We start from the raw sequence: 144,179 nt of genomic DNA, 5'->3' as shown, positions 1-144,179 counted from the left end.
CCTTCTTGAAGGTGACTTGTAAGTCTTTTGCAGTATAAATGCAAGTGGATTTAAAATGAAAACCCCCTTTGATGTATCAAGGCCTTATTCAGGAAACGCTAACATCCTAGATGTCGATTGGTAATACACGCCTCCCCGGAATTCTAGAAACAAACGGGTTCCAGTCAGCTAAGCGATATCAGGTATTATATCCGAGTTGCAAACTTTTAAAAAGGCAAACCGACAGGCTTTACGTCCTACCTCATTGCCCCTTCTGGTCTCACCCAGTGGCAAACAGAAGGAAAAGCAAGGAAGGCGGCCACGGTTCAGAAACACTGTTTGAAAACCAGAGAAAGAGCTTTGCTTGACCTGTAAAGCACAAATAGAAAATAGTAAATCTCCTTCCCTCTCCCTGGCCTCCTCCAAGCAAAGCACTAGCAGCAAAGCCCATGTAACGTTTTACAAAGACTCGAGGACAAGGAAGGGCGGCCGAGTAAGAGGGCTGAGCTGCGTGTTCTGCCCGTGTTGGCTTAGCTCTGGTTCTGGGAAGAGGTTCCCCAGTCCAGCCTCGCGGGCACACTCGCAGACCAGAGAGGGGGGGTGGAGGGGCATCAGATGAGGCAGGCCTAGGTGCAGAGGCATCAGATGACCACGCTGAGTGTCATGCTCTGGTCCTGGGGCTGGATCCTGCGGGACCAGGCGAGCAAGAGATTGCCCAGCTGCTCGCAAAAACTTGGGTGCTCAGCAGCGCCCCCTGGCGCCGGGGCCCGGTACAGCAGCTCCCCTGCTCAGCAGCGCCCCCTGGCGCCGGGGCCCGGTACTGCAGCTCGGCTGCTCAGCTGCGCCCCCTGGAGCCGGGGATCGGTACTGTAGCTCCCGTGCTCAGCAGCGCCCCCTGGCACCAGGAAACGGTACTGCAGCGCCCCTGCTCAGCAGCGCCCCCTGTCTCTGGGGATCGGTACTGCAGCTCGGCTACTCAGCAGCGCCCCCTGGCGCCGGGGATCGGTACTGCAGCTCGACTGCTCAGCAGCGCCCCCTGTATCCGTGGATCGGTACTGCAGCTCGACTGCTCACAGCGCCCCCTGGCGCCGGGGCCCGGTACTACAGCTCCCCTGCTTAGTAGCACCCCCTGGGTCTGGGTACCGGTACTCCAGCGCCCCCTTGCAACAGGCCCCTGCATTGCAGCGGCGCCCTGCATCATGCTCTGGTACTGCAGCATCCACATACATCAGGACCGTGTACTGCAGCACCCCTGTACAGCAGAGCTCCCTTGCATCATGCCCCGGTACTGCAGCGCCCCCTGCACCACCCTCAGTAACGCCGGACATGCCACAGTGCCCAGGGGCCGGGGCCTGTGAAAGAGCAAGGGCGGGGCCGAGATTCAGGGCACAGCCTCTAGACTCACTTGGATTCGAGCATTACGAGTGAGGGAGAAAGGCAGGGGTTGGGGTGTGAGGCAAGACACAGAGTTTGGCAAGAAGTGGAGACCCTCGTGGGTGACACAGGTGCGGGTGGTCCCAGGGACAGAGCAGTTGCAGGACACTGAAAAATGTGGGAGATGAGGCTCTGGCCCACCCAGTCTCTGGAGCAGGTGAAAGACATTCTAGGGGTGGGAGTGGGGGCAACAGATTGCAGGCGGCCCGAAGCCGCGGAAGGAGCAGGGACTTGTGCGCCAGCGCTCCGCCAGAAGCGCACGCTTGCGGGGTCCTGCCGTCCTCAGACAGGGGCCCGAGCTTGCAAGACTCCAGCAGAGGCGACCACGGCGTAGCCTTGGTGTGGGTCTGGCGCTCTCGGCCACAGTGAGATCTGCTACAGAGGTGCCAGGGGCGCCGCCAGTGCCCAGCTCAGCCTGGGAATAGCCATGAACTCGTGGAGATCCACCAGGAGGACAGGAAGCCAAAACAGCCACACACACACACACACACACACACACACAGGGAAAGGTTGCAGGGCAAGGGCTGCGGGAGGACGCCTGGGTAGCAGAGGAAGGCGCTGTACACTAAGCGCTGCGATTCAGTGGCATAGACCAAGGTCAGCGGCACGCTGCTGGGCACAGGAGAGGGTCCTGGAAGGCCAGGAGCTGGCCACTTTGCGCAGGGTCCGTCTGCTGCTGCTGACCCAAAGGAAGTTGGTTGCTGGTGACTCCCTCCAAGACGTGGAGAGCACAGCCCACGACGAGCAGTGGCTTGCACACCCCAGGGGCCACAGGCCTGCCAACCACCCACCAGCGTGCTGCGAAACACCCTTTGCTCTGCGGCAGGAAGAATGACCCCAGCAGCCCAGCTGTGGACACTCAGCCAGTCCCCGGAGCCCGCTCGCCCTTGCAGGGGGCCGAGGCACTAGTGGTGGCACTAGACGCGCTGATGCAGCACGCGGGCCCCACCAAAACTCCCGCTTCCCGATCCTCTTCCTCCACTCAAGCCAAACGCCTCCTTTGCCGCGACGTGAGACCACAGGCACCTGCATGCTGCTGACCCAGCCCATTCCCTGGTGGCTCCGTCAGGCCACAGGACGTGCATCCAGCCAGGCTTTGGCTCGGCTGCGCTTCAAGACTGCTTGTTATTAGTGTCATTTTAAGCCTAAGTAGACATCCGTCTCCCAGGAAGTAATGTTGATGTGTTATGAGTTCTGTTATTATGTCACAGAAAGGAAAGGGGGTTTGCTGGAGAAGCCTGGCGCAGGAAGCAAATGGGAATACATAAGGGCGTGTTCTAAAGAAACAGTTATGGCCTTTGAAGGCGCTTACAAGAGCTCTCATTTCCCACCTGCGCCTGCGTTGAGTCTTGTAAGAAGCAGGGGGTCAGTGTGACCCCACGTTTGCTCTGCAAGGGCAGGGCCCCAGAAGGACTGGCCCCGCACAGGAACCTGCCTGCTGCACACCCAGCATGGCCAGGCCACCCATCTGACCGCCCTGGGGCAGGTTATGCTGCAGCCCTGTGCCTCCTACCCAGGTGCCTGGGCGAACCTTGTGGTACATGACCAAGGGCAACTGTGCTGTCCTGGGCTAGAGAAGGAGCCCAGCGCTTGACTTCTAACGCACAGCAGTTTTTACTTAATTTTTCTAGCTCAAAGGATTTTTTTTATTATTATATTGCTTGGCAATAACTAATTGTGTGTGGTGAGAAAGAGTGTAGCTTTCCATTCATCATTAGATGCCGTTCCAGAAGGAGGAGATGAATTCAGGGGTGGGTGTGTGTGGGGGGCAGGCTTGAGTCACCAGCAAGGGAAGGAGAGGGTTTTTGATAGCTGAGGGAGGGCAGGAGGGGATGCCTAAAAGACTCTGTCACCCGGCACTCGGGGCTCAGCAGTTGAGCGACGACCTATGAACCAGAAGATTGTGGTTCAATTCCCAGTCGGGGCACATGTCTGGGTTGTGGAATCCCCAGTGTGGGGCATGCAGGAAGCATCAGATCAGTGACTCTCTCATCACTGATGTTTCTCTCTCTCTCTCTCTCTCTCTCTCTCTCTCTCCCTCCCTCCCTTCCCGTCTCAGAAATCAATAAAAACATATTTAAAATTAAAAAATAAAAAAAGACTGTTAAGTGCTTATTCTGGCTTAGGTGTACGGGCTTCAACCCCAGACATCACAATGAAACACACTTGACCTCTCCTTCTTAGGCCCCTCATGCAAGCTCTCGAGGAGATTTGTCACATAAAGGGCCCTGCAGAGATTCTGAGCAAACTCTTGTTACTCACCTCTGCTTGGAGTCATCTGTGAAACGTTCAGTTGTGTGAGCTCCAAGGGCCCACAGTGGACAGGAAGTGCAGTGACAGCAGCCCTCCACTTGTTGGGTGCAGTCCGCCCTCTGCAACGGAATTAGCCAGGGTGGCTCTCCAAGGTGACTCACCGTAGAAGGACCCACGGGAAGATGGATGTTTGAATATCACCCGCTCTCCTTCACTGGGGCGGAGGTAGATTCAGAACGGACGTATTTCATAGATAATATGGGAAAGTAGCAGAAAAAAAAGGCAGAATAGAGATATCAAGAGTGGGAAATGAGAAATCGATTTGGAAAGCAGAGGAGAACCATTTAAAACCTGTTGGAAGTGTGCACGCGCAGTTCAAAATGAGGCTTTCTACTTACGAAGTCCGGTTGGGGATGTATGGTCTTTTAACAAACCAAGATGGCAACGCTCATCCATCCAAATAAATATTTTGCATTTCCAACATCTGCAGACTAGCTTATCTTAGCAAAATATATGGATCCCTGGGAAGGTGTACCCAAATCCATTTTAAACTTTTATTTTGGATGTACCAGAAAATCCTGTTTGTGACTCTGTCATGAAGGATTTGGAATCTGATCCAATTTTGTTTAAAGGCCCAAGTGTTGAATGTTCTTTAAATTTCACAAATTCTGTGTGGAAGAGTGTGAGTAAATGCTAACATTTAAATAATGATCCAGATTCATGATGGTATAGAAATTAATCCTGGCCCTGGCCGGTTTGGCTCAGCGGTTAGAGTACTGGTCGGGGCTCCGACTGACAGGTCGCGGTTCCGTTCCTGCTCAAGGACACGTACCTCAGCTGCAGGTTCACTCCCCAGCCCCAGTTCAGGCTCGTACTGAAGGCAAGCAATTGATGTTTCTCTCTCTTCTCTCTCCCTTCCTTCCTTCCACTGTCTAAAAGTCAATGGAAAAAAATATCCTCAGGTGAGGTTTTAAAAAAAGATACAAAAGAAGTTAATCCTGAAATTCTCTACTCTGTCTTTGATGAACCTGTGGATTTAGGCACATTCAGTCTCGGAGAGGACAGACAGAGCTTGGCGCCATGTACTGAAATGCTGTCCTTCCTGGGGTTGGGTCCAGAGGCTCACAGAAGAACCCAAATAACAGTTCGTTCCTGGAATTGCTGGAATTGACAAATCCAGATTGAGTAGCGTGTTTTTCTGGGCATGATTTATCCTTGCTTTAACCATGGCCATCTGAGGTTGTGTAGTTATGCTGTGTGTGTAAGTGGCTTGGTTTATTAATCCCACAACTGGAGACTCTACTACTGATTTAATATTTACTGAGCACCCAAAATATGTCAAACACAGTACAAGCCCCAGCTTGAAGAGCTTCACAAAGTGAGTCAGCCGCACATGCATCTTAGACACATAGCAAAGGCATCAACGCATGAAGGAAAATCAATGGAGGCACTGCCTTGAGGAACAGGTGCTCCTGACCTCTCATCTGTGGGGAATGGACCCTGGGCTCACTCCCAGATCTTTGCCTGGGTCCCCTTGACGTCAGTTCTGTGACTTGCCTTTGCAAGACTGCTTGATGTTCAGGAATGCAAGCCACAGGACAGAGGTGGTTAACTGGCCCACCTGAGAAGATAAACCTGGAACTCGGCACCCCCTCTAGAGGAGCAGGCTGAAAATCCACAAGAACAAAATTCAGGAAGGTTACATCAATCGGGATACTGTTACCTTAGCATCCCTCACAGTTGCTAATTCCAGGTAACTGTTGCCAACACATATTGAAACACTCCCCAGCCGATTTAGTGAGATGAATCTATTGATTGACTGCCAAAAGTGAGACCTGGTGACAATGCTTGCAAAGCGGATTACAGAACCTCCCGTCAGCCTCGGAGAGGGCTGCTGCCAAGTGCCAGACTGGCTCAGTTCCGAGCTCTATGGCCCGTATGACTCCTTGCAGGAGAGGATTGGATGCTTGGTATTACCTAAAGTGGATTATATTAAATAAAATTTTCTACTTTCAACCCTGTGTGGATTTCTCTAGGACTCACTTCTGATAGATTTTTTTAAAGTTAGTTTTTTCATAACATTTTTAAAAGATATGTTTTTAAATTGTTTAGAACAATTTTTTTAAATGTATATTTTTGTGTGTTTTAGAGGGAGAGGGAGGGAAAGGGAGAGAGAGAGAGAAACATCAATGAGAAAGAGACATCCATCGGCTGCCTTCTGCATGCAGCCTACTTGGGATCGAGCCTGCCACCTGGGCATGTGCCCTGACTGAGAATCAAACTGGCGACCTCTCGGTGCATGGGACAGCACTCACCCAACTGAGCCACACCGGCCAGTGCTAAAGTTAGTATTATAGCCAAACTAGTCCCAAAGAGATTTCACATAAGGTAAGAATTAATTAGTTGCTATTCATTTGCCAATTTGCTTAGTTTGTAAAAATGTTTATAAACAGCATAATTCTCCAACCCCATTAGGCTCTCCATAAAATCCATATAAATATTAAAAAGGTTAAGTTGTAAGCATGATAGAAACAGGTGGCAGCTTTTCTAGTAATTATTGGGATACCTTCTTCTCACAGTTGATATAGACTTACTTACATCAAGCTAATCAGGGAACACTTCAATTTTTGGATTTGGAATAATTCGTAGTGTATAACTTTATAATGCAATTGATCTGACTGGACTCACGCAGTGCCTTACACATAGAAGGAAATTGTTGAAAGCATACCTATATATTCCTGATGACAACGAGTTGTCTCTATGTGATTCATCAGGTATTGTCTGAAGGCTTAAAAGAGTTTTCCCCAAGTAACTCACTGTCAGAATTCAACTTCAAATTCTTAACACCTGTGACAGGTACAATGAAAGCTTCACTCAGATGTTTCTGAGACTAATTAAAAAGAGGATACTTCTTACCCTGGCCAATGTGGCTCAGTTGGTTGGAGGGTCATCCTGTCCAGCAAAGGGTCAGAGGTTCAACTCCCGTCAGGGCACGTACCCAGACTGCAGGTTAGAGCCCCAGTAGGGGCATGTACAGGAGGCAACTGGTCGATGTCTCTTTCACACATTGATGTTTCTCTCTCCCTCTCCCTTCCTCTCTCTCTCAAGCCAATTTTAAAAATTATAAAGTTGAATCTTGAACGTATATTAAAACCGACTAAAATGCTTTGAAAAGCCCTTATGCCCAGGCCCATCTCAAATCGACTGGACTCTCTGAGGACAGGGCCTAGTCAGTGATGTTATCTGAAAGCTCCCCAGGTGACTCTAGGAGCTACCAGAGCTAAGAAGCAGTGAATTTAACCTGGCAACAAAGAGACCACAATCAATCATATTTCTCCCCGACGAATCCCATCCTTTCCCCATCGCCCCCACTCTCCACACATACCCCAAGAATGCTCTAAGGAAACATGGGGTGTGTGGCCTTGAGCCTCCCGGTAATGGCGCTGCTGGAAGCGCAGGAGCCGGTCCCTGGGATGCCACAGGGCTGATCTGACAGCTGCATACCAGGTATCATTGCCTAAGACTCCTGCTCTCACTGCCCAGTCACTGTTGCAACATCAGTGTGGAAACCCCTGTCCCTGGGCACTTGTCCTCATTTACAGAACTCTCAGGAGGTTACGGTGAGAATTATCAGCATGGTATCACAGCCCAACAGTCTTCACCTGTTCCCTTAACCATGGGATTGGAATTACGTGTTCTGTGCATCCTGGGGAGTGACAGTTTATTTTTCTCTTTTGACCTTAAGTAAGCTTCTCCCGGTCCTTGTATTCGGAGTTGATCGTGTCCCAGGTGTGTCGCTACAGAGCAGGTGGCGAGCAGTTGTAAGACCACCGCCGTGGGTCTGCTGCGACCGAGCAATTAGACGATGCAGGAGAACGCTGTAGCTCACAGATTACACCCAGTTTCAGAAAAGCAAATACCTGAGCGCCCACCTTGTGGCAAACAGTGGGTGCGTACACACAAACATACCCACAGGTAGGACGTCTGTCCTATGCACAGCTGTATGTCCCCTTAAGTGACTGGTACCTTTTCCACTTTGTTCCTATTTAATCTCTTCATTGACTAATTTATCTCATCATTTTCAAATACAATTGGGGGTAAGGAGAGGAAAAACAATAGCAAGACCTTCTTGAAGGTGACTTGTAAGTCTTTTGCAGTATAAATGCAAGTGGATTTAAAATGAAAACCCCCTTTGATGTATCAAGGCCTTATTCAGGAAACGCTAACATCCTAGATGTCGATTGGTAATACACGCCTCCCCGGAATTCTAGAAACAAACGGGTTCCAGTCAGCTAAGCGATATCAGGTATTATATCCGAGTTGCAAACTTTTAAAAAGGCAAACCGACAGGCTTTACGTCCTACCTCATTGCCCCTTCTGGTCTCACCCAGTGGCAAACAGAAGGAAAAGCAAGGAAGGCGGCCACGGTTCAGAAACACTGTTTGAAAACCAGAGAAAGAGCTTTGCTTGACCTGTAAAGCACAAATAGAAAATAGTAAATCTCCTTCCCTCTCCCTGGCCTCCTCCAAGCAAAGCACTAGCAGCAAAGCCCATGTAACGTTTTACAAAGACTCGAGGACAAGGAAGGGCGGCCGAGTAAGAGGGCTGAGCTGCGTGTTCTGCCCGTGTTGGCTTAGCTCTGGTTCTGGGAAGAGGTTCCCCAGTCCAGCCTCGCGGGCACACTCGCAGACCAGAGAGGGGGGGTGGAGGGGCATCAGATGAGGCAGGCCTAGGTGCAGAGGCATCAGATGACCACGCTGAGTGTCATGCTCTGGTCCTGGGGCTGGATCCTGCGGGACCAGGCGAGCAAGAGATTGCCCAGCTGCTCGCAAAAACTTGGGTGCTCAGCAGCGCCCCCTGGCGCCGGGGCCCGGTACAGCAGCTCCCCTGCTCAGCAGCGCCCCCTGGCGCCGGGGCCCGGTACTGCAGCTCCCCTGCTCAGCAGCGCCCCCTGGCGCCGGGGCCCGGTACTGCAGCTCCCCTGCTCAGCAGCGCCCCCTGGCGCCGGGGCCCGGTACAGCAGCTCCCCTGCTCAGCAGCGCCCCCTAGCGCCGGGGCCCGGTACTGCAGCTCGGCTGCTCAGTTGCGCCCCCTGGAGCAGGGGATCGGTACTGTAGCTCCCGTGCTCAGCAGCGCCCCCTGGCACCAGGAAACGGTACTGCAGCGCCCCTGCTCAGCAGCGCCCCCTGTCTCTGGGGATCGGTACTGCAGCTCGACTACTCAGCAGCGCCCCCTGACTTCGGGGATCGGTACTGCAGCTCGACTGCTCAGCAGCGCCCCCTGTATCCGTGGATCGGTACTGCAGCTCGACTGCTCACAGCGCCCCCTGGCGCCGGGGCCCTGTACTACAGCTCCCCTGCTTAGTAGCACCCCCTGGGTCTGGGTACCGGTACTCCAGCGCCCCCTTGCAACAGGCCCCTGCATTGCAGCGGCGCCCTGCATCATGCTCTGGTACTGCAGCATCCACATACATCAGGACCGTGTACTGCAGCACCCCTGTACAGCAGAGCTCCCTTGCATCATGCCCCGGTACTGCAGCGCCCCCTGCACCACCCTCAGTAACGCCGGACATGCCACAGTGCCCAGGGGCCAGGGCCTGTGAAAGAGCAAGGGCGGGGCCGAGATTCAGGGCACAGCCTCTAGACTCACTTGGATTCGAGCATTACGAGTGAGGGAGAAAGGCAGGGGTTGGGGTGTGAGGCAAGACACAGAGTTTGGCAAGAAGTGGAGACCCTCGTGGGTGACACAGGTGCGGGTGGTCCCAGGGACAGAGCAGTTGCAGGACACTGAAAAATGTGGGAGATGAGGCTCTGGCCCACCCAGTCTCTGGAGCAGGTGAAAGACATTCTAGGGGTGGGAGTGGGGGCAACAGATTGCAGGCGGCCCGAAGCCGCGGAAGGAGCAGGGACTTGTGCGCCAGCGCTCCGCCAGAAGCGCACGCTTGTGGGGTCCTGCCGTCCTCAGACAGGGGCCCGAGCTTGCAAGACTCCAGCAGAGGCGACCACGGCGTAGCCTTGGTGTGGGTCTGGCGCTCTCGGCCACAGTGAGATCTGCTACAGAGGTGCCAGGGCCGCCGCCAGTGCCCAGCTCAGCCTGGGAATAGCCATGAACTCGTGGAGATCCACCAGGAGGACAGGAAGCCAAAACAGCCACACACACACACACACACACACACACACAGGGAAAGGTTGCAGGGCAAGGGCTGCGGGAGGACGCCTGGGTAGCAGAGGAAGGCGCTGTACACTAAGCGCTGCGATTCAGTGGCATAGACCAAGGTCAGCGGCACGCTGCTGGGCACAGGAGAGGGTCCTGGAAGGCCAGGAGCTGGCCACTTTGCGCAGGGTCCGTCTGCTGCTGCTGACCCAAAGGAAGTTGGTTGCTGGTGACTCCCTCCAAGACGTGGAGAGCACAGCCCACGACGAGCAGTGGCTTGCACACCCCAGGGGCCACAGGCCTGCCAACCACCCACCAGCGTGCTGCGAAACACCCTTTGCTCTGCGGCAGGAAGAATGACCCCAGCAGCCCAGCTGTGGACACTCAGCCAGTCCCCGGAGCCCGCTCGCCCTTGCAGGGGGCCGAGGCACTAGTGGTGGCACTAGACGCGCTGATGCAGCACGCGGGCCCCACCAAAACTCCCGCTTCCCGATCCTCTTCCTCCACTCAAGCCAAACGCCTCCTTTGCCGCGACGTGAGACCACAGGCACCTGCATGCTGCTGACCCAGCCCATTCCCTGGTGGCTCCGTCAGGCCACAGGACGTGCATCCAGCCAGGCTTTGGCTCGGCTGCGCTTCAAGACTGCTTGTTATTAGTGTCATTTTAAGCCTAAGTAGACATCCGTCTCCCAGGAAGTAATGTTGATGTGTTATGAGTTCTGTTATTATGTCACAGAAAGGAAAGGGGGTTTGCTGGAGAAGCCTGGCGCAGGAAGCAAATGGGAATACATAAGGGCGTGTTCTAAAGAAACAGTTATGGCCTTTGAAGGCGCTTACAAGAGCTCTCATTTCCCACCTGCGCCTGCGTTGAGTCTTGTAAGAAGCAGGGGGTCAGTGTGACCCCACGTTTGCTCTGCAAGGGCAGGGCCCCAGAAGGACTGGCCCCGCACAGGAACCTGCCTGCTGCACACCCAGCATGGCCAGGCCACCCATCTGACCGCCCTGGGGCAGGTTATGCTGCAGCCCTGTGCCTCCTACCCAGGTGCCTGGGCGAACCTTGTGGTACATGACCAAGGGCAACTGTGCTGTCCTGGGCTAGAGAAGGAGCCCAGCGCTTGACTTCTAACGCACAGCAGTTTTTACTTAATTTTTCTAGCTCAAAGGATTTTTTTTATTATTATATTGCTTGGCAATAACTAATTGTGTGTGGTGAGAAAGAGTGTAGCTTTCCATTCATCATTAGATGCCGTTCCAGAAGGAGGAGATGAATTCAGGGGTGGGTGTGTGGGGGGGGCAGGCTTGAGTCACCAGCAAGTGAAGGAGACGGTTTTTGATAGCTGAGGGAGGGCAGGAGGGGATGCCTAAAAGACTCTGTCACCCGGCACTCGGGGCTCAGCAGTTGAGCGACGACCTATGAACCAGAAGATTGTGGTTCAATTCCCAGTCGGGGCACATGTCTGGGTTGTGGAATCCCCAGTGTGGGGCATGCAGGAAGCATCAGATCAGTGACTCTCTCATCACTGATGTCTCTCTCTCTCTCTCTCTCTCGCTCTCTCTCTCTCTCTCTCTCTCTCCCTCCCTCCCTCCCTTCCCGTCTCAGAAATCTATAAAAACATATTTAAAATTAAAAAATAAAAAAAGACTGTTAAGTGCTTATTCTGGCTTAGGTGTACGGGCTTCAACCCCAGACATCACAATGAAACACACTTGACCTCTCCTTCTTAGGCCCCTCATGCAAGCTCTCGAGGAGATTTGTCACATAAAGGGCCCTGCAGAGATTCTGAGCAAACTCTTGTTACTCACCTCTGCTTGGAGTCATCTGTGAAACGTTCAGTTGTGTGAGCTCCAAGGGCCCACAGTGGACAGGAAGTGCAGTGACAGCAGCCCTCCACTTGTTGGGTGCAGTCCGCCCTCTGCAACGGAATTAGCCAGGGTGGCTCTCCAAGGTGACTCACCGTAGAAGGACCCACGGGAAGATGGATGTTTGAATCCCACCCGCTCTCCTTCACTGGGGCGGAGGTAGATTCAGATCGGACGTATTTCATAGATAATATGGGAAAGTAGCAGAAAAAAAAGGCAGAATAGAGATATCAAGAGTGGGAAATGAGAAATCGATTTGGAAAGCAGAGGAGAACCATTTAAAACCTGTTGGAAGTGTGCACGCGCAGTTCAAAATGAGGCTTTCTACTTACGAAGTCCGGTTGGGGATGTATGGTCTTTTAACAAACCAAGATGGCAACGCTCATCCATCCAAATAAATATTTTGCATTTCCAACATCTGCAGACTAGCTTATCTTAGCAAAATATATGGATCCCTGGGAAGGTGTACCCAAATCCATTTTAAACTTTTATTTTGGATGTACCAGAAAATCCTGTTTGTGACTCTGTCATGAAGGATTTGGAATCTGATCCAATTTTGTTTAAAGGCCCAAGTGTTGAATGTTCTTTAAATTTCACAAATTCTGTGTGGAAGAGTGTGAGTAAATGCTAACATTTAAATAATGATCCAGATTCATGATGGTATAGAAATTAATCCTGGCCCTGGCCGGTTTGGCTCAGCGGTTAGAGTACTGGTCGGGGCTCCGACTGACAGGTCGCGGTTCCGTTCCTGCTCAAGGACACGTACCTCAGCTGCAGGTTCACTCCCCAGCCCCAGTTCAGGCTCGTACTGAAGGCAAGCAATTGATGTTTCTCTCTCTTCTCTCTCCCTTCCTTCCTTCCACTGTCTAAAAGTCAATGGAAAAAAATATCCTCAGGTGAGGTTTTAAAAAAAGATACAAAAGAAGTTAATCCTGAAATTCTCTACTCTGTCTTTGATGAACCTGTGGATTTAGGCACATTCAGTCTCGGAGAGGACAGACAGAGCTTGGCGCCATGTACTGAAATGCTGTCCTTCCTGGGGTTGGGTCCAGAGGCTCACAGAAGAACCCAAATAACAGTTCGTTCCTGGAATTGCTGGAATTGACAAATCCAGATTGAGTAGCGTGTTTTTCTGGGCATGATTTATCCTTGCTTTAACCATGGCCATCTGAGGTTGTGTAGTTATGCTGTGTGTGTAAGTGGCTTGGTTTATTAATCCCACAACTGGAGACTCTACTACTGATTTAATATTTACTGAGCACCCAAAATATGTCAAACACAGTACAAGCCCCAGCTTGAAGAGCTTCACAAAGTGAGTCAGCCGCACATGCATCTTAGACACATAGCAAAGGCATCAACGCATGAAGGAAAATCAATGGAGGCACTGCCTTGAGGAACAGGTGCTCCTGACCTCTCATCTGTGGGGAATGGACCCTGGGCTCACTCCCAGATCTTTGCCTGGGTCCCCTTGACGTCAGTTCTGTGACTTGCCTTTGCAAGACTGCTTGATGTTCAGGAATGCAAGCCACAGGACAGAGGTGGTTAACTGGCCCACCTGAGAAGATAAACCTGGAACTCAGCACCCCCTCTAGAGGAGCAGGCTGAAAATCCACAAGAACAAAATTCAGGAAGGTTACATCAATCGGGATACTGTTACCTTAGCATCCCTCACAGTTGCTAATTCCAGGTAACTGTTGCCAACACATATTGAAACACTCCCCAGCCGATTTAGTGAGATGAATCTATTGATTGACTGCCAAAAGTGAGACCTGGTGACAATGCTTGCAAAGCGGATTACAGAACCTCCCGTCAGCCTCGGAGAGGGCTGCTGCCAAGTGCCAGACTGGCTCAGTTCCCAGCTCTATGGCCCGTATGACTCCTTGCAGGAGAGGATTGGATGCTTGGTATTACCTAAAGTGGATTATATTAAATAAAATTTTCTACTTTCAACCCTGTGTGGATTTCTCTAGGACTCACTTCTGATAGATTTTTTTAAAGTTAGTTTTTTCATAACATTTTTAAAAGATATGTTTTTAAATTGTTTAGAACAATTTTTTTAAATATATATTTTTATGTGTTTTAGAGGGAGAGGGAGGGAAAGGGAGAGAGAGAGAGAAACATCAATGAGAAAGAGACATCCATCGGCTGCCTTCTGCATGCAGCCTACTTGGGATCGAGCCTGCCACCTGGGCATGTGCCCTGACTGAGAATCAAACTGGCGACCTCTCGGTGCATGGGACAGCACTCACCCAACTGAGCCACACCGGCCAGTGCTAAAGTTAGTATTATAGCCAAACTAGTCCCAAAGAGATTTCACATAAGGTAAGAATTAATTAGTTGCTATTCATTTGCCAATTTGCTTAGTTTGTAAAAATGTTTATAAACAGCATAATTCTCCAACCCCATTAGGCTCTCCATAAAATCCATATAAATATTAAAAAGGTTAAGTTGTAAGCATGATAGAAACAGGTGGCAGCTTTTCTAGTAATTATTGGGATACCTTCTTCTCACAGTTGATATAGACTTACTTACATCAAGCTAATCAGGGAACACTTCAATTTTTGGATTTGGAATAATTCGTAGTGTATAACTTTATAATGCAATTGATCTGACTGGACTCACGCAGTGCCTTACACATAGAAGGAAATTGTTGAAAGCATACCTATATATTCCTGATGACAACGAGTTGTCTCTATGTGATTCATCAGGTATTGTCTGAAGGCTTAAAAGAGTTTTCCCCAAGTAACTCACTGTCAGAATTCAACTTCAAATTCTTAACACCTGTGACAGGTACAATGAAAGCTTCACTCAGATGTTTCTGAGACTAATTAAAAAGAGGATACTTCTTACCCTGGCCAATGTGGCTCAGTTGGTTGGAGGGTCATCCTGTCCAGCAAAGGGTCAGAGGTTCAACTCCCGTCAGGGCACGTACCCAGACTGCAGGTTAGAGCCCCAGTAGGGGCATGTACAGGAGGCAACTGGTCGATGTCTCTTTCACACATTGATGTTTCTCTCTCCCTCTCCCTTCCTCTCTCTCTCAAGCCAATTTTAAAAATTATAAAGTTGAATCTTGAACGTATATTAAAACCGACTAAAATGCTTTGAAAAGCCCTTATGCCCAGGCCCATCTCAAATCGACTGGACTCTCTGAGGACAGGGCCTAGTCAGTGATGTTATCTGAAAGCTCCCCAGGTGACTCTAGGAGCTACCAGAGCTAAGAAGCAGTGAATTTAACCTGGCAACAAAGAGACCACAATCAATCATATTTCTCCCCGACGAATCCCATCCTTTCCCCATCGCCCCCACTCTCCACACATACCCCAAGAATGCTCTAAGGAAACATGGGGTGTGTGGCCTTGAGCCTCCCGGTAATGGCGCTGCTGGAAGCGCAGGAGCCGGTCCCTGGGATGCCACAGGGCTGATCTGACAGCTGCATACCAGGTATCATTGCCTAAGACTCCTGCTCTCACTGCCCAGTCACTGTTGCAACATCAGTGTGGAAACCCCTGTCCCTGGGCACTTGTCCTCATTTACAGAACTCTCAGGAGGTTACGGTGAGAATTATCAGCATGGTATCACAGCCCAACAGTCTTCACCTGTTCCCTTAACCATGGGATTGGAATTACGTGTTCTGTGCATCCTGGGGAGTGACAGTTTATTTTTCTCTTTTGACCTTAAGTAAGCTTCTCCCGGTCCTTGTATTCGGAGTTGATCGTGTCCCAGGTGTGTCGCTACAGAGCAGGTGGCGAGCAGTTGTAAGACCACCGCCGTGGGTCTGCTGCGACCGAGCAATTAGACGATGCAGGAGAACGCTGTAGCTCACAGATTACACCCAGTTTCAGAAAAGCAAATACCTGAGCGCCCACCTTGTGGCAAACAGTGGGTGCGTACACACAAACATACCCACAGGTAGGACGTCTGTCCTATGCACAGCTGTATGTCCCCTTAAGTGACTGGTACCTTTTCCACTTTGTTCCTATTTAATCTCTTCATTGACTAATTTATCTCATCATTTTCAAATACAATTGGGGGTAAGGAGAGGAAAAACAATAGCAAGACCTTCTTGAAGGTGACTTGTAAGTCTTTTGCAGTATAAATGCAAGTGGATTTAAAATGAAAACCCCCTTTGATGTATCAAGGCCTTATTCAGGAAACGCTAACATCCTAGATGTCGATTGGTAATACACGCCTCCCCGGAATTCTAGAAACAAACGGGTTCCAGTCAGCTAAGCGATATCAGGTATTATATCCGAGTTGCAAACTTTTAAAAAGGCAAACCGACAGGCTTTACGTCCTACCTCATTGCCCCTTCTGGTCTCACCCAGTGGCAAACAGAAGGAAAAGCAAGGAAGGCGGCCACGGTTCAGAAACACTGTTTGAAAACCAGAGAAAGAGCTTTGCTTGACCTGTAAAGCACAAATAGAAAATAGTAAATCTCCTTCCCTCTCCCTGGCCTCCTCCAAGCAAAGCACTAGCAGCAAAGCCCATGTAACGTTTTACAAAGACTCGAGGACAAGGAAGGGCGGCCGAGTAAGAGGGCTGAGCTGCGTGTTCTGCCCGTGTTGGCTTAGCTCTGGTTCTGGGAAGAGGTTCCCCAGTCCAGCCTCGCGGGCACACTCGCAGACGAGAGAGGGGGGGTGGAGGGGCATCAGATGAGGCAGGCCTAGGTGCAGAGGCATCAGATGACCACGCTGAGTGTCATGCTCTGGTCCTGGGGCTGGATCCTGCGGGACCAGGCGAGCAAGAGATTGCCCAGCTGCTCGCAAAAACTTGGGTGCTCAGCAGCGCCCCCTGGCGCCGGGGCCCGGTACAGCAGCTCCCCTGCTCAGCAGCGCCCCCTGGCGCCGGGGCCCGGTACTGCAGCTCGGCTGCTCAGCTGCGCCCCCTGGAGCCGGGGATCGGTACTGTAGCTCCCGTGCTCAGCAGCGCCCCCTGGCACCAGGAAACGGTACTGCAGCGCCCCTGCTCAGCAGCGCCCCCTGTCTCTGGGGATCGGTACTGCAGCTCGACTACTCAGCAGCGCCCCCTGACTCCGGGGATCGGTACTGCAGCTCGACTGCTCAGCAGCGCCCCCTGTATCCGTGGATCGGTACTGCAGCTCGACTGCTCACAGCGCCCCCTGGCGCCGGGGCCCGGTACTACAGCTCCCCTGCTTAGTAGCACCCCCTGGGTCTGGGTACCGGTACTCCAGCGCCCCCTTGCAACAGGCCCCTGCATTGCAGCGGCGCCCTGCATCATGCTCTGGTACTGCAGCATCCACATACATCAGGACCGTGTACTGCAGCACCCCTGTACAGCAGAGCTCCCTTGCATCATGCCCCGGTACTGCAGCGCCCCCTGCACCACCCTCAGTAACGCCGGACATGCCACAGTGCCCAGGGGCCGGGGCCTGTGAAAGAGCAAGGGCGGGGCCGAGATTCAGGGCACAGCCTCTAGACTCACTTGGATTCGAGCATTACGAGTGAGGGAGAAAGGCAGGGGTTGGGGTGTGAGGCAAGACACAGAGTTTGGCAAGAAGTGGAGACCCTCGTGGGTGACACAGGTGCGGGTGGTCCCAGGGACAGAGCAGTTGCAGGACACTGAAAAATGTGGGAGATGAGGCTCTGGCCCACCCAGTCTCTGGAGCAGGTGAAAGACATTCTAGGGGTGGGAGTGGGGGCAACAGATTGCAGGCGGCCCGAAGCCGCGGAAGGAGCAGGGACTTGTGCGCCAGCGCTCCGCCAGAAGCGCACGCTTGCGGGGTCCTGCCGTCCTCAGACAGGGGCCCGAGCTTGCAAGACTCCAGCAGAGGCGACCACGGCGTAGCCTTGGTGTGGGTCTGGCGCTCTCGGCCACAGTGAGATCTGCTACAGAGGTGCCAGGGGCGCCGCCAGTGCCCAGCTCAGCCTGGGAATAGCCATGAACTCGTGGAGATCCACCAGGAGGACAGGAAGCCAAAACAGCCACACACACACACACACACACACACACAGGGAAAGGTTGCAGGGCAAGGGCTGCGGGAGGACGCCTGGGTAGCAGAGGAAGGCGCTGTACACTAAGCGCTGCGATTCAGTGGCATAGACCAAGGTCAGCGGCACGCTGCTGGGCACAGGAGAGGGTCCTGGAAGGCCAGGAGCTGGCCACTTTGCGCAGGGTCCGTCTGCTGCTGCTGACCCAAAGGAAGTTGGTTGCTGGTGACTCCCTCCAAGACGTGGAGAGCACAGCCCACGACGAGCAGTGGCTTGCACACCCCAGGGGCCACAGGCCTGCCAACCACCCACCAGCGTGCTGCGAAACACCCTTTGCTCTGCGGCAGGAAGAATGACCCCAGCAGCCCAGCTGTGGACACTCAGCCAGTCCCCGGAGCCCGCTCGCCCTTGCAGGGGGCCGAGGCACTAGTGGTGGCACTAGACGCGCTGATGCAGCACGCGGGCCCCACCAAAACTCCCGCTTCCCGATCCTCTTCCTCCACTCAAGCCAAACGCCTCCTTTGCCGCGACGTGAGACCACAGGCACCTGCATGCTGCTGACCCAGCCCATTCCCTGGTGGCTCCGTCAGGCCACAGGACGTGCATCCAGCCAGGCTTTGGCTCGGCTGCGCTTCAAGACTGCTTGTTATTAGTGTCATTTTAAGCCTAAGTAGACATCCGTCTCCCAGGAAGTAATGTTGATGTGTTATGAGTTCTGTTATTATGTCACAGAAAGGAAAGGGGGTTTGCTGGAGAAGCCTGGCGCAGGAAGCAAATGGGAATACATAAGGGCGTGTTCTAAAGAAACAGTTATGGCCTTTGAAGGCGCTTACAAGAGCTCTCATTTCCCACCTGCGCCTGCGTTGAGTCTTGTAAGAAGCAGGAGGTCAGTGTGACCCCACGTTTGCTCTGCAAGGGCAGGGCCCCAGAAGGACTGGCCCCGCACAGGAACCTGCCTGCTGCACACCCAGCATGGCCAGGCCACCCATCTGACCGCCCTGGGGCAGGTTATGCTGCAGCCCTGTGCCTCCTACCCAGGTGCCTGGGCGAACCTTGTGGTACATGACCAAGGGCAACTGTGCTGTCCTGGGCTAGAGAAGGAGCCCAGCGCTTGACTTCTAACGCACAGCAGTTTTTACTTAATTTTTCTAGCTCAAAGGATTTTTTTTATTATTATATTGCTTGGCAATAACTAATTGTGTGTGGTGAGAAAGAGTGTAGCTTTCCATTCATCATTAGATGCCGTTCCAGAAGGAGGAGATGAATTCAGGGGTGGGTGTGTGTGGGGGGCAGGCTTGAGTCACCAGCAAGGGAAGGAGAGGGTTTTTGATAGCTGAGGGAGGGCAGGAGGGGATGCCTAAAAGACTCTGTCACCCGGCACTCGGGGCTCAGCAGTTGAGCGACGACCTATGAACCAGAAGATTGTGGTTCAATTCCCAGTCGGGGCACATGTCTGGGTTGTGGAATCCCCAGTGTGGGGCATGCAGGAAGCATCAGATCAGTGACTCTCTCATCACTGATGTTTCTCTCTCTCTCTCTCTCTCTCTCTCTCTCTCCCTCCCTCCCTTCCCGTCTCAGAAATCAATAAAAACATATTTAAAATTAAAAAATAAAAAAAGACTGTTAAGTGCTTATTCTGGCTTAGGTGTACAGGCTTCAACCCCAGACATCACAATGAAACACACTTGACCTCTCCTTCTTAGGCCCCTCATGCAAGCTCTCGAGGAGATTTGTCACATAAAGGGCCCTGCAGAGATTCTGAGCAAACTCTTGTTACTCACCTCTGCTTGGAGTCATCTGTGAAACGTTCAGTTGTGTGAGCTCCAAGGGCCCACAGTGGACAGGAAGTGCAGTGACAGCAGCCCTCCACTTGTTGGGTGCAGTCCGCCCTCTGCAACGGAATTAGCCAGGGTGGCTCTCCAAGGTGACTCACCGTAGAAGGACCCACGGGAAGATGGATGTTTGAATATCACCCGCTCTCCTTCACTGGGGCGGAGGTAGATTCAGAACGGACGTATTTCATAGATAATATGGGAAAGTAGCAGAAAAAAAAGGCAGAATAGAGATATCAAGAGTGGGAAATGAGAAATCGATTTGGAAAGCAGAGGAGAACCATTTAAAACCTGTTGGAAGTGTGCACGCGCAGTTCAAAATGAGGCTTTCTACTTACGAAGTCCGGTTGGGGATGTATGGTCTTTTAACAAACCAAGATGGCAACGCTCATCCATCCAAATAAATATTTTGCATTTCCAACATCTGCAGACTAGCTTATCTTAGCAAAATATATGGATCCCTGGGAAGGTGTACCCAAATCCATTTTAAACTTTTATTTTGGATGTACCAGAAAATCCTGTTTGTGACTCTGTCATGAAGGATTTGGAATCTGATCCAATTTTGTTTAAAGGCCCAAGTGTTGAATGTTCTTTAAATTTCACAAATTCTGTGTGGAAGAGTGTGAGTAAATGCTAACATTTAAATAATGATCCAGATTCATGATGGTATAGAAATTAATCCTGGCCCTGGCCGGTTTGGCTCAGCGGTTAGAGTACTGGTCGGGGCTCCGACTGACAGGTCGCGGTTCCGTTCCTGCTCAAGGACACGTACCTCAGCTGCAGGTTCACTCCCCAGCCCCAGTTCAGGCTCGTACTGAAGGCAAGCAATTGATGTTTCTCTCTCTTCTCTCTCCCTTCCTTCCTTCCACTGTCTAAAAGTCAATGGAAAAAAATATCCTCAGGTGAGGTTTTAAAAAAAGATACAAAAGAAGTTAATCCTGAAATTCTCTACTCTGTCTTTGATGAACCTGTGGATTTAGGCACATTCAGTCTCGGAGAGGACAGACAGAGCTTGGCGCCATGTACTGAAATGCTGTCCTTCCTGGGGTTGGGTCCAGAGGCTCACAGAAGAACCCAAATAACAGTTCGTTCCTGGAATTGCTGGAATTGACAAATCCAGATTGAGTAGCGTGTTTTTCTGGGCATGATTTATCCTTGCTTTAACCATGGCCATCTGAGGTTGTGTAGTTATGCTGTGTGTGTAAGTGGCTTGGTTTATTAATCCCACAACTGGAGACTCTACTACTGATTTAATATTTACTGAGCACCCAAAATATGTCAAACACAGTACAAGCCCCAGCTTGAAGAGCTTCACAAAGTGAGTCAGCCGCACATGCATCTTAGACACATAGCAAAGGCATCAACGCATGAAGGAAAATCAATGGAGGCACTGCCTTGAGGAACAGGTGCTCCTGACCTCTCATCTGTGGGGAATGGACCCTGGGCTCACTCCCAGATCTTTGCCTGGGTCCCCTTGACGTCAGTTCTGTGACTTGCCTTTGCAAGACTGCTTGATGTTCAGGAATGCAAGCCACAGGACAGAGGTGGTTAACTGGCCCACCTGAGAAGATAAACCTGGAACTCGGCACCCCCTCTAGAGGAGCAGGCTGAAAATCCACAAGAACAAAATTCAGGAAGGTTACATCAATCGGAATACTGTTACCTTAGCATCCCTCACAGTTGCTAATTCCAGGTAACTGTTGCCAACACATATTGAAACACTCCCCAGCCGATTTAGTGAGATGAATCTATTGATTGACTGCCAAAAGTGAGACCTGGTGACAATGCTTGCAAAGCGGATTACAGAACCTCCCGTCAGCCTCGGAGAGGGCTGCTGCCAAGTGCCAGACTGGCTCAGTTCCCAGCTCTATGGCCCGTATGACTCCTTGCAGGAGAGGATTGGATGCTTGGTATTACCTAAAGTGGATTATATTAAATAAAATTTTCTACTTTCAACCCTGTGTGGATTTCTCTAGGACTCACTTCTGATAGATATTTTTAAAGTTAGTTTTTTCATAACATTTTTAAAAGATATGTTTTTAAATTGTTTAGAACAATTTTTTTAAATATATATTTTTATGTGTTTTAGAGGGAGAGGGAGGGAAAGGGAGAGAGAGAGAGAAACATCAATGAGAAAGAGACATCCATCGGCTGCCTTCTGCATGCAGCCTACTTGGGATCGAGCCTGCCACCTGGGCATGTGCCCTGACTGAGAATCAAACTGGCGACCTCTCGGTGCATGGGACAGCACTCACCCAACTGAGCCACACCGGCCAGTGCTAAAGTTAGTATTATAGCCAAACTAGTCCCAAAGAGATTTCACATAAGGTAAGAATTAATTAGTTGCTATTCATTTGCCAATTTGCTTAGTTTGTAAAAATGTTTATAAACAGCATAATTCTCCAACCCCATTAGGCTCTCCATAAAATCCATATAAATATTAAAAAGGTTAAGTTGTAAGCATGATAGAAACAGGTGGCAGCTTTTCTAGTAATTATTGGGATACCTTCTTCTCACAGTTGATATAGACTTACTTACATCAAGCTAATCAGGGAACACTTCAATTTTTGGATTTGGAATAATTCGTAGTGTATAACTTTATAATGCAATTGATCTGACTGGACTCACGCAGTGCCTTACACATAGAAGGAAATTGTTGAAAGCATACCTATATATTCCTGATGACAACGAGTTGTCTCTATGTGATTCATCAGGTATTGTCTGAAGGCTTAAAAGAGTTTTCCCCAAGTAACTCACTGTCAGACTTCAACTTCAAATTCTTAACACCTGTGACAGGTACAATGAAAGCTTCACTCAGATGTTTCTGAGACTAATTAAAAAGAGGATACTTCTTACCCTGGCCAATGTGGCTCAGTTGGTTGGAGGGTCATCCTGTCCAGCAAAGGGTCAGAGGTTCAACTCCCGTCAGGGCACGTACCCAGACTGCAGGTTAGAGCCCCAGTAGGGGCATGTACAGGAGGCAACTGGTCGATGTCTCTTTCACACATTGATGTTTCTCTCTCCCTCTCCCTTCCTCTCTCTCTCAAGCCAATTTTAAAAATTATAAAGTTGAATCTTGAACGTATATTAAAACCGACTAAAATGCTTTGAAAAGCCCTTATGCCCAGGCCCATCTCAAATCGACTGGACTCTCTGAGGACAGGGCCTAGTCAGTGATGTTATCTGAAAGCTCCCCAGGTGACTCTAGGAGCTACCAGAGCTAAGAAGCAGTGAATTTAACCTGGCAACAAAGAGACCACAATCAATCATATTTCTCCCCGACGAATCCCATCCTTTCCCCATCGCCCCCACTCTCCACACATACCCCAAGAATGCTCTAAGGAAACATGGGGTGTGTGGCCTTGAGCCTCCCGGTAATGGCGCTGCTGGAAGCGCAGGAGCCGGTCCCTGGGATGCCACAGGGCTGATCTGACAGCTGCATACCAGGTATCATTGCCTAAGACTCCTGCTCTCACTGCCCAGTCACTGTTGCAACATCAGTGTGGAAACCCCTGTCCCTGGGCACTTGTCCTCATTTACAGAACTCTCAGGAGGTTACGGTGAGAATTATCAGCATGGTATCACAGCCCAACAGTCTTCACCTGTTCCCTTAACCATGGGATTGGAATTACGTGTTCTGTGCATCCTGGGGAGTGACAGTTTATTTTTCTCTTTTGACCTTAAGTAAGCTTCTCCCGGTCCTTGTATTCGGAGTTGATCGTGTCCCAGGTGTGTCGCTACAGAGCAGGTGGCGAGCAGTTGTAAGACCACCGCCGTGGGTCTGCTGCGACCGAGCAATTAGACGATGCAGGAGAACGCTGTAGCTCACAGATTACACCCAGTTTCAGAAAAGCAAATACCTGAGCGCCCACCTTGTGGCAAACAGTGGGTGCGTACACACAAACATACCCACAGGTAGGACGTCTGTCCTATGCACAGCTCTATGTCCCCTTAAGTGACTGGTACCTTTTCCACTTTGTTCCTATTTAATCTCTTCATTGACTAATTTATCTCATCATTTTCAAATACAATTGGGGGTAAGGAGAGGAAAAACAATAGCAAGACCTTCTTGAAGGTGACTTGTAAGTCTTTTGCAGTATAAATGCAAGTGGATTTAAAATGAAAACCCCCTTTGATGTATCAAGGCCTTATTCAGGAAACGCTAACATCCTAGATGTCGATTGGTAATACACGCCTCCCCGGAATTCTAGAAACAAACGGGTTCCAGTCAGCTAAGCGATATCAGGTATTATATCCGAGTTGCAAACTTTTAAAAAGGCAAACCGACAGGCTTTACGTCCTACCTCATTGCCCCTTCTGGTCTCACCCAGTGGCAAACAGAAGGAAAAGCAAGGAAGGCGGCCACGGTTCAGAAACACTGTTTGAAAACCAGAGAAAGAGCTTTGCTTGACCTGTAAAGCACAAATAGAAAATAGTAAATCTCCTTCCCTCTCCCTGGCCTCCTCCAAGGAAAGCACTAGCAGCAAAGCCCATGTAACGTTTTACAAAGACTCGAGGACAAGGAAGGGCGGCCGAGTAAGAGGGCTGAGCTGCGTGTTCTGCCCGTGTTGGCTTAGCTCTGGTTCTGGGAAGAGGTTCCCCAGTCCAGCCTCGCGGGCACACTCGCAGACCAGAGAGGGGGGGTGGAGGGGCATCAGATGAGGCAGGCCTAGGTGCAGAGGCATCAGATGACCACGCTGAGTGTCATGCTCTGGTCCTGGGGCTGGATCCTGCGGGACCAGGCGAGCAAGAGATTGCCCAGCTGCTCGCAAAAACTTGGGTGCTCAGCAGCGCCCCCTGGCGCCGGGGCCCGGTACAGCAGCTCCCCTGCTCAGCAGCGCCCCCTGTCTCTGGGGATCGGTACTGCAGCTCGACTGCTCAGCAGCGCCCCCTGTATCCGTGGATCGGTACTGCAGCTCGACTGCTCACAGCGCCCCCTGGCGCCGGGGCCCGGTACTACAGCTCCCCTGCTTAGTAGCACCCCCTGGGTCTGGGTACCGGTACTCCAGCGCCCCCTTGCAACAGGCCCCTGCATTGCAGCGGCGCCCTGCATCATGCTCTGGTACTGCAGCATCCACATACATCAGGACCGTGTACTGCAGCACCCCTGTACAGCAGAGCTCCCTTGCATCATGCCCCGGTACTGCAGCGCCCCCTGCACCACCCTCAGTAACGCCGGACATGCCACAGTGCCCAGGGGCCGGGGCCTGTGAAAGAGCAAGGGCGGGGCCGAGATTCAGGGCACAGCCTCTAGACTCACTTGGATTCGAGCATTACGAGTGAGGGAGAAAGGCAGGGGTTGGGGTGTGAGGCAAGACACAGAGTTTGGCAAGAAGTGGAGACCCTCGTGGGTGACACAGGTGCGGGTGGTCCCAGGGACAGAGCAGTTGCAGGACACTGAAAAATGTGGGAGATGAGGCTCTGGCCCACCCAGTCTCTGGAGCAGGTGAAAGACATTCTAGGGGTGGGAGTGGGGGCAACAGATTGCAGGCGGCCCGAAGCCGCGGAAGGAGCAGGGACTTGTGCGCCAGCGCTCCGCCAGAAGCGCACGCTTGCGGGGTCCTGCCGTCCTCAGACAGGGGCCCGAGCTTGCAAGACTCCAGCAGAGGCGACCACGGCGTAGCCTTGGTGTGGGTCTGGCGCTCTCGGCCACAGTGAGATCTGCTACAGAGGTGCCAGGGGCGCCGCCAGTGCCCAGCTCAGCCTGGGAATAGCCATGAACTCGTGGAGATCCACCAGGAGGACAGGAAGCCAAAACAGCCACACACACACACACACACACACACACAGGGAAAGGTTGCAGGGCAAGGGCTGCGGGAGGACGCCTGGGTAGCAGAGGAAGGCGCTGTACACTAAGCGCTGCGATTCAGTGGCATAGACCAAGGTCAGCGGCACGCTGCTGGGCACAGGAGAGGGTCCTGGAAGGCCAGGAGCTGGCCACTTTGCGCAGGGTCCGTCTGCTGCTGCTGACCCAAAGGAAGTTGGTTGCTGGTGACTCCCTCCAAGACGTGGAGAGCACAGCCCACGACGAGCAGTGGCTTGCACACCCCAGGGGCCACAGGCCTGCCAACCACCCACCAGCGTGCTGCGAAACACCCTTTGCTCTGCGGCAGGAAGAATGACCCCAGCAGCCCAGCTGTGGACACTCAGCCAGTCCCCGGAGCCCGCTCGCCCTTGCAGGGGGCCGAGGCACTAGTGGTGGCACTAGACGCGCTGATGCAGCACGCGGGCCCCACCAAAACTCCCGCTTCCCGATCCTCTTCCTCCACTCAAGCCAAACGCCTCCTTTGCCACGACGTGAGACCACAGGCACCTGCATGCTGCTGACCCAGCCCATTCCCTGGTGGCTCCGTCAGGCCACAGGACGTGCATCCAGCCAGGCTTTGGCTCGGCTGCGCTTCAAGACTGCTTGTTATTAGTGTCATTTTAAGCCTAAGTAGACATCCGTCTCCCAGGAAGTAATGTTGATGTGTTATGAGTTCTGTTATTATGTCACAGAAAGGAAAGGGGGTTTGCTGGAGAAGCCTGGCGCAGGAAGCAAATGGGAATACATAAGGGCGTGTTCTAAAGAAACAGTTATGGCCTTTGAAGGCGCTTACAAGAGCTCTCATTTCCCACCTGCGCCTGCGTTGAGTCTTGTAAGAAGCAGGAGGTCAGTGTGACCCCACGTTTGCTCTGCAAGGGCAGGGCCCCAGAAGGACTGGCCCCGCACAGGAACCTGCCTGCTGCACACCCAGCATGGCCAGGCCACCCATCTGACCGCCCTGGGGCAGGTTATGCTGCAGCCCTGTGCCTCCTACCCAGGTGCCTGGGCGAACCTTGTGGTACATGACCAAGGGCAACTGTGCTGTCCTGGGCTAGAGAAGGAGCCCAGCGCTTGACTTCTAACGCACAGCAGTTTTTACTTAATTTTTCTAGCTCAAAGGATTTTTTTTATTATTATATTGCTTGGCAATAACTAATTGTGTGTGGTGAGAAAGAGTGTAGCTTTCCATTCATCATTAGATGCCGTTCCAGAAGGAGGAGATGAATTCAGGGGTGGGTGTGTGTGGGGGGCAGGCTTGAGTCACCAGCAAGGGAAGGAGAGGGTTTTTGATAGCTGAGGGAGGGCAGGAGGGGATGCCTAAAAGACTCTGTCACCCGGCACTCGGGGCTCAGCAGTTGAGCGACGACCTATGAACCAGAAGATTGTGGTTCAATTCCCAGTCGGGGCACATGTCTGGGTTGTGGAATCCCCAGTGTGGGGCATGCAGGAAGCATCAGATCAGTGACTCTCTCATCACTGATGTTTCTCTCTCTCTCTCTCTCTCTCTCTCTCTCTCCCTCCCTCCCTTCCCGTCTCAGAAATCAATAAAAACATATTTAAAATTAAAAAATAAAAAAAGACTGTTAAGTGCTTATTCTGGCTTAGGTGTACAGGCTTCAACCCCAGACATCACAATGAAACACACTTGACCTCTCCTTCTTAGGCCCCTCATGCAAGCTCTCGAGGAGATTTGTCACATAAAGGGCCCTGCAGAGATTCTGAGCAAACTCTTGTTACTCACCTCTGCTTGGAGTCATCTGTGAAACGTTCAGTTGTGTGAGCTCCAAGGGCCCACAGTGGACAGGAAGTGCAGTGACAGCAGCCCTCCACTTGTTGGGTGCAGTCCGCCCTCTGCAACGGAATTAGCCAGGGTGGCTCTCCAAGGTGACTCACCGTAGAAGGACCCACGGGAAGATGGATGTTTGAATATCACCCGCTCTCCTTCACTGGGGCGGAGGTAGATTCAGAACGGACGTATTTCATAGATAATATGGGAAAGTAGCAGAAAAAAAAGGCAGAATAGAGATATCAAGAGTGGGAAATGAGAAATCGATTTGGAAAGCAGAGGAGAACCATTTAAAACCTGTTGGAAGTGTGCACGCGCAGTTCAAAATGAGGCTTTCTACTTACGAAGTCCGGTTGGGGATGTATGGTCTTTTAACAAACCAAGATGGCAACGCTCATCCATCCAAATAAATATTTTGCATTTCCAACATCTGCAGACTAGCTTATCTTAGCAAAATATATGGATCCCTGGGAAGGTGTACCCAAATCCATTTTAAACTTTTATTTTGGATGTACCAGAAAATCCTGTTTGTGACTCTGTCATGAAGGATTTGGAATCTGATCCAATTTTGTTTAAAGGCCCAAGTGTTGAATGTTCTTTAAATTTCACAAATTCTGTGTGGAAGAGTGTGAGTAAATGCTAACATTTAAATAATGATCCAGATTCATGATGGTATAGAAATTAATCCTGGCCCTGGCCGGTTTGGCTCAGCGGTTAGAGTACTGGTCGGGGCTCCGACTGACAGGTCGCGGTTCCGTTCCTGCTCAAGGACACGTACCTCAGCTGCAGGTTCACTCCCCAGCCCCAGTTCAGGCTCGTACTGAAGGCAAGCAATTGATGTTTCTCTCTCTTCTCTCTCCCTTCCTTCCTTCCACTGTCTAAAAGTCAATGGAAAAAAATATCCTCAGGTGAGGTTTTAAAAAAAGATACAAAAGAAGTTAATCCTGAAATTCTCTACTCTGTCTTTGATGAACCTGTGGATTTAGGCACATTCAGTCTCGGAGAGGACAGACAGAGCTTGGCGCCATGTACTGAAATGCTGTCCTTCCTGGGGTTGGGTCCAGAGGCTCACAGAAGAACCCAAATAACAGTTCGTTCCTGGAATTGCTGGAATTGACAAATCCAGATTGAGTAGCGTGTTTTTCTGGGCATGATTTATCCTTGCTTTAACCATGGCCATCTGAGGTTGTGTAGTTATGCTGTGTGTGTAAGTGGCTTGGTTTATTAATCCCACAACTGGAGACTCTACTACTGATTTAATATTTACTGAGCACCCAAAATATGTCAAACACAGTACAAGCCCCAGCTTGAAGAGCTTCACAAAGTGAGTCAGCCGCACATGCATCTTAGACACATAGCAAAGGCATCAACGCATGAAGGAAAATCAATGGAGGCACTGCCTTGAGGAACAGGTGCTCCTGACCTCTCATCTGTGGGGAATGGACCCTGGGCTCACTCCCAGATCTTTGCCTGGGTCCCCTTGACGTCAGTTCTGTGACTTGCCTTTGCAAGACTGCTTGATGTTCAGGAATGCAAGCCACAGGACAGAGGTGGTTAACTGGCCCACCTGAGAAGATAAACCTGGAACTCGGCACCCCCTCTAGAGGAGCAGGCTGAAAATCCACAAGAACAAAATTCAGGAAGGTTACATCAATCGGAATACTGTTACCTTAGCATCCCTCACAGTTGCTAATTCCAGGTAACTGTTGCCAACACATATTGAAACACTCCCCAGCCGATTTAGTGAGATGAATCTATTGATTGACTGCCAAAAGTGAGACCTGGTGACAATGCTTGCAAAGCGGATTACAGAACCTCCCGTCAGCCTCGGAGAGGGCTGCTGCCAAGTGCCAGACTGGCTCAGTTCCCAGCTCTATGGCCCGTATGACTCCTTGCAGGAGAGGATTGGATGCTTGGTATTACCTAAAGTGGATTATATTAAATAAAATTTTCTACTTTCAACCCTGTGTGGATTTCTCTAGGACTCACTTCTGATAGATATTTTTAAAGTTAGTTTTTTCATAACATTTTTAAAAGATATGTTTTTAAATTGTTTAGAACAATTTTTTTAAATATATATTTTTATGTGTTTTAGAGGGAGAGGGAGGGAAAGGGAGAGAGAGAGAGAAACATCAATGAGAAAGAGACATCCATCGGCTGCCTTCTGCATGCAGCCTACTTGGGATCGAGCCTGCCACCTGGGCATGTGCCCTGACTGAGAATCAAACTGGCGACCTCTCGGTGCATGGGACAGCACTCACCCAACTGAGCCACACCGGCCAGTGCTAAAGTTAGTATTATAGCCAAACTAGTCCCAAAGAGATTTCACATAAGGTAAGAATTAATTAGTTGCTATTCATTTGCCAATTTGCTTAGTTTGTAAAAATGTTTATAAACAGCATAATTCTCCAACCCCATTAGGCTCTCCATAAAATCCATATAAATATTAAAAAGGTTAAGTTGTAAGCATGATAGAAACAGGTGGCAGCTTTTCTAGTAATTATTGGGATACCTTCTTCTCACAGTTGATATAGACTTACTTACATCAAGCTAATCAGGGAACACTTCAATTTTTGGATTTGGAATAATTCGTAGTGTATAACTTTATAATGCAATTGATCTGACTGGACTCACGCAGTGCCTTACACATAGAAGGAAATTGTTGAAAGCATACCTATATATTCCTGATGACAACGAGTTGTCTCTATGTGATTCATCAGGTATTGTCTGAAGGCTTAAAAGAGTTTTCCCCAAGTAACTCACTGTCAGACTTCAACTTCAAATTCTTAACACCTGTGACAGGTACAATGAAAGCTTCACTCAGATGTTTCTGAGACTAATTAAAAAGAGGATACTTCTTACCCTGGCCAATGTGGCTCAGTTGGTTGGAGGGTCATCCTGTCCAGCAAAGGGTCAGAGGTTCAACTCCCGTCAGGGCACGTACCCAGACTGCAGGTTAGAGCCCCAGTAGGGGCATGTACAGGAGGCAACTGGTCGATGTCTCTTTCACACATTGATGTTTCTCTCTCCCTCTCCCTTCCTCTCTCTCTCAAGCCAATTTTAAAAATTATAAAGTTGAATCTTGAACGTATATTAAAACCGACTAAAATGCTTTGAAAAGCCCTTATGCCCAGGCCCATCTCAAATCGACTGGACTCTCTGAGGACAGGGCCTAGTCAGTGATGTTATCTGAAAGCTCCCCAGGTGACTCTAGGAGCTACCAGAGCTAAGAAGCAGTGAATTTAACCTGGCAACAAAGAGACCACAATCAATCATATTTCTCCCCGACGAATCCCATCCTTTCCCCATCGCCCCCACTCTCCACACATACCCCAAGAATGCTCTAAGGAAACATGGGGTGTGTGGCCTTGAGCCTCCCGGTAATGGCGCTGCTGGAAGCGCAGGAGCCGGTCCCTGGGATGCCACAGGGCTGATCTGACAGCTGCATACCAGGTATCATTGCCTAAGACTCCTGCTCTCACTGCCCAGTCACTGTTGCAACATCAGTGTGGAAACCCCTGTCCCTGGGCACTTGTCCTCATTTACAGAACTCTCAGGAGGTTACGGTGAGAATTATCAGCATGGTATCACAGCCCAACAGTCTTCACCTGTTCCCTTAACCATGGGATTGGAATTACGTGTTCTGTGCATCCTGGGGAGTGACAGTTTATTTTTCTCTTTTGACCTTAAGTAAGCTTCTCCCGGTCCTTGTATTCGGAGTTGATCGTGTCCCAGGTGTGTCGCTACAGAGCAGGTGGCGAGCAGTTGTAAGACCACCGCCGTGGGTCTGCTGCGACCGAGCAATTAGACGATGCAGGAGAACGCTGTAGCTCACAGATTACACCCAGTTTCAGAAAAGCAAATACCTGAGCGCCCACCTTGTGGCAAACACTGGGTGCGTACACACAAACATACCCACAGGTAGGACGTCTGTCCTATGCACAGCTCTATGTCCCCTTAAGTGACTGGTACCTTTTCCACTTTGTTCCTATTTAATCTCTTCATTGACTAATTTATCTCATCATTTTCAAATACAATTGGGGGTAAGGAGAGGAAAAACAATAGCAAGACCTTCTTGAAGGTGACTTGTAAGTCTTTTGCAGTATAAATGCAAGTGGATTTAAAATGAAAACCCCCTTTGATGTATCAAGGCCTTATTCAGGAAACGCTAACATCCTAGATGTCGATTGGTAATACACGCCTCCCCGGAATTCTAGAAACAAACGGGTTCCAGTCAGCTAAGCGATATCAGGTATTATATCCGAGTTGCAAACTTTTAAAAAGGCAAACCGACAGGCTTTACGTCCTACCTCATTGCCCCTTCTGGTCTCACCCAGTGGCAAACAGAAGGAAAAGCAAGGAAGGCGGCCACGGTTCAGAAACACTGTTTGAAAACCAGAGAAAGAGCTTTGCTTGACCTGTAAAGCACAAATAGAAAATAGTAAATCTCCTTCCCTCTCCCTGGCCTCCTCCAAGGAAAGCACTAGCAGCAAAGCCCATGTAACGTTTTACAAAGACTCGAGGACAAGGAAGGGCGGCTGAGTAAGAGGGCTGAGCTGCGTGTTCTGCCCGTGTTGGCTTAGCTCTGGTTCTGGGAAGAGGTTCCCCAGTCCAGCCTCGCGGGCACACTCGCAGACGAGAGAGGGGGGGTGGAGGGGCATCAGATGAGGCAGGCCTAGGTGCAGAGGCATCAGATGACCACGCTGAGTGTCATGCTCTGGTCCTGGGGCTGGATCCTGCGGGACCAGGCGAGCAAGAGATTGCCCAGCTGCTCGCAAAAACTTGGGTGCTCAGCAGCGCCCCCTGGCGCCGGGGCCCGGTACAGCAGCTCCCCTGCTCAGCAGCGCCCCCTGGCGCCGGGGCCCGGTACTGCAGCTCGGCTGCTCAGCTGCGCCCCCTGGAGCCGGGGATCGGTACTGTAGCTCCCGTGCTCAGCAGCGCCCCCTGGCACCAGGAAACGGTACTGCAGCGCCCCTGCTCAGCAGCGCCCCCTGTCTCTGGGGATCGGTACTGCAGCTCGGCTACTCAGCAGCGCCCCCTGGCGCCGGGGATCGGTACTGCAGCTCGACTGCTCAGCAGCGCCCCCTGTATCCGTGGATCGGTACTGCAGCTCGACTGCTCACAGCGCCCCCTGGCGCCGGGGCCCGGTACTACAGCTCCCCTGCTTAGTAGCACCCCCTGGGTCTGGGTACCGGTACTCCAGCGCCCCCTTGCAACAGGCCCCTGCATTGCAGCAGCGCCCTGCATCATGCTCTGGTACTGCAGCATCCACATACATCAGGACCGTGTACTGCAGCACCCCTGTACAGCAGAGCTCCCTTGCATCATGCCCCGGTACTGCAGCGCCCCCTGCACCACCCTCAGTAACGCCGGACATGCCACAGTGCCCAGGGGCCGGGGCCTGTGAAAGAGCAAGGGCGGGGCCGAGATTCAGGGCACAGCCTCTAGACTCACTTGGATTCGAGCATTACGAGTGAGGGAGAAAGGCAGGGGTTGGGGTGTGAGGCAAGACACAGAGTTTGGCAAGAAGTGGAGACCCTCGTGGGTGACACAGGTGCGGGTGGTCCCAGGGACAGAGCAGTTGCAGGACACTGAAAAATGTGGGAGATGAGGCTCTGGCCCACCCAGTCTCTGGAGCAGGTGAAAGACATTCTAGGGGTGGGAGTGGGGGCAACAGATTGCAGGCGGCCCGAAGCCGCGGAAGGAGCAGGGACTTGTGCGCCAGCGCTCCGCCAGAAGCGCACGCTTGCGGGGTCCTGCCGTCCTCAGACAGGGGCCCGAGCTTGCAAGACTCCAGCAGAGGCGACCACGGCGTAGCCTTGGTGTGGGTCTGGCGCTCTCGGCCACAGTGAGATCTGCTACAGAGGTGCCAGGGGCGCCGCCAGTGCCCAGCTCAGCCTGGGAATAGCCATGAACTCGTGGAGATCCACCAGGAGGACAGGAAGCCAAAACAGCCACACACACACACACACACACACACAGGGAAAGGTTGCAGGGCAAGGGCTGCGGGAGGACGCCTGGGTAGCAGAGGAAGGCGCTGTACACTAAGCGCTGCGATTCAGTGGCATAGACCAAGGTCAGCGGCACGCTGCTGGGCACAGGAGAGGGTCCTGGAAGGCCAGGAGCTGGCCACTTTGCGCAGGGTCCGTCTGCTGCTGCTGACCCAAAGGAAGTTGGTTGCTGGTGACTCCCTCCAAGACGTGGAGAGCACAGCCCACGACGAGCAGTGGCTTGCACACCCCAGGGGCCACAGGCCTGCCAACCACCCACCAGCGTGCTGCGAAACACCCTTTGCTCTGCGGCAGGAAGAATGACCCCAGCAGCCCAGCTGTGGACACTCAGCCAGTCCCCGGAGCCCGCTCGCCCTTGCAGGGGGCCGAGGCACTAGTGGTGGCACTAGACGCGCTGATGCAGCACGCGGGCCCCACCAAAACTCCCGCTTCCCGATCCTCTTCCTCCACTCAAGCCAAACGCCTCCTTTGCCGCGACGTGAGACCACAGGCACCTGCATGCTGCTGACCCAGCCCATTCCCTGGTGGCTCCGTCAGGCCACAGGACGTGCATCCAGCCAGGCTTTGGCTCGGCTGCGCTTCAAGACTGCTTGTTATTAGTGTCATTTTAAGCCTAAGTAGACATCCGTCTCCCAGGAAGTAATGTTGATGTGTTATGAGTTCTGTTATTATGTCACAGAAAGGAAAGGGGGTTTGCTGGAGAAGCCTGGCGCAGGAAGCAAATGGGAATACATAAGGGCGTGTTCTAAAGAAACAGTTATGGCCTTTGAAGGCGCTTACAAGAGCTCTCATTTCCCACCTGCGCCTGCGTTGAGTCTTGTAAGAAGCAGGAGGTCAGTGTGACCCCACGTTTGCTCTGCAAGGGCAGGGCCCCAGAAGGACTGGCCCCGCACAGGAACCTGCCTGCTGCACACCCAGCATGGCCAGGCCACCCATCTGACCGCCCTGGGGCAGGTTATGCTGCAGCCCTGTGCCTCCTACCCAGGTGCCTGGGCGAACCTTGTGGTACATGACCAAGGGCAACTGTGCTGTCCTGGGCTAGAGAAGGAGCCCAGCGCTTGACTTCTAACGCACAGCAGTTTTTACTTAATTTTTCTAGCTCAAAGGATTTTTTTTATTATTATATTGCTTGGCAATAACTAATTGTGTGTGGTGAGAAAGAGTGTAGCTTTCCATTCATCATTAGATGCCGTTCCAGAAGGAGGAGATGAATTCAGGGGTGGGTGTGTGTGGGGGGCAGGCTTGAGTCACCAGCAAGGGAAGGAGAGGGTTTTTGATAGCTGAGGGAGGGCAGGAGGGGATGCCTAAAAGACTCTGTCACCCGGCACTCGGGGCTCAGCAGTTGAGCGACGACCTATGAACCAGAAGATTGTGGTTCAATTCCCAGTCGGGGCACATGTCTGGGTTGTGGAATCCCCAGTGTGGGGCATGCAGGAAGCATCAGATCAGTGACTCTCTCATCACTGATGTTTCTCTCTCTCTCTCTCTCTCTCTCTCTCTCTCTCTCTCTCTCTCTCTCTCTCCCTCCCTCCCTTCCCGTCTCAGAAATCAATAAAAACATATTTAAAATTAAAAAATAAAAAAAGACTGTTAAGTGCTTATTCTGGCTTAGGTGTACGGGCTTCAACCCCAGACATCACAATGAAACACACTTGACCTCTCCTTCTTAGGCCCCTCATGCAAGCTCTCGAGGAGATTTGTCACATAAAGGGCCCTGCAGAGATTCTGAGCAAACTCTTGTTACTCACCTCTGCTTGGAGTCATCTGTGAAACGTTCAGTTGTGTGAGCTCCAAGGGCCCACAGTGGACAGGAAGTGCAGTGACAGCAGCCCTCCACTTGTTGGGTGCAGTCCGCCCTCTGCAACGGAATTAGCCAGGGTGGCTCTCCAAGGTGACTCACCGTAGAAGGACCCACGGGAAGATGGATGTTTGAATATCACCCGCTCTCCTTCACTGGGGCGGAGGTAGATTCAGAACGGACGTATTTCATAGATAATATGGGAAAGTAGCAGAAAAAAAAGGCAGAATAGAGATATCAAGAGTGGGAAATGAGAAATCGATTTGGAAAGCAGAGGAGAACCATTTAAAACCTGTTGGAAGTGTGCACGCGCAGTTCAAAATGAGGCTTTCTACTTACGAAGTCCGGTTGGGGATGTATGGTCTTTTAACAAACCAAGATGGCAACGCTCATCCATCCAAATAAATATTTTGCATTTCCAACATCTGCAGACTAGCTTATCTTAGCAAAATATATGGATCCCTGGGAAGGTGTACCCAAATCCATTTTAAACTTTTATTTTGGATGTACCAGAAAATCCTGTTTGTGACTCTGTCATGAAGGATTTGGAATCTGATCCAATTTTGTTTAAAGGCCCAAGTGTTGAATGTTCTTTAAATTTCACAAATTCTGTGTGGAAGAGTGTGAGTAAATGCTAACATTTAAATAATGATCCAGATTCATGATGGTATAGAAATTAATCCTGGCCCTGGCCGGTTTGGCTCAGCGGTTAGAGTACTGGTCGGGGCTCCGACTGACAGGTCGCGGTTCCGTTCCTGCTCAAGGACACGTACCTCAGCTGCAGGTTCACTCCCCAGCCCCAGTTCAGGCTCGTACTGAAGGCAAGCAATTGATGTTTCTCTCTCTTCTCTCTCCCTTCCTTCCTTCCACTGTCTAAAAGTCAATGGAAAAAAATATCCTCAGGTGAGGTTTTAAAAAAAGATACAAAAGAAGTTAATCCTGAAATTCTCTACTCTGTCTTTGATGAACCTGTGGATTTAGGCACATTCAGTCTCGGAGAGGACAGACAGAGCTTGGCGCCATGTACTGAAATGCTGTCCTTCCTGGGGTTGGGTCCAGAGGCTCACAGAAGAACCCAAATAACAGTTCGTTCCTGGAATTGCTGGAATTGACAAATCCAGATTGAGTAGCGTGTTTTTCTGGGCATGATTTATCCTTGCTTTAACCATGGCCATCTGAGGTTGTGTAGTTATGCTGTGTGTGTAAGTGGCTTGGTTTATTAATCCCACAACTGGAGACTCTACTACTGATTTAATATTTACTGAGCACCCAAAATATGTCAAACACAGTACAAGCCCCAGCTTGAAGAGCTTCACAAAGTGAGTCAGCCGCACATGCATCTTAGACACATAGCAAAGGCATCAACGCATGAAGGAAAATCAATGGAGGCACTGCCTTGAGGAACAGGTGCTCCTGACCTCTCATCTGTGGGGAATGGACCCTGGGCTCACTCCCAGATCTTTGCCTGGGTCCCCTTGACGTCAGTTCTGTGACTTGCCTTTGCAAGACTGCTTGATGTTCAGGAATGCAAGCCACAGGACAGAGGTGGTTAACTGGCCCACCTGAGAAGATAAACCTGGAACTCGGCACCCCCTCTAGAGGAGCAGGCTGAAAATCCACAAGAACAAAATTCAGGAAGGTTACATCAATCGGAATACTGTTACCTTAGCATCCCTCACAGTTGCTAATTCCAGGTAACTGTTGCCAACACATATTGAAACACTCCCCAGCCGATTTAGTGAGATGAATCTATTGATTGACTGCCAAAAGTGAGACCTGGTGACAATGCTTGCAAAGCGGATTACAGAACCTCCCGTCAGCCTCGGAGAGGGCTGCTGCCAAGTGCCAGACTGGCTCAGTTCCCAGCTCTATGGCCCGTATGACTCCTTGCAGGAGAGGATTGGATGCTTGGTATTACCTAAAGTGGATTATATTAAATAAAATTTTCTACTTTCAACCCTGTGTGGATTTCTCTAGGACTCACTTCTGATAGATATTTTTAAAGTTAGTTTTTTCATAACATTTTTAAAAGATATGTTTTTAAATTGTTTAGAACAATTTTTTTAAATATATATTTTTATGTGTTTTAGAGGGAGAGGGAGGGAAAGGGAGAGAGAGAGAGAAACATCAATGAGAAAGAGACATCCATCGGCTGCCTTCTGCATGCAGCCTACTTGGGATCGAGCCTGCCACCTGGGCATGTGCCCTGACTGAGAATCAAACTGGCGACCTCTCGGTGCATGGGACAGCACTCACCCAACTGAGCCACACCGGCCAGTGCTAAAGTTAGTATTATAGCCAAACTAGTCCCAAAGAGATTTCACATAAGGTAAGAATTAATTAGTTGCTATTCATTTGCCAATTTGCTTAGTTTGTAAAAATGTTTATAAACAGCATAATTCTCCAACCCCATTAGGCTCTCCATAAAATCCATATAAATATTAAAAAGGTTAAGTTGTAAGCATGATAGAAACAGGTGGCAGCTTTTCTAGTAATTATTGGGATACCTTCTTCTCACAGTTGATATAGACTTACTTACATCAAGCTAATCAGGGAACACTTCAATTTTTGGATTTGGAATAATTCGTAGTGTATAACTTTATAATGCAATTGATCTGACTGGACTCACGCAGTGCCTTACACATAGAAGGAAATTGTTGAAAGCATACCTATATATTCCTGATGACAACGAGTTGTCTCTATGTGATTCATCAGGTATTGTCTGAAGGCTTAAAAGAGTTTTCCCCAAGTAACTCACTGTCAGAATTCAACTTCAAATTCTTAACACCTGTGACAGGTACAATGAAAGCTTCACTCAGATGTTTCTGAGACTAATTAAAAAGAGGATACTTCTTACCCTGGCCAATGTGGCTCAGTTGGTTGGAGGGTCATCCTGTCCAGCAAAGGGTCAGAGGTTCAACTCCCGTCAGGGCACGTACCCAGACTGCAGGTTAGAGCCCCAGTAGGGGCATGTACAGGAGGCAACTGGTCGATGTCTCTTTCACACATTGATGTTTCTCTCTCCCTCTCCCTTCCTCTCTCTCTCAAGCCAATTTTAAAAATTATAAAGTTGAATCTTGAACGTATATTAAAACCGACTAAAATGCTTTGAAAAGCCCTTATGCCCAGGCCCATCTCAAATCGACTGGACTCTCTGAGGACAGGGCCTAGTCAGTGATGTTATCTGAAAGCTCCCCAGGTGACTCTAGGAGCTACCAGAGCTAAGAAGCAGTGAATTTAACCTGGCAACAAAGAGACCACAATCAATCATATTTCTCCCCGACGAATCCCATCCTTTCCCCATCGCCCCCACTCTCCACACATACCCCAAGAATGCTCTAAGGAAACATGGGGTGTGTGGCCTTGAGCCTCCCGGTAATGGCGCTGCTGGAAGCGCCGGAGCCGGTCCCTGGGATGCCACAGGGCTGATCTGACAGCTGCATACCAGGTATCATTGCCTAAGACTCCTGCTCTCACTGCCCAGTCACTGTTGCAACATCAGTGTGGAAACCCCTGTCCCTGGGCACTTGTCCTCATTTACAGAACTCTCAGGAGGTTACGGTGAGAATTATCAGCATGGTATCACAGCCCAACAGTCTTCACCTGTTCCCTTAACCATGGGATTGGAATTACGTGTTCTGTGCATCCTGGGGAGTGACAGTTTATTTTTCTCTTTTGACCTTAAGTAAGCTTCTCCCGGTCCTTGTATTCGGAGTTGATCGTGTCCCAGGTGTGTCGCTACAGAGCAGGTGGCGAGCAGTTGTAAGACCACCGCCGTGGGTCTGCTGCGACCGAGCAATTAGACGATGCAGGAGAACGCTGTAGCTCACAGATTACACCCAGTTTCAGAAAAGCAAATACCTGAGCGCCCACCTTGTGGCAAACAGTGGGTGCGTACACACAAACATACCCACAGGTAGGACGTCTGTCCTATGCACAGCTGTATGTCCCCTTAAGTGACTGGTACCTTTTCCACTTTGTTCCTATTTAATCTCTTCATTGACTAATTTATCTCATCATTTTCAAATACAATTGGGGGTAAGGAGAGGAAAAACAATAGCAAGACCTTCTTGAAGGTGACTTGTAAGTCTTTTGCAGTATAAATGCAAGTGGATTTAAAATGAAAACCCCCTTTGATGTATCAAGGCCTTATTCAGGAAACGCTAACATCCTAGATGTCGATTGGTAATACACGCCTCCCCGGAATTCTAGAAACAAACGGGTTCCAGTCAGCTAAGCGATATCAGGTATTATATCCGAGTTGCAAACTTTTAAAAAGGCAAACCGACAGGCTTTACGTCCTACCTCATTGCCCCTTCTGGTCTCACCCAGTGGCAAACAGAAGGAAAAGCAAGGAAGGCGGCCACGGTTCAGAAACACTGTTTGAAAACCAGAGAAAGAGCTTTGCTTGACCTGTAAAGCACAAATAGAAAATAGTAAATCTCCTTCCCTCTCCCTGGCCTCCTCCAAGCAAAGCACTAGCAGCAAAGCCCATGTAACGTTTTACAAAGACTCGAGGACAAGGAAGGGCGGCCGAGTAAGAGGGCTGAGCTGCGTGTTCTGCCCGTGTTGGCTTAGCTCTGGTTCTGGGAAGAGGTTCCCCAGTCCAGCCTCGCGGGCACACTCGCAGACCAGAGAGGGGGGGTGGAGGGGCATCAGATGAGGCAGGCCTAGGTGCAGAGGCATCAGATGACCACGCTGAGTGTCATGCTCTGGTCCTGGGGCTGGATCCTGCGGGACCAGGCGAGCAAGAGATTGCCCAGCTGCTCGCAAAAACTTGGGTGCTCAGCAGCGCCCCCTGGCGCCGGGGCCCGGTACAGCAGCTCCCCTGCTCAGCAGCGCCCCCTGGCGCCGGGGCCCGGTACTGCAGCTCGGCTGCTCAGCTGCGCCCCCTGGAGCCGGGGATCGGTACTGTAGCTCCCGTGCTCAGCAGCGCCCCCTGGCACCAGGAAACGGTACTGCAGCGCCCCTGCTCAGCAGCGCCCCCTGTCTCTGGGGATCGGTACTGCAGCTCGACTACTCAGCAGCGCCCCCTGACTCCGGGGATCGGTACTGCAGCTCGACTGCTCAGCAGCGCCCCCTGTATCCGTGGATCGGTACTGCAGCTCGACTGCTCACAGCGCCCCCTGGCGCCGGGGCCCGGTACTACAGCTCCCCTGCTTAGTAGCACCCCCTGGGTCTGGGTACCGGTACTCCAGCGCCCCCTTGCAACAGGCCCCTGCATTGCAGCGGCGCCCTGCATCATGCTCTGGTACTGCAGCATCCACATACATCAGGACCGTGTACTGCAGCACCCCTGTACAGCAGAGCTCCCTTGCATCATGCCCCGGTACTGCAGCGCCCCCTGCACCACCCTCAGTAACGCCGGACATGCCACAGTGCCCAGGGGCCGGGGCCTGTGAAAGAGCAAGGGCGGGGCCGAGATTCAGGGCACAGCCTCTAGACTCACTTGGATTCGAGCATTACGAGTGAGGGAGAAAGGCAGGGGTTGGGGTGTGAGGCAAGACACAGAGTTTGGCAAGAAGTGGAGACCCTCGTGGGTGACACAGGTGCGGGTGGTCCCAGGGACAGAGCAGTTGCAGGACACTGAAAAATGTGGGAGATGAGGCTCTGGCCCACCCAGTCTCTGGAGCAGGTGAAAGACATTCTAGGGGTGGGAGTGGGGGCAACAGATTGCAGGCGGCCCGAAGCCGCGGAAGGAGCAGGGACTTGTGCGCCAGCGCTCCGCCAGAAGCGCACGCTTGCGGGGTCCTGCCGTCCTCAGACAGGGGCCCGAGCTTGCAAGACTCCAGCAGAGGCGACCACGGCGTAGCCTTGGTGTGGGTCTGGCGCTCTCGGCCACAGTGAGATCTGCTACAGAGGTGCCAGGGGCGCCGCCAGTGCCCAGCTCAGCCTGGGAATAGCCATGAACTCGTGGAGATCCACCAGGAGGACAGGAAGCCAAAACAGCCACACACACACACACACACACACAGGGAAAGGTTGCAGGGCAAGGGCTGCGGGAGGACGCCTGGGTAGCAGAGGAAGGCGCTGTACACTAAGCGCTGCGATTCAGTGGCATAGACCAAGGTCAGCGGCACGCTGCTGGGCACAGGAGAGGGTCCTGGAAGGCCAGGAGCTGGCCACTTTGCGCAGGGTCCGTCTGCTGCTGCTGACCCAAAGGAAGTTCGTTGCTGGTGACTCCCTCCAAGACGTGGAGAGCACAGCCCACGACGAGCAGTGGCTTGCACACCCCAGGGGCCACAGGCCTGCCAACCACCCACCAGCGTGCTGCGAAACACCCTTTGCTCTGCGGCAGGAAGAATGACCCCAGCAGCCCAGCTGTGGACACTCAGCCAGTCCCCGGAGCCCGCTCGCCCTTGCAGGGGGCCGAGGCACTAGTGGTGGCACTAGACGCGCTGATGCAGCACGCGGGCCCCACCAAAACTCCCGCTTCCCGATCCTCTTCCTCCACTCAAGCCAAACGCCTCCTTTGCCGCGACGTGAGACCACAGGCACCTGCATGCTGCTGACCCAGCCCATTCCCTGGTGGCTCCGTCAGGCCACAGGACGTGCATCCAGCCAGGCTTTGGCTCGGCTGCGCTTCAAGACTGCTTGTTATTAGTGTCATTTTAAGCCTAAGTAGACATCCGTCTCCCAGGAAGTAATGTTGATGTGTTATGAGTTCTGTTATTATGTCACAGAAAGGAAAGGGGGTTTGCTGGAGAAGCCTGGCGCAGGAAGCAAATGGGAATACATAAGGGCGTGTTCTAAAGAAACAGTTATGGCCTTTGAAGGCGCTTACAAGAGCTCTCATTTCCCACCTGCGCCTGCGTTGAGTCTTGTAAGAAGCAGGGGGTCAGTGTGACCCCACGTTTGCTCTGCAAGGGCAGGGCCCCAGAAGGACTGGCCCCGCACAGGAACCTGCCTGCTGCACACCCAGCATGGCCAGGCCACCCATCTGACCGCCCTGGGGCAGGTTATGCTGCAGCCCTGTGCCTCCTACCCAGGTGCCTGGGCGAACCTTGTGGTACATGACCAAGGGCAACTGTGCTGTCCTGGGCTAGAGAAGGAGCCCAGCGCTTGACTTCTAACGCACAGCAGTTTTTACTTAATTTTTCTAGCTCAAAGGATTTTTTTTATTATTATATTGCTTGGCAATAACTAATTGTGTGTGGTGAGAAAGAGTGTAGCTTTCCATTCATCATTAGATGCCGTTCCAGAAGGAGGAGATGAATTCAGGGGTGGGTGTGTGTGGGGGGCAGGCTTGAGTCACCAGCAAGTGAAGGAGAGGGTTTTTGATAGCTGAGGGAGGGCAGGAGGGGATGCCTAAAAGACTCTGTCACCCGGCACTCGGCGCTCAGCAGTTGAGCGACGACCTATGAACCAGAAGATTGTGGTTCAATTCCCAGTCGGGGCACATGTCTGGGTTGTGGAATCCCCAGTGTGGGGCATGCAGGAAGCATCAGATCAGTGACTCTCTCATCACTGATGTCTCTCTCTCTCTCTCTCTCTCTCTCTCTCTCTCTCTCTCTCTCTCTCTCTCCCTCCCTCCCTTCCCGTCTCAGAAATCTATAAAAACATATTTAAAATTAAAAAATAAAAAAAGACTGTTAAGTGCTTATTCTGGCTTAGGTGTACGGGCTTCAACCCCAGACATCACAATGAAACACACTTAACCTCTCCTTCTTAGGCCCCTCATGCAAGCTCTCGAGGAGATTTGTCACATAAAGGGCCCTGCAGAGATTCTGAGCAAACTCTTGTTACTCACCTCTGCTTGGAGTCATCTGTGAAACGTTCAGTTGTGTGAGCTCCAAGGGCCCACAGTGGACAGGAAGTGCAGTGACAGCAGCCCTCCACTTGTTGGGTGCAGTCCGCCCTCTGCAACGGAATTAGCCAGGGTGGCTCTCCAAGGTGACTCACCGTAGAAGGACCCACGGGAAGATGGATGTTTGAATCCCACCCGCTCTCCTTCACTGGGGCGGAGGTAGATTCAGATCGGACGTATTTCATAGATAATATGGGAAAGTAGCAGAAAAAAAAGGCAGAATAGAGATATCAAGAGTGGGAAATGAGAAATCGATTTGGAAAGCAGAGGAGAACCATTTAAAACCTGTTGGAAGTGTGCACGCGCAGTTCAAAATGAGGCTTTCTACTTACGAAGTCCGGTTGGGGATGTATGGTCTTTTAACAAACCAAGATGGCAACGCTCATCCATCCAAATAAATATTTTGCATTTCCAACATCTGCAGACTAGCTTATCTTAGCAAAATATATGGATCCCTGGGAAGGTGTACCCAAATCCATTTTAAACTTTTATTTTGGATGTACCAGAAAATCCTGTTTGTGACTCTGTCATGAAGGATTTGGAATCTGATCCAATTTTGTTTAAAGGCCCAAGTGTTGAATGTTCTTTAAATTTCACAAATTCTGTGTGGAAGAGTGTGAGTAAATGCTAACATTTAAATAATGATCCAGATTCATGATGGTATAGAAATTAATCCTGGCCCTGGCCGGTTTGGCTCAGCGGTTAGAGTACTGGTCGGGGCTCCGACTGACAGGTCGCGGTTCCGTTCCTGCTCAAGGACACGTACCTCAGCTGCAGGTTCACTCCCCAGCCCCAGTTCAGGCTCGTACTGAAGGCAAGCAATTGATGTTTCTCTCTCTTCTCTCTCCCTTCCTTCCTTCCACTGTCTAAAAGTCAATGGAAAAAAATATCCTCAGGTGAGGTTTTAAAAAAAGATACAAAAGAAGTTAATCCTGAAATTCTCTACTCTGTCTTTGATGAACCTGTGGATTTAGGCACATTCAGTCTCGGAGAGGACAGACAGAGCTTGGCGCCATGTACTGAAATGCTGTCCTTCCTGGGGTTGGGTCCAGAGGCTCACAGAAGAACCCAAATAACAGTTCGTTCCTGGAATTGCTGGAATTGACAAATCCAGATTGAGTAGCGTGTTTTTCTGGGCATGATTTATCCTTGCTTTAACCATGGCCATCTGAGGTTGTGTAGTTATGCTGTGTGTGTAAGTGGCTTGGTTTATTAATCCCACAACTGGAGACTCTACTACTGATTTAATATTTACTGAGCACCCAAAATATGTCAAACACAGTACAAGCCCCAGCTTGAAGAGCTTCACAAAGTGAGTCAGCCGCACAGGCATCTTAGACACATAGCAAAGGCATCAACGCATGAAGGAAAATCAATGGAGGCACTGCCTTGAGGAACAGGTGCTCCTGACCTCTCATCTGTGGGGAATGGACCCTGGGCTCACTCCCAGATCTTTGCCTGGGTCCCCTTGACGTCAGTTCTGTGACTTGCCTTTGCAAGACTGCTTGATGTTCAGGAATGCAAGCCACAGGACAGAGGTGGTTAACTGGCCCACCTGAGAAGATAAACCTGGAACTCGGCACCCCCTCTAGAGGAGCAGGCTGAAAATCCACAAGAACAAAATTCAGGAAGGTTACATCAATCGGAATACTGTTACCTTAGCATCCCTCACAGTTGCTAATTCCAGGTAACTGTTGCCAACACATATTGAAACACTCCCCAGCCGATTTAGTGAGATGAATCTATTGATTGACTGCCAAAAGTGAGACCTGGTGACAATGCTTGCAAAGCGGATTACAGAACCTCCCGTCAGCCTCGGAGAGGGCTGCTGCCAAGTGCCAGACTGGCTCAGTTCCCAGCTCTATGGCCCGTATGACTCCTTGCAGGAGAGGATTGGATGCTTGGTATTACCTAAAGTGGATTATATTAAATAAAATTTTCTACTTTCAACCCTGTGTGGATTTCTCTAGGACTCACTTCTGATAGATATTTTTAAAGTTAGTTTTTTCATAACATTTTTAAAAGATATGTTTTTAAATTGTTTAGAACAATTTTTTTAAATATATATTTTTATGTGTTTTAGAGGGAGAGGGAGGGAAAGGGAGAGAGAGAGAGAAACATCAATGAGAAAGAGACATCCATCGGCTGCCTTCTGCATGCAGCCTACTTGGGATCGAGCCTGCCACCTGGGCATGTGCCCTGACTGAGAATCAAACTGGCGACCTCTCGGTGCATGGGACAGCACTCACCCAACTGAGCCACACCGGCCAGTGCTAAAGTTAGTATTATAGCCAAACTAGTCCCAAAGAGATTTCACATAAGGTAAGAATTAATTAGTTGCTATTCATTTGCCAATTTGCTTAGTTTGTAAAAATGTTTATAAACAGCATAATTCTCCAACCCCATTAGGCTCTCCATAAAATCCATATAAATATTAAAAAGGTTAAGTTGTAAGCATGATAGAAACAGGTGGCAGCTTTTCTAGTAATTATTGGGATACCTTCTTCTCACAGTTGATATAGACTTACTTACATCAAGCTAATCAGGGAACACTTCAATTTTTGGATTTGGAATAATTCGTAGTGTATAACTTTATAATGCAATTGATCTGACTGGACTCACGCAGTGCCTTACACATAGAAGGAAATTGTTGAAAGCATACCTATATATTCCTGATGACAACGAGTTGTCTCTATGTGATTCATCAGGTATTGTCTGAAGGCTTAAAAGAGTTTTCCCCAAGTAACTCACTGTCAGAATTCAACTTCAAATTCTTAACACCTGTGACAGGTACAATGAAAGCTTCACTCAGATGTTTCTGAGACTAATTAAAAAGAGGATACTTCTTACCCTGGCCAATGTGGCTCAGTTGGTTGGAGGGTCATCCTGTCCAGCAAAGGGTCAGAGGTTCAACTCCCGTCAGGGCACGTACCCAGACTGCAGGTTAGAGCCCCAGTAGGGGCATGTACAGGAGGCAACTGGTCGATGTCTCTTTCACACATTGACGTTTCTCTCTCCCTCTCCCTTCCTCTCTCTCTCAAGCCAATTTTAAAAATTATAAAGTTGAATCTTGAACGTATATTAAAACCAACTAAAATGCTTTGAAAAGCCCTTATGCCCAGGCCCATCTCAAATCGACTGGACTCTCTGAGGACAGGGCCTAGTCAGTGATGTTATCTGAAAGCTCCCCAGGTGACTCTAGGAGCTACCAGAGCTAAGAAGCAGTGAATTTAACCTGGCAACAAAGAGACCACAATCAATCATATTTCTCCCCGACGAATCCCATCCTTTCCCCATCGCCCCCACTCTCCACACATACCCCAAGAATGCTCTAAGGAAACATGGGGTGTGTGGCCTTGAGCCTCCCGGTAATGGCGCTGCTGGAAGCGCCGGAGCCGGTCCCTGGGATGCCACAGGGCTGATCTGACAGCTGCATACCAGGTATCATTGCCTAAGACTCCTGCTCTCACTGCCCAGTCACTGTTGCAACATCAATGTGGAAACCCCTGTCCCTGGGCACTTGTCCTCATTTACAGAACTCTCAGGAGGTTACGGTGAGAATTATCAGCATGGTATCACAGCCCAACAGTCTTCACCTGTTCCCTTAACCATGGGATTGGAATTACGTGTTCTGTGCATCCTGGGGAGTGACAGTTTATTTTTCTCTTTTGACCTTAAGTAAGCTTCTCCCGGTCCTTGTATTCGGAGTTGATCGTGTCCCAGGTGTGTCGCTACAGAGCAGGTGGCGAGCAGTTGTAAGACCACCGCCGTGGGTCTGCTGCGACCGAGCAATTAGACGATGCAGGAGAACGCTGTAGCTCACAGATTACACCCAGTTTCAGAAAAGCAAATACCTGAGCGCCCACCTTGTGGCAAACAGTGGGTGCGTACACACAAACATACCCACAGGTAGGACGTCTGTCCTATGCACAGCTGTATGTCCCCTTAAGTGACTGGTACCTTTTCCACTTTGTTCCTATTTAATCTCTTCATTGACTAATTTATCTCATCATTTTCAAATACAATTGGGGGTAAGGAGAGGAAAAACAATAGCAAGACCTTCTTGAAGGTGACTTGTAAGTCTTTTGCAGTATAAATGCAAGTGGATTTAAAATGAAAACCCCCTTTGATGTATCAAGGCCTTATTCAGGAAACGCTAACATCCTAGATGTCGATTGGTAATACACGCCTCCCCGGAATTCTAGAAACAAACGGGTTCCAGTCAGCTAAGCGATATCAGGTATTATATCCGAGTTGCAAACTTTTAAAAAGGCAAACCGACAGGCTTTACGTCCTACCTCATTGCCCCTTCTGGTCTCACCCAGTGGCAAACAGAAGGAAAAGCAAGGAAGGCGGCCACGGTTCAGAAACACTGTTTGAAAACCAGAGAAAGAGCTTTGCTTGACCTGTAAAGCACAAATAGAAAATAGTAAATCTCCTTCCCTCTCCCTGGCCTCCTCCAAGCAAAGCACTCGCAGCAAAGCCCATGTAACGTTTTACAAAGACTCGAGGACAAGGAAGGGCGGCCGAGTAAGAGGGCTGAGCTGCGTGTTCTGCCTGTGTTGGCTTAGCTCTGGTTCTGGGAAGAGGTTCCCCAGTCCAGCCTCGCGGGCACACTCGCAGACCAGAGAGGGGGGGTGGAGGGGCATCAGATGAGGCAGGCCTAGGTGCAGAGGCATCAGATGACCACGCTGAGTGTCATGCTCTGGTCCTGGGGCTGGATCCTGCGGGACCAGGCGAGCAAGAGATTGCCCAGCTGCTCGCAAAAACTTGGGTGCTCAGCAGCGCCCCCTGGCGCCGGGGCCCGGTACAGCAGCTCCCCTGCTCAGCAGCGCCCCCTGGCGCCGGGGCCCGGTACTGCAGCTCGGCTGCTCAGTTGCGCCCCCTGGAGCCGGGGATCGGTACTGTAGCTCCCGTGCTCAGCAGCGCCCCCTGGCACCAGGAAACGGTACTGCAGCGCCCCTGCTCAGCAGCGCCCCCTGTCTCTGGGGATCGGTACTGCAGCTCGACTACTCAGCAGCGCCCCCTGGCGCCGGGGATCGGTACTGCAGCTCGACTGCTCAGCAGCGCCCCCTGTATCCGTGGATCGGTACTGCAGCTCGACTGCTCACAGCGCCCCCTGGCGCCGGGGCCCGGTACTACAGCTCCCCTGCTTAGTAGCACCCCCTGGGTCTGGGTACCGGTACTCCAGCGCCCCCTTGCAACAGGCCCCTGCATTGCAGCGGCGCCCTGCATCATGCTCTGGTACTGCAGCATCCACATACATCAGGACCGTGTACTGCAGCACCCCTGTACAGCAGAGCTCCCTTGCATCATGCCCCGGTACTGCAGCGCCCCCTGCACCACCCTCAGTAACGCCGGACATGCCACAGTGCCCAGGGGCCGGGGCCTGTGAAAGAGCAAGGGCGGGGCCGAGATTCAGGGCACAGCCTCTAGACTCACTTGGATTCGAGCATTACGAGTGAGGGAGAAAGGCAGGGGTTGGGGTGTGAGGCAAGACACAGAGTTTGGCAAGAAGTGGAGACCCTCGTGGGTGACACAGGTGCGGGTGGTCCCAGGGACAGAGCAGTTGCAGGACACTGAAAAATGTGGGAGATGAGGCTCTGGCCCACCCAGTCTCTGGAGCAGGTGAAAGACATTCTAGGGGTGGGAGTGGGGGCAACAGATTGCAGGCGGCCCGAAGCCGCGGAAGGAGCAGGGACTTGTGCGCCAGCGCTCCGCCAGAAGCGCACGCTTGCGGGGTCCTGCCGTCCTCAGACAGGGGCCCGAGCTTGCAAGACTCCAGCAGAGGCGACCACGGCGTAGCCTTGGTGTGGGTCTGGCGCTCTCGGCCACAGTGAGATCTGCTACAGAGGTGCCAGGGGCGCCGCCAGTGCCCAGCTCAGCCTGGGAATAGCCATGAACTCGTGGAGATCCACCAGGAGGACAGGAAGCCAAAACAGCCACACACACACACACACACACACACACAGGGAAAGGTTGCAGGGCAAGGGCTGCGGGAGGACGCCTGGGTAGCAGAGGAAGGCGCTGTACACTAAGCGCTGCGATTCAGTGGCATAGACCAAGGTCAGCGGCACGCTGCTGGGCACAGGAGAGGGTCCTGGAAGGCCAGGAGCTGGCCACTTTGCGCAGGGTCCGTCTGCTGCTGCTGACCCAAAGGAAGTTGGTTGCTGGTGACTCCCTCCAAGACGTGGAGAGCACAGCCCACGACGAGCAGTGGCTTGCACACCCCAGGGGCCACAGGCCTGCCAACCACCCACCAGCGTGCTGCGAAACACCCTTTGCTCTGCGGCAGGAAGAATGACCCCAGCAGCCCAGCTGTGGACACTCAGCCAGTCCCCGGAGCCCGCTCGCCCTTGCAGGGGGCCGAGGCACTAGTGGTGGCACTAGACGCGCTGATGCAGCACGCGGGCCCCACCAAAACTCCCGCTTCCCGATCCTCTTCCTCCACTCAAGCCAAACGCCTCCTTTGCCGCGACGTGAGACCACAGGCACCTGCATGCTGCTGACCCAGCCCATTCCCTGGTGGCTCCGTCAGGCCACAGGACGTGCATCCAGCCAGGCTTTGGCTCGGCTGCGCTTCAAGACTGCTTGTTATTAGTGTCATTTTAAGCCTAAGTAGACATCCGTCTCCCAGGAAGTAATGTTGATGTGTTATGAGTTCTGTTATTATGTCACAGAAAGGAAAGGGGGTTTGCTGGAGAAGCCTGGCGCAGGAAGCAAATGGGAATACATAAGGGCGTGTTCTAAAGAAACAGTTATGGCCTTTGAAGGCGCTTACAAGAGCTCTCATTTCCCACCTGCGCCTGCGTTGAGTCTTGTAAGAAGCAGGGGGTCAGTGTGACCCCACGTTTGCTCTGCAAGGGCAGGGCCCCAGAAGGACTGGCCCCGCACAGGAACCTGCCTGCTGCACACCCAGCATGGCCAGGCCACCCATCTGACCGCCCTGGGGCAGGTTATGCTGCAGCCCTGTGCCTCCTACCCAGGTGCCTGGGCGAACCTTGTGGTACATGACCAAGGGCAACTGTGCTGTCCTGGGCTAGAGAAGGAGCCCAGCGCTTGACTTCTAACGCACAGCAGTTTTTACTTAATTTTTCTAGCTCAAAGGATTTTTTTTAGTATTATATTAAGAGACAGAAAAGAATGTACGATGTAATGACGCCCAGCTCCTGTATCCAGGTCGGTGCTGTCCTCACTAATTCTACAAAGAACTCATCAGGGTTTCCTTTCCGCCCACAGGAGACAATGCAGTTGCTAGGCTAGGGTGCAGCTGTGAAAACAGGGCGTACGAGGACACTGTCACTTAAGATCCAGGCCAAAATTTAAAATAAGCACCGTCTCTCAAAACCATTGTCTGTTTATACTTTCACGTGCCATGACTTTGACATGACTGGACTGCTTCCTTTCGGAGGGTCTAGATTCAGTCTGCACGGACACAGGCGATTTAGCCAAATCAGCCGCATGTGCCGACGAACGAGACAATCGACCTGCATGCACGGTTTCCTGACACGGGCCCCACAGGAGCCGGTATTTAACTGGGGTGGAAAAGCTACACACTGTACTGGCAAGAACACAGGCAAACATGAGAAAATACTTTCTGGCAAACAGTGTTTCGTCAAAGCAAAATGGATGACAAACCTCCTTTCTTCTTATGCTGCAAACTAACTAGGTAAGAATCCCAGTGGAATAAGCAAGGTTGACTCAGGCTTGAGATAAAGAAGCGGGTCCTTCACCCTGTCATGTGCCTCGGTGTGGAAATGAGGAGCAACAGTCACAGGCCCCAGGACATGCAGATTCCCCTGCGGCCTCCCCTCCTGGCTTTGCAGGACCAGGCCTGGCCCAGAGCTGGCCGCAGTCACTGCACAAAACTTTAGAGAAACTAAATTTCACAGACTTTACTCTGTCCACTTTTTGTTTACACATATATTATAATAAAAAGAAGACAATATAAAATATTTCTCCATTAACTTAATAACGCAAAGACATCCAAAGGTTTTAATGCCAATTCACATCATAATACAATGCTTTCATAAGGAAAGTTCTGCTGTTGGCCAGACAATGGTCTCTCACAGAAAAAGCATCTGGGTAATTATTAAATTACTGAAGAACTCACCCACATTTTATATTTGGATTTTAAAAATTCCAATTTTATTCCTTGCAGAAATATTATTAAAACTACTTAGGAGAGACTTTAGTTGCAGGTGTTATTTATAAGCCTGCAGCAAGCATTCCATTGAGAAAAGTAAAATTTGGCCTTCAGGGTAAAATGGAATTTTCCTTGATACTAGAATGTTACTGGTGCAGTAAATCAAACTATACAGGGCATAGTAAGAGTCTGTATATATTCTTACAGTAATTCAGTGTTTATCAATACAATCCAAGATACAGAGTTAAAGAGTCTAACTCAAGTCCTCCACAAAATCTATCAACTCTGGTTGGTAAGTATTTAAAAAAATAAATCTGACAACCTTTACTTTTACTTCTCTGAATAATTTTACAAACAGAGGACTTCTGGTAGATGACTGACTTGCTCCCAAGATCACACTTCTAACTCTCCCACTCCTCCACTCCCCAAAAAAGGACAACTGAATTGGCAGAGGCAACTCTTATGAAAAACCTGCAAATCAGAAGTGTGACTATCTCTAATGTCTTCCTTTTCGCTCCAAGTTCTCTGAAGAGGTAAGTATCAGTCCCACATAGCCGAGTAGGCTTGAGCACAATACTCAATTTAGAGTCAAGCAGAACTGATGAAAAAATTTTTCATTTGCCACATCTTTCTATTTTTCTTTGCCTTTCAAGAACAACTAGAATAAGCCTCAGAGTCTAAACAGGAACTAACTAGTACTGTGGGTGTAGAAAAACCAAACACAGCTTTGCCACAGTTGGGCGGGGGCCTCAGATCATCAGTGCTACTTCTCTCTGACTCCAATACGATGTCTGAAGCTGCAGACTGCAGCCTTTTTTCAAAAGTACTTATCTTACCCATTTAAAATGAAACAGATCAGGAATCCCACACCACTGATTATATTTGGATTTAAAAACCGTATCTGCTTTCTAGAGCATCACAGGAGCCAGCTTTCACTGTTGGCTGATTCTCAACCTTAGGAGGGGAGTTTTATTGCTGGAGTCCTGGCGACGCCTGAACTAGCATGATGCTGGTACTACAGCAGCTGGTGAGTCATGTAAGTGATAGAGGGAATGGAAATGTCCTACAAGAGTTGGTCCCCAACATTAAAATGAATGTGCCATAGTGAGGCGGGGGGAAGCTGACCATGAATGTGCAACAAGGTTCTGTTCTCCCACTCGTTCAGATTCCTGCTCCGAAGCCATGCCTGACATCTGGTTGCATCTTGGCGGGTTAGTCCATGATACCGTAAGCTTTTTCAGGAGGCATTTGTGAGTTTGACATGGTCACAGAGTTGCAAAGTGCACAAAGCTCAAGGCACAGAGTAGAAAAAGGTTGTGGACTAATGGGGGGAAAGGTAGAGCAAAAGCAGAGTTAGCATTTTCCTTTCACGAGACCTTCTAATGCTAAACAAAGACCAACTCTTTTCAAGGGGCTTCTTTTAGTTATGGGTGAAAAATACTGTATTGTAATGATCTGCTTGATTTTAAAGCAAAAGGTATCTTGATGTGTGAAACCAATATGCCGAGCGCCAAGTCCACAAATGAATAAAACAGTGCTTAAAAAAATTCTCCTGCTCCTATATTTTTGCAGGAAGCTGCTGGTTTGGGCTGCCCGATTTCACTTAGCAATGGTCACCTTTCAAGATGCCTGTTCCTCACGAAATCTATAGAGAGATTCATTAAAAGATTGTCCCATTTCAAAATCATCCCCAAGTCTAGCAGCAACTGACAGTTTTTTTGTTTGTTAGTTTTTTGTTTTTTAAAATTACAAATCAAAGTAAGAAGTCCGACATCCTCTTCTGAGAACAGCTTTGTGACAGTGCCTGAGTGAGTGCAGGACCCACTGTGCTCGGAATACAATCTCTGCAGCTCCAGTGTGTCCTTGTGGCAGGAAGGAAAGTACATTCAACACATTCACTATCTGTAGCCTCTGGAACTCGCACATGCTGAGGAGCTGTCTGAAAAAAATCATCAAAACAGGAAAAGGTATGAATAGCAGACGGCACTGGATCATGGTAGGAACCTATTTAACACATATTCCTACCCCTCTCCCAATCGCCAAAAAGGAGATTTTTTAAAAAGTGGTTTTGAGTGGAGTGAAAGGTGAAAGGGGGCCAGGTCATCAGGAACTGAGACTGAGTCACTGGCAGCATCCTGACAACTGCCTGAGAGCCACCACCACCCACTGGACCTTAGATCGGCCCCAACTCACAGAACAGTCTGTCCTCAATCACACACAGTCCCGATGAGCCTGCCATCAAGAACACTGTGGGGATCATCATACTTGCTGCACGGTCACTGCCGGTGGCTATCTACACCACAACCCCCACAGACGGTAAGGAACCTTATTACTTACTATAAGCCAACTCATCTCCAGCTCTCTTCCGGGACTGGGCAGCTCTGCGGATTAAAAAGGAAAAGTGAGTCAACAGAGCTGACTGACACCTCCACGTACCAACAGGAGAAATGAACCGCACAGCTGATGATGAAGGGCAGCAGGCATTTCCATGCTAACCCAACAGCCTTAAATTGTGAAACAGACATTAGATTGCACAGTAACTGAGTCATTTACAAACTGATATTCTTAGCTAAAAGGTGTTCTTTTAAATATAGAAAGCTATTAAATGAAGGAGGGGTTATCCATGAAGACGGTTTACGCTAGGTTCTAGAAACAGCTCAGACTGTCTATCTTTGAAGACTGCCCTGGGCTCTGCTGCCAACGTGCCTAATGACCTTGCACCAGGGCAAACTCCAAGTCTGAACTACGAAGGGTAACTTAAAATCTTACCCTAAGAAACGGAAAACTGCTCAAGCTCTGAAAGTCTCAGGCTCTCCTTAGAATGAACGTGAACACGCTTCTTGCAGAAGAACACAAACCTTTCCCTACATTACCCAGTTTACCTTCAAACACCAAAGAAGTCCTGGTTCCACTTTAGAGGTGAGAGAACAGGTCTGATTAGGACCTATGCTACCCATAAATGCTATTTTTGTGTCTCTAGTTTCCCAGACAATAATTCAGACAAGTGACTAAAATGCCCGAACCATGAGTAGTAACGCCCAACTCACTAGCCTGTTCATCTGGCCAACACTCTGTCCTCGGTCGCCTTTCTCTCCCTTGTATAGTCTCCTTTGTCTAGAACAGTGATCACACCAGTCCTGTGACTTGAAATACTTGAGTGGGTTTCGTGGATTTCCATTACAGTTAAAAATCAATTCAAATTCACACGCCAGTGGGCCCCAGACTTCTATCTCCTGCTCTGATATTTCCTGCCTTGCACTTCAGACACAGATCAACTGCCCCATGACCACTGCCACCTGGATAATTTATACACACCACCAATGTACCATGGCCAGAAGGAATACTGCTGACTCCACGCCACCCCCACTCCTTCCCCAGTCTCACTCAATAAATGAATATCCACCCAATTCCTCAGACCAGAGCCCTAGCTCACCCTTGATTCCTCTCTTTCCGTCTCTCTGGAGCATTTACCCCCAAACAAAATCCAAAATAAACCACCCCTCACCCACTCCACAGCAAAAACCCCAATTCAAGATACTATTATCCCTCCCCTACACAACTGCAAGAGTCTTACTATTAGTCCAGACAAAAGCCAGAGTGATCTTATGTAAAAGCATAAATAAGATTAGTTCATGCCTCTGATTAAAGCCTTTCACTGGGTTTCCACTACAACTACAAATCAGTTCAAATTCATTTCCCTGGTCCTGTGAGATGCGGCTCCGTCTGCCTCTCCATCCTATCTACCTCTGGTCACTACACCCAAGCCACTCTGGCTTTCTTTCCGTCCCTTGGACACGTTAGCACTTCTGTACGTACTTAACCCTGCCTGCAATATTCTTCACTTAGTCAACCAATGGCTATCTCCTGATCACCAACTCCCTGGCTGGAGGCCTTCTCCTCGGGAGGCACGACATTACCAAGTTAGCATGAATAGCCCCTCAAAATGCCCTGGTCACCCGTTCTCTATCCCACACACAGTTTCATTTCCTCAGAACACTTATTATTATTTGAAATAAACTGTTTACATGTTTATTATTTATCTCCCTACACTCAAGCACAAGCTCCATAAAAACAGGAACTTTGCTGCCTTGTTCCCCCAGTACCTAGAACAGTATCGAGCACATAGTAGAAAATAAGTATTTGCTAAATTAACAAACTAGTGAATAAATTCATAAACAGCCTCTACAGATGATTAAAATGCTAGCTCAAATAATTATTTCCTGCTTTTGAATAATCTTCCAGATGACCAAAATTTCCCACTTTATTTCTCTGGTTTTGCTCAAGATGAGGAAAGAAGCCTCTTGCTGGGCTGGGTGAGAGGAGTCTTAATGACGCAGAGAGAGAACACAGCAAATGGCCTTGAAAGGGTTTGTTCTTGGCAGGGCACTTAAGAGAAAAACATGCTCAACTTTTAGCATGAACTGGCCTCACGCAGTTAAAGGACTCGAAACAGAAGTTCTAAGGCCACTTTTTGAACATCTCTACTGTGAACACTGCACCTGCGCAAAGCCAGCTGAGCATCTTACATGAGCACTATTTACAGGATATCATCACAGCAGCATTCACCAAACATTCTGAAACAAGTTAACACTGATCAAAAGGAAAATGTAGGATTTGAGATATGGAGCCTCAACTTCTACAGACAACCTGCATTTCCAACCCCCAAATGCCAAATAACTGAAGATGCAAAAAATAACAGGAGAAAAACAGAAGTGAGGACAGGAGACAGGAAGCGGCCGTGCACACGGCGTACGCGAAGGCTGCCAAAGATCAGCCAACGAATGCGGCAGGGAAAGCTGCAAGCGGCACTCCAAACCAGGCCCTGCTGCTGAAGGGAAAAGCCCCGGTCTAGAGGAACCCCTCAGCTAAAGACCAACAGTACCCCCGCCCTACAAGGTTCTATTTGGGTTCAGAAACCCAGGCACCAGTTCCTCAGAAAGAACATTTCATTTGCCTTAAAAGCTATCTGGCACTCGCTTTGAAGAGGACCCCAGGCTGGTTTGAATGAGATGTTCCGTCTCAGGGCATGCACGTTAGAAGTTTCCAGAGGAGCTCATCTTCCATAATGCAGTCTGACAACACCGAACTCCAACCTGCCTTCCCTGACAATAAGCAATTCAATTATGCAGGTAACAGAGAAAGGAAAATGTCGCTCTTAGCTTAGATGTTAATTCTAGCTTTGAAATAAGTCCACATTGTATTTCCATGCACCTGAAGACATTTCGCATAAACTCAGCTCAAATGAGGATGTGTCCATTAAATGCAAAAGAGGATATATTTGACAAAATTCACACGATTTCAAAATACTTCAAAGACTTACTCTGTGCCGTCCACATTAAAGCTGTGAACTGCCTACTCAGGACTCCGTACATCATGTAAGTGGAACATAATCTTAAATGAAAAAATAGTTTGAAAAGCTGAAAGGAATCATGTGGTTGGTTAGGCATAAACCATAAAATGACTGCTCATGTCAGAACAGCCAGTAATAGAATTCTTGTTAGACAGCCTGTACTATATTCCCAATTTTTATTTTTATTTTTGCATCAGTGGACACCATTTCTTCTAAAACAATTCTAGCCAAATACTGATCAAGGAAGGCATCAAAGCTGGCAGGGCAGAACGTGGAACGAGAGCCGGAAGCACAGGCTGACTCTCTCCCAGCGGCCGTGTGGACGGTGCTGCGCATCCTTTCTGCTCGGGATGGGCCAGCTCAGCAGTGGGGCGAGCGAGTCCAAGAGTGTCAGCTTGGGAAGGGCCTTCTCTGTGCTAAGCACTTATCAGAATAACTTATGAGGCAGACCTTAATCTTCACAGTAAATGTATAATAAACTGCCAACTTAATTCTAGAAATGCCCAATTCAGTTTGTAAAATAAAACATTTTAATGTTATCACCTCTTGGAATACTAACGTTTTAAATTTCAGGCAGAAGGCATACGAAAGAATTCCACTAAGAGAAACAAAAAATCCAATTTATACCCAAACCCTGAATGTGTTGGCCTTGGCAGAACAGTCCATGTTAGTCCATGTACCAGGGCAATGTTACATGAAGCTATTTATGGAGTCAGTCACTCACCCCAAGCAAATTTTACATAAGAGCTACTATACAGCACCAAGCAGTCCTGCACCCTGCTGTCTTATTCCAATTCCAAAATTAGGGTTAGGGAATGTCTCTGGAGGTGTTTAAAAAGTTGCCCACACTGCTCGGAAAGGTGAATTCAAGGTGTTCAGAGAAATCCACACGAGCTAACTTCCTCAACTGCATCATAGAAATAAAAAGTTTTCAGAAGGCCGTTTGTTTTCTAAAGACACCAATAAGTTCATCTCTAAATTAAAAGCAAACATTCAAATAAAACATGAATAAAAGCATAAAAGACTTCAAATTTATGGTGATTTTTCTCCTACATTTATAGGGGGGGAAACATAAAAAGTATACTCAGATTATTCTACATGTATTTTTTAAAGTTTTAAGGAAACACTTTTAACTATAATTCAAATTAAAAAGCCAGAAAAAGACCTGACAAAGTTAGTTATACAAAAATAAAAACTTCTACATGACTTAAAATTAAAAAGAAAAACCAACACCAAAAGTAAAGTCAAAAAACAAACCGGAAAAAAAATAACTGTCTTCTCTCAGGCAAAGCATCAATCTCTATACTACAGAAAGAGCACCTAGAAACTAAGATTAAAAAAAACACTGACCACCAATAGAAAAATGAGTCCAGGGCATGAACAGACAGTTTACAGAAAAAGAAATATACGAACGTGAAAATAGGCTCTGCCTCACTCATAACAAGAAATGCAAATTAAACCAACTCTGAGTAATTATGTTTCACCTGCTAGAGTGGCAAAATACAAAGGTTTAACAACAGACTCTACATGGAAGGCCACGGAGAACAGGTACGTTCAGACTCTGCTGGGCACATGCAAAATGACACAATCCCCTATGGAGGGCAATTGGGCAATATTAGTCAAAATTACAACTGCATTTACTCTTGACCCAGCAATCCCACTTATGGGACTTTACTCTCCAGATATACCTGCAGCAGGTATAGAATTACGCACAGACAAGGCTATTGATTGCAGCAGTCTGGGTAATAGCAAAAGATTGGAAATAATCCAGTTGCCATCTACTGGGTTAAACAAGGTGTAGTAGATCTACGTGATAGGATGTGTAAGAGTTGAATAAAAATAAGAAAATACATTGTATTTGCTTGTATCTATATATTAAGAAAAACACTGGAAGGAATCACAAGAAACTTAAAAATTTATTACCTAACGGGGTGGGAGTAGATGGAAAGGCAGGTGAGGAAAAAACTTCTCAGTGTATATTTTTTATTTTCAATGTATATCATTTTCATTTTTGAACCACACAAATATATTAGTTCTTCAAAAATGATTAAGTAAAACTACTATGGCATGAAATGGCCTCATTCTGTGTATAAAAATAATACTGCTGTTAGGGACATTACAGTTAATGTCAGGAAACACGTGACCACTGGACATCAGAGAAGAACTAGCTGTCTGCGTGCTCCCATTTCCCATGGCCTTTCCCTCCCTCACTTGCTACAAGAAAGCCAGGCCTATCTACCCACTGAGCGTCACGGAGCCTTTCCAGTGGGACCTGATGGTGAGCGGGGCAAGTGGCCAGTGGACTGATTACTCAGTGCCCCCCCTGCCATACGAACAGAGGTGCCACCAGGAAAAAACGGGGGGAAAAGCCAATCCATGGGCCAACCAGTCAGCTGTTTTACTTCTTAACCTGTGCTGAAACTAGAGACTTGGTACCAGTGATCTTGGTCAAGACCAATATCCTGAGACTTAATTTGGCCTCAAAATCTATGGAAGTGAATGTCTCTCCCCAGTCCCAGCAAGAAAAGTGAGTCAATGATCCGCCTACTACTGTGGTCACAACTGTGCCAAATGAGGAGCCAGGTGCCTTCCTTTCCACAAACTGGACATATTTTGTCACAAAAGAAAATAAAACTTGCCTCATAAAACCATTCTGTATAAGTTCTCTCTGAAGTTTCTGATCTTGAGCAGCATATTCAGAAAGTTCAGATTCCACCGCCGGAGGGAGAATGTTTGGAATAAATTTAGAAAATAGAGTTGGAGCCATCTGAACCCACTCTGTGAGGGAAGGAAAAGATTCTTTAAGAAAATCATATAGACAAATTAAATTAAATATATATTAAACCAAACTTAAGTGCAATTTTATTCTGATAAAGAAGATACAAGAGGTTAAATTTCCTTTCTAAAAAGAATTTACAGTGTAAAGAAAACAGATGTCTTTACATTTTACTGATATAACAAAATTTAATGAAAATCTCTAGAGATTTTTAAATGGGCCTTATCAAAAATTCTAAATATGAGGGAAGGAAATATTTGCATCAAAGGTGAATTAGTATCTTTATTATAAAGCATTTTTACAAATCACTAAGACCAGATAAGTGAAAGACAGGACTGAATAATTTATAAGAAAAACAGAATAAAAGCCTTGTTAATATTTATGCAAACTCAGGCTAAAATAAACACAATCCCCCCCCCTGCTCACCGACCTGTAACTGTAACTAATGCCCACCTGTAGCAGGGGTGTGCGGGAACCAGCACCCGCCTCCCTTGCTGGTGGCCCTGCCTGTGAGCACTGCTACCCTTTTGGAGTCTATTAATCTGGCCCTTTCAAATTTTCACTCTTTGAAAACATCTTAGCTGTGCATATCAAAAACCATAAAATGTCAATGCTCTATTTATTCCAGCGAGCTCAATTTAAAAATTGTAATCTTAGGTAAATATAATTATAAATTTGAAAAAATTTACGCTAATGCTGTGCAATGCTGGGTCATTGGTAAGTTAAAAAAAAAAAAAATCAACAGGAGAACAGCCAAGTTAGAAATGGCAAAAAAAAAAATAAGGACTGAAAATGACACAAGGGCCACCTCACTCAGCCCTGAACAAACTCATGGCAAAATGCCCTCAATCGTGTCCCTCCACCTCGCTCAGCTCAAACAGGGTGTGGAAAGAGCCTCGGAACAGTGCTCCGGGGACCACAACCAATCGGTGTGAGCCGCCAACCAGACCTGCCGTTTTATGGAACTCCAAGCAGTGATTAAAATAAAGATAAAGAAACAAAAAAAGTGTATTAAATGAAGGGCAGCTATTTTTAAGCTGAGTTTCTAAAGACCAAATGAAAACACACCTAAAATGTTAAGTCATCAGGATCTCCAAGGATTAGGGCCCAGGAATCTAGAGTTTAGAAAACCTTCTTGGCTGATTCAGATGCATTCACTATACAAAGATCAGCACGTGAGATTCACTGCAATAAAAGAAACTTTTACATTTAAAATTCAAGTTTTAAAATATTTTAACCTTAACCTTTCAGGTGAATAAAACTGCTTTAATAAACCAGGAACACAATGGGTGAGATGTGTAAATGTCAAAATACGTTTAACAGTATCTCAGAAAATGCCAATGGTTACAAAAGGTTTGCCTTTGCAAAAGGACAATTCGTAAATACAGACTCTTCACAAGTAGCATGAATCCTACCTAAGAGCTCAACCTTAGAACAACAGCATTTAGATGAACACGTATCTCTGAGTGTTTCTCCCCTGATTACTTTTAGTCTGCAATTCGTTATTTATGATAAAAGCCAGAGCTTTTATGATAAAGCTGCCTACTTGGGAGGCAGAATTTAGAAATTTGTCAAACTGCACTTGGATGCCTTCCAAAATAAAATAAAATAAATCATTCATAACCTAGCACTAAAAGCAAAATCCATGAGCCATTTCATCACATTTAGTAAAATGAAATTCAAAATTCTGAGAAACTACAAAAAGAGAAACATCAGCTTATTGGAAACATGAAATAAAATATTTTGCTACTTTATATAAATAATTACTTTATACAGATAATTTGTTTAAATTTTATGAATAGAGTGAGACCCGACCAAATTTAAGTAACACTGAATCTGAATACTGAAGCCACTGTTTAAAGTAGCCTGAGAAAGAAGCATTTACATCACACTCTACTCCTACTACAGTTTTCACCAAATTTCCATTTTTAGCAAGTTAAATTCTGACGGATCTTTTAAATTTAGCAAACAATCAAGCCACCAATTAAAGTAAAATAACCACTGGACCCAAGTGTACCGTAATACCTTAAGGTTAGTAAGCTTATTATATTATCAGGTATTGTGTTAAGCAATTTAGATCAGGTTTTATTTCACTCCATCTTCAAATGACAAAAGAATTTCACAAAAAGGTTATTAAAGTAGTCCCGCTTTCCCGACGGGGATACCTTCTAAGACCCCCAACGGACTGCTTGCAAGTTACTCAACAAGCCTGAGAAGACGGCATCGTGAATGCGTCAGGAGCGTGTGCTCCTGTGCACAGCGCCCGCAGTGTGGGCAGAAGTGAAGGAGGCTCCGCAACAAAAAGAGACAAAGATTAATGCCAGACGCGAGAGTCAATTTTATCAGAAGTGTATCCTACAAACTCTTTTGTGTGTTTCCTAAACAAGTTGGTTTTCACTAGAATAGAGAGAATTCCACCTGAGTCCTGAGTTTACATTTCACAATGATGAGTATCTACTCAATTTTTTTTGCCATAACCAACCCAAATACCATTAGGGCTCAGAAAACACACAGAGAAACACTGTTTCTTGGGTAGGGCCGGAACTACCACAAACAAACAAGTCCAACCCCAAAGGAATGATGTACAATTTACCTGGTCTGAGAGTATACAGGCCTTGCACGATATTTGCCATAGTTGAAGGTGTGACCTGAAATGTGTTGACTGGGCTTCTAAAAGTAAAGCTGAAAAAAGAAGAAAAACTGGGACATAAAAATGATGCAATATTTACTGGTTTTTCTTTCTATTACTATTTCTCCCAAAGATAGAAGGGTAAACAAGTGCAAGAAAAAAGCACCCCAAGAGGACAAACCAAGAATTGCCTTTAAATCCAGTGCAACAGAGCTCAGTCCAGCAAGTAAACACGTACAGGCTTCGGACACACTAATGGAAACTACTCAGTCCACGGCGGCTCTGAAAACAAGGACAGCTTTCTAAAAGCAATGGTGTTCATGGTACTTAGGAAGCCAAAAGTGCTTCCCATTATGCTCATGACTCAAAAGACTTACATTTGGGGGTAAAATGTTCTCTAATTCTCTCAACCATTTCTCTCTCCCCCAGATCACTATATTTGAGGCTCTTGGGATTTCTCTGAAAGACGCGTTATTGGTAATGTCAGTAGCTGCAGTCAGAGTCAGGCTGACTTTCTGAGTCAATGTGACCTTCCCAAATGCTACAGCTGTGTGTGTGTTTTCTCTTACTCAGGATAACAGCAGGGAGACCCTGCTCGCTCACCCTTCTCACTCCCATGACTGGGAACTGCAGGACCCTGACTGAACCTGACAACAGAGCCAGCTTTCTTTTAGGTTATCTACTGCCGAACAAAAACTTTATTAAAACATTTTTAAATGGATAGAAATAATTTCTCTAGATAACATCATTAACAAATACAAATAAATTCCATTATTTAGTGGGTACAACAGATACTACTGACTCAAAACAGTTCTTTTTTTAAAAAAATTTTTCTAAACATATCTTTATTGATTTCAGAGAGAGGAAAGGAGGGGGAAAGAGAGAGAAAGAAACATCAATGATGAGAGAGTCATTGATTGAGCCCACAGCCTGGGCATGTGCCCTGACCGGGAATCGAACCCCGATCTCCTAGATCCTAGGTCGATGCTCAACCTCTGAGCCACGCCTGGCCGGGCAAAGCAGCTCATTTTTAATTTCTCTCTCAAAGACCTGCAATTTACTAACCAAAATACTCCATAAAACTTGGCATAATTTTACTGTATGCTAGGCTTGTCACATTGGACAGGCTGTTTTCATCTGTCCATGTCTCTTTCAACAAACAAATTCCATTTAGTGGGTACAATAGATACTACTGACTCAAAACAGTTCATTTTTAATTTCTCTCTCAAAGATCTGCAATTTATTAACCAAAATACTCCATAAACTTGGCATAACTTGGCTTGTCAAATTGGACAGGCTGTTTTCTTCTGTCGGTGTCTTTTTAAAAATGGAAACGCCATCTCACTTGGCCAACAATGACTTTACAGTTTCAAACATACACTGTGAGTTACACTTGAATTTACATAAAAGCTAAAAGTGCATTGTTCAAGTTTATCCTTTGGATTTTATCATCAGTAGGTAGTTACAATTATAAATAGCATAGAGAAATTTTAAGGAGACAAATGCTAATTTGAGCACTCCAGAAAATACTTTAAAAATATAATGTTTAAAACTGAAATTCTAAATTTTAGGTTCTAAGAGAGTCTCTTCCAACTCAAGGTTCTCTCTAATATCAACAGGCACTCGAAACCCATACTCTATTATTCCCTCTCCCTACTTTTGACCAATTGTCTTGACCTCCAATAAGTCCGACTGAAGGTTGCCAGATGGGAGGGTAGCTGGGGGAGACTGGGTGGAAAGGGGGAAGAGACTATGAAGTACAAACTGGCAGTTACAGAATAGTCACAGTGCCTGGTAACTGCTTAACAAATATCTCATAAGTTCAGTTTTATCCAACTTACAAAAGCTTAAGGGCCTTTTCAGTTTACTTGAAAAAGAAAAGATATATCCACCTTTAAGTGTAATGTTTATTAAAAATCAGATTCTATAATAAACGAAAGGAAGAAGTAATCCGTTTATGTTTTCTCTCACTAAATCTGGATTCTCTCTGAATATTTTCTTTGCATACGCCCAATAAAATTGATTTCCAAATTACTGACAAATATAAAAACATATTTACATAGTAAATATGCTTTTCTACCAAATGACAGCACTGGTCTAAAGAATTTTAACAGGAAAAACTCCAAAATGCTGTATTTTCTTTTACAATGAAAACAAGGACAATGTCGACATCAGAGATAATACTTAAGTGGTTATAATTAATAGTTGGGATACCTCACAAGATCATATTTAAAGGTATCTGTAAGCATCTGGAAAGCCTTTTTTTAAAAAGGCCATACTCCCAAGATTCTAGATCTCCAGGATGATTCTGGAATCTCTTGAGGACATAATGAAATATATTATCTTCATCTACAGTATTACTTGAAAACCCTGTCTTTCTAAAATAAATTGGCCCAATGTTTAATATTCCTTCCCTTTATTTACACTCAAAAATGAAAGAGTTTGTGGTCAAGCTTACAACAATTCTTTTGTAAATTCCAGTAAAAGTTCATTGTGGTAGAAACTATGACTATTAGAAAAGCAAAAATTACTGCAAATCCAAAATGTGCCAAATTCTAAAACATGACTTGATGATTTACTGCATAAAATATGAGCTTTTAATGACTGCTGACACATTAGGTTGTAGGGGACTCCTACATTTCACTTGGAGAGGTGTATTCCTTTAGGAAAGGTATAAGATGCCGCCTACTGTAAGGGGGCAGGGGCCTGGGAATGGGGGGAAAGGAAAAACTGAATTTGGCACGATGCTCTGCTTACTTACTAATCTACATAATAACCACGTTAAACATTTTACTAATCCCAATTCACAGAAGAGAAAACAGGACCAGAGGGTAAGAAACTGCCCTGAGATACAGTTAATAAATGCCAGAGCCAGAGGGGAAGTGTTTTTGCCTTAAAGAGTAAACATCAGAGAGGATTCTGTGCTCCGGCTTCAAAGATATCACACTGGGCTCCTCCTAGAGTTACCAGTGACAAAGTTAGGGGCACCCCCCTTCCTTGCTATGTCCCCCATTGTCAGAGGAGGGAAAGGCAGCAAGTATCACGCACTGTCCGGGCACGTGGCTGAGCAGCTCCCAGCTCACGAGGTGACCTCCAAGTCACACTTTCAACTCCTCGGGCCCCCTCTACAGAACTGGGCTTCAACACCTTCTGCAGCATGATTCAGAAGACGCCAACACTGGGGTTTATGAGCCAGTGCTCGCTGACCAAAAACTATGCACATCACTGCTGGTGTTCTCTCAGCCCAGCAAGGTGAATTACTCACGCAGTAGGCTGTAAATGTGCTTTTCTGCAACGTTCCGTAAACAGCTTTATAAGGTCATCTTTTAAGTCTCTGTTAAGCTTCGTTTCGATGTAAAACTTATTCTGAAAAGGAAAATAAATTATTCCTCAGCGAATCAATTAGAGGAAATGATTAGTCTAAAACTGAAACACTAAAAATAAATTATTTTTGGGAAACAATTCATAAAAGCATCAATCAAAACATAAAAACCCAACACCAAGCAACAAAAGAAAGCCCCATCCTATTTACATGTCTTTCCAGCATGGGGTTAAAAGTACATAAAGATAAAATGCCATGAACCACACACCTCCAAAAGAACAAGGGGGAGATACCTGGCATGACCTAGAGAGGGATGATGGACAGACACACAGAACCCACTGTGTGAGGCACTTAATATGCCCTTTAAAAATACCGGATCATCTAAAGGCAACACCAGGTATCACTAACAAAAGTTCCCATTTATCCATGATCTAGGCTGAAAGCAGGTGGCGAACGTGCACTGGCTGGCTCCCCAAATACACTCCACTCCAGCGCTTAGTGTAAGTCACTCAGCTTGTGGTATTTCCTGAGAGAGAGTCTGGTTCAAAGGGAGATGCGTGACCCACGGCAGCCCCGTAAGGCTGAGAGAAAGCTAGGCTTGAATGAAAAGTATCTGACAGTCATCTCAGCATTGTGCGGAGAACAGGTGAATCAGATGTTGTACACAGCAGAGACGAAAACCCGAGTCCTTGGCAGCACTGTTAGACCACAGATTCGGCCAAACTGGAGACTGCCTTATATCTGGATTTTGCTGTAAGAGCTAATGCTTTCCCTTATTTACTTAAATCGCTTTGAATCTGGTCTTCTGTTTCTGGCAGCCAGAAGCATCCTGATTAGAATTACTGATAAGTCAATACAATTGAATTTGTTCATGTTTAAATGTTAACTCAATGTACAGGAATGGAAAACGCAAAGAGGAATGTTAACAAGTTGCTGATTCTCTTAATTCTTAACACAACTTTTTTTTTTCTCTTTAAAAAATTATAAAAATAACATGTACATGGTTAAAAATTAAAACCATGCAAAAGGTTATACAATAAAAAGAACTGTCCCACTGCAGGCCCTCCGTCCCATTCCAAAAGGTCCCACCCTACACTGGGAAAACTTCTGTATATTCTTCCTAAAAGGTTGCTTGCATATGTGGATATGCTTTTTTCCAGAAGAAAACATACTTGCTAATGGAGAAATATTATACCCTGCTCTGCATCTTACTTTTCCACATAATGTCTCTTGGGAACGATTTTTCTCTAAAATAACATAACACGTCATTATTTTTAACTGCATATTTTTCAACTGTAAGTATCTTCCATAAATTACTTAAATAATGGCCCCTGGTGATAATGGAAATTTCTCCCAGTGTTCTGTTTTGTATGGCTTTTTTCTAGTAGTTTTGGTGTTTTTTTTTTCAGTGAAGTATATCTTATGGAGCATAAATAAATCATTTTGAAGATGGGTATAAGACATACAGAAATCTCTATGCTATAGAATATAGGATCAACCTACACACCCCCTTCCCTAATCTAATAAGCAAAGAGGAACTGGGATGATGGCTTCACTCCATTGGGATAACGAGCCCCTCCACTTGACAGGAACACTGACATTAAGATTCTGCAACTTGATATATTTAAAGGGAAGAGGGACTAATCAACAAAGTCAACAGACCACAAATTATACTCGAGGCATAATTCTCCAAGTGGAAGAAATCATCAGAACGCAAGTAAATTTTATCATTCCATTTTTTTATGAGATGACTTACTTGGCATTTATCATACTTCACATTTTTAGATACACGTCTTAATTCTTTTTCTGAGGACAAGAAATCTTTCTTATACATCTTTATTTTCCAAGCACAATATCTTCCATATGGCAGAAATAAAATAAATGCTCAACAGGTTACTGCTGATATTCATGCCTAATTGTGTATATAGCAATATTATTTATGGAACTTTAAAACAGAAAAGGGGTAAATAATTCTTCTATGGCAACACTTTCAAACATTCCTAAAATAGATTAATTTCCATTTCCACCATAACATATAGCAAAAGAAAAACAGAACATGCTTCGCTCTTGATGCTTAGACCAGTAAACCAAGCTCTAACTTACCATATAAATGAAAAGAGGCACAATGCTCTGCAATGCTCCCATATACTGTCCAAGAGCTATATTAAATCTTTCAATATAGAGATCTGGAGGGCTGGCCTGTGAGAAAGAACATAAATGTGGTAATTCCGGGAAACCAGGCCTACAGACCTTCTGTCAGTCTAAACTGCAAATGGCTCTTTCTACAAGCTTAGAATTCGTGTAGGGAACTCTCCTTACTTCTAATTGGGCCTCCACATGCAGTACTTACCCGTTCGGGATACACTAGTGTTTTTTATTTTTCTTAGTCCCCCTAAATGCCTGCAAATTGAATGTTATCTCCACTTTTGCCTATGAAGCAACTGGGGCTCAAAATATTTAGTCACTTGACTACAGTCCCATAGCTAATAAGCAGAAGAGCTAAGTCTCAAACTCTGGTTAATCTGAGTCCTTCCGCCTACTTACATTCCTCTTTCAGCGCCTTGAAACCTTTAGAACAAAGTTCAAATTTCCAACTGAGGGCACACTGTTTACCTCTGTGTTCATACCCGCTCCTCACGCACAGCCCAGCACAGCAACATGCGGAACTGGCAGCAGTTACCCAAGTGTGACGTGCTCTCAGGCCTCCCTGACCGTATCTTCTGCCTGAAGTCTTTAACGCCCCCAACCAGCTTCGCCTGGCTAACTTCTGTTTGTCCTTCAAGATTCGTCGCTTCCTCATAAATATCTGGGATATATGGCCTCCCAACTGGGCACTATGACACTATTCACTTCTCCCACTGGGTGGTCTCTGTCCCTAAACTTCAGGTCCCTGCAGGGCAAGATCTACATCTTGCCTTTGCAGCTTCAGTGCTGACCACAGAGCCTGGAACACAGTAGGTATATATAGAGGCACGTCTTGCAAGGACAGAGCCTTGCTTAAATCTAAACTTGTTGAAATCTAACCCTAACCTAGCCTTGTTTAGATCTAAATTATTTTGCTATTGAACAAGGCTGTATGGCATTATGCAATTCATTTAGTCCTCTGAATTTCAATTTCCACACATAAAATAGGAAAAATACTAATTGTGCTATTTCTGAGATGAGTTTAGATTCAAAGAAAATAATGTGTAAGGGCTCACATGAAACCTGTTTATTTTATGAAGACTCTTCAGCCCAGTCTTGTGCGGGGGTGGTGCCAATCCCAACTCTTTTATCATGAAATTTTCCAAGTCTTTATCAGATAATTGTATTTAAAGGTTCTCCCTAAATTGCTTGATCTCAGGTATGAAAACCCCACGGGCAGCCACCCCTGACTCCCCTTCCTGAAACGCCAGGCTGCCCGTGGTCCCTCCATCACGGCCACAGATTATTCTAGCCTTCTTCTACAGCAGCTGGCAACTGACAAGTGTCTTATAGGATAGGCAATAAACTCCTACAAACATAACAAAAAGGTAAGACCACCCAATGAAAACATTGCCAAAAGCTTGAACGAGCAACTGACAAGAGAAAGTGTACAAATGCGTTAACTAGCATAAAAAAGGTGTCCACTGCATCGGGCACCAGGAAAGTGCACGTTAGGGTCGCCCAGCAGAAGGGCTCCATTTAAGGAGTTTATACACTGTTGTGGGTGACCGGCCAGAGGAGGGGAGAGGGTAAAGGGGGGTGAGTGGCGATGGAAGGCGGCTTGGCCTGGGGCAGCCGACACACTGTGCAGAGTGCAGACGATGTGCTGCACAACTGGGCACCTGAAACCTATATAACTTTATTAACCAATGTCACCCCAATAAATTCAATAAGAATGTAAAACATAATAAAAATTTTAAAAATAAGGAGCTTATACACTGTTGATGAGAGGGCTTATTGGTAGTCATGTTGGAAGATAGTTTGGTATTTTAAATAAAATATGAATATTTGTATATTCTATGACCCAGAATTTCCACTTCTAGGTATAAGTTCCAAGAAAATGATGACTGCATACACTAAGAGACATGCATGAGAATATCAATAGCAGTATTATGGTTTCAACCCCAAATATCCACCAACAGTAGAGCAGAGGAAGAATCGTATGTCCGTAAAGTAGAACAGCACTCAGCCGTGGGAGCGAGTGGACCACAGCTGTGGGCAACAGTCTGGATTAACTGCACAAAGAATACTGGAGAAATTCATCACAAAAGAGTACCAGTTAGATTATTTCATTAATCTAGAGTTTAAAATAGTCCCAATTGATCCCCAGTGTTGGCAATCAGGAGAGTGATTGCCTTTGGGGTGTTGTCACTTGGAGGTGTCTGGAGGGGCCCATAGGATGCTGGCAGTGTTTCATTTCGTGACCTAGGGGACGATTATGCAGGTGTGTTCATTTAGTGATTACTTTCTCTAAAAGTGCTTCCTGTCCACTTTTCTGCACGTTTCAGTTATCTGCTGCTACGGAACAAACCTCCCCAAACTCAGTGACTGGAAACAAGTAACCATTTATTGTTTCCACAGATCCGTTACTGGGACAAGGCTTAGCATGCACAAGTTGTCCCTGTCCCCTGCTGTGCCCTGGCTTGAAGAGTTAGAGTGACTTGGACTTACCTGAAGACTCTTTCACTCCAGGTGTGGCAGGTAATGCTGGCTCTTGGCTGGATGTACAGGGTGCATTTCCATATGGCTTGTGGACTCTGTTAGGGCCCAGTGGCTGGGTTCCAAGGCTCTGCACACCCACAGAGCAGGGCAGGTAGGCATGACATTTTATGACCCACTCACTTACGATCGCTTCCACCATATTGCAATGGTCAAGGCAATTACAGAAGTTCCTCCGGTTTCAAGAGGAGGGGCACAGACCCCACCACTCAGCGGGAAGAATGTCAGTGTCACCATAGGAAGAGCATGTGAGATGGAATGTACCACTGTGGCTTTCTTGAGGAAATACAATATGCAGCTCTGTGTTATAGTTTTAAAAAGCATCACAGCAGCCCTGGCCAGTGTGACTCTGTTGATTGGGTGTCATCCTTGCATGGAAAGGTTGGCGGTTTGATTCCTGGTCAGGGCACATGCCCACGTTGCAGGCTCAATCCCCAGTAGGGGGCGTGCAGGAGGCAGCTGATCCATGTTTCTCTCTCACATTGATGTTTCTCTCTCTGCCTCTCCCTTCTTCTCCCTCTCTAAAAATCAATAAAAATATATTTTTGAAAAAGTATCACAGCAAAGAACTGGCAAGCTAAAAAAGTATAAAATAGCAACCTCTGCTGGTAATTTGAAGTCGAGGGAGTCCCTCGGACAAACAATCATTGCAGGTACAACATGGTGACCTCCATGTCACCTTGGGTGTCCCCCCATCTCCCCAGCTTCTGGGAATGGGTGATTCTCATTGATACTGATGAAAGAGTTGGAATTGTCCACACCAGCTGTGCTCACAGGTTTGTGCCACCATGATCCCCTGGCGGAGATATGAAAACACAACTTTGCAAATCTTCCTGTTTACAGTGTGGCAGGCCTGGGGGAGGCCTGAGCCCCTTCCTTTCGGGCAGGTCCCCGCCCTGCCATGCTGCTGGTCTGAGGCCCTCAAGGAGAAGCACTGATTGGGGAGGTGTCCCTGGCGCTGGTCACCGGAATCCATCATCAGATCAGCACCACAGTGATTAACAGGGAACCAGTAGAAATGCGGCTTCCTCCAGGAAGCCTGTCCTGATGCATCAAGGCCTGTGTCCCCTGCACCACCCCCAGGTCCCCCACAGCAACCACTTCTGATTGCATGACCCACTGTGCGACCTGAGGTTGGAGAGCTGGGGAGGTGAGAGGCCACTTCACTTCTGTCTGTAGCCCCCACAGGGAGCCAAGTGCCTGACATCCCCAGACACTCAGTCACTTCAGAGGGAGTGACAATAAATACAGTGTGGCAATTCTGTGGGTACCAGAAAGCTATGGAAATAGCTAGTATGCCTCACAACATAGAATCCACAAAAGGCTAGAGAGGTGTGGGCTGAAATGAAAGAGATAATGCAGCGTTTCCAATTCAGGCTCAAAGGAAAAGGCGTTTGGAAGAGTCTGTTGAAGCTGATGTGGACATCTCGGGATTTTAGTTAAATCTCAGGTGAATACGAGTCAACAGTCTGAAATAGCAGATGGAGCATCTGATAAACCAGGGGGGGAGAGTATTTATACTTAGTAGAGTCATATTATTTGCTACTTTTTAGTTTAAGGACAATAGCAATGTCTGAAGAAGAGCCCAGTAGGAGCAGGTACCAGAGCCAGGTTACCTGGAAAGGGGGAGTCTTTTGTCTGCTCCTGTTGAAACTTACTTCTGGAAGGTATACTGATTTTTTTTTTTAATTGAAGAGCTGAAAACATTTAAATGCAGGTTCCCTTTCTTTTTCTAGCTGAGAAGAAGCTGTAGGCAGGTTCTCATTATCACGGCCACCATTGAAAAGGGGCCTCCGCTGTCCAGGCCTCCTTTCGCCGGCTCCTATTTTCAGACGGATCTCTCTTGCACTGAAGGTTCTCAGTCCAGGGGAGGGCGTTGTCCAGGGGAAGGGGGTTTAAATGAAAACCATTTACTTTTCCAGCCATTGGTATAGAGGTAACCAATGTCCTGTTAGAGAGAAAAAAACCCTGACAAATATTTCAGGAAATATTGGCGTTTAAATAACTAACATTTAAAATTGGAAAAAGGTGTTAGTTTCAGAAAAGAAATGAAGACTGGAATAAAGAAATGGGAAAATGCTGGCTGGTGGAGCCTCCCCTCTCTGAAGATGGATTGGGGTGATGCCAGCAAAGCCCAGAGAGAAGCTGGTGCTCTTTTCTCTGTTATGATGTAATTCTATTCCTATTTTTCTTGTTTCCCAACCACTCATCTTCTGTTTTCCTTGCTGGGCATTTATTTAGGGGCCACTGACTCTCCAATCCCAGGCTCTGTTGTTCTTGCCCGTGGTCCCCTTGGAAGGAATCTTTTCTCGCATCATTAACCGTCACCCTGATGCAGCTCATTGTAGTGCAGGGTCAGGCCCACGTTTCCCTCATCCCACACCTCCCGCGATGCTGTTCCGTCCACTCCACCCCGCGGGTCTTATCAGGCACAGACACCCGCCTGACTGCGCCCCCTCATTGCTCAAGGCCCAGCTTGTGCATTACCGGGTTCAGAAAGCTGACCCACGGTTTTGCAACAGTCCCCTCTTATTTACATCATTGCCCCAATATTGTATCAATATCCATATCTAAGCATCATTTTAGATATTTCCAGAGTTTGTCACACTGTAGATACATTTTCATGCTATTCCAAACATTTCTGCTTTCCTTGGAACTTTCTCTTGGACTGAGTGATTTAGCTTAGTTTCCAAATATTTCAAAAATTTTCAGATAGCTTTCTCGTTAATTTTCAATTTATTTCTAATATGGTCAGAAAACTTGCTTTGCATGATCTCAGTTCTTCTCAGTCTCCTGAGGTTTTCACAGCGCAGGATAAGGTCTCTCTTGGTCTGTGCTCTGTGTTCTTGTACATGCGTGTTCTGTGCATGTCGGGCTGCGGGTTCTAGAAAAGCTAAACCGGTAAATGGCTGTTCGGGTCCTCTGTGTCTTGGTGACTGTTTTGTCTCCTTGTTCTGTAAGTTGTTGAAGGAAGAATGTCAAAATACTCAACAGCAATCGTTTACTTCTGTTATTTCTCCTTTCAGTCTATCAGCTTTTGCTTCAGGTATTTTGAAGCTGTCTTGTAAATATATACAGATTTGAGATTTTTACTCATTTTGGATGAATTGGCCCTTTTGTTCACTTAAGTACCTCACTTCTTGGACAGGTTCACAAAAATGAATTTGTAGTTTGTTTGGATTTTTCTTATTGTTACTGAGGGAGCAGCAGTCTTTCCAGCTACATTCGATACAAAAGCTGACTTTATTTTTATTTCTTCTATAGTCAACTTTAGGTAAACATATCTTTAAAAAATCTGGTACCGAAAATTCTGTTTTTAAAATTTTCACTATCTGGCATAGATGTTAGAAGCAAGACTGGAGATTATTCACATTGTGTTTCCCTCAGTGACAGTGGCCAAACTCCGGGTAGGTTTCCTTTTCCTCCAGTGTAGCCCTGACTCCAAGTCCATTTCCCCCAACCAGTTATTGCAACACACAGGGCTCCTTTACCTAAAAATGTCACAACATGATTAACTTAGAAACCCAACTCCACAGCACATAAAAAATATAATCTAGTGTACTAAAATTCAAACTATAAGAAATCAATCAGGATCAGTGCTATCAGGTGACGTCCGAGACAGAACTGGTCACTTCACAGACTTTCTGCCGCTGGGGAATTCCAGCAGCCAGACCCCACCCACAATGCGATAGAGAGCACAGGACGCAGAAGGGCAGGAGCTGTCACTTCCCTGTTAAACACGCGATTCCAACAATGACACAAGGAAGCAGGATTGTCTCAGAGGAGCCTGGCTGAATTTTTTTATCACATAAAACAGGACGAATTAATTGGAAATAGGCTCCCGTTGGCTCCCCATTTCGAAACCTTGTGGGAGTTTTTAGATGCACTCCTGATAGAAGCCGGCTCTCCAGCACTCGGTTGCTACAGAGACGGTGTCCCTGCCAGGGCCCTCCATGGCGATGCCTACGCCCTCTCGTTTAGGAAAGCCAGCCCTTTACAGTTACAAACGTGGGGTGTGGGAGAGAGACTATGAAGATGGTCCAACATTTTCCTACGTCTCATAGAAATGCTAACAATCTCCGTTGAATGAGCTTGGGTTACTCTCTCCTGAATGGGTGGTTTTTACCTGACAATTTCTGTCAAATTGAACTCCAACTGCATGCTGTAACTATGCTGGGGTGCTGATGGTGACTTCTAAACTACCTCTGACCCCCTGGCCGGTGTGGCTCAGTGGTTGAGTGTCCACCCATGAACCAGGGCACATGCCGGGGATGCTGGGCTTGATCCCCAGTTGGGGGCGTGCAGGAGGCAGCCAATCTATGTTTCTGTCTCTCCCTGTCCCTGCCCAGGAAGCTTGGTGAGACCACCCTTCTATTTGTTTTGGTTTCCCATCAATGTGCTACTTTCCCCACATTTCCTGGGATTGGAAATAAAGGACATCGATGGTAACAGACCTGCCCTCCTTGCTTCAAGTCCCATCCACAGTGAACAGTTTCTGTTCAAATCAGGATTCTTGGGACAGAACGTGTCTGTTGCTTTCTAATTTAATTTTGTATTATAAATGGGGCTCCCTCTCCTTGGTTTCCCCCTTTTGCCCTTCTGTTCCCTGGAATCTCTGGATTCTCTCTCCCTCCCCTGTCTCATCTATACGGATGCTGCCCTAAAGTTTTAGACCTAGGCTGTAGAATAACTTAAAGCCCCACTGTTTCCTCTACAAAAGTATTAACTACACACAAAAAAGTAGGAATTCTAGATGAAAGAAGGCTGGACGGACGTGGGGACAGAGAGTGACAAATCTTTCACTTTTACTGCAAACACCTACATTTTCCTCGAGCATTGTCGTTTTCAACGGGGCTCTTAGCAAAGGTGTATTAGAGCTGGAAATCCCCATACATGGTGCAGAGAATTCAATTTTGCTGCTAAATCACAGCAACATTTTCCTCTACCTTTGAGCACAGATGGAGACCTCACCATACAATGGTCCATTTCATGACTTTCAAAAAGAAAATGTCAATTTTGTCACCTTGTAATAAAATGGAACACCAAAGACACAGGTCCTGCATCTGCCAGGGAAGGTCAGCAAGGACAATAAAATTCACATCTTTATTAATGAATGTTGGAAAAGCGACATGGACAAAATAGATGCAGAAAGGACAGTGTTAGCAAGAGTCTAGAACAAAGGCTGCATATTACATTTGAAGGAAAATGCATCACTCATTTTAAACCTGGAATTTTTAAAAATGAGTAAAAGCTTTGAACAGGCTCTTTACAGAAGAAGATTGATAGGTGACAAAAGACCAAAAACAAACAAACCCTACACAAAAACAAAAAACACGGGAGGAAGTTCAGTGTCGTTAGTCCTCAGAGAAATGCCCATTGTAACAACAGTGAGACATCAGTCTGTCTGAGTGAACTAGGTCTTCCTGACCACCAGAGGGAAATGTTGGGTGGTGTGAGTTCCCAACATCCTCCAGATCTTAGTAGGTCTGGACACTCACGTCCTGAAGGCAGGTGCAGGCAGATGGGAAACAGTATCTTTTCCCTGCTTTGAATTTCTTGGTTGGTCCTGACTCTGGAGAACCCAGGGCCCACCTGAGTCACTGTGACCCCAGCAGTGTCCCTGGACCTGACCAGGCAGTGGGGTGGAGATCTCCACTCCTGTTTAAGATTTTGATTCTTCCAGGAGGTGCCTGGGGTAAGGCTAGGCCAAGCCATCTGAGCGTTTGCTCAGTACCTGAGGGCCCTGCCCAGTTTCCACAGGAGGGTGACTGCCCAGCAGACACTCACCTGGAGGCGTCCAGAGCCCCAACCTCACCAAGTACCCAGGTCACGTTCCCAGCCCCGAGCTCATCCTGATTTGGAGGAGTTCGCCTTGCTGCACTGAAGGAAGATCTCAGGCTGTGGGAAGGTTTTCCAGACCCCGAGGTGGGGAAGTAACTCTGGCCTGATTCGGGGTGCAGCCAGTGGGTTGGCAGCGGTGCACTGGGTCTCGGGACCCCAGCCATGCACCTGCTTCAGAACCTGCCAGAGCAACTCTGCAGGGGCTCCAGCCTCTGAGGGGGATGGAGCCTTACTCTGCTGTAGCTCAGGCCCGCTTTTGCATTTCCAACTCTGCCCAGGTGAAGCAGGCTGGAGGAAATGCATCTCCTGGCTGGTGACAGAGACGGCAGCTTGCGGCCAGTTCCTGGCCGGTGACCTCAGGGTATCAGTGAGCCTTTCCAGCAAGTGAAGCGCATTTGGAATCCAGATGTACAACACTGTTAAGTGTGAATGAAAATAAAATACGAAGAATAGATTGAAATTGGTGTGTTGGTTGAAATCAATGCTTTGAAAATATATTCATATACAACAGAATTTTTAAAAACACACTTCTAGTTTTGTATCATGTCTTAAACAGACAGGTGGTGTCATTTTATTCTTGGGGTTGAAAGTTTGCTTCTGTATGCTTGAAATATTTATTCTAGAATCAGTGATGACTTAAACACTACTAAGCAATATAAGCTTATTTGTACTTAGTACATTTTGGCTTATGAAACATATTTTGTATAACTTGCTTTATTTTTTTTCTCACCTCACACACTTAAATACTTTTCTTAAGCTTCTCTTCACACACAGAATTAAACAGAAAGTGTTGTCTCACTGACCAGAGGCTGTCTCACCCCTGGAAATAAGAGCTTCTTGTTGCTTCACACAGATGAAGATTAACTGCTCTCTGACTGTGACCTTTCTCGTAGCTCTAACTGAATTTACTGTATTAACTCTGTACATTCCGAGTTCTGCAGCACAGTCCTGAGAAAGGCTCAGTGTATGGTTTATGTTCACACAGTTATTTCCACCGTGTTCCTCGGAACATGTGCCAGGAGGAACTTACCTCTTCCTCCCACTTTACTGATGGAAAAACAGTTCCTGACAAGATCAGATAAGATGCCCAGCATTGGTTGGTGGGCCAGGGTTGCCTTGGTTAACACAACCGAGCAGGGAGGGGCCCTCCTCTGGGCATCCTGTGCTGTCCTGTCCCCATGGCTCAGGACACCCTCGTGCCCCCCAGCCGTGCCCCCCATAGAAGCACCTCTTCTCCCCGGCCCCACACTTTTTACCCATCACAGGGATTTTACATTCAGCTCAACTCTCTGGATCGTGGAGTAATGTAAGTCAGTAAACACTTTAGATAGAAGTTCGTGCCCAGTAGCATCGCGATAGTTGGGGCCTATTGCTATACCTCCCAACTCTCGAGATAGTGGCTGCCTCTCACAATACTGCCCAACTCTCACTATAGATGAGGCCTCTCGCAATACTTCCCAACACTCGAGAAAGCAGCTGCCTCTTGCGATATTTCCCAAATCTCGTGATAATGGCTGCCTCTCGCGATACTTCCCAACACTCGCGATAGTGACTACCTCTCGCAATACTGCACAACTCTCGTGATAGTGGCGGCCTCTCCTGATACTTCCTAACTCTCACAATAGTGGCTGCCTCTCGCGATATTTCCCAAATCTCGTGATAATGGCTGCCTCTCGCGATACTTCTCAAATCTCACGATAGTCGCGGTCTATCGTGATGCTCCCCAACTCTCGTGACAGTCACACCTCTCGCGATACTGCGCACCTCTCGTGCTTGTGTCTGCCTCTTGCCATACTGGCAGCCTTTTCAAATAGTGCCTGCTTCTCCCAATATTTTCTTCTTTTCAGGATACTGGCCAACTCTCACCATAATGGCTTCCTCTCCCAATAGTGCCTGCCTTTTCTGGTACTTTTTGCCTCTCATGATACTGGCCAACTCTCCCAATACTGGGTATCTTCTCCAATAGTGCCCATCCATCAAAATAGTTCCTGCCACTTGTGATACTGGCCGACTCTAGTGACCCTGGCAGAATCTCAGGATAATGAATGCTTCTCACAATAGTACCTGCCTTTCAAGATACTGGTTCCCTCTCGAGTTAATGGCTGCTTCTTGATGTAGTGTCTGATTAGGAAGCACTCTCTGGAATAGTGCTGATGCTTTCCATAGTTGCTGCCTCTTGTGACATTGCACAGTCCTATGACCTTTGTCCTTGGACCCTTGAATTGTGACCTCTGACCTATGCATTTAGACCTCTCCGTATGACCCTGGAATCGTAGTGAAAGAGGAACGCACTTCACACTTAACACACACACAGCCAAGGAAGCACAAATATTTGGAGCTTGTGCAAGTTTGCCCTGGTACTTGTTGCCTCTCCAAGTACCTCCTGGGGAGGCCTGTACTGGATTAAGAATCAGAGTTTGCTGAGCACATTCATGTACACTGGGTGTCACTCATTTAAACAAGAATCTTTAGGATACTTGAGCATCTTTAATTTGAATACAATAATCTCTCTACTAATTACAAAAACATGACTTATTCATTGATATTAGGACTCTGCTTGGTCTGTGTGGTCTGAGAATGATTGTACTGCAAAGGAGTAAAGCTGCTTCCATGCACAGAAAAAATTCAAAATTTTTACCCATTCTGACTGGATTCTTCCCAGTCAGGGTAAACAAGCCAACCTCACCAAGTCTTTTTCGGGGTTTCCTTTGTGTGCTAGTGTCATTCTGTCTTCCTTTGGATACAGCTTTGACAACCATGTGGGCCTGGGTACCAGAACACCAAAAACATTTGGATGAGGAATGTAAAGGCAATTCATTAATATTATGTTCAATCCATCCTTCTTCTGGCCACAAGGTTCAGGTTCCAAGCTTCTGAGAGGCAGTGGCCCCCACTGGCCTAGATGTCCTTTCACCATCCCTGCAGGGTATGCCTAGAGGTAGCAAAGTCCCAGAATTGGCCTCTGGGTACCATCATATCAGTTATTTATCTCCTGTAAAATGCTTTGTGCAGGAAGATGAGCCAAAAGAGCTCCATAGAGGCCAATTTCCTTGTGTGAACTGCAAGGAGCATCCAGCTGGTCAAGAGGAACCAACACCCACAACTGATAGTGTGTTCATTTCAGATATCACCTAGGAACTGCATGTGGGTTAACTCTTTAGTAATCTCTACATTATTCATTTCCTAGTGTGAGCACATGCATTCACTACAGTGGATTGTCTAGATTTCACACCCTCAGTTAGAGCACTATTTCTGGACTACAGAGATCCCAGGGGTGAATCTTCTGGTTACCCATTCATCCTCAGTTATGTAGAAGCATTCCTCTTTACAAAATTGAACCTGAATCACACAGCTTTTAAAGCTCCAGTCACACAAATGTGATCTATCCTGTCAAACCAGGTGGACTGATGACACCCTCTCTACCCAACCTGAGTCCCAGCAGGTGTACTCTTATAACTCACCTGGAGTCTGCACTGGACCCCCACACCATGATCGCCTGTGGTCTTTGTTCTACCTGCCTCACTTCTGTCTTTTCTGATACTCACAGATAGGGGTGCAAAGCCTGGTCCTCCACCTGATCTCTCTGTTTGGGAAATAGCTCTGCTGAGCTGGGCTTTGAGGACAGGAGCCCAGTGGCTCAGCATGATGTCATTATGAGGAGGCCTTTCCTTCATCCATTCATGTGAATTCATCCAGTAACTGGAGTGAGGCCCTGGCAAGGTCCATTGTGCTACTCGACTGTGAGGATGAAATTCAGTATGTACGAAAACACAGAGAATGTTTCCCATTCACAGGCTCAGCTCTGAAATGGGACATGTTCCTAGCAGCATGGGGCCTAAAAACAAGCCAGTGGTGAACAGATTCAAGTTCAACCTCAGAGAACCATTAAATACCCTGCCTTTCATTCAACTGGCACCCTTCACATCTACTCTTCACCCTTATCTACTCCACTCTATTGTAAAATAGGCTCCCCAGACTCCACTGGCCTCTAGAGTCCGGCTAAGTTTGTCCAACCAGATGTACTGGCAGGAGTCTGGGACGACATAGAATGTTTCTTTCCCGCTCTGCTTTAGAGGATTCTCTGGAAGCTTCTGGGGCCTCTTTGGTGTGCTTTGGTGGATTCTCTGAAAGGGGACCTGAAGCTTCCAGAGAATCCACCACACCTGCAGTGGCTCCTGCTTAGAGGAGAGGCTTCAGCTTCACCAGGTAGAACACATCCTGTGCCTCCTTCATCCCTCAGTCCCTCCAGTCCCAGGGTCACTAGCAATCCCTTCATTATGCAGATATCTGCCTTCAGTCACATCCTTTGTCTACTTTTCAGCTTTTTCCTCTCATGCACCATTACCTGTGCTAAATTTACTGTTGAAAACCACATAAAACAGCTGATATTGAATTGAATTGAACCTGTTTAACAAAAATTACAATCATGGCTGGTTTGGGCAGACATCCATGGAGGTGGGGAGGGCTCTCTCTAAAAGAGGAAACAGGAGGCAAATCAAGTTTACTTCATTTTGAGGTAGTTATTGTTTGAGAGATAGGAATGAAAGGTACACACTGGGTTTTGATAGCTGAAGTTTGGAAGCCCATGCAGAGCATGTCCCTGGAGATCTCCAGGAGACCCTGAGAACATGGGGTTTTGGCTTCAAGGCTACATATCCTGGGATCAACTCCCATCTCATCTTCTACTGTCAGGTTGAAGTACTTAGCTTTCTCAGCTGCAGGTTTCTGATCTGTAAGATGTGGTGGTTGGAATGTTTCCATGGCTTGTTGGGGGATGAAAGATAAAAGCCATGTAAAACAGCTTCGTGCCTGGTGCTAAAATTCTTTACTATCTGGTGTTTGTCATCATGGTTACTACAGTTGTCCTGAGCAAGTCACATAAAACGTGAGGTGGGATTCTCCACTTTGCCACCTAAATGTTCTCCTTATTCAGGTGTGAGGCAAAGAAATCCTCAAAAAAATGAGGGCAGGAAAACAATTCTCAGCAAAAGGATTTAAAAGATATATAAAATTTAACTTCAAAATAAAAATCTAAGGTCCTGGGTGGTGTTCAGTTACTTAGAGCATCATCCTGCCACAACAACGGTGTGAGTTGTGGTCAGGACATATACAAGAATCAACCAGTGACTGTGTAAATAAGTCTCTCTCCCTGTATCTGTCTTCCTCTCTAAAAATTAATGAACATATCCTCAGATGAGGATTAAAATAATAAATAAAATAAAAGTCTAAGAATAAAAGGGATTTTTGAGTAAAGAACTCGATGAAGGGTAAATGACAACTACTGTACATTATTAAATTGTTGCTATACATTAAATTAATACATAAGCTAGAATGATTTCTACTCCATCACAATGGTCCAGTCCTGAGAGAGTGCTCTTAGACAGTTGTAAGTGATCGTTGAGTTCAATTGTTTATTTTGGGCCATCATGTTGAATTTTGAATGAATATTTTGAATACTACAAGAAAGTCAAAATATTTCTGTAATTTTTTTGTGTGGTTTTATTTATTTATGAATTTATTTTGCATTCTTTCATGAAAGTATTATTGAGAAAGTCTAGCTACTCTGTTCATTTGTATCATAACCTTTTTTCAATAATCGATGCTATTTTAATCCTCAGACCTTGGTGCATTTGTTCTTGTGCAAATACACACTTATTCTTAATAATTAATGTGCTTTTGCTTCAAAATGTATCTCTGTGTAATATGATAAATATTTGGCACCATGAAGTCCAAACCTCACATTTCTGTGCTTCTTCTTTACAAAGAGATGAATAGTGTGCTCTGCCCTGCCATCTCCACTGAAAACAAATTATCTAATGGCGGTATAGGGAAAAGAGCTATCTCAACAAGGGCCAAAAGGGTACCCAGAGAGGCCTAACCCACAGAAGTGCACTCTCTCCATCATCAACAGCATCTTGCTACCCAACAGAGATTTGGTGATGTGTGCTCCCTTGTTCTGCCTTGAGCATGTATATCAGTCAGCATCTGGTCAACCCAACAACTATGTCTGTCTTCTGTGGGGAGAGTGTGGGCCACCTTCCATTATGTCCCCAGAGGGGTTCATATAGGCCACTGGCCCTGTGTGAGCCAAGAGATGCCTCCAGCTGCTCAGGAGAACCCTCTCCCCACAATTGATAGTGTGTTCACTTCAGATAAGACCTAGGAACTGCATGTGGGTTAACTCTTTAGTAATCTTTGTATTATACATTTCATAGTGGGAGCACATATATTCACTACCATGGATTGTCTAGATCTCACGTCATTAGTTAAAGCACTATTTCTGGTTTCCTGAGGTCCCAGTGGTGAATCCTCAGGTTACCCATTCATCCTCAGTTATGTAGAGGCAATTCCTCTCTACAAAATTGAACCTGAATCACACAGCTTTTAAAGCTCCAGTCACACAAATGTGATCTATCCTTTCAATCCAGGTGGACTGATGATGCCCCTCTCTACCCAACCCAAGTCCCTGCAGGTGTGCTCTTGTACTTCACCTGGAGTCTGTCCTGGAATCCCACACCATGATTTCCTGCAGTCTTTGTTCAACCTGCCTGACTTCTGTCTCCTCTGGTATCTACAGGTAGGTGTGCAACCCCCCCTTCCACCTGCCAGCTACGTTGAGCCAGTGTGGAGACTGAGTGAGGTGGCTCATGGTATAGCTGACCTGCACATCTGGCCTAGCCACTGCACAGATGTAGATGGTAGCTTGCTTATGTCCAGGGCCCCAAGGCCATGTCTTACTCAACCTGGGCTGCCATAACAAAAATGCCACTGAATGAGTGGCTTAAAGAAGAGAAATTTATTTCTCACAGTCTGGAGGCTAGCAGTTCAAGATCCAAATGCCGGCCGATTTGATTCCTTGTGAGAGCTGCCTTTCTGGTCTGCTCGTGCTACCTTCTAGCTGTGCCCTCACAGGACAGAGGGGAGAGGTCGTTTCTCTCCTGTCTCTCCTTATAAGGGCACTCAGCCCATTCCTGAGGGCTCCACCTTCATGACCCCTCCAGATGCCAGCACCTGGGGGCTGGGCACTGACATGATGTGGAGGGCACAAGCATTCAGCTGTGACAGACTGTGTGGATGGCTGATAGAGGCTGTGTGCCACTCCTTAGAGACACACACCATGATGATGGAATACACTGTACACTCCTAAACAGACACTACCTCAACAGACAGCCATTATCTTGAGAGGAAGCCAGTATCTGGAGAGGCAGGCAGTATGAGAGGTATTCATTATCCTGACATTCAGCCGCTATCACAAAAGTAGGCCAGTATCACAAGGGGCAGGCACTATTTTGAGAGGCAGGCACTACTGGGAGAGGTACCCAGTATTGGGAGAGTAGGCCAGTATCGCAAGAGCCAGGAACTATCATGAGAGACAGGCACTATCACGTGAGCCAGCCAATATCTTTAGAGTCGGTAAGTATCAGGAGAGGCAGCCAGTATCACAACAGGCAAGCACTATTGTGAGAGGCACCCAGTATCCTGAGAGTAAGCCAGTATAGAGAAAGGCTGGCACTATGGGGAGAGGCCAGCATTATCGCAAGACGCAGGCACTATCCCAAGAGTCACTCAGTACCATGAGAGTCAGCCAGTATCGAAAGGCTGGCACTATCGTTAGAGATGGCCAGGATCAGGAAAGGCAGCCAGGATCTCGAGAGGTGCACACTATCACTAGGGTTGGCTAGTATTTGGAGAGGTAGCAAGTATCATGAAAGGCAGCCAGTATTGTGAGAAGCTGGCACTCTTGGGAGAGGCAGCCAGTATCCTGAGTGGCAGGCACTTTGGGGAGAGGCATGCATTATCACAAGAGGCATCAGTTTCACAAGAGGCAGCCAATATCTCAAGAAGCAGCCAGCGTCACAAGAGGCAGGCACAAAATATGGGCCTCCTTGAAACCTGGAGGAGTTGGAAACAGAGTCAGAGGCATCCAATCCAACTCATAGAGGCCAAGGAGTCCCCTGCCTAGCCCACACCTAACACATGGGCACCAAGCCTGTATGGGAGCTGCCTCAGGGATGGGAGCCTACTACCCACCAGTGACTCCTCATGCACCCAGCACACTCTGGGTATAGATAGCTCTGTTATTAGAAGGATCTTTATTCCATTGAGACTGAACATAAGAAAACATTCAAACCTGTAAAGATTTTTGTGAGATTATTTGAACCAAATTGTCCACAAATATCAGGAAACAGAATCTCAATAAATTGAATTTATGACCAAAAGGGAACTCTATGAATAAAAGAGACCCAGTGCTAACCTGAAAAGCTCAGGCAAGGACTACTTGACAGCCTCGTTAACACCAGAGATTCTGGCCCCCTCAATCCTAGCGCTGAAGCCACTCTGCCTTGCACTCAGCAGGAACGGAGTGCAGAAATGGGTGAGGACCGCCCCCAAAAAAACAAGCAGAGCCGATGGACTCCAAGCTTGCTGTAGCGAGGAGTCTGTGTTGAGGGGCTTCCTGTGTGCCCTGATGGGAGGCTGTGGGCCGGGGAAGCTAGAGGCAGGCTAACTGGAGCAGGACACCCTATGTGCTTGGTGTGGGCACATTTGACCTCCTGTGGTTGATCCTGAGTTGAAAGCAGAGACATAAAAATAGGAGCACTGGCATCATTGACCAAGTCCTGCCCATTCTGGGGCAGTTGCTGAGAGGTTTCTGCTCAGAGTTCTGCTGTCATATTTGGTCTTGCTGCTGTCCATTCAAACACTCAGTCTCTTGAGAGCAAGTGGGAGCTGGGGCAGCACAGGTCTCTTCCTTGGGCTTGTATCTCTCTATGGTGAATGGTGCCTCCCAGGTTTATGCCAGTGTGGGGGGTTACTCTTGCTCATATTGCCCTTGAGTAGAACTCAGTTACTTGGCTGCATTCATTGCAAGGGAAGCCAGGATGCACAATGGTGTTAGTCTTGGTTCCTGCTCCTGGAACAATCAGGATGAGTGCCACACCTGCAAATTCTTACCTTTGAAGGTAACAAACTGATGTCATGTGATACAGGGCACAGGGAGGGGAGCAGGGACTTTCCTGGAGCAAGCGACAGGGGAGCCATGTCTCAGAGGGTGAGGAGATTCCCTTTTGGAGAAGGGTGGTATATGGCAGTCTGACATGCCCCTAGGGCACAATATTTATAGGTGGGGTCAACTGGGACCAAGGATTAGGGCACTGGGCTAAATTCTGGTCACTGGATTGGACCCTGGGCCCATCTACACCACACTCAGTTTTTCCCCAACTTGAGAGTATACCTCACAACTGCCTACCTGGTCCGAAGGGCAGAAATGCAGACTCACTCTTTTTCCAGGAAAAGATGAGCCACTAGTCCACTTAGACTCCTGGGACAGATGTAATTTTCACACCCTCCCACCCACCTCACAGCACCCAAAACAAACTTAGGAAAAATTTATTCCACTTTTCTAGTGAGAAGTGAAATAGGAATGTACCACTTAGGAATTGATTTCTAACTGCTTTTTACTAACAGTTGTGTCTTAAGTGAATTAGGGATTTATTGTCTCAAATGGAGGAAGTCAGTTAAAAAAGCCTTGAGTTGAACAGCCCAGGTCCAGTACAGTGGTAGCTCCATTCTATTGCACCAGCAGGGACTCAGGCTCCCTTTGTCTTCCTGGCAAATCAACCTTAGTCCCTGGCTTTCATCCTCATGGTTCAAGACAGATGCTGGTGCTCCAGCCACCACACCTATGCTTCAGTCAGAAACAGGAAGGAAAGAAAGAAGTCAGGAAAATACTCCTCTTTAGCAAGTCAACCCACTTGAGGATATTTTCCAGAAATTCTGCCCGGTAATTTGTACCTCCATCTCACTTACCACTTCTGCCTGAAAGGGAGGCCAGAAAAATCCAGTCTCTTAGCTGAACACATAGTCTCCCTGACAACCCAGGATTCTGATGCTCAGGAAGGACAGAGTGGGTATTGAGAAGGCAATTACCCTTCTCTGTTACAATGAAGCTCCAGCAATTTGAAAAAGCTGTCTCTTAGATTATCAATATTTCCCAATCAATCTTCAAAATGCCTCCAGTACTTCCCATGCGTGAGACCTCCAACTCGTCTCCCTACACTTTCCACCAGACTTCTCAAGACAGATGCGCCAGGAGGAAGTTCTTCCTGCATATCTGAATGTGGGCCATGTCAAGCTACCCCAATGCAACAAGTTCCTGGAGGAAAGGTGCTTCTATGACACAACCCTCCAGAAGATAGCAACATTATACACAGTACAGAATGCATATGAATTCCAGGATGAAAACTCACTCCAGAAGGATGAAATGCATGTATTTCTCTCTGAAAGAACAGTCAGTCACTACATTGGTGCTTGCTCCTTCAAAGTGTTTTGAGAAAAGTGTATTTTCCCTGGTGAATTAAGTTGTGGGCTGCATTGTTTAATCTCTCGCAAGCGTGATGCGCAGCCTTCAATATTGTTTCCTTAGAGAATGTGGAAAAATGCGGATTTGTAACCCAAATGACTTGCAATCCAGGAAAATGCACACTGCATACCTCTTGCACAAACACACTCTTACACCTAATGCATTGAGAAGATGCAAGAAAGCAGAAAAGAAGGGCATTTTGCAGTGAAATTCAGACGAACATATACAAAACTTCATTTCTATAGGTTGCAGAGAGCTAAAGCATGAATTACTTCATGTTGTCGATGAAACCTTTACATTTCCATGTTCTCTAAAGAAGGACTGAAGAAAACGATGTCTTTGCGTGTCAATTCACTTTAAGCTTCCTAAAGGAGCTCTAAGGTGTGTATTCAGTCCTGGAGAGTTACACACTCTACATATGTTGAACAGCGTTTTTAGCCACCAACAGGTTTCAAACTGAAACTGCTACAAACTGTGTGAAGCATGGAGAAAGAGGTATCTTTCTAGGAGAAATTTACCTAATAACACATCCCAGAGAAGAGGAGCTTTCAATAATGGACTTCCATTGTCAATTTCTTCAAAGATGGGAGGACCCTGGAAAGAAGGCTTGTAATTTAAAAGAAATAACAGGAAACCAATATCTAGGTAGTGAAACGAGCACACTAGTATGGGAGAAGTGCATGTGTAGGATTTCAAGCACCAGCTCTTTGTGGACACTTGGAAAGAGCACTGTGAGAAAAATTTGTACGAAGCAGGATTTGGCCAAAGTAGAAAGACCTTCCAAAACCACCCCTGGAGAACTTACCCAAACAATGAATGTTGCAACAATCTCCTGGAGGAAAGGTGCTTCTATGACACAACCCTCCAGAAGATAGCAACATTCTACACAGTACAAAATGAATATGAATTCCAGGAAGAAAACTCACTCCAGAAGGATGAAATGCAAGTATTTCTCTCTGAAAGAACATTCAGTCATTACATTGGTGCTTCCTCCTTCAAAGTCTTTGTAGAAAAGTGTATTTTCACTCTTGGAATAAGTACTGGGTTGCATTGTTTCATCTCTCGCAAGCGTGATGTTCAGTCTTCAATGTTGTTTCCTTAGAGAATATGGAAAAACCCAGATTTGTAGCCCAAGGAACTTGCATCCAGGAAAACGCACACTGCATAACTCTCACTCAAACACGCTCTTACACATAGTGCATTGAGAAGATGCAAGAAAGCAGAAAAGAAGGGCATTTTGCAGTGGAATTCAGACAAGCATACACAAAAGCTCATTTCTATAGGTTGCAGAGAGCTGAAGAATGAATTACTTCATATTGTTGATGAAACTCTTACATTTCCATGTGCCTTGAAGCAGGACTTTGAAGAAAAAGATGTTTTTGCCTGTGAATTCACATTAAGCTTCCTAAAGGGGCTCTAAGGTGTGTATTCAGTGCTGGAGAGTTACACACTCTACATATGTTAAACAGCATTTTTAGACCACCAACATGCTTAAAACTGAATCTGCTACAAACTGTGTGAAGCATGGAGAAAGAAGTATCTTTCTAGGAAAAATTTACCTTATAACACATCCCAGGGAAGAGGAGCTTTCAATAATGGACTTCCCTTGTCAATTTTCTCAAAGATGGGAGGACCCTGGAAAGAAGGCTTGTAATTTAAAAGAAATAACAGGAAACCAATATCTAGGTAGTGAAATGAGCACACTAGTATGGGAGAAGTGCATGTGTAGGATTTCAAGCACCAGCTCTTTGTGGAAAGACCACTGTGAAAGAAATTCGTATGGAGCGGGATTTGGCCAAAGTAGAAAGACCTTCCAAAACCACCACTAGAGAATTTATCCAAACAATGAATGTTGCAACAATCTCCTGGAGGAAAGGTGCTTTTATGACACAACCCTCCAGAAGATAGCAACATTATACACAGTACAGAATGCATATGAATTCCAGAATGAAAACTCTCTCCAGAGGGATGAAATGCATGTATTTCTCTCTGAAAGAACACTCAATCACTACATTGGTGCTTGCTCCTTCAAAGTCTTTTGAGAAAAGTGTATTTTCACTGGTGGAATAAGTTCTGCGTTGCATTATTTAATCTGTTGCAAGCATGATGTGCAGCCTTTAATGTTGTTTCCTTAGAGAATGTGGAAAAATGCGGTTTGTAGCACAAATGACTTGCAATCCAGGAAAACGCACACTGCATACCTCTTGCTCAAAAACGCTCTTACACCTAATGCATTCAGAAGATGCAAGAAAGTAGAAGAGAAGGGCATTTTGCAGTGAAATCAGATGAGCATGTACAAAAGTTCATTTCTATAGGTTGCAGAGAGCTAAAGCATGAATTACTTCATGTTGTCGATGAAACCCTTACATTTCCATGTATCCTGAAGAAGGACTTTGAAGAAAAATATGTCTTTGCATGTCAATTTGCTTTAAGCTTTTTAAAAGAGCTCTAAGGTGTGTATTCAGTGCTGGAGAGTCACACACTCTACATATGTTAAACAGCGATTGTAGTCCACCAACATGCTTAACACATTACGTGCCGCATAGAAATCTCTAAGACATACGCCTGGGACCTCACAATTTGGGGCAAACTGCACGTTATTTAAATCATAACTACAGATCGTAATACACTTTAGGTGCTGTTTTTCAATAATTATAACATTTTTATTTACAAAAACAATTAAACAATTAAACAATTAAAGTTCCTAGTACTTTTTAAACATATGGTACTGCGTAAAACATTTTCCTCTATGAAGAGGGACCAAACAAAATTTACATAAGTATCTAGATTCACTCCTTTTTCCATGGGCCGCCCAAACTCTGCAGGCTCTCGTGGGAAATTTTTTCTTTTCACTCGCTGGAATACACGTAGGTTCATGCTGCGTCATATCAACTGACAAACTTTTGGGTGGATCTTTACGAGGTGCTCTCCTTGCACTCCCAGGGGAAGGGCTGGACAGATTTGTCTCTGGTTTTGGACAGCCTTCATTATTGTCATCCATTATTCAGTCTCTCGCCACCAATAGCAGAAACTGTTTATACTTCATTTTTGCTTTTGGATTGAAAAATGAATTGAAAAGTCCACAGTTTATAAGGTACAGCACTACTTTTTTTGTCCATTTCTTTGTTTTCCTTAGAATGGAACAACACGAGGAGGGGAGGCAAGAAGGCGGCACTGTGAGAAGCAGCAGAGCGCCCCCTCTCCCAGCCATGGACTCAATTTCCTCCTAAAATCCTATGTAGCCAGCTCGGAAAAACCAGAGAAACATACCTGAGTGGACGGAGTGTGAGTGGGGAGCACTGAAGAGACATCACAGAGTCTGGTAGGAGAGGGCGGCCATAGAAAGGGGGAGTCCCCCTGAAAGTTGTCCCCGGCTCCAAGCCCGGAGCCTTGGAGACTGCAAAGCTCCCTCCCCTCAGGAGCGTGGTTGGCATTCAAAAGCATCGGTCCCCACCTGGAGCTACGAGAGGGGAAGGAGCACCGGTACACAGGGCAGAGGGTCCCAGGGGAGCTGTGAGGCCTGGAGGGAATGGCGCCTTCCTAGGAAGCAAAGCCTCTAGTGGTGGCTGCGACTGGCATCTAATGCTCGGGGTGCTGACCATAGGGAAGGCTGTCCCAAGGTCTGGCACTCAAGTGGTAAGGAACCAGAGGATTGTGCTGAGCACCCGCACACGGGGATCCTCTGCCTCCCTGTGGGGCAGTGTGTTGAGCCCCAGAAAGCACTGAATCTGCGAGGTGCAGGGAGGGGAGGAGCCCTCCTGCCCTGAGCTCCCGGTGCCAGGAGGCTGAAATCTGTGACCAGCCCTGAGGGTGTCATCCCTCCCTGAGCTCCCAGTGTCCAGAGGCTGGGATCTGTGACCAGCCTTGAGGGTGTCATCCCTCCCTGAGCTCCCAGTGTCCAGAGGCTGGGATCTGTGATCAGCCCTGACAGGCACCGTGGTGGCGCATGGTGCTGCACCAGCTTTGCTGAGACCAGCGGTGCGGGGAGCTGCGGGGAGCTGACTTTGGGTCCCCTCCCGCTGGGGGCCTTGGAGCAAGGGCCGGGGGAACTTGCAGGGTGGACTCTCTGCCCATGTGTTGCTTTGTGTGTTTGTGAGTTTGATTGAGGAACTGACTGCCACCTTCCAGGCGTGCACTGCACAGACCGACCAGCGGAGGCTGTAACTGGGGTCTGCACAGTAGATGGTCTGAGGGGCAGGCCTAGTGTGACCAGCTAACCAGAGCTGAGCAGGGAGTGGCAGAGCCTGCCTGCCTCTCCCACAGCCAGGAGCCCCGCCCCCAACAGGAAAGGGGTGGGTCCCACTCACTGAGGCCCCAGACACACCAGCAGGGCACAGTCCTGAGGGGGAAGGGAGAGCAGATCACAGGAGGACTTTACAGGAATAAGACTCTGGGGACTGTTGTTTGGGAACTGGAGGAAATGCTGAAATCCCCTGCTGGGGGCTGGGCAGGCAACGGGCTCACCAGAATGTGTTCTTAATCGAACCCACTGAGCCCAGGCTGCTGAAACGGCCCATAAAGAAAAGGCAACAGGCTGAACACAATCTGAAGCTGCAGCAGGCCAGAGCCTGGGGAACTAGAATCGGCGGACATGGTAGGGACTGAGGAGCTGGCGGTGGAGCAGAGATTAACTCACTCCCGCAGAGTGAGTGCCTGACAGCGGCACCTCTAAGGAGAATGATACCCTGAGCTACACTAGCCACCCTGCACCCTAAAGACTCTACAGGAGACTCTGGAGTAAGACCAGGCCACTACAAGGTTGCAAAATAGCTGACAAGAGGAGGTGGTCCACAGAGAGCCTCAGATCAGCCATCTGCATAAGGACACCAGAGCCAAACCTAGACGGCTCCTCACATTGGCTGCTATACAAGCACCTCCCAGGAGAACTGAAATCAGCACACAAAACAGTGACCCTCAGACAACATAACTTGCCCAGAAAAAACTCACCTAATTGACTATTTTTTTTTTTTTTTTTTTTTGGTTTGGTTTTGGTTTTTTTGGTTTTTGGGTCTTTTGCCTTTTGTTTCTGGGTTTATTTTTTCTCTTTTTTCCTTAGGAAGAAGACAAAGAGGAGACAATTTATTTTTTCTTCTTTTTGAAATTTTATAAAAATTTTTTTTAATTTTTTTTAACATTTTTTAAACTAATTTTTCTTTTCTCTTTTTTATAAAAGAATTTTGTCTTGCTTAGCTTGTTTTTGGTTCTGTCTCAGTTATCAGCTTTGTTTTGTTTCATCCTTGCTTCTAATATCAAGACTTTCTTGATATCCCTGCTTACGACTGGGACTTTATCATTATAACCAAGTTTACTGCTTTCCTCTATAGTTTCCCACAAATCTCTTACTGGATTCCCTCCCTGCCTGGTCTTTGTCTCTCTCTCTCCTCTCAATCCATTGGCATAACTTTTTTCTTCTTTTTCTTTTGTCTTTTTCTACTTTTCTTTCATTCTTTCATTATGCCCCGTTCTGTCTTCCTGTCCGATTGTTAGTTTCTCTTATTCTCTTTATTGTATTTTTGTTTTCTCATTTTCAACTATTATCCTATTCCTATTTTCTCCCTTAATTTTTTACTGGACCTTCTTTCAGAATCTTTTCTCTGCTTCTGTTATCTCCCAGTAGCTTCTTCATTTTTTACATTTTAGTTTATTATTATTTTCTAAATATTCACCAGTATTAACAACAATATACATCTCTCTCTCTAAGCATTACTTTTCTTTCTTTCTTTCTTTGTATGCATTTTCTTTTTGTGTGTGTGTGTTCTCCCTTCACCCTTCCAGTTCTATTTTCACATGGGTTATTTTCATTGTGACTGTCAAGATATTTTGTAAGATACCTCTTGTTTCCTGAATTTTAGTTGTGTATTGTCCTGCCTTGCCAGCAGCCGTACAACAGCTTACACGTCAAGGTTGGGGCTGAGACACAGTTAGCCAACCTGAGAGGAGGGTTCTCCCAAGGACTGATCTACAACAATCTATACCCAACCACAACAGGAGAACATAAAGAAATCACAAAAGGAGCACCCACAAGAGGGACACGCCAGGAGCAAAGAGCTCAGAGGTGTAAGGAAAACACACCTCTGGGCTCCACTGGACCCACAAGGCAAAATCCCATCCCACAAGACTGGGGGACAGCAAATATATCTAATATATAGATACAAACACTAAGACCTACCAAAATGGGGAGACAAAGAAACAACCTCCAAATTAAAGAAAAGGAACATCGCCAGAAAAAGACTTTGATGAGATGGAGTTAAGCAAGTTATCAGAAACAGAGTTCAGAGTATTGATGATGAAGATGTTCAAGGAACTTAAGAAGACTCTAGATGATAAGATCGAGGACCTTAGTGAAAACATGAGAAAAGAGATACAAAATATAAACAAAAATCAGACAGAGAAAAAGAATGCAGTATCTGATATCAAGAATGCACTGGAAGGAATTAAAAGCAGGCTCAATGAAGCAGAGGATAGAATAACTGACTTAGAAGTCAAGGTAGAAAAAATCACACAGTCAGAGCAGCAAAAAGAAAAAAACACTTAAAAAACATGAAGACAGTCAAAGGGAGCTTTGGGACAACATTAAGCAAAACAACATTCGCATTATAGGAGTGCCAGAGGGGGAGCAAAGAGAGCAAGGGATAGAGAACTTCGTGGAGGAAATAATGATAGAAAACTTCCCTAGGCTGGCGAAGGAGAAAGCCACATGAGTTCAGGAAGCACAGAGGGTTCCAAACAAGAGGGACCCAAAGAGACCCACTCCGAGACACATCATAATTAAAATGGCAATGTCAAGGACAAAGAGAAAATATTAAGTGCTGCAAGAGAGAGACAAGCAGTAACCTACAAGGGAACCCCCATAAGGCTGACAGCTGATTTCTCAACAGAGACTCTTCAAGCCAGAAGGGAGTGGCATGAAGTTCTGCAAGTAATGAAAAGCAAGAACATGCAACCAAGATTGCTTTATCCAGCAACGCTATCATTTAACATTGAAGGTGAAATAAAAAGTTTCCCAGACCAAAAAAAAGGCTAAAGGATTTCAGTACCACTAAACCAGCATTGCAAGAAATGCTAAAAGGACTGCTTTAAGAAAAAGAAGGAATAGTGAGAGAAAGGTACATCAGCATAAAGGGGGAAAATGGCACTAAGTAAGTTGATATCAATAGTAACCTTAAATGTAAATGGATTAAGTAGTCCAATGAAAACACAAAGGGTAGCTGAATGGATAAGACAGGACCCAAATATATGCTGTCTACAAGAGACCCACCTGAGAGCAAAAGAATCACACAGGCTAAAGGTGAAGGGATGGTGTAAAATATTCCATGCAAATGGAAAGGAAAAGAAAGCTGGAGTAGCAATTCTTATTTCTGACTAAACAGACTTCAAAATAAAGACCATAACAAGAGACAAGGATGGTCACTACATATTACTAAAGGGATCAATCCAAAAGGAGGAAATAACCCTTGTAAACATTTATGCACCCAATACAGGAGCACCTAAATATATAAAAAAATTCTTGGGGGACTTTAAAGTGCAGATTGACAGCAACACAATCATACTGGGGGACTTTAACAGACCACTGTCAGCATTGGACAGATCATCAAGACAAAAAATCAACAGGGAAACGCAGACCTTAAATGAATCACTAGACCTAATGGATTTAATTGACATTTATAGAACATTTCACCCCAAAGCAGCACAATACACATTCTTCTCAAATGCACATGTAACATTCTCAAAAATAGACCACATGTTAGGGCACAGGGCAGTCTCTACAAATTCAAGAAGATTGAAATCATATCAAGCATCTTCTCAGATCACAATGCCATGAAACTAGAAATCAACCACTATTAAAAATCTCAAAAATATTCAAACACATGGAGACTAAATAGCATGTTATTAAACAATGAATAGGTTACCAAGGAGATCAAGGAGGAAATCAAACACTTCGTGGAAAGTAACAAAAATGAACAGACAACAACCCAAAACTTATGGGACACAGCGCAAGCAGTCCTGAGAGGAAAATTCATAGCATTACAGGCCTATCTCAAGAAACAAGAAAAAGATCTAATGAACCATCTAACACAACAACTAAAAAAACTAGAACGAGAACAGCAAGAAAACCCCCATAGAAGTACAAGGAAGGAAATAATAAAAATCAGAGCAGAGATTAATGACATAGAGACAAAAAAACAATTTAAAAAATTAATGAAACCAAGAGCTGGTTCTTTGAAAAGGTGAGTAAGATTGATGCACCTTTATCCAGACTCACTAAGAAACAAAGAGAGAGGACCCAAATAAATAAAATCAGAAATGAAAGACGCGATATAACAACTGATCCAACAGAAATACAAAGGATTGTAAGAAAATATTATGAGCAACTATATGCCAACAAATTGGACAACATAGGGGAAATGGACAAATTCCTAGAAGCATACAACCTTCCAAAGCTGAATCAATAAGAGGCAGAAAACCTGAATAGGCCGATAACAACTAATGAAATTGAAGCAGTAATCAAAAAACTCCCAGCAAACAAAAGTCCTGGACCCGATGGATTTACAGGTGAGTTTTACCAAACATTCAAAGAAGAATTAACACCTATTCTATTCAAACTATACCAGGAAAATTCAAGAGGAGGGAAAACTCCCAAATATTTTTTATGAGGCCAGCATCACCCTAATCCCAAAACCAGATAAAGACACTACAAAGAAAGAAAATTACAGGCCAATATCCCTGATGAACATAGATGCTAAAATCCTCACTAAAATACTAGCAAACCGGATCCAGCAATACATTAAAAAGATCATACATCATGACCAAGTGGGATTTATTCCAGGGATGCAAGGCTGGTACAACATCCTCAAATGAGTAAATGTGATACATCACATAAATAAAATGAAGGACAAAAATCATATGATCATATCAATAGACACAGAAAAAGCATTTGACAAAATCCAGCACCCATTTCTGATAAAAACTCTCAGCAAAGTGGGAATAGAGGGATCATCCCTCAACATAATAAAGGCCATATATGACAGACCTACAGCCAACATCATACTCAATGAGCAAAAACTAAAACCATTTCCATTAAAAACCAGAACAAGACAGGGATGTCCACTTTCACTACTCTTATTCAACACAGTACTGGAAGTCCTCGCCATAGCCATCAGACAGGAAGAAAACATAAAAGGTATCCAAATTGGAAAGGAGGAAGTAAAACTGTCATTTGCAGATGACATGATACTGTACATAGAAAACCCTAAAGACTCCATCAAAGTATTACTAGATTTGATAAACAAATTTGGCAAGGTAGCTGGATACAAAATCAACATCCAGAAATCAATGGCATTCTTATACACCAACAATGAACTTTCAGAGAGCGAAACTAAAAAAGCAATACCATTTACCATTGCAACTAAAAAAATAAGATACCTAGGAATAAACTTAACCAAGGATGTAAAAGACCTGTACTCAGAAAACTACGTGACACTGAAAAAAGAAATAGAGGAAGATTTAAACAAGTGGAAGAAGATACCGTGCTCATGGATTGGAAGAATTCATATCATTAAAATGTCTATACTACCCAAAGCAATTTATAAATTTAATGCAATGCCTATGAAAATACCAACAGCATATTGCACAGACCTAGAACAAACATTTCAAAACTTTATATGGAACCAAAGAAGAGCCCTAATAGCTGCAGCCATCTTGAGAAAAAAGAACGGAGTGGGAGGGATCACATTACCAGACTTCAAACTGTATTACAAAGCCACTGTAATCAAAACGGCCTGGTATTGGTACAACAACAGGCATATAGATCAATGGAACAGAACAGAGACCCCAGAAATAGACCCACGCCATTATGGTCAGTTAATAGTTCACAAAGGAGGCAAGAGCATCCAATGGAGTAAGGACAGTCTCCTCAATAAGTGGTGCTGGGAAAATTGGACAGATACATGCAAAAGAATGAAACTCGACCACCAACTTTCACCATACACAAAAATAAACTCAAAATGGATAAAAGACTTAAATGTAAGTCACCAAACCATAAAAATCCTGGAAGAAAACATAGGCAGTAAAGTCACAGACATCCCACGTAGTAGAATTTTCACTGATACATCTCCTAGGGCAAGAGAAACAAAAGAAAAAATAAACATATGGGACTACATCAAACTAAAAAGCTTCTGCACAGCGAAAGAAAACAGCCTCAAAATACAAAGGAATCCCATGGTCTGGGAAAACATATTTGCCAAGGATGAATCTGATAAGGGGCTAATTTCCAAAGTGTACAAAGAACACATAGCACTCAGCAAGAGAAAGACAAACAACCCAATTAAGAAATGGGCAAAGGACCTGAATAGACACTTCTCCAAAGAGGACATACAGATGGCCAAGAAACACATGAGAAAATGCTCCACGTCGCTAATCACCAGAGAGATGCAAATTAAAACCACAATGAGGTATCACCTCACACCTGTCAGAATGGCTCCATCAACAAATCAACAAACAACATGTGCTGGCGAGGGTGTGGAGAAAGGGGAACCTAGTGCACTGCTGGTGGGAATGCAGACTGGTGCAACCACTGTGGAAAACAGTATGGAGGTTCCTCAAAAAATTAAAAATGGTGCTGCCGTTTGACCCAGTGATTCCACTCCTAGGAATGTATCCTAAGAATCCTGAATCATTCATCAGAAAGGATATACGCACCCCAATGTTCATAGTAGCACAGTTTACAATAGCTCAGATCTGGAAACAGCCCAAGTGCCCATCAGTAGATGAGTGGATAAAAAGCTGTGGGACATTCACACCATGGAATACTACGCAGCTGTAAAGAAGAAGGATCTCCTACCCTTTGGGACAGTATGGGTGGACCTGGAGAATATTATGCTAAATGAAATAAGCAAGGCAGTGAAAGACAAATATCACATGATCTGGCTTATATGAGGAATCTAAAGAACTTAATAAACTGATGAACAGAATAGATTCAATGACATGGAAGCAAAGATGAGACTAACGAATGTCAGAGGGATGGAGAAGGGCGGGTGGGTGGAGGGGGAGAGAATAACCAAAGAATTTATATGCATAAAGGCATAACCCAAGGACACGGACAATGGTGGGGAGAGGGACTGGGGAGGGGGAAAGGATGGGGTGGAATGGGCCATTGGGGAGAAAAAGGGACATCTGTAATATTTTAAACAAAAATTAAAAATTTTTTTTAAAAAAAGAATGGAACAACACGAAAAGAATTGATCTGCAAGGTCAAAGCCTTTCATGTGGGCATTGTATTCCTTGATGCAGGTAGGTTTTACAATATTCTCTCCCGTTTTTCTATTTTTTTTCCTGTTGTCTAGACAGAAGTGTCATGGATCTTTGATATCCTTCAGACAACCCGCTTGTCTTTCCATGCTAAGAGAAGAATATCGCCTTTTCTGGAAAATATTATGTCACCTTTCTTCATTCTTGATGTTTTCATTTTCAAATTTGACGATAAACCGCTACTCTTCGTAATAGTCCCACAGAATCTAGTTTTGTTCTGTAACAGCAATTCAGCAGATGTAGCATTGTAATAATTATCCTGGAAAATATGGTACCATATGCCAAGATAGGGTTCAAGGACTGAAAGAACAGTTTCTTGCAATTTCTTTCTTTCAGCAGTGCATATCTCCATAGTGCAGATATAGCCGATGTCACTCTTGCACACGATCCGAACAAGTAAACCATATTTTGTTATTTTCGCTGGGTTGTACATGAGAAATTTTAAACCTCCTCTCCATGGAATCATTGACTCGTCCAAAGACAACCGCTGCTTTGTTTTGTATATTGTTCGAAATTTATGCAGGAAATAATCCAGCACAGGTTGAATCTTGGAAAGTCTCCCCGAGCTACTGTACATTTGGGCGTTATCATTGAAATGCCAGAATGTCCATATTTGCTCAAATCTATGGCAACTCATTATCTGTGGAAATATAGGGGTACATATCAAAGGATCTGTTGAACAACAGTCTTTCAAGCTATCTTTTCTTGTTTGACCCATCAGAATAATTAGCTCAAGGAATTTCTTGGTGTCCTTCTGTGTAACTGGAGACCACTTTAGTGTTCTAGATGGTGTTTTGCATTTCATTGCGGTTTGATCGTGATAGTTGGACAGCTCTTTGCACATCTCAAACAATTCATCACCAAAAAAGAGATTGGTCACCGAGGTACAGAGTCACTCTGAGAAGGAAATGTAGTGACCCCAGCATGACCTTCAAACATCTGTAAGCATGGTGGTGTGTCAATTTCAGACCAACAATTATTAGTAGCTTCGTCCATGTCGGAATCACTTGAAAGCACCTCCACCTTGCACTTCCTTACAAGTCTAATAATTTCACTGTCAGTAGAGTCAGTAGAATCGTCTCCGGAATCGTCAAAACAGTCATCCGCATCTTCTATCTCACTAGGAATATCTGATAAATTATTGTTAAATACTTCCAGAAGTGTATCAGTTTCATTGGTTTCCTTCCTTTTTCTGAGAGAGGGCATTTTTAAGCTCCAGGAACTTGAAGATGAAGACTACTCGAATGACCAAAATACAATGTAACTGCAATGCTTTATGGGTTCGTGCAATTATATAGTTTTTTTGTAGATTGACCTGCACGGTTTCCACCAATGAGATTGCTTCATTCGATGTAGACAAGTCACTGTGTTGACATCTAAGGTCCAAAACAGATGGCGCGTGAAAAACGATAAAACTCATGAGCGGTCCTTAACAGATGGGGCATGAAACACGAGAAAACTTATGAGTGGTCCTTAAAAGATGGCGCACGAAAACAAGAAATCTCGTGAGCAGTACTTAACAGATGGGGCGTGAAACATGAGAAAACTCGTGAGCAGTACACAATGTGTTAAAACTGAAACTGCTATAAACTGTGTGAAGAATGGAGAAATAGGTATCTTTCTTGGAGACATTTACCTTAGAACACATCCCAGAGAAGAGGAGCTTTCAAAAATGGACTTCCCTTGTCAATTTCCTGGATGGGATGACCCTGGAAAGAAGGCTTGTAATTTAAAAGAAATAACAGGAAACCAATATCTAGGTAGTGAAACGAGCACACCAGCATGGGACAAGTGCATGTGTAGGATTTCAAGCACCAGCTCTTTGTGGACACTTGGAAAGAGCACTATGAAAAAAATTGGTACGAAGCGGAATTTTGCCAAAGTTGAAAGACCTTCCAAAACCAACACTAGAGAACTTAGCCAAACAATGAATGTTGCAATAAGCTCCTGCAGGAAAGGTGCTTCTATGACACAACCCCCAAGCAGATAGCTACATTCTACACAGTACAAAGTGCATATGAATTCCAGGCTGAAAACTCACTGCAGAAGGATGAAATGCATGTGTTTCTCTCTGAAAGAACACTCAGCCACTACATTGGTGCTTGCTCCTTCAAAGTCTTTGTAGAAACGTGTATTTTCACTGGTGGGATAAGTTTTGGGATTCATTGTTTCATCTCTTGCAAGCCTCATGTGCAGCCTTCTATGTTGTTTCCTTAGAGAATGTGGAAAAACGCAGATTATGTGTCCCAAATGACTTGTAATCCAGGGAAACACACACTGCATAACTTTCTTGGAGAAATTTACCTTATAACACATCGCAGAGTAGAGGAGCACTCAAAAAAGGACTTCCCTTGTCAATTTACTCAAAGATTGAATGATCCTCGAAATATTCCTTGTATTTCAGAAGACATAACAGTAACCCAATGCCTACGTAGTGAAACGTGCAAACCAGTACTGAAACAGTGAATGTATGGGCTTTCAAGCAGCATATCTTTGTGGGCACTTGGAATGAGTGCTGTGAGCTGAATTCCTATGAAGTGTGATTTGGTCACAGTTGTAAGCACTCCCAAAACAACCAACCAAGAAGTTAGGGAAATAATGAATGTTGCAACATATTCCTAAATGAAGGGTGTTATATGACACAACCCTCCAGAAGATATAAACATTCTACACAGTACAAAATGTGAGTTAATTCTAGGAAGGAAACTCACTGTAATGAAATGAAATGCATGCATTTCTCTTTGAAAAACACTGTCACTACACTGGTACTTTCTCCTTCATTGTCTTTGGAGAAATGTGTTTATTTCCTGGTAGAATGATTTTTGTCCTGCATGGTTGAACCTCTCGCAATGGTGATGTACAGCCTGCACTGTTTATACTTAGATGCCAGAAGCCGTTCCATCCTTGCTCCTTGACATAGTATGCAAGGAGGAGACATGTGCACAGCAAATGCTCTGTGGGACTTCGTGTATGGCATATCCCTCTTCCTATGCTTGTTCTCCTTTCTAACACTCTGTGTCTTACCCGAGTCACTTCACCAGAAAAGAGTTTTGCCCTAGCTGGAAACTTTTCCCTAGCAGGGGAATCAGACAGAACTGGAAAAGACAATGATTCAGTAAAAGCCCCAAAGAGTGCGGGAAAATTATGTGCTGCTTATGAGGAACTCAGACTGTCAGCAGAAAGTTTGGGACTTGTTAGGCCCACTACCACAGGAAGTTTCCCACCAGGGAAGAGGCCTTGGTTGGGGCCTCTGCTGATTTGCTGGCACAGGGCAATCCACAGGGAGTCCATCAGTGAGTTCCCACTAAGGAATGTATTACTGGGGGATGTTTATATTAATGAAAAACTCTGGGAATCCCCACAAGGAAAGAGCAGTCTAGGAAAGAGATTATTTCAATCTACACCTGAACTGTTATCATACACAGAATAACCATACACAGGATATTACAATGAGGATGGACTGCTGCAGGGAATGTAAGTGGAGAGACTGAGGCTGGGTGCCAGACAGGCAGGCAGTCACCATAGCTAAAAACAATCATGTGCAAGCTGCAGAGCCTTTACTTAGGACTCGCATAACCTTTACATAAGAAAAGCTGGCCTAGTTATTCTCCTTTTAGCTATACGGTAGAGCAATAAAATAGTAACTTCAGAATATAAATAACAAACTAGAGATGAACCTGTAGAATAGCCTATAGAAATACAAACAATAGATAAGACTAAAATTAACATACCTAAACAGATGTAAATTCTTTAGCAAAGGTCAGATAAGAAGGTACAATCGTTAACTGTGAAAGGCCAAAACAGAAACCATAACAAAGCATGATGTCATGTTGTTTAACCAGCAATAAAATCAAATAGTATAAATACAGTTGTAACAAGGCAATAAAGAGAGAAGCTGATTGTCCTGATGCTCTGAACGCTGTCTCCGTGTCCTGCATTCTTCCCTGATGCCGTTCACACCTTTGGGGACCCCTGGACCGCTGACTGGGGCTGGACCCTGGCACTTAGAGTATCTTGAAAAAATGAATCTGTAGCACAACTTACTTGTAATCCATAAAACCCCACAATAGGCATCTGTTGTTCACACACGATCTAAGGCATCTAAGTATACAACAGTGCAGGCTGTACATCACCATTGTGAGAGGTTCAACCATGCGGGACAAACTCATTCTACCAGGAAATAAACACATTTCTCAAAAGACTTTGAAGGAGAAAGTGCCAGTGTAGTGACAGTGTTTTTTCAAAGCATTTAGATGATCAAACTAACCAGAAAATAAGGTCATTTTGCAGGGAAATTGAACCGTGTCTGTACAAATGTTCATTTCAATCATCGCCTCCAGGGAAGGAAAGCATGAATTACACCATGTCATCAACCAAATCCTTACTTTTGCACAAGCTCATAAGAAAGACTTTGAAGAACAGTAAGGTTTCAGTATTTCTGTTTACCTTGAGTTGCCTAAAAGAGGTATAACATGTCTATTCAGTGGTGGAGGGTTACACACTCTACACATGTGTAACAGCATTTTAGTGCATCATCATGTGTAAAACTGAAACTGCTCCAGAGTGAAGCATGAGGAACAGGCAACTCTCTTAAAGACCTTTACTTTATAACAAATCAGAGGAGAGGAGCACTCTGCAAAGGACTTCCCTTGTGTATTTACTCAAAGACTGAATGTTCCTTGAAATATTCTTTGTATTTCACAAGACATAACAGGAACCCAATGCCTAGGTTGTGAAATTAGCAAACCAGTACTGGAACAGTGACTATTGGGGATTTCAAGCAGCAGCTCTTTGTGGACACTTGGAATGAACGCTGTGAAAGGAATTCGTATGAAGCGAGATTTGGGCACAGTTGTAGGCACTCCCTAAACAACCAATGGAGAAGTTATGCAAATAATGAATGTTGCAACATATTCATTGATGAGAGGTTGTTATATGGCACAATTCTCCAGAAGATATTAACATTCTACATAATACAAAATGCGTCATTAATTTCAGGATGGAAAATCATTCCAAGGGATAAAATGCATGTATTTCCCTTTCAAAGAACACCCCAGTCACTACATTGGTGCTTGCTCCTTCAAAGTCTTTTGAGAAAAGTGTATATTTACTGGTTGAATGAGTTTTGTCTTGCATTGTTTAACCTCTCACAACGGTGATGTACAGCCTTCAATGTTGTATACTGAGAATATCTTGAAAAACATGGATATTTAGCACAAATTACTGTTAACCCATGAAAACCCACACTAGGTAACTCTTGCTCAAACACATTCTTATACCTAAAGCATTTAAATAATAAAACTAACCATAAAAGTCATTTTGCAGTGAAATTCAATAGTTTCCAGTGAACCAAAGCATGAATTACTTCAGGTTATTGATGAAATTCTTACATTTTCACAAGCTCATAAGACAGACTGTAAGGAATAAGATTTCAGGGTTTCAATTTGCTTTGAGTTTCCTAAAAGAGGTAAAACCTGTTTATTCTGTGCTGGAGGGTTATAAATTGTACATATGTGAAACACCACTTTTAGAGTCTCATCATGTTTAAAACTGAAACTGCTACAAAGTGAGTGAAACATGGGGAAACAGGCAGCTTTCTTAAAGAACGTTTCCTTGTAACACATCACACAGGAGAGGAGCACTTTGCAAAGTACTTCACTTGTGTATTTAATCAAAGATTGAATGATCCTCTAAATAATAGTTGTATTTTACAAGACATAACAGAAAACCAATGCCTAGGTATTAAAATTAACAAGCCAAATTGGAACAGTGTATGTTTAGGATTTCAAACAGCAGCTCCTTGTGGACACATGGAATGAGCAGTGTAAAATTAATTCATAGGAAGCTGGATTTCAGCAAAGCTGTAAGCACTCTCAAAGCTACAAAAAGAGGAGTTATCCAAATAATTAACCTTGCAACATGCTCCTAACATGAGAGGCTGTTATATGACACAACTCTCCAGAAGATATCAACTTTCTACACATTAAAAAATGCTTGTTAATTCCAGGATGGAAACTCACTGCAAAGAGATAAAATGCATGTATTTATCTTTGAAACAACTCTCAGTCACCACATTGGTGCTTTTTACTTCAAAGTCTTTGGAGAAAAGTGTATATTAACTGTTGGAATAAGTTTTATCTTGCATTGTTTAACCTCTCGCAGCAGTGATGTACAACCTTCAATGTTGTATACTTAGAGGAGCTTGAGAAACGGATTTGAAGACTATACTTTCAGGGATCCTTTCTATAGTTTGTTACTAGAGAAGTTTCTCTGAACGTGTAGAGCATCTGTTCTTGGGGTACTTTAAGGGGAATATTGACAGCAACACAATCATAGAGGGGGATTTTAACACTCCACTCTCAGCATTGGATAGATCATCAGGACAAAAAATCAACAGGAAAACAGAGACCTTAAATGACTCACTAGACCTAATGGATTTAAATAACATTTCCATAACATTTCACCCCAAAGCAGCAGAATACACATTCTTCTCAAAAGCACAGGGAACATTCTCAAAAACAGACCACATGATAGGGCAGAGGGCAAGTCTCTACAAATACAAGAAGCTTGAAATCATATCAAGCATCTTCTCGGATCACAATGCCATGAAACTAGAAATCAACCACTATAAAAAAGCTCAAAAATATTCAAACACATGGAGGCTAAAGAGCATGCTATCAAACAATGAATGGGTTACCAATGAGATCAAGGAAGAAGTCAAACACTTCATGAAAAGAAATGAAAATGAAGAGAAAACAACCCCAAATCTATGGGACATGGAGAAAGCAGTCCTGAGAGGAAAATTCATAGCATTACAGGCCTATCTCAAGAAACAGGAAAAAGATCTAATGAACCATATAACACACAACTGAAAGTAGTAGTACAAGAACAGCAAGAAAAGCCCCGAGGAAGTAGAAGTAAGGAAATAATAAAGATTAGAGCAGAAATTAATGACATAGAGACTAAAGAAACAATACAAAAAATCAATGAAACCAAGAGCTGGTTCCTTGAAAAGATAACTCAGATTGATGCACCTTTAGCCACACTCACTAAGAAACAAAGAGAGAGGACTCAAATAAATAAAATCAGAAGTGAAAGAGGCGATATAACAACTAACCCAAGAGAAATATGAAGGATTTTAAGAAAATACTATGAGCAACTATATGCCAACAAACTGGACAACATGGGGGAAATGGACAAATTCCTAGAACCTTCCAAAGCTGAATCAAGAAGAGGCAGAAAACCTGAATAGGCCGATAATAACTAATGAAATTGAAGAAGTAATCACAGAACTCCCAGCACACAAAAGTCATGGAACAGATGAATCTACAGACGAGTTTTACCAAACATTCAAAGAAGAATTAACACCTTTTCTATTCAAACTATTCCAGAAAATTCAAGAGAAGGAAAAACTCCCAAACTCTTTTTATGAGGCCAGCATCATCCTAATCCCAAAACCAGATAAAGACACTACAAAGAAAGAAAATTACAGGCCAGTATCCCCAATTAATATAGATGCTAAAATCCTCACTAAAATACTAGCAAACCGGATCCAGCAATACATTAAAAAGATCATACATCATGACCAAGTGGGATTTATTCTGGGGATGCAAGGCTGGCACAACATCCGCAAATGAGTAAATGTGATACATCACATAAACAAAATGAAGGACAAAAATCATATGATCATATCAATAGACACAGAAAAAGCATTTGACAAAATCCAGCACCCATTTCTGATAAAAACTCTCAGCAAAGTGGGAATTACCAACTTATCTGTTAAGGAACATTCTTCTTTATTTTTAAAAGTTATAGGTTCCAAGACATAAGATATCTAAATTAATAATAATAAAAAATACATATATATCCTATGACACTGACAGGAAAAGAGGTCATGTACAGTAAAGAGGCAGTACACTATAGTGCACGAGTGTGCGGCCTTTGGAGTCAGACTGGGTTTACTTCTTAGCTCTACCACTTAATAGTTATTTAATCTAGTTGTTCCTGTCTCCTCATATGTAAAGTAGGAGTAATACAAGTACCTACCTCTTGGGTTAAGAGGTTTAAATGGGACAATACATATAAAGTATTTAGAATAGTACCTGCTACATACTATACCACAGGTTAGCACACTGTGGCCCACAGGCCTGCTGCCTATTTTTACAAAGTTCTACCAAAACACAACCACACCCAATTATTCATGTGTGGCCCTTTTTCCACAACAGCAGCATAGTCATGAACAGGAAAGAGTAATGTTATCAGTCTGCAGCCCTAAAGTGGGACTTTCCTACAGACGCCTAAATACAACTTTGTTTTTTGGCTAAAAATGATTTTTCTCAACTGCCTTTTAAGATCTTTCACATTCATATGCTAATTTACCAAAATTCTAGTTAATGGTGTAGTTTTCTATTCAGCTTACTTATATAATTGCTAAAAGCTCATCTCCAGAATCACGCAGACCCAAAGGAAGCTCTACCATTCCTTAACTAGTTCTGTGACCTTAGGAAAGTTACTTAACTTCTCAGTCTATTTCCTTATTATAAGAATCCTAATCTCGCCCGGCCGGGCGTGGCTCAGCGGTTGAGCGTCGACCTGGGATCCAGGCAATCGGGGTTCAATTCCCGGTCAGGGCACATGCCTGGGTTGTGGGCTTGATCAATGACTCTCCCATCATTGATGTTTCTATCTCTCTCTCTCCCTCTCCTTTCCTCTCTCTGAAATCAATAAAGACATATATATATAAAAAAAAAGAATCCTAATCTCATAGGTTGTTGTATTAAGAGAAACAATTCAGATGAAGTGTTCATTGCCTGCTTAACTTCGTTATTTTTTATTTTTTTAAATCATCTATTACTTGAATTAGGCAATTTTGTGTACTAAATGCAAATGAGGGCACAAGCCCAGCTGGTGTGGCTCAATGGTTGAGCATCAATCTAGGATCCAGAAGATCAAGGTTTGATTCCTGGTCAGGGCACATGCCCAGGTTGCGGGCTCGATCCCCAGCAAGGGGAGTGCAGGAGGCAGCTGATCAATAACTCTCATCACTGATGTTTCTATCTCTCTCCCTCTCCCTTCCTCTCTCTGAAATCAATAAAGACATATCTAAAATGAAATAAAAAATGAGAGCCCAAAATATTTCAAAATATTCTAATTAAATCCCAAAGAAAATAATATCTTCCCAGTCTAAGAAAAAAAAAATTAAAAATAACTGTTTGTTTTTAAACCCATACATGTCTGTGAGGATTGCTTTCCATCCAACATACACTGGGATGTCTATTGAAGTGCAGTCAAATGAATAACAAAATAGTTTCCAAACTTTTTCTTCCACTCATTAATCTATTCAACAAATAATTATTAAGCAACAACTTGCTGTGCTTAGCATTCTGAGGATAAAAATTGATTATTAAAACAGTGTCTGTCACCATGAAGTATATCCTGTGGGGAGATAAGAAGTGTCACAAACAACTGCCATATTTCCTCCTATTAAAGATTACACAGAGGTTTTGCCTCAGAATGTTTTTACATTCTTTCCTGAAGATATAAACTTTCCTGCTGATACACTGGATTAAACACTGGAGTGACTCAGGGCTTGGTGCTGAGCATCATCTTCTCACTGCACCGTCCAGCACAAAGAGCTCACACATGCAAGTGGTAAGAGAGACGGACCCTAAGGTCCTGACAACACGAGGCTCCATGCCATCCGCTTGGACTTTTACGTAAAAGGAAAATGGGCTTCTAGCTCACTTAAGCCAATGTTCTTTGGGAGTGCTTGCTGCTCCCTGCAGCTGAATCAATTCCTAACTGATGCAACGATCCAACCAAATTCTCAATGATGAAAGGAAAGAAGCAACAAAGAAGGAAAGGGACATGTGGGACAAAGGTTGGAATTCACTAAAAATACCTAAGTATCTACTATACATACAGGTAGTAGGCACTGAGCTCGGAGCTGGTTAATTTAAAAACAAACAAAACACTGTCTTTGGATAAATAAAACTGAGAAAACGCATTCTAGTAAGGAAATCAAAGGTACTACTCTGTCTCCAACACCTCAAACATGATATGCCAAAGACAGTCATTATCTTCCCCCCAAAAGATACTGCTCATATGTGTGGGGCAAGGGGTAGATGGGACATCTCTGTATCTTCTCCTCAATTTTTCTGTTAACTTAAAACTGCTCTAAAAAAATTGTCTCAATTTTTTTTTTAAGGTCAGGTCCCCCTCCCTCCATATTTCCTACTTGTCTAGTATTCACACTCAAAACCTGTGTCATATCTGATTTCTCATATGCACTAACCCTCATATCTGACTATCATATTCTAATACGAAAGTATACTTTGTTTTAAGATTATCCTCTTTAAAGCATGATTTCCAGTAAAATACTGTGTTCTTTTAAGTGGAGAATACACATATTTAATTATTTAGTATGTACACACTCTCCCTTCAGCTAGACTATAGGTTTGTCATTTTGTTTCTGTTTTTTTGGAGGGCAGACACCATGTTTTAATCCACAACACACAGCCTAGTCCTCAATAAATACTGAAAAACAATCAATAAATGAGTCCTAGTTGAAAAAGCTGCTTTGTTATGTGTTCTTAGAAAGGCCTATATTTCACATTCAGCTTGCAGTGTGGTAACTTCAGGTAACTCCAACTGCTGTGTGGGGTGCTTTTTAGATTCGATATGGTAATAACTAGTACAGAGATCAGAGCTAGTTCACAAGAAACTGAGGAAGCTTTGGGATACACCAAGTGCATGGGCTATAAAAGTGGACACTACTATTACCTATGAAAATATTGTGGCCCAGCCAGGCGTGGCTCAGCAGTTGAGCATTGACCAAGGATCCAGGTAATCGACGTTTGATTCCCAGCCAGGGCACATGCCCGGGTTGCGGGTTTGATCCCCAGTCGGGGGCGTGCAGGAGGCAGCAGATCAATGTTTTTCTCTCTTTCTCTCTCCCTCTCCCTTCCTTTCTCTGAAGTCAATAAAGATATATTTTTTAAAAAGAATATTGTGACACAACCCATATATTAAAGGTACTACTGAAAAATTAAACCAACCATGGTTCTGAGATTTAATTTTTTAAATGAAAAAAAATCCTTATGATAAATAAATTTAAGACAGCTTTTTAAATAGGTTGTCTCTCTTTCTTAATATAATATAAATGTACATTACCCAAACATACAGATTTATGCAACATTCCCCCCCTCTCCCATTTCAAACTGAGATCATATGTTCTTGGGTCACCTTTTCTAGCTACAAATGTGAAATTTGAGATAGGAATAAAAATCCCTTTAATATTAACTAAAGTAAGATGTAAAGTGGGAATGGAAATCTGCCATTACTAATTAGCACTGTTAAGAGTTAATTTTACGCCCAGCCAGGCGGGGCTCAGCGGCTGAGCGTCCACCTAGGATCCAGGTGATCGGGGTTCGATGCCTGGTCAGGGCACATGCCCGGGTTGCGGGCTCGATCAATGACTCTCTCATCATTGATGTTTCTATCTCTCTCTCTCCCTCTCCTTTCCTCTCTCTGAAATCAATAAAGATATACTTTTTTTAAAAAAAAGTTAATTTTACTAGAACAGACATTTGTATAACAAAAGATATACATCCGATTCTTTATAAATGATAATGAACTTGGAAATATAGCCTATCAATTTCATCTGTGAAACATCATTCCGCAGTGTTAAATCATTCATTATAAATGCTAGAGGCTCAGGTGAGAGTCAAGATGAAAGAGGATCCAGTAGCCACTTGTGTTTAATTTTAGACTTTTCTGCCTCAGCTCACAAAGAAGCACCCTTGACTAAGGGGCCCTTTGTAAATTCCACAGCTTCAGAGTTAAAATGTCCAAATGATACTTCACAGATACAGGGCAATTGAGACTAGAACAGCATCTTTAAAAGAACAATCTAGGACATGTGTGGGGAGCCGCTGTGGCCCCAGGCACAGAGGAGCCGCCTGGGTGAGCTGCAGAGGTGCTCTCCTGCTCCCTGACCCAGACCTTGAGGAACCAAAGCAATACTAAATCTAGAAAGGCTAATTAGGAAGCTGGCCCGGCCTGAAGGGTTAAGGGATAGTCAAGCCACATACCAAGCCAAGGACTCAATCCTCCCCAGAAGTTCCCATTAGAAGCCGAGATAAGGATACTTTCCAAGGCCTGAGCTCCTGCAGGAGGCAGGGTGTTTACTCTGAAAAGGCATTCGTAGGACCTTGGAGGAATAACTTTGTATCGGGCAAGGGGAAGGAATGCGGGGCGGGGTGCTATTCAGCACAGTCAACAGGGCCTGTACATATTGAGCAGAGAAAATGAACTCGGGGCTGCGGCAGCCACGAGCTGCAGTCCTCCCCATCCCATCTGTTTTGTGTCTGTCTTTTCTCCATCCTCACCCCTTCCTCAGGACCGTTCGACTCTGCCGGCGGGCTCCGGCAGGCATGAGAGTATAACAGAAAGTAACATGTACTTGTGTGAGAACCTTCTTTTATAAATATTTGGAAGGCATAACTTCTTTTCTTTGCATTGACTGAGACCTGCTATGCAGTATTCCTTGAATAATTTATCATAGTGTTTCTTTGCAAGTCTCTTCTCCCTAGATTCATAAAAAATATAAATTTTCATTTAGAAATTCAACTGTGGTTTGCTACTTGGAAGCAATGTCAAATAAATAATGCATATGATATAAATATTAATGTTTTAAAAGAGGTCTATTACTTATATGTGCCTAGAATATTGGGACATTAACTCTTACAGTTCTCTCAGAGAGGGAATCTACAAGACTGACAGTCAGAATGAGAACCAGCCCACTCTTCACTTTTCAGCCTTTGTAATGTTTGGATTTTTAGAACCATTTTCAGGTTATTTTTTCCCCAAAATATTTTTAGAAATTTTAAAGAAGTCCTAGCTAGTCTGCTCAGGGGTTAGAGTGTGGGCCAGTGGACTGAAGAGTCCTGGGTTCAGTTCTGCCAGGGCATGCACCTCGTTGCAGGCGCATTCCCCGGCCCGGGTTAGGGCATGTGGGAGGCAACCAATCGATGTCTCTCTCACACTGGTGTTTCTCTCCCCCCTCTTCCACTCTCTCTGAAAAGCAATGGAAACAATATCCTCAGGTGAAGATAAAAAATAAAAATAAATTTTTTTTTAAAGAAACATATTATAGGACAACAGACAATATTCTTCTAAATGTTTTTTAAAGACAAACTCAAGCAATGAGAAGTCAGTTAAAACTGCTAAAAATTACCACAAGTACCAAACTAGAGTCAGACCTGAGACACGGATTCATGTCCTCAGTTCAGCGCTGTTGCACGCAGGGTGGCAGAGGGTGAGAGCACCGGCCACGCCCTGCGCCAGCCCGATGGCTGAAACCACCGGCTCTCGTCCACTCCCTCCTCCTCGCTCCAGAGAAATCTCACTTTCTCATGACAGCCATGTCTGTCTTGTCGTTTTCCCTGGAAAATAAAACTATTTCAATTTAATATAAACAATTAGTCAATTTAGGAGGTTAAGCAGTCCTGTGAGATTTTTGGACACCTGAGTAAATATATAATACACAGAGATAAAGACAGTTTTATGTGTATGCATATATGCACATATGTTTGTAAAAACCATTCCAGTGCACCATAAAGAGTGCCACTACAGAAGCAATTTAAATGGATAAGAAATTCATCCATCTCTAGCACTGGTTTCAATTATACACAAGGTGATAAATAACCAAAGCTGGGATGAGAAATCTGAGGAAACATTAAATGGACAGGGAAAAATGTATGAAAATTTTAAAAAGCCAATCACCGCACCCTATTGAGATCTAATTTTTAAAAACATATGAAGAGTTTTCCATCCCTCATTTTACTACCGTTTCTTAGGAAGAATAAGTAAGAAAGAGAGTCGAGGAATATACTTTTTCCAGATGCTAAGTTTGGGGGTAGAACAGGGATTGTTGGGGAGTACAGTCCAAATTGAGAAGGGAGTAAGTTTGGGATAGATAAGATAGCATAAAGTTTTTCAGGGCTCTCCCAGTTCAGAAAATTGTTAAGTCAGAGGGAAAAACCCACACAAAACCAAGAGGCTCTGAAGAGCCCCAAATAGAGGAAGCAATTTCATGTGTGGGAAATATTAGAGTGAGGTTTCTTGCTTTCCCTACACTTAAAAAAGCAATCCCAAATGCTGAGGTTTAAAAAGGTCAAAGACCCTCCCTAAGGGGAAAAAAAATTCCGTACGATCAGGCACATCCGTATTGCTCACAAATTCTGTTATTGCCAGGGGCAGATCTGGCTCAGCAGGCTACCTGTTGCCACAAAAATGGGGTTCATGAGAAGCTACTTAGCTAGAAGCTATGGACGGTCTCTCCACCTTGTGATATAACAAGGAAATCAGAATGGGAAGCAGAGGAAAATTACAGAACCAAGACGACATAACAGCTGTGGGTCTTCAAAAGATCTATCTCCACAGCCCCCTCTATTCTACATAAACCTCATGGCACTTACCCAAATCGCTTGAAATCTTCTCTTTTGCCTCCATAGTATAAAATATAGTCATTTACAAACTTTGCATGCCTTTGATACTGAAATGCAAAAAATTAAGGATTTTATTTGTTTAAAAGTTGTCCTATGTCCATGATGTATCAGTGAGTAGAAATCAAAAGCATAGTATGAGTCTATTTAGTTTTTTTAATATGCAAATATACATTATACATGCTTATAAATTCAAAGGTAGAAAAAGGTAAGTATTAAACTATTCCATATGAACATTATAGAGTACAGGGACTTTCACTTTCCACTGAATGCTGTTTATATTGTTTGGAACATTTTTCAAGCATATACTACTCATGATAAAATATATCTCTATCTGGGGAGAAAGCTTCCTTTTCTATTGCTAACCTACATATAGCCTCACACCACCACTCATTTTAATCATCACAATATGAAAAAATATAGTTTCTAAAATTAAAGGTAAGGAGTAGAATTTACCTTTCATTATTATAAAATATAATTGACCTATTCCAGTAATAATAAAACCTCTAATAATAGAAGATGAAACTTTATAATACTAAATCCTAACTTTAGGCTTTCAAAAAAAACACAGCAAATATAAGAAATATTATTTTTTATACTTTAATATTCAAAGAATCCACAGTCACGTTTATTTTCAGTGCAGTGTAACAAGATACATGAGATTAAAATGTTTTCTTTTGAAAAGCTTAATGGTGCTCTCTCTAGAGGTGAGTTTGCACATACTAGAACTGACCTCATCTATAATACCGTCTGTGACTACATCCTATTAAAGATAGTGATTTAATTGAACAAAATGTGTTCCAATAGAGTACCAAATCAGAATATACTTCCAAAACTGGAAACAAAACAGTTAACATTTCAGAAAAGAAAAAAGAGACAGCCAAATACCTGAAGATACTGGTTTTAGCTCTTGGTCTATCACTAACTGATCATGTGGCCATAACAAGTCACTTAAATCTTCTAGAGATGGGGTCAGCAAACATTTTCTGTAAATAGTAGATGTGCAGGCCATCTGGTCGCTGTTGCAACTGCACGGATCTGCCATTTTAGTATGAAAGTTGGCACAGATAATGTCTAAATGAATGAGCATATCTGTGGTTCCACAAATCTATTTCCAACAGGGAGTGGGTGGGACTTTGCTTCCAGGAAGATGAAGTAGACAAAGATGTACTTCTCCCTACTCTTCCCACTAAGAACAGCTAAATCCCTTGGAAGTTATATATTTATTTTTTTATTTTTAAATATATCTTTATTGATTTCAGAAAGAGGAAAGGAGAGGGAGAGAGAGAGATAGAAACATCAATGATGAGAGAGTCATTGATTGAGCCCACAACTGGGGCATGTGCCTTGACCGGGAATCAAACCCCAATCGCCTGGATCCTAGCTCGATGCTCAACCACTGAGCCACGCCCGGTCGGGCGGAAGTTATATATTTAAAAAACACAGGAAGCCCTGCTGGTGTGGCAGAGTGGTTCAGCATTGACTTATGATCCAGGCAACTGAGGTTCAATTCCCAGTCAGGGCATGTGCCCGGGTTGTGGGGCCTATCCCCAGTAGGGGGCCTGCAGGAGGCAGCTTATCAACAACTCTCTCTCATCACTGATGTTTCTATCTCTCTCTCCCCCTCTCCCTGCCTCTCTCTGAAATCAATAAAGTCATATTTAAAAATACAAAACAACAAAAAACAAATAGGAAGCCCTGGCGAGTGTGGCTCAGTTGGTTGTATGTTGTCTCATACGCTGAAAGGTTGCTTGTTCAATTCCCGGACGGGGTACCTGTCAGGGTTTCAGGCTTGATCTCCAGGAAGGGGGCATGCGGGAGGCAGCTGATCAATGTTTCACTCTCATATCAATGCTTCTCTCCTCTCTCTCTCTCCCCCCTTGTTCTAGCTCTAAAAATCAATTCAAAAATCTTAAAAAAAAAAAAGAAACACAGGAAGACTCTGAAAGGTGGAGAGAAGGCATATTAGCTAGGGACCTCAGGACCCATGGTGTAACATGGTGGTGAATTACCCTTTTTGCCTTTTAAATCCCAGATTTGGAGGTGAAGAAAGCTGGAGACCTGGAAATATCAACTAGCACAGATTTTTTAAAATCCCAAAAGCCTTCTCTAACTGAATAACTAAGAGATAGGCAGTCTAACAAGATAGATAACTTTTAGACAATAACTATTCTACTCCAGCCAAACACTCCAGAAAAAAACTGTGTCCCACCTCTACCCATGCCAGAAAAGGGGACCTAGACTTTCATCCTTACCAGGCTTTAAGTAGATGCCCCAACACCCCCAGATGAATGGTGTCAGAAAAGGCAGAGTAGACATTGAAATGCTAAAGGAACACAGAGCACAGGTAAACAACTGGGTCAGGAGATAAGAGGAATAAATAAGTTGTTGACAAAAAAACTTCTATAACTTAAAGTATCAGAAATGATAACAAAGTGAAACAGATTACTCCAGGTGGGAGGGAGTGTATCTAACTGACATCATATCCCTCTCCCAATCCTGACCATAGCAATACACACCTAGACATACTTCAGGTCTTCCTTGGCCTCTCTCACTCTCCAATATTCAGGAATACGGAAGGTCAGTGGTAGCAGTTACTGTAATGAGCCACAGTCTTACCAAAAAGTTGAGCTGATACATGCCATAATAGGGAAGCAAGGTATGGCTTAAAGAGAGCCCCAACTCATGCCTGAGAGTTGAAGCCACAGCAGACCTGAGAATAGACCTACCTTTAAATACAAGTTTTACAAAGGCCTTAACTAGCCAAGAACCAGGTAAGAAGAGAATGAGAGTTAAATGAGACATGTTGAGAGCTTGGCAAAAACAGGTTGGAAAAATATTTGCAAGTTCATGGACTTTGTAAACCTATTTATAGAACATTAGGAATATGTTTTCTTAGTTTGTCTCTAAATCTTTCTTATATATTAGTAAGAGAGAATTCAAAGGTATAAATGGCAAAATTTCATATCAATAAAGACATCTTTAAAGATAAAAACTCAATCTGACTTTATAAGATTTTATTAAATAAAAAAGATTTTAAAATATTCTACTAGTTATAAAAACCTAGAAATATAAAAAGAATACAGCATCCATAGCTATGAAATGAAACCTTCTATTTCTTGCTTCTTCCTTGTTAAGACAAATTTTATTTTAAACAAATTTCAAGGTCATCTTTTGGAGCAGTAAGTCATCTTCAACAGTCCTGGTTTATTAAGAAGAAAAATTACTAAAAGAGCTTATCTCAAAGGGTTTCCTGCTTCTTTATATTTTCACAACTGGAACATGTTTTAAAGAATTTAAGTCTTAACTTAAAAAAGACTCACTGAGGAGGAAAACAAGCTGGCAGCGTAACAGCTGCACTGCCGCCTCCCGCAACCACATCAAAAGTAAAACTAAAATACCCAACCGCCATCACTCTGAGCCTCCTGAAATCTGGCTGCACAGAAGCCCCACAACCAGGGACCTGAAGAAGCACCAAGACCAGTAGCTGGGGCGAAGACATGGGCCAATCGGGGCTGAATCACGGAGACGCGGCCGCGGGCCCACACCCGGTGCTGCAGTTGAAACTGGGAAGGGAATCTCGGCGGTGGAGGTTTCCAAAAGGAGGGAGGGGTCCCAGCCCCACAGCAGGCCCCCAGCCCAGGGCTCCAAGCCAGGAAGAGACGTCCCCAAAACTCTGGGCTGTGAAACCCGCCGGGACTGTCCCTGAGGGTGACGGAGGCTGTGGGAGCCCCAGCAGCTCCTCCTAAAGGGCCTGCGCACGGACTCACTCGGACGCTCCCTCTGAGCCCAGCGCCGGGAGCAGCCTAAAAGGACCTGGGACACTCGGGGAGGAACTAACCTGCCTGAAGTTGGGCTGAGAGGTGGAGGGGCGGCTTCCTCCCAGGCAGAAGGGCTGGCAGAGGCCATGGCTCCTTTGGTAAGTCCTCCCCATACACTGCCAGGCAGGCACCATATTTGAATCGCCAGCACCTGACTCGCACCATTGGCCCCACCCCTCCCCACCTGCAGCTCATCCAAGCCATTTCCAGGGGCTTTTCTATGCAAGTGGCCTCTCAAACCTCATGCTGAGGACTTTCCTAAAATCTCTCAAACAAGCAGCATCGGGCCCCATACAGCTTGATAAGTGGCCCCAGGCCTGGCACTAGCGGCAGCTGCATTGGCTCATAGCTTGGCCTCTCCTGGGCTCCTCCAAGCCCAGCACAAGTAGCAGCCAACTACGGTTTGATGTGTAGCTTATGCTGGGTGGCCCTGGGCAAGGCACTGGCACAGGCTGACTTTGCACCTCCTGGGAGGCCCAGAGACAGTGCACCTGGTGATCAGACTCGACCACGTGGATTACAACCCTACCACATCCACGAGTGACACTCAAGGGGCACACTTGGTGAACACCAAAGCTCCACTGAAGTAAATCCTGCTCCATAGGGGTGTCTCCAGCACAGCAGCTCTCTGGCTGTAGTTGCAGCTGGTCCTCACAGCTGATTGGCCTGGGGGTCAGTTCCTCACAGGGACACCAACAGCAACCAAGGCTCAACTACAACAGGATAGTGCACACAGCCCACACAGGGGAGCACCTAGAAGGCGCAGCTCAGGTGACTGGGGAGGCTGAGCCACTGGTCCCTACAGGACACCTACTACACAAAGCCACTCTACCAATTCCAGGAGACATAGCAGCTCTGCCTAATACATAGAAACAAACACCTGGAAGCAGACAAAATGCGGAGGCAACAAAGGAAAGAACAGAAGAAATCTCTAGAAGAGGAACTAAATGAAATAGATCCAAGCAAGCTAACAGATAGAGAGTTCAGAATTTTGGTTATAAGGATGTTTAAGCATACTATTAGGTAAATAACTGAGAAAACTGATAACATAATAAAGTACCAATTTGAAATGAAGGCTACAGGAACTGAAATGAAGAATAATTAACAGGGAATCAACAGTAGAGTAGAGGACGCTGAGAATCAAATCAGCAATTTGGAGCATGAGGAAACAAAAAACACCCAACCAGAAGAGCAAAAAGAAAAAAGAATCCAGAAATATGAAAATAGTATAAGGAGCCTCTGGGACAACGTCAAGAGGCCCAACATTCATATTATTGGGGTGTCAGAAGGGGAAGAAAGAGACCAAGGAATTGAAAACCTATTTGAAAAAATAATTACAGAAAACTTCCCCTACCTGGGGAAAGAAGTCAACTTACAAGTCCAGGAAGCACAGAGGGTCCCAAAGAAGAGGAGCCCAAAGAGGCCCACAGCAAGACACATCGTAATTAAAATGCCAAAGGTTAAAGACAAAGAGAGAATCTTAAAAGCAGCAAGAGAAAAGCAGTTAATTACCTCCAAGGGAGCACCCATAGGACTGTCAGCTGATTTCTCAACAGAAACCTTGCAGGCCAGAAGGGAGTGGCAAGAAATATTCAAAGTGATGAAAAACAAGGAACTACAACCAAGATTGCTCTACCCAGCAAAGCTATCATTTAGAATTGAAGGTCAGATAAACAGCTTCACAGATAAGAAAAAACTAAAGGAGTTTGTCACCACCAGACCAGCACTACAGGAAATGTTGAAGGGTCTTCTTTAAGAAGAAGCTAATGAACAAAAGAATCTGACGAACTAAATAGATCCAGAGACACTGACGCATGCAACAGACGAACATATTTCAGAGGAAAGAGGGAAGGGGGTGGAGGGTGGGAAGAGGTTAACCAAAGAAGTTATATGCATAACCCATGGACACAGTCAATAATGGGGTGAAGGCCTGGGAAGGGGGTGGGAGGGAAGTGGAGGGGATCAATTGGGGAGGGGGGGGAAATGGTATACCTGTAATACTCTCAACAATAAAGATAAATTTTAAAAGTAAAAAGAAAAAAAGACTCACTGATCTTTAATGAGACATTTTATGTCTCCTTAAATGGCTTAATATCTTAACCTTATTTTATACCTATAAAATGGAGCAGCAGATGAAACTAACAAATGTATGAGTCCTGGTGTCTGACCACCTAGATTCCTGGGTTCAAATTCTGGCTCTGTCATTCACTATCTTAATCTTAAATCAAATTAAGTTACTTAAGTTCTTTGTGCCACAATTTCCCTGTTTGTAGAGACAACAAAGTTTCTGGTAACTGATGATATGAAAAAAAGAGGACTGATTACAGATGAGATAAACTGTACACGATTAGCCCTAGTCATGTAGATATATGTAACCCTAGAGCAGAGAAGGATATCTAGCTAGATTTAAGTTCTAGTCTTACAAAGTCGTATTTTTGAATAAAAAAATCTTAAAAATGAAAAGCAACATAAAATGTAATTTGTTACAATTTTTTCTATTCTTTTGGTTATCCACGAAGACTTGAATACCCAACAAAAATGCTCAGTCTGTTAGTATGCCTCCTGTATGCTCTCGGAGTGAAACCATGAGCCAGTTTTCATAAGCCCGATTCACCAGTCAGTGCTCCGCTCTCAGCTAACGGATGAAGCCCAGTTTCTGAGCACTGAGAGCGAAAGCCGCGCCGCCAAAGACAATCCCACCGAGGTACAGGAGCCTCCGGACACGGCCAGGCTTCGCCGCGGGCAGGTCTTGTCGCTTCCGGTTCAATAGAAGTCCCACGAACCCCTCTGGACAGCTTGGTCTGTCCGTCCGCAGCCGGGAGAGCGCCGCTCGCAGGCGGCCCGCCCGAGCCGCCGGGGTGGGGTCCCCGCCGAGCCCCCGCGCGCCCGCAGCCCCCGCCTTTCCCCGCCGAGCCCCCGCGCGCCCGCAGCCCCCGCCTTTCCCCCCGAGCCCCCCGCCTTTCCCCGCCGAGCCCCCCGCCTTTCCCCCCGAGCCCTCCGCGCGCCCGCAGCCCCCCGCCTTTCCCCGCCGAGCCCCCGCGCGCCCGCAGCCCCCCGCCTTGCCCCCCGCCTTTCCCCGCCGAGCCCCCCCGCGCCCGCAGCCCCCCGCCTTTCCCCGCCGAGCCCCCCGCCTTTCCCCGCCGAGCCCCCCGCCTTTCCCCCCGAGCCCTCCGCGCGCCCGCAGCCCCCCGCCTTTCCCCGCCGAGCCCCCGCGCGCCCGCAGCCCCCCGCCTTTCCCCGCCGAGCCCCCGCGCGCCCGCAGCCCCCCGCCTTTCCCCGCCGAGCCCCCGCGCGCCCGCAGCCCCCGCCTTTCCCCGCCGAGCCCCCGCGCGCCCGCAGCCCCCCGCCTTTCCCCGCCGAGCCCCCCGCCTTTCCGCGCCCGCAGCCCCCCACCTTTCCCCGCCCAGCCCCCCGCGCGCCCGCAGCCCCCCGCCTTTCCCCGCCGCGCGCCCGCAGTCCCCCGCCTTTTTCCCGCCGAGCCCCCGCGCGCCCGCAGCCCCCCGCCTTTCCCCGCCGAGCCCCCCGCCTTTCCCCCCGAGCCCCCCGCCTTTCCCCGCCGAGCCCCCGCGCGCCCGCAGCCCCCCGCCTTTCCCCGCCGAGCCCCCGCAGCCCCCCGCCTTTCCCCCCGAGCCCCCCGCCTTTCCGCGCCCGCAGGCCCCGTCCCCGCGTGAACGTGCCCGTTTCCCGTAAGTGTTCGCGGACTTCTCAGTCAGTTCATTGTGAACAAGGCTCCCCGCAGAGCGCCGGGGCCGCCACGCGCGCAGGGCGCACTCCCGCTGCCCGTGTGCGCGCCTCGCAGCCGGGACGGGCCCGCGGCGCGGCCAGCGAAGGGTCACCTTTCCCGCCGGTTCTCCGGCGCCGCCGACCAGCCGCAGCCTCCACGCCCGCGTCGCGGGGGAGCGTCGGCTGCGGAGCCCGGGCCGCTGGGGAAGGAGACGGGTCAGCAGCAGGTTCCCTTCCACAGCGCGGCGGCGTGAGGGCGGCGGGGGACCCTGGCCCGGCCGCGCCCCGTCTGGCGACGGACCTGCCCCTGGAAAGCGCGTCGGCGCCGCCCCGCGGGCCTCGGACCCTCCCGGGGGCCGCCCCGGACCGGCCGGCCGGCGCGACTCGGAGGGACAGCGGCCGCGCGCTGACCGTCACCCCGCGGACACCGGGCGGCGCCGCACAGACGCCGCTCCCAGCCCCGCGAGCGGAGCTGCCCACCGAGGGAGGCGTCCCGGGGGGCGGTCAGTTCCGCAGGGCGGGGGCGGCTCGGCCCCGGCTCCCAGCCGTGGCTTCAGCTCCTCCAACCCGCCCCCGGAACCGCTCGCCGCGGTCACTCCTTAGGCTGACCGCCCTGGCGAGCGGCGCCCGGCCATCCTCCCCGGCCCCCTCGGGGTGCTGGCTGGGGGCACCGCGGGAGGGAAGCGCCGCCGGCCGCCCTCCGCACTGCCCGCCCGGGTCGGCCGCCCGGCCCGGGCCCAGGACCCGCCCCGCCGCTCGCGGGACACGCTCGGGCGGCCGCCGCGCAGGCAGGGACGGGACGACCTGTGAGCGGCCACCTTGCCCAGCGTGGGCGGGACTTCCTTCTTCTCTTAGACCTCGGTGTGTGTTTTCCACGCTCCATCGCCCTGCTCTTTGCCTCGGCAACCTTATTTTCTTTCATTTATTAATGAAATTCTCAGAAATACTCAAAGATTTCAATGGTCAGTAAGTTGTGTCAGAAGCGGCTCCCGGTTTAGCCTGATGTTGAATTTGGGACACACATGAACGGGGGTGTTAGTTGGCTTCTAGATGTTGTAAAGACCAATTCACGTGGCGATGAGAAACCAGGCCCAGCCGAATGGGGCGCCGAACTCCTTAAGCTTGAACATTCGCGCGGCAGGAGGCGGGGGCAGCGCTGCCGGCGGGGTCCCGGCGGCGCCCCGGGGCGCCGGTCGGCCGCGCGGGCCTCGGGCTCAAGTCCCATCGCGGCGCCGACGAGGCCGCGGGCGGGCGTTTCTCCCTGATGCGCAGGTTCGTCTCTCTCCTTTCCTCTCACACACAAAAAGCAATTAAAAAAAAGAAAAACATATCCTTGGGTGAGGGTTAAAAAAAAAAAAAAACTCACTACACCTGACTGCGCTGGGCCGAGGACACAACGCGCGTTTCTACCCCGGGACCCTGAATAAGCCGCCCCATCCTCGGCCTCCTGCGCCGAGCAGCCCGTCTCAGGCTCGGGGGCGGCGCCCTCCCCGGCTCCGCGCTCACGGCGAGGCCCCGGCCCCGCTGCAGCTCCGCCGGACACCCGCCGCCCGCTCCGGCCTCACCCCCGTGGTCAGCGCCCTGCACCGCCCGCAGCCCGCTGAGGCCCCGCGGCCGCACTCCGTCCTCACTCTCCATGTCTGGCGGGCCCACCCCTGGGTGCTCGGAGCTGCTCTGAGATGAGCCCACGCGACCGCAGGTCCCGACTCTGCACGTCATTGTCTTTCCGCCAGCGGGTCTACAGCCTGCGAGCCTCGGTCCCCGTTTACAGAACGAGGGCGGTGAGGAAAACCCGCCTCGTGGGACTGGACGCTGAGCTACCACGTGTGACCGGCGCGGGCGGCGTCGGGCCCAGTACCCGGCCCCGGTTCGCCGCCGCACCGTCCTCCTCCCGCCCGGGCCCTGTTCGCCGCCGCACCGTCCTCCTCCCGCCCGGCCCCTGTTCGCCGCCGCACCGCCCTCCTCCCGCCCGGCCCCTGTTCGCCCTGCAGCGTCCTCCTCCCGCCCGGGCCCTGTTCGCCGCCGCACCGTCCTCCTCCCGCCCGGCCCCTGTTCGCCCTGCAGCGTCCTCCTCCCGCCCGGGGCCCTGTTCGCCGCCGCACCGTCCTCCTCCCGCCCGGCCCCTGTTCTCCCAGCACCGTCCTCCTCCCGCCCGGGCCCTGTTCGCCCTGCACCGTCCTCCTCCCGCCCGGCCCCTGTTCGCCCTGCTCCGTCCTCCTCCCGCCCGGGCCCTGTTCGCCCTGCACCGTCCTCCTCCCGCCCGGGCCCTGTTCGCCGCCGCACCGTCCTCCTCTGGTTCCCGCGCCCCAGGCTCCACCTCCCGCGCGGGCCCCTCCGCACCCTCGTCCCGCGGCTTCGCCCGTTCCACACCCGCCTCGGCCCAGGGGTCGCACTAAAATGCTCTCGCTCCCTGCAGGCTACAGACACAGACAAGGGCGGAGAAACTCAAGAAGGGAAAGCCCGCTGTCTCCAGAGCCTGACGGGAGATAATCACCGAGGAGCACACGAGTGACAAGCTCGACGTCCCTCCCCCGACGCCAGACACGCGCCGGCTCCGCGCACAGCCGCCCCGCCCCCTGCTTTGCACGTCCGCCCGCAGAGGCGGCGTCTTCTCCTGCCCTGGCCGCTGCAGCAACGGCCCGCGGCCCGAACGAGCCGCCGCCAGGCCACCCCGGCCGCAGAGAGGGCACCCCGTCTGCAGAGGCCACCCCGTCCGCAGAGAGGGCACCCCGTCCGCAAAGAGGCCACCCCGGCCGCAGAGAGGGCACCCCGTCTGCAGAGGCCACCCCGGCCACAGAGAGGGCACCCCGTCTGCAGAGGCCACCCCGGCCGGAGAGAGGGCACCCCGTCTGCAGAGGCCACCCCGGCCGCAGAGAGGGCACCCCGTCCGCAGAGAGGCCACCCCGGCCGCAGAGAGGCCACCCCGGCCGCAGAGAGGGCACCCCGTCCGCAGAGAGGCCACCCCGGCCGCAGAGAGGGCACCCCGTCCGCAGAGAGGCCACCCCGGCCGCAGAGAGGGCACCCCGTCTGCAGAGAGGCCACCCCGGCCGGAGAGAGGGCACCCTGTCCGCAGAGAGGCCACCCCGGCCACAGAGAGAGCACCCTGTCCGCAGAGGCCCCCGAAGCGCTGCCGCCACCCCGCGCCCCGTCTCCCGCCTTCCTCCTTCCTCCTCTCCCTACGGTCCCCACTGGGCGCTGCTTCCGGTCCTGCTCGGCCGCGTGTCACACCTAAATGGCACCGTCCCCGACAGTGCCGAACTTGTGCTACAGCCAGAACATTCCCGGGAAACAAAGGCGGCAGAAGAACAGGGCCGGAAGGGGGGCGGAGGCCCCCGAGTCGCAGCCGGAGTGTGAGCCTGAGCCGCCGGCCCGCGGCTCTCGGGCGCCCCGTCTGCTGTGCGGCGCTGCTCTCGCTCAGGACGCAGCCTCATTTGAAATGATGTTTTGTTTTAGCAAAAACCCTGCCTGAATATCATCTGCCGCCTCTTTGCAGGACCCTTAGTACCTCTCCTCGGAGCACCCTCGCTGGGCGTCTGTCCCAGATCCCTTTTCCTTCCTTCTTCCCTCCCGCCCGCACCCCCAATGAAACCGTTCTCATAATTAGAACAAAAGCAACTTTCCTTCGTGTTACCACCCGCACAATAGACACCATTCCAAATGCGGTGCTGGTGGCAGAGGCGAGCTCATCAAAAATGTGAGGAAGGAAGAGCAGGGAGGGGGAGGTTGTACAGGCCGCGGACAGGCGACCTGGCGCGTGTGGGAACAGACCCGAGATAGTTCCTTTCAAAAATAAAAGAAAGAAAGAAATAAAAGAAACAAAAAGAAAAGAAAAAAGGGGGGTAGAGGAGGGTAGGGAAGGAGAAACGCAGGAAGGAAAAGAAACTGTTCTGAGCTCCACCGGGGTCCCCTGTGTCCGACCCTGTCTACATCCCGACGCTTCCCCCGCTGCGCCGCCTAGTGGCCGGGGGAGGAGTCGCGTCTCCCTCCGGCTGACGCCCGTGGTCTGCTTCCTCCTCAGTGCCCAGCGCGGTTCCTTGGAAAGCACCAGCGCTAATTAAGTATTTGCTGAACTGAACTGGCACACCAGTGACTGTAGAGAAAACCATGGCTCTTAGTACACACTCATTTTATCTGTTGCCCTACACAGTAGATAACAATATCCTTATTGATCCAAGCCGCCTTCTACCTCTGACAATAAATTATACATATATCCTGCTTTACCTAATGCAGTGACTGTGATCTTTAAAATCTGTAAGTTAAGTTACTGTAAATTCTAAAAATATATATTTAGTGCTTTTATTTATTATCAATAAAATCAAACACACCTGTACCTGGTATTCAATTTACTTTCTACCAATATTTGACATTTAGTACCACTTTTATCTAATCCTTAGTATATTTTCATTTGTTCCTTCATTTTATCTTACAAGACTACTGCTGCATTATTAGCCCTGTTTTGCACATGAGAAATAGAAGCACAGAACTTAAAGCCACAGACCTGGCAAGGGTCTAGAACGAGACCCAGTTTTCTCTGTCTTTCTCCCTGTGTCTCTCTGTGTGTCAATTTCAGTCTCTCTTTCTCTCTTTTTAACTCATCAATTGTATGGGAAGTAGCTCTTGGTTCTAACATTTTAAGACGTTCAGATCTTTAGCTACCAGACCACTCACCCACAAATCTGCATTTTCCCCTTTGAGACAAAAGTTATTGAAAGAGACAAAATAGATACTAGGAATAGATCACATGATCTGAACTAAAAACAATACAGAATACAAAACCTACTTGACCAGGAAATCTCAAGTTAGCAATTACAGGTCAACAACTATAAACACAAGTATGTTTTTAAGTGCCTGCTCTGCGCACAGCAGTGTCCTTAGTCATCAGAATTACAAATATGTAAAAGCCACTCCTTACTCTTGAAAGTTGACTAGTAAGACAGAAAGAATACATAGAATAATAACAACATACTCTATCATATGCCAAGTTCCTAGTAAATGGCATGAATCTGTGGTTCCCAATCTGTGAAATGGGTTATTTCAATTAATGTGAAATTTTAAATGTGCACCAAGACTGAGTAACTGAAATAAAGCCACAAAATACTCTGATAGGTGTATGGTGGGGGTGAAGGGAGATGGTCCCAACTCTTCTCCCTTACCCTCCCCTCCACACATCTTTATTGCCTCCCCACCAAAGGAACTGCTCTAAACAGTATAGTAAAGAGACACACTTCAAAGTCAGCCAGACCCTGTGCAAGGGTAAGATTGATGAAATCCGTACCCGTGCACAAGCTCATAAGAAAGACTGTGAAGAACAATAGGGTTTCAGTGTTTCAATTCACTTTCAGTTGCCTAAAACAGGTATAACATTTCTACTCTACATGTGTGAAACACTGCATTTAGAGCATCATCATGTTTAAAACTGAAACTGCTACAAAGTGAGTGAAGCATGGGAAACGGGCAAAGTTATTAAAGACCATCACCTTATAACACATCACAGAGGAGAGGAGCATTCTGCAAAGGACTTCCCTTGTGTATTTACTCAAAGATTGAATGATCCTAGAAATAGTGCTTGTATTTTACAAGACATAACAGGAAACCAATGCCTAACTAATGAAACGAACAAACCAGTTTAGGATTTCAAGCAGCAGCTCTTTCTGGACACTTGGAATAAGCGCTGTGAAATTAATTCATACCAAGCAGGGTTTGGGCAAAGTTGTAAGCACTCCCAAAACTACCAACACAGAAGTAATCCAAATAATAAATGTTGCAACAAGCTCCTTGATGAGAGGCTGTTATATGACACAATGCTCCAAAAGATATCATCATTCTGTACAATACAAAATGTGTCTTAATTCCAGGATGGAAACTGATTCCAAAGGGATGAAATGCATGTATTTCTCTTTGCAAGAACATCAGTCACTACATTGGTGCTTGCTCCTTCAAAGTCTTTTGAGAAAAGTATTTATTTACTGGTGGAATGAGTTTTGTCTTGCATTGTTTACCCTCTCTCAACGGTGATGTACAACCTTCAATGACATATTTTTAGAGTATCTTGAAAAACAGAGATTTGTAAGATTGAAACATCCTCAAAATAATTCTTATCTTTAACAATACATAACATGCAAGTAATGCCTTTGTAATGGGAAGAGCAAATCAATATTGAAACAGTGTAGGTTTAGAGGTTCAAGTATTAGTTCACTGCGGACACCTGGATGGAACATGGTGAAAGTAATTTGCATGAAGAGGGATTTCTGCAAAGTTTTAAGCTCACCCAAAACTACCAACAGAGATGTTATGCCAATAATGAATGTTGGAACATCTTCCTCAGTGAGAAGCTGTCATATGACACAACTGCCCAGAAGATATCAGCATTCTTCACAATCTTAAATGCCTGTTAAGTCCAGGATGGAAACTCACTCTGAAGGGATGAAAACCATGTATTTCTCTGTGAAACAACCTACATTTGTACTAACTCCTTTAAAATCTTTTGAGAAATGTCTATTTTTAGTGTTGGAATGAGTTTTGTCTTGCATTAAGTAAGAGCAAAGGTGATGTACACTTTTTGAATGTTTTATACAGAGTATTTAGAAAAACATGGATTTCTAGTCCAAATTATTTGTATTCCACATTAAGTAATATGTGGAAGACATAGTTTAAGAAACACCCTCAAAAGCATGTTCAATAACAAAGAAAAGAAGACGTAAGAAACATGGTGACCATTTTGGAAGATTGCTCCAGGATTTCCAGCATCCACATAACATCTGTGCTCAAGAGAGAGACCTGAGAACACGGAGGGAAGAAGTTTTCAAAGAGACTATCGAGTCAGATGACCAAAAAAAATGCCCAGAGCTTAAAGGAGACCTTGATGTCTTACTTTAACTCAAAAGCTTAGCACCAAGGTGAATTAAAAGGTCTCTTACCTAGGACTAAAAATCAAAACAAAACCCTCCTTTTCAGCTTAGCCATTCACGGTGGATGGAATGTAAAACAAAAAGAGTAACCAATGAACTGACAAAAAATCCAACTCATAGATCCAGATCCCAGAATGGTGGTTACAGGGAGAAAGGGGTGGGGGAGGGAGAATTGGGTAAAGGGCTCAAAATATACGGTAACAGCTCAGGCAGGGTGACTCAGTGGTTGAGTGTCAGCCTATGAACCAGGAGGTCCCAGTTCCATGCCTGGTCAGGGCACATGCTGGGTTTCTGACTCGATCCCCAGTAGGGGGTGCGCAGGAGGCAGCCCATCAGTGACTTTCTCTCGTCATTGATGTTTTTCTATTTCTCTCCCTCCCTCCCTCCCTTACTCTTCCTCTCTGTGAAATCAAGAAAATCATAATAAAATACATATACACAGGCAAAGAAGGTGAAACGCACAACTCAGTATACAGATACTAAATTATGATGAACAGTACCTGCCAATGACGTGATGTTAGTAACCAATGCTACCTGCCTAGCTTTAATCTCTTCAAAAGCTCCAATGAAGGAATCGCAGCTGACCTGCAGAGAAAGAAACGTCCGAGCGACTTGTGACTTATCAAGGACCCTGGTTGTTGCAATGATACGAGGCCTTCAGGTTTCTAGTGGGAAAAGTACTTTAAACTCTGAATTCTGTCCCTGTCAAATCGTTAGTCCAATGTGAGGGCAGAAAAAGACACCTGAGAACAACTTATCAGGAAATTTATTTTTCACTCACCCTTTACTGAAAATTAGCTGAAGATGGTCTCGAACATAAGACATGTGTCGGGACAGAGAGGGCTAGACCTGTGACTCGGGACACCCTGGAGCCGACCCAGGGAAGATACTGCAGGGGCTGTCGGGAGGACGGCCTCACCCCTGGCTCGGGGACACACCCCTGGGATGGGGACAGGGAGGAGGGCTCCAAGCAGCAAGTCTTCACTGGGGACACTTCAAACACTAGAACGACTAAAGGATGTGAAGAAAAGCAGGCAATGGGAGAAGAAAAGGAAGACAATTAGAAAACCCAAGAAAGCATGTCTGTAACCACAGAAGACTCAGAAATGTGGGGGAGGGGCCGCAGTCATAGCCCAGGCACCTTCCTGAAGAGGTGGGAGGTCTCACGATGCTATTGTACTGAGGACAATACAGATACACCTATCGCAGTATACATTCTTTAAAGGGACTGATGACGGCAATGACCCCTAGGAAATAAACCAGGATAATGATGTTTCTACTGTGGGGTGAGAGTGGGGGGAGGTGGGTCTCAGAACCTCCACCCTCTGCTGCAGGGGCAGGAGCTGGCGGGTCCTCAGGGGCACTGCAGAGGGGAGTGCAGGGCTGGCAGAGGCTTCCTTTCATTTTCTGCTCTTTCCTCACTGTCCTATTTTGTTTCATGTGCATATTTTATTTTGACAAATAAAAGACATGAGAACACTAACCTGGGCAGATTAAGGGTGGGGGAGGACTGAGTGGAAGCTACCCTGCCGCTCTCCCAGGACCAAACTGGAATGACAACTAAACTACGGAAAAACCATCCTGAATAACCAACTGCAACTGTAGACAAGCTGGACAGCACCCCCATAACCAAGGAGGAAAAGGGGAGATAGCAGAGATGTGTAGGAAGTGCGGAGGCACCAGAAGGCTGGCTGGGCTCCCACAGGCAGCAGCTGAAGGTCCAGAGGGAGATCTCAGCTGTGGGGGGTTCCCACTGAGGACTGTGGGGCCTAAACCCCTGACAGGGCTCCCCAGCCCAGAGCACCAGACCTGAGACAGGTGCCCACATAACATCTGGCCCTGAAAAGCACCCGGGTTTCTATGTGCCAGGGAGAGATGGCTGGAAATACAGGCCCCCTCCTAAAGAGCCAACACACAAAGTTTCGTGTGCAGCCACTCACCTTGGGCTCCAGCAGAGGGAGGGCAGAGTGGACTGGAGCTGTGTGAGAACCTAGGGCTGTGGGCCCTGGACATGGAGTTCAAAGGGCAGGCCTCTGGACTCTTGGGCCGAGTCATTCCCCCAGACTGCAGAGGCAGACATTTGCCTCCCCAGCAGCTTTTGCCTGAGGAAAAAGCCATTGCCCCACCCTGCAAGAAAACCTCTTGCCCTATCCCCCTGGAGTTTCTACAGCCTGAGGTTCATGAAGAGAATCAGATTAATCAGCCTGCAGGCAGAGGCAGACCTCAGAGTGCTTTGAGTCTTTGCCTGATCTGCTTCTGGACAGGGGCTTGCAAAAGCAGACTTTGGTGTGCATCTCAGACCTGTTCTAACACACTCAGCTCCAACAGAGGGGACCTCAAGCTGTGGGTTGCTGATAGCTTTAAACAGGTTACTCAAGGCCACTCACAAACAGCGTCTGGCATTGGCTTGCATTAGAGACCCTCCACAAGGACAGCTTGTCCTAGCAGGCCAACCTAAAGATTAGAAACAAATGCCAATAGGCAGCTATTACAGTAAGCATCAGCTGCTAACGGACCCTGACATGGAACCCTAACACAAAACCTAAAGCAAACTTTCATCCTAACACTAAACCTAACATTAGCCTAAACACTATCCCTAAACCTAGACTTACCCCTAGACGTAAACCTAACCCTAACCTTAGCCCAAACCCTAACTCTAACCCTAACGCTGGACCTAAACCTAGCCACAACCCAATCCCTAACCCTTACCCTAGTCATAGCCCTAACCCTAGCACTAACCCTAATGATAACCACAAACCTAACCCTAACACTAGCCCTAACCATACTCCGAGCCCTAACTCTAACCCTCCCCCTAAATGTAACCCTAACCCTAACCAAAGCCCTAGCCTTAAACTTAACCCAGCCCCAACCTTAACCCTAATCCTAACCCTAGCCCTATCCTTTAACCCTAACCCCTAACCCTAACCCTAACCCCTAACCTTAACCCTAACCCTTAACCCCTAACCCTAGCCCCTAGCGCCTAGCCCCTAACCCTGGCCCTGGCCCTAACCCTAAAAGTGAAAGAAAGTCGGGTGTTTTCCAGCCGCGCGGGTGGGAGAAGGGGCGGGTGCGAGCGAGGGGCAGGATTCTGTCCCTGGGGGCGGGATTTGGGGGCGAGGGGGCTGCTCCCCAGTTGTCCGAGTCCCGCCACTCCTCCCTCCGTCGCGCTTTCTCATTGTCTCCCTATTGTATTTTCTGTCGTCGAATCCGGAGCTCCTTCCCCTTTGCTCGAGGACTGAGTTTGTTGAAAGTGGGCCTGTCGCGCCCTGCTGGGGGCCTCTGGCCTGCGGTGAGGGCTGCGCCTTGGCTGCGGCCCAGGGGCTCGGCGCTGCGGATTTTAGTTTCCCTCCGCCGAGGCCCGGCCAGCCCGCGTCCCGCCCAGGCCGCCGTGGACCCGCCGGGCCCAGGCTGGAGTGTACGCGGGACCCTCTCACCCTCCACGCCCGCCCCGCACTAGACCACCCCCGCGCCAGCCCTGGCCTTGAGCAGCAGCGTGTCAGGCGCTGGGGGCCGCGGGGAGCCAGACCCTCCAACGCTCGTTCCCCAGGCCGCCTCTGCCTTCAGCCCCCACTGCGGCCGGAGCTGCCATACAGACGGGCATGGCCCTTAAGAGGGTCTGGCTAGAAATTAAAAGGCTGCGGCCAAGGAGGGCAGACAAGTCGCAGCCCCAGGGCAGCTGGAGGGCACCTGGAGGCACAGCCAGCGGGGTGGCCCTTCCCAGCCTGGGGCCCTCTTCTCTGTCCTCTTCTCTGGCACCTTCGGGCTCCACCAGCGGAAGTTCCCTGCACCTGGGACACCTGGGGGTGCAGAGGGGTTTTCTGGTTCGAGCCCCATTCCTTGAGATGGGCCTGAGCCAGGGCCGCTGGGACTCCCCTGGTGCAGGATTGAGGGTGGCTCCATCCCGCAGGTGCCTCGGGGTCCCCCAGCAGGTAAGGTCGTGTCACCCGACAAAACCGTGGGCACCCAGGGACTGGGTGCTATGGGCCTTGCAAGCCTGGGAAAGGCCCAGTGGCTGGGGAGGCCGGGTGAGGGCTCACCAAGGAATCCCAGAAGAGAGAGGGCAGGATCCAACAGTTTTCTTCTGAAATCCCACTTGAGGCAAAACTTGCTAAGACTCCAAAACTGGGTCTCGCCCCAGTGGCAGACACACTGGGACAGAAGAGACTGGGACTCAGAGGGGCGGGGTAGAGGGTGAAGTCACTGTCCCCTTCACCGGCGCTGGGCTCCGCGTGTGCGGGCTCCGGCTGCACCTGGTGTGTGTGCAGAGGTGCCTTTAGTAGAAGCAAAAAAATGACAGCCCCCGCCCCTCATCAAGCTCTCCCAGGACGACCAGCGCCAGCCCGGAGAGACAAGGACCTCCAAGGAAGGTGGGACTGGATCCAGCCAGGCTCCCAGCCCTCCCCGGAGTCCGGCCGGCCCGACCCTTCCCTCCCCTGGGCCCAGCCAGGGATCTGGGCCAGAAGAGACTGAGCAGTGTCCTCCGACGCCTAAAAGGCACACACTGGCGCACACGAGCCCACTGGGCCTCCCAAGGCAAGTGGCTCCCATCAAGGGTGGCCCAAAACTGGCGGGGGTAGGGTGGAGGGCACAGGCCAGTGGCTGGTCTTCTGGGGGGTGTGGAGGAGTCCCCTGCAAATACTACAACTTCACAGCCCAGGGTCTTCAATCGCAGAGGCCCCCCACTGAGAAAGGGGAAGCGAAAAGGCATGGAGAAACGGGGGGGGGGTCGGGGGGGGGGGCTGCAGGACACCAGCTTGGTGAAGCCCCTCCCTGGGAGCGTCAGTACCTGAGGCTTTCTCCTGAGCTGGGCTTTAGCTACCCCCCCCCACACCATAGCCCTGGGCCTCCAGCTCCCAGCCCCAGGTGGGGCTTATTTCACTAGCCCCAAGGTCTGCAAGATTATCCCCAAACTCTCCACCCCTCAGACTCCCAGAGCTGGGCCGCCTGGAGGCTGAGGACAGAGCCTCCCCCACAGCTCGGCACCCGGGGCACTGCCCTCCCTGGGCAGAAGGCACAGAGAAATGACGGTCCCTGGATGCGATTCTGGAGGGGGGCCAGCGGCCCTGGGGTGCTGGAGCGGGAACCCCGCATCTCAGGGACAGGCAGTGCCTGTAGGGGGCTGAGCAGACCCTCCGCTGAGACCTGGTGATGTCACCGTCATGAGGCCCATGCGGCAGCGGAAAACCTAGGTTTCAAGTGACATCTGGGACGGGCGAGCCGCACAGGCAGGACCTTCCTCATTCCTGGCCTGAAACGCGTGAGGGGCTGTAGCCTTCCCCGTGCTGGAGGGACAGTGCCCGCCTGCCTTCAGGGCAGAGCCCACCAGCAGCCTCTGAGCTCCCCTACAGTGCGCACCTCGCTGCCCCAGGTCATGTAAGGAACGGAGTCCCTCCCTCCTGCGCGCTCCGGCCTCAGGTGAAGCCCCTTTATTAGGCTCTGGGCCAAGGCCCCACCCCAGTTATTAGTAGGGACCCTGGGGTCTTTGACACATTGCTGATGGCAGGTCCCCTCAGTCACTGTCCCCACACCCGTAGGGGAGGCCAGAGTCAGGCCTGGCGGTTCCCAGGTGGCTGCTGCGCTGAATCCTGCCCCCCCCCCCGTGAGACAGGCGGTCTGCAGGCCGCGGGGCCCCGGGCTAAGCCCCCTCCTGTCGGGGTGACTGCTGTGCTGAATCCTGCCCCCCCCAGACCCGTGAGACAGGCGGTCTGCAGGCCGCGGGGCCCCGGGCTAAGCCCCCTCCTGTCGGGGTGACTGCTGTGCTGAATCCTGCCCCCCCCAGACCCGTGAGACAGGCGGTCTGCAGGCCGCGGGGCCCCGGGCTAAGCCCCCTCCTGTCGGGGTGACTGCTGCGCTGAATCCTGCCCCCCCCCCCCGTGAGACAGGCGGTCTGCAGGCCGCGGGGCCCCGGGCTAAGCCCCCTCCTGTCGGGGTGGCTGCTGCGCTGAATCCTGCCCCCCCCCCCCCCGTGAGACAGGCGGTCTGCAGGCCGCGGGGCCCCGGGCTAAGCCCCCTCCTGTCGGGGTGACTGCTGCGCTGAATCCTGCCCCCCCCAGACCTGTGAGACAGGCGGTCTGCAGGCCGCGGGGCCCCGGGCTAAGCCCCCTCCTGTCGGGGTGGCGGCTGCGCTGAATCCTGCCCCCCCCAGACCTGTGAGACAGGCGGTCTGCAGGCCGCGGGGCCCCGGGCTAAGCCCCCTCCTGTCGGGGTGACTGCTGCGCTGAATCCTGCCCCCCCCCCGTGAGACAGGCGGTCTGCAGGCCGCGGGGCCCCGGGCTAAGCCCCCTCCTGTCGGGGTGACTGCTGCGCTGAATCCTGCCCCCCCCCCCCCGTGAGACAGGCGGTCTGCAGGCCGCGGGGCCCCGGGCTAAGCCCCCTCCTGTCGGGGTGACTGCTGCGCTGAATCCTGCCCCCCCCCCCGTGAGACAGGCGGTCTGCAGGCCGCGGGGCCCCGGGCTAAGCCCCCTCCTGTCGGGGTGACTGCTGCGCTGAATCCTGCCCCCCCCCCCCCCGTGAGACAGGCGGTCTGCAGGCCGCGGGGCCCCGGGCTAAGCCCCCTCCTGTCGGGGTGACTGCTGTGCTGAATCCTGCCCCCCCCAGACCCGTGAGACAGGCGGTCTGCAGGCCGCGGGGCCCCGGGCTAAGCCCCCTCCTGTCGGGGTGACTGCTGTGCTGAATCCTGCCCCCCCCAGACCTGTGAGACAGGCGGTCTGCAGGCCGCGGGGCCCCGGGCTAAGCCCCCTCCTGTCGGGGTGACTGCTGTGCTGAATCCTGCCCCCCCCCCCCGTGAGACAGGCGGTCTGCAGGCCGCGGGGCCCCGGGCTAAGCCCCCTCCTGTCGGGGTGACTGCTGTGCTGAATCCTGCCCCCCCCCCCCGTGAGACAGGCGGTCTGCAGGCCGCGGGGCCCCGGGCTAAGCCCCCTCCTGTCGGGGTGGCGGCTGCGCGAGGCCGGGTGGAGACGGGGACCACCCTTCACTCACCCCCAGCCCCCACTCTCTCGGGGGAGGCCTTTTGCTGCGGGGCCAGCGGATCCCGGGCAGTTAAAGGCGGGGGGCGCTGCGGTAGGACCCGGCCCGGGCTGGGGGCGGGGGGCGGCTGGGGCGGAGCCTGGGGCAGTTCAGTCTCTGAATTGCCCGAGGGGAGGCGCCCCGTGACTGAAGGCGGGGGTGAGGCGCCGCGGGGGCCCCGGGCGTGGTTAACTAGCCCGCCCCGCGGGACCGCTCCGAGGAGGGGCTGCTGCTGTTCCCCTTCACAGGGAGGAAACTGAGGCGCGGAGAGAGTGCGGGGCTTGCTCCGGGGCATAGCCAGGGCACGCGGGCGGCAAGGTTGGACCCTGGAGTCTGGACATCGCCCCGCCCTCACCCCGTCCCTCTGCACCCCAGGGTGCCCAGGCTCTGGCTTAGTCGCCCCCAGGACCCGCCACCCTAGGCGACGCTCCTGCTGCTGCTCCCCCTGGGCGTCCGGACCTGTCTGTTCCCAGCGCGGGGTCTGGGCGGCGGGCTGGGGAGGGCGGGGGGGCAGGGGGGCGGAGGCCCCTCAGGGCGGCGGCCGGGGGACTGTCCTCAGGGCGGCGGCGCCGCGGGGACTGTCCTCAGGGTGGCGGCGCTGGGGGACTGTCCTCAGGGCGGCGGCGCCGGGGGGACTGTCCTCAGGGTGGCGGCGCTGGGGGACTGTCCTCAGGGTGGCGGCGCCGCGGGGACTGTCCTCAGGGTGGCGGCGCTGGGGGACTGTCCTCAGGGTGGCGGCGCTGCGGGGACTGTCCTCAGGGTGGCGGCGCTGGGGGACTGTCCTCAGGGTGGCGGCTGTGGGGACTGTCCTCAGGGTGGCGGCGCCGCGGGGACTGTCCTCAGGGTGGCCGCGCTGGGGGACTGTCCTCAGGGTGGCGGCTGTGGGGACTGTCCTCAGGGTGGCGGCTGTGGGGACTGTCCTCAGGGTGGCGGCGCTGGGGGACTGTCCTCAGGGCGGCGCCGGGGGGACTGTCCTCAGGGTGGCGGCGCTGGGGGACTGTCCTCAGGGTGGCGGCGCCGTGGGGACTGTCCTCAGGGTGGCGGCGCCGTGGGGACTGTCCTCAGGGTGGCGGCGCTGGGGGACTGTCCTCAGGGTGGCGGCGCTGGGGGACTGTCCTTGGTGCGGGACAGAGGCCGCCCCGCCCGGCCGCGTCCCTGCGGGGGCAGCGCAAACCCCGCGTCGTCGGAAGGAGCCGGGAGCTTGGTGCCCGCGGGGTCCAGGCCGACACCCGCCGGGCGGGCTGGACCGGCGAGGACGCGGCAGGCGCGCAGCCGGAGCGCTCGCTCCTCCCGGGCACCTGGGGCCTCAGTTCCCCCCCGGGCCCCGCAGACGCGCCGGCCTCCAGGCTGCAGCCCTGCGCGCGGCGGGCTGACCAACCGCCCAGCTGGGCGCAGGGTTGGAAGGCCGCGTCTGCTTTGGGGGGCCTCGGGCCCGGGGGCTGCCCGGGGAACGGACTTGCCGGGCGCCCTCGCGCCCCCTGCGCGCCGCTGTCCCCTCGGCCCCTGGAGTCCCGGGTCCCGCGGTCGGAGGCGAGTCCGCGGGGCCAGGCCTCCGGCAACCTGTGCGCCCCCCGATGGCAGCGCCGCCTTGCGCCGCGCGAGGCTGGCCCGGGGGAGCTTCTTTCCACGGCCGCATCAGCGCCTCTTCCATAGCTGGGGGAGAGAGTGGGGTCCCCAAGAGGGAGGCACGCAAAACCCACTAGAAGCGCCTCAGTTCGCGTGGGGGTCCCAACAGCGTCCCGAGGGAGCCCCGGGTTCACCGACCCCCAGGGGCGCCTGCGCGGGAGCCCGCGCTCAGGGACACGGGGTCGCCACCCGAGCTCGGGCCCACGGGGCCACGCACCTCGGGGAGCGCGGAACCCCCAAGCAGCGGCCTCGGTCTGCAAGCCTCGGGGCCTGCTGAGCGCTGGGGGCCGGGTGAACCAGCGGCCAGGCCTAAGGCAGCTCCGTTTACCTTCCCCTTCCTTGGCTGACCCCAAAGCTGGGAATCTGTCCCCGTGGCCATACTTCTAGGCCTGGTAGATGCGGGGCCCCCTACCCTCCGCTGCCCTCCCAGCCCTGTCAGCTCTGAGCCCAAGTCCTGAACTGCAGCCGCTAGTGGGCTCTCTCGGAGCCTCAGGCTCCGTCTGTGGAATGAAGCCAGGGTGGGTGATCACCCAGATCCCAGCTGGATCAGGCTCCGTCTGTGGAATGAAGCCAGGGTGGGTGATCACCCAGATCCCAGCTGGATCAGGCTCCGTCTGTGGAATGAAGCCAGGGTGGGTGATCACCCAGATCCCAGCTGGATCAGGCTCCGTCTGTGGAATGAAGCCAGGGTGGGTGATCACCCAGATCCCAGCTGGATCAGGCTCCATCTGTGGAATGAAGCCAGGGTGGGTGATCACCCAGATCCCAGCTGGATCAGGCTCCGTCTGTGGAATGAAGCCAGGTTGGGTGATCACCCAGATCCCAGCTGGATCAGGCTCCGTCTGTGGAATGAAGCCAGGGTGGGTGATCACCCAGATCCCAGCTGGATCAGGCTCTGTCTGCAGCGCTGAGCCCTCTGGGTCCCCTGGTCCACTTCCAGGCAGAGGTGCTGGGAGCCCCTGGCCAGCAGGGAGGGTGTGATGTGAAGACAACTCCCCTTGGTGTCCTGCCTGTGTCTCAGTGAAATTCCCAGCCTCTGCCTCAGCGGAGTGTAGGGAATTCTGGAAATGACTCCCGTCCTCAGTGGTGAGGTGAGGCCCCCCTCCCCCCAAGCGGCTTGGATGCCTTTGTATCTAGGCACCTGCAAAATGTAAACCTGAGGGGGGAAATGGATGGATGGACAGTGGGGGTGAGTGGAGGACTCCTTGACCCCAGGAAAGGCTCAGAAGTGTCCCTGAGCTCCTATCAAGAGTCCAGTTCCCAAACCCTCAAGGCAGGGCAAGATCCCGGTTCTCACCTTCGCATGCCCCCAGGGGCCTGGTACAGGGCCTGGCACACAGCTGGTCCTCCAGTGAAAGGTCTTTGCACTGCGACCTGGGGAAGGCCCCACGCTCTACAGGGAAACCAGAAATGGGTCTGGTTTTAAAGGAGGGGGCCAGGGCCAAAGAGGAATTAACTGAAGGAAAGTTGCCCCAGCCTCACAGTCTCCCCACTCTCATCTTGGCAGGAGCCCTCCCTCTCAGCACCAGGCCTGCTGGTCCCCGGTCTGTGCCCCTCAGATGCCCAGTACAAGGGGTCAGCTGGCAGGTGAAGGATTCTCCCTGCTCTAGAACTGCGGCTGGGAGCCGCGGGGGGGGGGGGCTCCTGGGACTTGAGCTGGGGCTCCTGTCACCCTAGTTGTGAACTCCCCAAGCTATTCAGGCCAGTGCAGCTCATGGAGCACTGGGCAGCTTAGCCCAGACAGGAAGGAAATAACTTGGTGTAGCCCAGGCGCTGGCAGACGGCAGGGCAGGGCATTCAGGAAGCTGCGAAGGCAGACTTGGCTGGCCGGCCGCTGCCCCTCCTCCCCACCTCAGTCCCGGGCTCACCCTCTCTGCCTCCCTCCTTCCCAGCACCCCCTCCAGCAGACCGGATCAGGGCTCGCAGATCTGCTTGTCATCAGTCCCACGTATTTTGTGTTTGACCCATCAGCACTCACATCTTTTATTTGTTTAGCTGGGGTGAAATTCACATGACATAATAGTAACCATTTGAAAGGCAACAATTCAGTGGCAGTCACATCGTGCAACTTCCGCCTCTATCTACTTCCAAAACACAATTATCACCCAAAGTAAAGCCCTGTGCCCACTAAGCAGCTACGCCCCACTCCCTGCCCCCAGCCCCTGTTGGCCACCAGCCTGCTTCCTGTCTGTATGGGTTTACCCACTCTGACATTTCATACAAATGCAATCACACAACATGTGACCTTTTATCTCGTTTTTTTACACCTAGCATAATGGTCTTGAGGCCCACCCATCCTGTGGTGTGTGTCTGTACTTCATTCCTTTTGAAGGCTGAATAATATTCCACTGTATGTATGGCCCACACGTGGTTTATCCATCCACTTGCTGATGGTCGTGTTCACTTCTGAACCATCCCTGGTGCTTACATGTACCTGCGATGCCTAGGAGGCATTATGCTAACAGAATTAAGTCAGACAGAGACAGAAAAGGCTGTACGATCTCACTTAATTGTGGAATCTAAAGAACAAAATAAATGAACAAACACAAAAACAAAAAAATTGAGATAACAATTTCACTTTCTTCTCTTCAATTCTCCAACCTTACCCTGAGATTGCAATCCCTTACCCCGCTCTCCTTTCCTTTCCCACGCCATATTTTTAGTTTATTACTTTTGTTGTTTATTGTCTGTCTTCCCAGTGGAGTATAAGCTCTACGAGGCAGAGATTTTCGTTCATCCTGATCACTGATGGAGAACAGCACCCAGGACATAGTAAGTGCTCAACAAGCATTCCCTGAAGGAAGGAGTGAATGCAGACACTTTGGTCATAGAGCCCCTTCTTAACTAGATGGGAGCATCTCGAAGCTGCACCGGGACTCCCACACAGGAAAACACAAGCAAAATCCAACCCTGTCAAAAGTGCATCGTTCAACCCTTTGCCTTCCCAAAAATGATTGTGAAAAATTGCTAAGTCTCTGAGGCTGGTCTTGTCCGAGTGGGAATCAAGTAAGGAGTTTCCTAAAGTAATTTATTAGTGAGGTCAACAAACTTACTAACACTGCAACACTTCAGAAACTGACTAAAACTGTAACGTTTCACAAATTCACTAAAACTGTAACATTTCACAAACTTACAGAAACTGCAACGTTTCGCAAACACACTGAAGCTGCAGCATTCTCCACTGACTCATCCAGTCCCTTGGGTTAGTCCTTGAGCACAATTAGGATCCAGACCTTGAGGCCCAAGACCGACCTTAAAATTAAATGGGCTCCTAGTTCACATTTTGTTCTAATCCTCTGGGAAGCCAACCCCTTGGGGTAAAAATAGGAAAGCAAAGAAAAAGACAGATGTTTAATTTGATGACTCTTTCTGATGGGAAGCACATCAGAAAGAGGAGAATCACCTCCTGGCGAGTGAGCCCCCCACGACACCACCTGTGTCCCTGTCACAGACAGAATGAGAACGCGTGGGAGGGGGTGGGAGGGTGGCTGCAACACTTCAGCTCGGGCAGCCTAAACCTAAACATTGCATATCCTAAGGGGAAAAATCCTCCGTGGTTGTACTGATCCCGAATGCAAAACCGTCCCTCCGTTGGGGCCGGCTGAGCTACCTGGGCGGCAGGACATGGCCGGTGCCGACAGCGCACTCATGCCTCGCCCGCCACAGATGGCCGGGCGCGCGGGCCACCCGGCCTGGTCAGGACACGGAGCCCGGCCCCTTCCCGCTCTGTCCCGCCATCAAAACTGCCTCTCTGTGGAGAGGCCGGGCTGTCCGGGGGCCACGTGAGAGCGAAGGAGCGATGAGTGCGGCTGGATGGTGCGGTTGAACCAAGTGGCAGAGCTGGAAAGTGTTTTCACAGAATGGAAAGTCGGAGAAGGGAGGCGCGCGCTGCGTTGTGGCGGGTCAGCCCCGGCGGGCCCGCACTCTGGCCTCCTCCGCCGGGATCTGGCGTTTTGCGTGTAGCTCTAACCCCTCTCCCTTTCCCTCTGAGGGCCATCTTCTGGCCTCCCCACATCCCAGGGACTCATGGAGAGAAAGTAGCCCCGTCCCCTCAACGAGCAAGCAAAACCAAAAACCAGGCCAGGCTCTCTTGCACCCCTAAAGTGAGGCTCCCGAAAACCCCTTTGGGGACACGTGGAGAAGTGGGAGCAGCCGGACCACTCCGCCGCCCCCTCCCTGCGTCCCTGCTGACAGAGGACGCACATCAGCGTCGCTTTTGCTGTCCTACGGGGCTGGCGCTCTAACCAGCTGGCCACACCGCCGGGCTGTTCACACCGATTGTAACCGAACCACAGAGTCTGTCTGGATTTTGCCAGTTCTCCCTCGAAAGGCCTGTGTTGTTCCAGGGCTGAGTGGCGGGACACAGGCCCAGAAGCCACACTGCATCTCGACGCTTATTTTTAACAGTGTCCACCGAAGACTTGCTTGAAGCCACGGCCAGCGCTGCTCCTACGGAACATGCTGGGCAAAGACTCCGCTGCTGTGAGACCCGGGCGCTGGAAGCTAATCAGCACGGTACCAGGTCTGGGGGAAGGAGGCTGATGAGATTAGGGGAAGTCACGTGAGCGTGGGACACGGGGGAAATATGATGACCCCAAGATGGGAAAGGGGAGCACCCTGGGGGACGGCACAATTACCGCCAAGCAGATGACAGGGCCCCCAGAGGAGGCTGCCCGGAGCAGCGGAGGGGCCACCCGAGCAGCAGAGGGGCCACTGTACAGGGCGAGAAAGGAGACTCCACCTCCTAAATCTCCCACTAGGGTCTAATTGCCACCGTGCAGGGCTGCTGGGTGAGTTTACAGGGGCCAGCGGGAGGAGAAAGCAGCGGCGGAGCCTTGGCACGGGCGCATCCGTGCAGGGGCCTGTCTCGGCTGCGGGCAGACAGCGAGCCCGCTCCTGCAGGCAGGGAGCTGGCTGCTTTCACTCTGCTCGGGAAACACCCAGAACCCGCCGCAGCAGGGCCAGTGAGGAACCTGGACTAGAGGCACGGCCAGGACACCCCGCCAAACCCTTAGAAAGTCAGGGAAACGCTGAGAGCAGGGTAGGCGCCAGGTGTGGACACACGCGAGATGATGGTCGGGCTGTTTCTCTCTCCAACACCAGGCGGGCGCTCTCCAGCCCATCATGTCAATGTCATAACTGGCACTTACCAATTTTTAAAAATAACTAATAATAATTTCAGCAGAATGAGAGGAAAGAGAGATGAGGAGACTGGAAAACAGGGAAACGTGATACAGTGGGAGCAGCTTTCTCCATCTGACCTATGGCCCTGCCCCCGGCTCCCTCCTGCCCCAACACCCCCCCCACCTGCGCCTGCCTCCATGCCCTGCCTCCTTCTCGGGTATCTGGAGTCCCGTGCCTGCGGGGTGTGGTGCTGGAGCTTGGAAGCCCAACAAGTGTGGAAAAGCGCCAGTGATCCGCTGCCCAACGATAGCAATACAGCTAACGCGACCGAACTGTGCTCTCAGAAACGGTAAATTTTATGTTATGTGTCTTTCTTTTACAACTAAAGCAAAACAAAACCAAGCAGCCCAACAGGACTCTTCCACATTCTTCCCTGAGGAAAACAAGCCATTTCCCAGGGACCTCGGCCCCAAAGAGGTCATTTTCCACAGAGAGTGTGGGGTGGGCAGGGGCCTGAGGCAGAGGAGTTGGGACCTTGGAGGCCACCGCGTCTGTGTGTGTGTGACAGGGACACAGCAAGCAAGGGACAGCAAGCCATGAGCAAGGGCACCCCAGCGGCTGGGCCAGGCAAAAGCCAGCTGCAGCCAGAGGTCTCAACATCTGGGCAAATGCTAATCGAGGCTTTTGGTTCTTGTTTTGTGGAGGAGGCAGGAACCCTGCATCTTCCCTTCCCTCCCCTAGCGCTGACGGGCTCATCAAACGCACAGTTCTCAGTAGCGAGCTCTCCGAGCAGATAGCACCCTGAACGGGAAACAGTAAAGCCATCTTTACACCTTGAGTGAGAAAACATGTCTCCAAACATGTTTTCAAGACACAGCTGCCGATGCTGTTGGCCCTGCTCCACTCTTCTAATCCATCTGGTGGGACGAGCAAAATAAATGGGGTCCATTTTCACTTCATTTCACCCCAACTGAGCACCTTCCCTGGGCTCATGGGCTGTATGAAGGTCAGGGTTTAGCATGGGCTCTTGTCTCCTCCTTGCCCCCCTGTCCCCACGAGGACAGAAACTGGCTCTCGCAGGGCCGGGTTCATGGGATGAGACCCATGCAGTCACTCGCTCAGGGCCCCACGCTCAGCAGAGCCTGTGCGTGGTGCGGTGCTTTACCGCGACCGCCTGGAAATCCTTGATGGTTTTTACACGAGGCATCATTTCATTTGCACTGGGCCCCGCAATTACGCAGCCAGTCCTGCTCTTGGTAATGAGACACTCTCGGGGTGTTTGTCCAGTTTTCCACGTGCCAGCCGTGGGGCGCTCGCACTGTCCCCACTTCTACGGCCAGCATCCAAGTTTCTTCCCAGTCCTGACAGTAGACGGCAGGCAAATCATCTCTCAGGTTCAGACGAAGATGCATTTCCCCTGTTAGAAATTACAGGCCCTTTCACAAAGTAGCCAAATGAGTCTGAAATGGGGCACAGCACGTCAGTTCATCGTACTGGAATGACTCCGCTTTAAAGAAAATAAAAGTTCCCTTGCCCGGCCCGAGCGGCTCAGTCAGTTGAGAGTCGTCCTGGGCACAGAAAGGCTGCCAGTTGGACTCCCAGTCGGGATTCGTGCCTGGATTCGAGGTTAGATCCCCAGTCAAGGCATATACGGAGGGTGGCTGATTGTCGTTGCGATCTCGTATCAATGGTCCCGTGTGGTCCCTGCCCCCCCCCCCCCCCCCCCGCTTTCTCTAAGCATGTCCTTGGGCAAGGATTTAAAAAAATAAAGAAAAGACAATTTCCCAGTGAGTCCCAACACTGCTGGAGTAAGGAAAGGGAAGGCTAACTTGAGAAAAACATGTTCAGTCCTTAAAACTCCTAAACATTTTGGCCCCCATGCAGTATATGCAACCATTTCTGTTCATATTTAGCAAAAGACAACTTCCACCCCTAAGTTCCTGACTCAACAGGAAAACAATGGGAAATCAAGTTACACTCAACACTGCAATGAACCAACCAGCATCCCCAAGAGCCTTCCCTCACCAACCCCAGCCCCTCCCACAGTGGCACTTCCAGTATTGTTGGGAAAACAGCCTTAGCAGTTTCTGTTTCCTAAAGGGTGGGAGTGAGGATCTAAATGAATTCTAATATATTTCAAATATATTCATTATCATGCACGAAAAATGAATTCCCATCCTGCCATTCTCTGAGGAGAGTGACAGGGCCTTGTTTGAGACAGCCTGGGTGTGGGGAGCCGCTGTGGCCCCGGGAACAGAGGAGCTGTGTGGGTGAGCTGCAGATGTGTGCCCCTGCTCCCAGGGAGATGTGGGGAGCCACTGTGGCCCCAGGACAGTGATGGGTGAGCTGTGGATGTGCTCCCCTGCTCCCAGGGAGATGTGGGGAGCCGCTGTGGCCCCAGGACAGTGATGGGTGAGCTGTGGATGTGCTCCCCTGCTCCCAGGGAGATGTGGGGAGCCGCTGTGGCCCCAGGACAGTGATGGGTGAGCTGCGGATGTGCTCCCCTGCTCCCAGGGAGATGTGGGTGAGCCGCTGTGGCCCCAGGCACAGAGGAGCAGCCTGGGTGAGCTGCGGATGTGCTCCCCTGCTCCCAGGGAGATGTGGGTGAGCTGCTGTGGCCCCAGGCACAGAGGAGCTGCCTGGGTGAGCTGCTGATGTGCTCCCCTGCTCCCAGGGAGATGTGGGTGAGCCGCTGTGGCCCCAGGCACAGAGGAGCTGCCTGGGTGAGCTGCAGATGTGCTCTCCTGCTCCCTGACCCAGACCTTGCGGCACCAAGGCGATACTAATTTAGCTTGCGGCCATAAATTCTAGAAAGGCTTATTAGGAAGCTGGCCCCTGCCTGAAGGGTTAAGGGACAGTCAAGCCAAATACGAAGCCAAGCACTCAATCCTCCCCAAAAAGTTCCTATTAGAAGCCGAGAAAAAGGTAGTTACCAAGGTCTGAGCACCTGCAGGAGGCAGGATGTTTACTCTGAAAGAACATTCATAGGGCCTTGAAGGAATTACTTTGTATCGGGCAAGGGGAAAAATGCCCGGCCAGGTGGTATTCAGCAAACAAAAACCGCTGATAGAAATTGAGCTTGGAAAATAAACTCGGGGCTGCAGCAGTCACGAGCTGCAGTCCTCCCGATTCCATCTTTTTCTATCTTTTCTCCATCCTCACCCCTTCCTCAGGACCGTTCCACTCTGCCGGCGGGCGCCGGCACCCTGAGCACAGGCAATCATTGTGGAGCTGAATTAGGCATTCCCCGAGCAAGTATGAGGGACATATGTGTGTCCAGTGTCACAAATGCCACGGGGGCTGAACCCGGTCACACTGCGGCTCCACGTAGATGAGGACACGCAAGTCACAGCTCTCCCAGAGACCTGCATCCCAACCACGAAGCCGCTGAATTCAGCAATGGGTCCCTATGCCGGGGAAGACCGCAGTGTCCCCCTGGGGGGACCCGAAGCCCCGAAAGGCGGGGAACGGCGGGATCCCGAGGGCCGCCCACCGGGGAGGCACCCGGCAGGGGGCCCAGGCAACGCCGCGCCCCCCAACCCCCACCCCCCGGCGGCTTGCGGGGGGGGGGGCCGGGAGGCCGGGGGCGGTCCCCGCCCTCCACCACCTACAAGGGGGCCGCGTCCGGAGCGCGTGGGGAGGGCACCCCCTTGGGCGCCACCCAGGGCGTCCCTACCCCAAAGGCGCTGTCGTGTCCCCCCCACCCGCACCGTCCCTGGGCTCGGGAAGGGAAGCGCGCGCCGCCCCGGCAGGGCCCCGCACCGCAGCGGTCTCCGGGGTCCCGGGGAGGCGCGCGGGGCAGGCGGCGCGGGCGCTGCCTGGCGTGCCCGGGCCCGGGGGCCGCGGAGGCGGAGGAGGCGCGGGCTCTTGGGGCGCCGGGAGGCCGCCTGCAGCGTCTACGGCCATACCACCCTGAACGCGCCCGATCTCGTCTGATCTCGGAAGCTAAGCAGGGTCGGGCCTGGTTAGTACTTGGATGGGAGACCGCCTGGGAATACCGGGTGCCGTAGGCTTTTCCTTTGGCCCTCTCTCTCCTTTTCCTTCCTTGCTCTCTTTCCTTTGTCGGCCGCCCGCTGCCGGGCGGCCCGCCGAGCCCCAGCGCGCCCGCGCCCGCGCTCGGGGCCCGCTGCGCGCTCCAGGCCGCCCCGTCCTGTCCTGCCCGCCAGATGTTTCCACGGCCCCCGGGGCGGGGTCCCGGGACGCGCCGCTCGCCGAGCGGAACGCAACCGCTCTCCTCCTAGCGCCGCGCAAGCCCCGACGCCGCCGGCCCCAAGCCTCCCAGCCCCAGCCGTCTCCCGCCCTTGGCAGAGACCCCCGTGGGCTGTCCCAGGAGCAGGCGGCCCCGGCGCGTTTGGCGCGCCTGGAGAAGGTGCCTGGGAGGGGC

General features: G+C 48.5%; 1 pseudogene across 1 annotated transcript; it reads right to left on the bottom strand.

Annotated features, from left to right (window-relative positions):
- Positions 1 to 52,711: 52,711 nt before the first annotated feature.
- On the bottom strand, positions 52,712 to 120,770 carry LOC308552026 (CDK2-associated and cullin domain-containing protein 1-like; annotated as a pseudogene). The gene is made up of 8 exons: positions 120,698 to 120,770; positions 119,246 to 119,433; positions 66,994 to 67,089; positions 64,834 to 64,934; positions 61,533 to 61,621; positions 58,799 to 58,941; positions 53,151 to 53,184; positions 52,712 to 52,752 (listed from the first exon to the last, which is right to left on the bottom strand). The product of its transcript is annotated as a CDK2-associated and cullin domain-containing protein 1-like (transcript).
- Between the last annotated feature and the right edge of the window lie 23,409 nt (positions 120,771 to 144,179).

The sequence above is a fragment of the Miniopterus schreibersii genome, assembly GCF_964146895.1.
Source record: "Miniopterus schreibersii genome assembly, contig: HAP1_SCAFFOLD_26, whole genome shotgun sequence".
NCBI classification, from domain to species: Eukaryota; Metazoa; Chordata; class Mammalia; order Chiroptera; family Miniopteridae; genus Miniopterus; species Miniopterus schreibersii.
This window is presented reverse-complemented; position numbering and strand designations above follow the sequence as displayed.